Source organism: Metopolophium dirhodum, chromosome 1 (assembly GCF_019925205.1).
Source record: "Metopolophium dirhodum isolate CAU chromosome 1, ASM1992520v1, whole genome shotgun sequence".
Lineage (NCBI taxonomy): Eukaryota > Metazoa > Arthropoda > Insecta > Hemiptera > Aphididae > Metopolophium > Metopolophium dirhodum.
The window spans coordinates 57,430,093-57,574,271 of record NC_083560.1 but is presented as its reverse complement, the minus strand read 5'-3'; the positions used below and the strand labels follow the sequence as shown (position 1 = coordinate 57,574,271).

At 27.9% G+C, this 144,179-nt stretch overlaps 4 protein-coding genes and 1 pseudogene across 8 annotated transcripts; 2 read left to right on the top strand and 3 right to left on the bottom strand.

The window, feature by feature from the left end:
- Positions 1-685: 685 nt before the first annotated feature.
- On the bottom strand, positions 686-19,385 carry LOC132936753 (hemicentin-1-like). 2 transcript variants are annotated; one of them, XM_061003512.1, is made up of 14 exons: positions 19,227-19,385; positions 17,482-17,715; positions 16,126-16,355; positions 12,663-13,028; positions 11,486-11,636; positions 10,576-10,748; positions 7,737-7,809; positions 7,490-7,631; positions 7,277-7,398; positions 4,970-5,116; positions 4,737-4,871; positions 4,533-4,639; positions 3,114-3,377; positions 686-1,177 (listed from the first exon to the last, which is right to left on the bottom strand). In XM_061003512.1, exons 2-14 carry the CDS (start codon positions 17,711-17,713, stop codon positions 989-991), a joined length of 2,331 nt encoding a protein of 776 aa, XP_060859495.1. In that variant the 5' UTR covers positions 17,714-17,715; positions 19,227-19,385; the 3' UTR covers positions 686-988. The 2 variants fall into 2 exon arrangements, with proteins under 2 accessions (XP_060859495.1, XP_060859496.1); XM_061003513.1 differs by having other exon boundaries at positions 4,737-4,859.
- A 19,802-nt stretch (positions 19,386-39,187) lies between these two features.
- Positions 39,188-91,391, bottom strand: LOC132934809 (uncharacterized). Its single transcript, XM_061001176.1, has 4 exons — positions 91,221-91,391; positions 58,386-58,634; positions 57,563-57,739; positions 39,188-40,304 (listed from the first exon to the last, which is right to left on the bottom strand). The coding sequence occupies exons 1-4, from the start codon at positions 91,389-91,391 to the stop codon at positions 39,855-39,857; spliced, it is 1,047 nt and encodes a 348-aa protein (XP_060857159.1). The 3' UTR covers positions 39,188-39,854.
- Positions 91,392-96,113: 4,722 nt separating this feature from the next.
- LOC132936524 (dnaJ homolog shv) lies at positions 96,114-101,112 on the top strand. The gene is made up of 6 exons (XM_061003263.1): positions 96,114-96,424; positions 98,718-99,102; positions 99,182-99,324; positions 99,502-99,703; positions 100,081-100,291; positions 100,728-101,112. The coding sequence occupies exons 1-6, from the start codon at positions 96,357-96,359 to the stop codon at positions 100,790-100,792; spliced, it is 1,074 nt and encodes a 357-aa protein (XP_060859246.1). The 5' UTR covers positions 96,114-96,356; the 3' UTR covers positions 100,793-101,112.
- A 3,353-nt stretch (positions 101,113-104,465) lies between these two features.
- Positions 104,466-108,649, bottom strand: LOC132936279 (mannose-1-phosphate guanyltransferase alpha-A). 4 transcript variants are annotated; one of them, XM_061002973.1, is made up of 9 exons: positions 108,457-108,649; positions 108,134-108,396; positions 107,817-108,072; positions 107,434-107,711; positions 107,148-107,343; positions 106,642-107,074; positions 106,365-106,469; positions 104,876-105,047; positions 104,466-104,798 (listed from the first exon to the last, which is right to left on the bottom strand). In XM_061002973.1, the coding sequence occupies exons 2-9, from the start codon at positions 108,171-108,173 to the stop codon at positions 104,698-104,700; spliced, it is 1,581 nt and encodes a 526-aa protein (XP_060858956.1). In that variant the 5' UTR covers positions 108,174-108,396; positions 108,457-108,649; the 3' UTR covers positions 104,466-104,697. The 4 variants fall into 4 exon arrangements, with proteins under 4 accessions (XP_060858956.1, XP_060858957.1, XP_060858958.1 ...); XM_061002974.1 differs by having other exon boundaries at positions 106,642-107,071; XM_061002975.1 differs by having other exon boundaries at positions 107,157-107,343.
- A 33,477-nt stretch (positions 108,650-142,126) lies between these two features.
- On the top strand, positions 142,127-143,891 carry LOC132933551 (uncharacterized; annotated as a pseudogene).
- Positions 143,892-144,179: the final 288 nt, after the last annotated feature.

The window sequence follows — 144,179 nt, the reverse complement described above, 5'->3', positions numbered from 1 at the left end:
CGTTATACAAGTTTTGCATTTATCGTTAATTAGAATTAAACGTTATACAAGTTTTGCGTCAATCGTTATTTAAAATAGTGTTAATACCTATATTAAATTTAAAAATAATAACTAATGCGGCTAGACAATGGCATGAATACGGAATATAATATATAATCAATTCTTAGATTGTTTGCATGAAATAAATGTTTCTACGAAACCAATTGACCTTTTATGGATTTTAAATTATTTCGTATTGCGTTATTTTTCGTTCAATGATATTCTATAAACTACGTTTTGCGTTATGTTTTGTTTAATGATATATAATACATTTTATTAATCGTTAGGTTTTGCTTTGCGGAATTTATTTATTTTTGATTATCACTTTCAGTTATAATTACGTTCACAAATTGCAATCGTTTTTTTTCAAATATAACGTTATAAATACTTATAATCATAACGTTATTATAACGTTTGCAAGCCCTGGCACCCATGAATACCACTTAGGTGCTTACACTAAACACTCAATATGATGATTACTCTAACTCTACTTATGTACATCATACATGTGATGTGACATGTTATCTTAAAAACATGCAAACAATAATTGTATTTCATTTTAAAGTTATAGGTTTAAAATTTCAAAGGCCTTGTATGAAGGTGTAAAGTAAAATTATATTACTTCTTAATAAAATTGTCACACGGGTTAAGTTAAATAATTTATTTCCCAACAAAACATTTCCAATTTAATATAATTATTGTAAGCCTATTATATAAATCGCATGGTGTTTATAGTAATATAGATAAAATTATTTTAACATATTTAGTTTTAAACATTTATAAGTTACAACACACCAATATGAACATTTATCAAATATTTTTTTCAATTTTCACTGTCAAATATAATAAGATTTATGAAAAAGAGGCAATGAGTACCTAGTCTTAAGTATATATGTAGAACGCAAATCTAATAAAATACGTTTATATGTACATAGTACTATAAATTGTATTAGAATACATATAATTCAAAACGACGTTTTTCGCTCCCTAATTTATTTTTAACAATACAACTGTATGTTCCATTATGTATCCAGTCGATATTATGAATTTTAAGTACCTGTTTATCTTCTAAGTATTCTGTATCTTTTAAAGTCCAAGGAGTTATAGGTAATGCCGATTCAAGTTTTCTCCAGTACACCTAAAAACACAAAATTTTATTTTTAAAACTTAAATAGGGATTATACCTAGGTTAGGTTAGGTAGCTACCTACTTATTAGTTATTTTGTATATATAGGTAGGTATATAACAACCATATATACCACATTATATACCTGCATATTATATTATACTTATTTTATATTAGTTTAATATATATATATATATATATAAAATATATATATTAGTGGCGTAATTAGGAATTCGTCCTGAGGGGTGGGGGGATAGACATTTATTTACCATGTGCATATGTATTTATAGATTTCTTTATATTCATTATATTAATAAAATAATTCTATTTAAATATATTTTGTCGTGATGTCAGCACATAACCCCACAAGCTACAAAATGAATAACTAAGTATATAATATTTATATTATAAAGACCCTAGGGGATCTATCTCCCGTATCCCACTTCAATTACACCTCTGATATATATTTTTTATATACTAATAATAACACTATTATTATTTATCTTTTTAACAGCATATTCTTTGCTATAATTCTAAATAACTTAATTGAGATTTGAAGTGATTTTAGTGAACAGTTTCTCCACTCACTCAAGTGCATATGTTACCAGAAATGTTGATATTTAAGAGGTGATGACTGATGACAGTTCCTAGGAAATGTTGACAATTCCTAATGGCGGAAGGAAATGATATCATTGCCTAGTATATGTTATCATTTCCTAACTATATCAGGTAAAAAGATGCCATATATTTTTTTAGATACTTTTAATTTAATCTGTCTAATTTAAATATTAATTTTATCAAACATAATTATTAATTACCCTAATAAATGATCAATAATCAATAGAAAATTCAAGTGTTGTTAAACATTTTTTTTATTACTTTAATTTGTGTAAGGTTTTCACATGGCAGACTTTCGTGACATTGCCGGACATTGCTGGCCCAGCCCGGAGCCGGACTTGGGCCGAGCCCGAGTATGCATTAAGCGTGAGTTTCCAGGGCGGGCCAGGCTTGGACTGGGCTCGGGTGTGCGCTGTGTTAGTGTGAACTGTGAGTGAGTACTGGCTGTCTGGCTAGGCTTACATTTAACACATCATATTTTAGGTGAAAACAAGGTAAGGTTGGACGGTTTTAACTAAAATAAATTGGGCCGGGCCAGCCTGTTTATTTAACTAAAATGAGTCGGACCGGACCGAGCCGTTTGTTTAACTACAATAAATCGGGCGGGGCCGGGCTAAATATATGTAAAAAAAATGTTGAACGGGCTTGGGCTTTAAAAATCAGGCCCGTTCAGAGCTCTAATGTACAGGTAGGGACACTTATAATAAAATACATAAATATTACGATAAACATATTATGCGATAGCTATATGCGATAGCCATGGCATTTTCCAATCAACCATTTTATCGATATTAGTCATTTCCCCACCTGATATTTTAAGAACCCGGACAATATTGACAGTAGTTGTATTATAATGGTTTTTAGCATGTCACCGTTGCGAATTATTTATCGTTCTAATAATTACATTTTAAAGCTGGTCCCACATGACCTGCAACATCATAATCGGTGGTTCTAGGTCACTTTGTACTGTCAACATTGAAAGTGCGAAACTTTTATATACATAGGTACTACTTATCACTTATATTTACAATATATACCTTAAATATATAATAGTACAAAGTGATATGTGATAAGTGATATCATTTCCTAAACTGTCAACATTTCCGGTAACATAAATATAAATATATAATTATACATTTTTTTATATTCTAAAATTTACCTATTACGCTACCTATAGTTATTATACATTTACATTAGACTCAATACACTATACATATACTATACTATATATACACTATACAATAAACATGTATGTTTCTAATTAGTACCTATTTACTATTAGAGTTATTTTCTTCCCTTATAATAGTAATAATAGTATAGTGATGCTTACTCTTGGTTTTGGAAATCCTCTTGCTCTGCAGTCAAACACAACAGTTTCGTTTTTGCTGATCATCATTGTCTCAGGCTGATATTTTATGAACAAAGGAGCGAACGCGATTCGTAAGTGAAATGTATACGTTTCATAAGAGCTCATACACGTGTATACGCCACCATCTAATTCGTCCAGTTCGTAGATTTTCAATGAACGGTTTATTTGTTTGAAATGTTGTTCATCTGCTCTTTTGTAAACTAAGTCATTGACATTTACACCGTCCTATAATTTAACACACAGTCAAAAATATTGTGCCTAATATTAAATGTATTTAAACAACAATCACTATACTCTGTTCCATCTAAGAGTGAACCGCTTTCGCGCACTGAGCCGCCGAACAGCGTTCTGTGATTGGCAGACAGTCATCGCCGGCCGTTGTCGGTTGTCGGGCGTCTGTGCTAACGCTCTCGCCGATGTCCGGATTGTGGTGGGATGCGCGGAAAAAGTGTGTTTTGGTCAGCCGATTGGTTCACTTTTAGGTGGAACAGAGTATAGTGATGATATGACCTATTTTTTTGGATTGTATGTACAATTTAAATAGTCAAATGATAGTGGTACCTAGTGGTAATTTATTATTTTAATGATTTTATGTTTTGTTACTATTACTTAAGTGGGTTTCTTCATTTCAATGACTTCAAATGTGAATAATACCTACATTTACATTAAACTCATGTCTCATATGACTAATGACAGTCAAACGGGTGTAGGGGCGATAGATCTCTCCATGACCTTTGTTTCAATATTCATCATAACTTATACTATATACCTAGGTATGAAACGGTAATCATAAATTATATTTTTATGACTAAATAGTATATTATGTTAAAAATCAGGCACATCTCCCATGAAAAAATCGTTTGACCACCAATGTGGATGACGTAACTACCTATAGTTTTAATTTATGTAAATACTTTAAAGAAAATATAATATTTGTATTATTATCCAATTTAGTATTATAATATTTATATCTCGATGATAAAGGAAGTAATCGAATATAATAATATGAACATAGGTATATCGTTTCCCCGTCGGGGGATAGTATACCTATAATAATCGGCAACATACATAGTCGTGTATTAAAATTCATGTTTTCACAAAACTGCCTAGAGTAGTTGTTATTTCTAAGTTCTAAGGTAAGAGTATTTATTTTTATGAGATTAACAAATGTGCAATAACAATACCTACAATTTATTTAAATTAAACAGTTTATATTTTTAAGCTACAGCGTTTAGGAATATTATTTGACTTTCTTCCATTAAATTATAAAACATTATAAAACACATATTCTTACATAGAATTTAATATATTATATATAATTTATAATGAGTAGACAATGTCATTCCTCCAAGTTTTTTTTCTTAAATAAATCTTTCTCACCTTTAACCATTTATGGGTCATGTTTGTTAACGGGCAATTCATAAGAACGTCATCGAGTTCGTTTATGATCAAAGATTCGTTTGCTATCATCGGAAAAGGCGTTTCACCTATAAGTAAATTTAAATCCATAACATGTAAGTACTTATAGATTTTCACGAGCGTGTACGAAAATATGATGTAAAAACTTAGTAAAAATAATATCACCTTTAACAACGATTTTATAGTTTTTCTCGATCGCCCCGGCCTCGTTTGAAGCTCTACAAGTGAACACGTTTGAATCACCCAACGGAGTATCGTAAATAATCAATCTCCGGAAGTCGTTTATGACTAAAATATGGTCTATGAAAAATTAATATGTCATCAGAAATGGTGTTTTGTATCGATTTGAAAAAAACCTATTAACCAATACATATATTATTAAATTGCATTGTACTTGCCGTTGTAATAAGTAACAGGAAAACCATTCATAAGCCAAATCATTTGGGGGGAGGGTACTCCTTGACCCGTACACTTCAACACATAATCTCCACCTTCTGATAATACCAGGGTTACATTATCGTTCCCCTCGGCAATCGTTGGTTTGGCTAAGAGTAAGAAAAAATAACGCATATTGGCATATTATATATTTATATACATATATATTACTATATTAGATTAACAGGTAAGTAACGCAATTTATTACTAATCTATACAAAATTAATTGTATTTGTTTGCGTATTAAAACCTACATAAACACGAGCGAACCTGCAGAGATATAATGATTAAAGTTTAATTAGATTACTCGAAAAGTGTAGTTTATTCGAGTAAATGGGTTTATTTATAAATTCGTTTTATGTCACCATCAGTAAAGAAATCCATTACTTTTATATAAATTTAAAATTATATAAGGTGAAATGGAGTAATTATAAGTTAGAAAAAATGTTTAAAACCATTCATACAAAATATATGGCTATCATTGATAAATCGTTTTATTTAATAACATGAAAGTGTAAATGGACTTTGTGATGAAACATATAGAAAAAACGGTGAAGTTATGATTTATGAAATCTGTAATCTCAAAAGTGATAACATGGTCTATTTTTCTTAAATTTCGGACATTTTACCATCAACATGCCGTTACATAATATATTTGAAAATATTTTAAGCATTATGTTCAAATTTGTTTAGTAATATTCGTTATTGTGTAGGTCTCTGATAATAATGTTGTTCGATCCATCGAATTCTGTGAGAACATTAACATTTTATCTTGATAAATATATCGAGAGGTTCCCTTTTTTCAGTTTTGGTTAAAAAAATAATCACTAGTCTTCTGAATGTATTATTCAAAAATCTTATTAAATAGTTAATGGAGCATAAACAACTTCCATCATTATGTTTACGTAATTAATTTACAATAATTGTCCCACTTCACCCCACTGTCATTTGTCAAAACTGAGTAATTGAAATAAAAACCTAGATTCGAAGAATAATAATTATTCATAATTTACATAACAATAATATATGGACTCCGTTATTAAATTATATTGTTATATAAACATACGTGATACGTAATAGTAATAGTGTAATAGTGTAACCAAAACAACAATATACTTTATGGATAATTTATTATGAAAAATGTATTATGCATCATGTAAGTTATGACCGGGCAGATACTTTAAATTATTTATTCATTTCTAATGCATACGAACTGTGTAGTACCATAATATTCATATAATTAATAGGTACCGATTGTATACGATAATAGTTTAGTTATTGTTCAGTTGTACATTTAATTGCATTTGATTGAGTATAGATACCAATTCATTCTGTTGTTCGGAGATGAGTCAACGTTGGTCGTTTAAAATATTATGTTCCTACCATAGACTTTGAGATTATGATGTTTTTTTTTTTATATTATGGTAAACATCGTCGTTATTAAGTATTGAAATTTGAAACAAATAAAGTAAAACATTAATATGTTACTCATAGGCGCGTCATAGACATACTTAGAACAATTTCACAAATCTGGAGATCAGATCCTTGAATAATTTTTTGGATAGTAGTTTTCCCATTATATAAAAACAATTCTAAAAACTAGTTTTGACTTAATTTAAATTCGAATGCCCGGTCATTGTCTGTGTGTGTAACTTGTAAACATGTAATGAGGTATGATTAGTATGAAGCTCATAATATTATATCATATTTTATTTTGTTTGAACATAATATTTAAATAAGTGTATATAGTATAATATTATATGCATTTCAGTTTTTCTATTTGCCAGTTTAAATTCAATGCCTTGTTAGATTATTATTTTTACTGAATTTAACGATTATAGAAAACAACTATCACAACGCATAATATACACAATTAATATACACAATATAATAAAGGTAAATAATACCTACTTATATTTTCAGATTTTTATAAAATTGAACTAAACTAAATATTATATATTCAATTTTATAACACACCATTATATTGTTTACGAAGTAAAATAGTTAGCATATTATTTAAACTAATGGTGTACAAACTACCGATAACTTAAGTATCTAAATATTATTATTAATAAATCTTTAATATTTATGGACCCATAGGTACCCTCATTTACTATTCATAAAGCGTAATTCTACAATTTTCGTTTTGCAAGATACTGCTGATATATTGATAAAACGTTATTTTTGTACTATTGTATCACATAATATGTAAATAATCACATATAATATAGGTACCTATTATAAATATTAATAACTATGGTTCACTTTACATATTATGGTGACGTTAGTTGTTGATTCGGAATAGCCAGCGATATTTTGTGCACCACATGTGAAAATACCTTCATGTTGGAATGTTACGTTGCGTACGACTAATTCGATTTCTGAACTCTGGCTGAAATAAATTTAGAATTTTTTTTTTATGAATAAAATTGTTTAGTGTGTTACACCATAAATACATTGATATTATAATTCATAATCAATACCTAAAGTTCCAAGCTTGTTGAGGGTAATTCCGTGACTCCCAGGTAACTGTAAACGGGACCAATGACTCGACATGACAATTGACGTGCAATTCACCACCAACTACTCCGACCGCTTTTGTTGTTGTAGTTATGTAAGGTGCATCTATTTATAATATGTATATAATATTATATTTTATACGTTTGGTTTTAATTTATAATAATTATTGAGATATGCATGCATGATTCATATAATATAACTCTAATTTACCAGGTTCGTTTGGAATGATGCTAGTTTTTGTAATGCGCCTGAAGTAATTACCATTATTGTTCATACCAAATACCTAAATTAAACGACAGAGCAATAATAGTTTTAGTGTGTTTAAACTTTATACGTTTAAACATTATGTTCAAATAATATTTTTTTGTTAAATTAAATGAGTAGGTATGGGTCTTATTAATGACGATAGTATTTAATAGTAATTAAGCACTCTAACGAGCAAACAATTTTAATATCAGAAGTATTACTAATATTTTTGTCATGTATAGGACGCATAATACACGCAACATCATTAAAATAAGTTATGAATTGTAAATGTTTTAATAATTACCGTTTTAATAGAAATAATAATTAATATGCTCCTTGATATTATAGTATGTTAGACAACAAACCTATTTGCCCATTTTTTACTTGATTGTCCGAAATTTTTAAGGATTTCTAAAAGTTACAGAAGTATAGGCAAACATAGATAGGTTCATTATTTAATACTGACGTACCTAACCTACCAATAAGAATTAGTATGAAATTTTTGTATTGTTTAAAACAGATGTCTTAACATTTATATGATCGACATTAGGTCCAAATAATTGTCCAAATTTGTAAAATATATAGAAGTCGTTCCCCATAGCAATAAACAAAGCGAATTCCATTCGGTATTATTGAATTCAAATCGATTTTAATCAGTTTCATTACAAATTCAGTACATCGGAATGAAAAAAAGCCATTTAGCCCGAAAAAGCAACGTTTGAAATCCCTTGAACTATACTACGGTTAGATTGGTTCATATTAAAAAATTTTCCATTTTGTTAAACATTTTAAAGTTTCCGATTTTAATTTACGACGTAATTGTATTTGATGTATACAAATTAAAACTGAATGAGACACAATAGTTAAAGAAGCTACTGGGGAGTTTGAAAACAATGATGAATCATTTTAATTGAAATAAGAAAAAAACGATTCCGAGTGAAGCTTGATTTACTCGAAAATGACGAAAATATAGTCTATAAATGGGTGTTTAATGACATTTCTATGGAACTATAATAGACATACTAAAATAATAAGTTTTTAACTTTTCTTAAAATTTACTAATAAACTATATTTAATGTGTAATAATATTATGTTTGTAAATATAGATATTATAATTTTTTCCTATTTTTACTTTTAAACATTTTCTAACGTGTGTTAAACCATGAGTTAGGTACTATAAATTGATTTGAATATTACTAAATTACTTATAGAAAATAAAACAATAACATAAATAATTTTAGGTCATCATTAGATTAAACTTCTGTTGCCAACATTATAATATTTTCAGATAAAAATCACTGTAGTATACTAGAAAAAGTTAAATATTCGTACTGAATTTCATAATAAAATAGAAACCTAGGTATCATCACAGTTGTAATTGTTTTTTTCAGAAGGTAGGTTTGCGCATAGCCTTCACCTCCAGCCCATATCGTAGTTCTCCACTACTGATTGGTTGATTTTTTTCTATATTATAATTAAATGTATATGATTGACAGACAATAAGAAGTGGAGAACTACGATATAGGTGAAGTAAAGAGTGAAAGGATGCGTATCAATAAACTGTGATGATATACCTATCTATTTTGTCATGCTGAATATGATATTTTAATAAAATACATATTTATAACAACAAATTGAAACATTCAATGTAAATGTTGATTTTAGATGTTCATAGCTAATGCAAATGTTTGTATAAAATTTAGAATATTTTAAAGTTATGATACAACAAAACTGTTAGGTACGTAGTAAAAAAATATATCAAACAATTTGACCCATATAATATGTGTATAAACTCGGCCATGCATTGGTGTAAACGAGTGTTAAAATAAAATAATGACCAAATATTAAATGGACTCGTATATTTTAAATGTATTTTATTATCAATAGAAAATATCAAAGAAAAATATGTAATTAAAAATAATTATCCTCTTCTTAAATATCCATGCACATTGCACAATGCACATAGTTCATATTATTATGATAACTTGTTTTCTAAAAATAAACTAAATAATTGTATTTTTATATTTGAAAAAAATTTAATTGTATGTTTTTCATTGAATTCGAGCCCAGAATATGATTTAATAAATATAGCAATTAAGATTTTAATAATATATAACATCATTATTCCTTATTCGCACTTTATAAAACCAACTAATAATAATAATTAATAACTATTGAATTTAAAATGATTTTAATAACGACCTTAAATTATAAATTTCTAAATTATTTATTTTGTTTTTTGTAAAAACGTATGTAGATACTAGATAAAAAAAAATATTCCTGTTAATATAATCTTTAATTTAGTAATAGTAAAATGGTATTTTAAATTTGTTATAAAAAATTGATGACAATGAATCTACTATTTAAATTTTTAGTCGATGTAGGTACACAAAAAAAATTAGTATTTATTGAATACCCGACAAGATAATAATTTGAAGGCAATCAAATATGTGAATTAAAAAAAAAAATAAATATTTTCGGGGAAAAATACAGCGAGACAACCGTACAGGTTTATTTATATTAAATTTGATGTTTATTGATTAATGGTTTAATGAAAAAAAGTTTAGAAATTTAGAATGCCATGGATTACATGCAGGTATCGTATGTTTAAACTTCAAATAGCTAGTCATTTGAAAAATTTTTACTCTATAATATTATTATATAATAAATAGGCATTGGACATGTGAACACATAATATTTAATATCGTACTGTACGTGCACCAACGACTACATTTTGAATTCTAATAAATTATTATTTTATCGCCCTAGGTATTCAACATAATAATGAAATACGTATATTTACCTGAACGTAAAAAGGATTGTCGTTGGGTATAAATGGACCACATAACAACAAATTTCTTCCAAAATCTAAAACTGGCAGCGCCTCTGTCGTACCGTCACTGCTTAAATCTTGAATTTTACAAGAAACAAATTTCTTAACGTCTGGACAGTTTACTAATATATAGTTTTTGGCACCTATAATACATAATTTCTATTGTTATTTATAATACAAAATTACGTTAAGTTATAAAAAAGTATTAGTTTGGTGTTAATGTTTGCATAATATTTTATTATACTATATACCTACGTGAAATATATAGGTAAGTAATACCCATAGTACATATTAAAATGTTATAATCAGATTGAATAATTATTGATATGTTGGGATGTATACTCAACGATGATTTTTATCATATAATGTGCACTCAAAATGCTATTAATTTAAAAATTAACTTCCGAAATGCTACTTTTGCTATTTTTGTTTTACAATTTATGTTTTTATTCTAAACAACGAAATAGTCATAGTTTAAAATCAAAAGGTGGATTTGCATTGAATACTTTGTGTATATACCTACACTGCAGTCTGCAGGTAGGTACAAGTAAGCTTATCGATTATTTTACCTACATAATATTTGAACCTACAAACTCGTTAGTGGGCAAGTACATCATTTATAAACATCGCCACTGAAATTAATACCTACCTACAAAAACTATATTAAATGAATAATGCCATATTCTGCGTTATAACTTATAACTTATGTGTGTATGTGTCATGTGTGTATTTTGGTGTGTGTGTGTGTGTGTGTGTGTGTGTGTGTGTGTGGACGTGCTAGATGTGTACTGTATAAATCCGTTGACATTAATATTAATTTAATCGTACTTTCGAGCATTCTATTTAGTTGATGATTCAGTACGTTTGGATGAACAAATACCTTTAAGTGGTCTGTGACTAGTTTGCGTCATGTTTTTTGGTATTGAAGTAGCAAAGCCGAAGTCAAAATTCTTTGTGCTGATTCCGCAAGCACGAATTGTATGTGCAGATTCACTAGTGATGTACAAAGTCCATTCACCGGGTATAGGTTCCTTAGAAATACAAAATACTCATTACCGTTAGGTACTTAATATTTAACATTTATATACTAATATACACCTACGATATAAATTATTTAAAAATAGTATAATAACCTAAGGACTGGAGGTATTTCAAATTTTGATACCGGTATCCGGTATTTGTTTACTACCGGTATCTACGGTATTACTGATTGTAAGATATTTTCGGGTAATTATGGAAAATACCGTACCTCAGAGTTACCGAAAATATCGTACGGTTCGTACCTCGGTAATTATCAAAAATAACATAATCTCGACAAATTTATTAGTGTTTTCAAGTTTCCAACTAAGGATAGAGCTATTATATTATATCATTGCGATCATATAAAAAATAATAAATTATAAATGTAGCTATACGCAGCCAGTTTGGCACTTTTTTTAATAACAGTAATTCAATTACTTGAGTAATTTGTAATTGGTAATTGATTAAAAAATGTTGATGTAATTTGTAATTGGTAATTGATTATTAAATGTTGATGTAATTTGTAATTGGTATAATGAATTACATAATACACAGTGTACTGTGAGTGTCATAGACGTGTGCAGACTTCGATTTCCGGTCGGTTATATGTATAAATATAATCAAGTTGTGTGTGCTCGACCGGCTCGCCCTGTGCGCATGCCGATGCTGAGTGTACATATATAACGTATATACTATATAGCATACGTTTTATCGAACATTCGACACCGATACTAAAAGATAATTTTATGATGAACATTACTATAGATAATATAGTCATGTAGACAGATGTAGTATTATACATTTAAACTAAGTATCTTAATTCATTAATTGTCCATGTATAATATGGTATTTTCGGTAATAACGGTAATTACAGATTCACGGTATACCGATATTCTGAATTACCAAAAATATCGCCAGCTCTATACTAATAACCAACATAACCGATAGAAAAATGTATCTCCAGTTGTACAGCGTTCATTAAAAACGCTGTTATATATCTAACAAAATAGTTATCATTCAACAATTCAAAAACTTACCAGAATGTTGACGATTTTGACATTTTTCAAGTCTAAATCAGTGATCAACCCATGTGCTTCATCCATTTTCTTGCCTACGGGATTCACCACGCCAATGTTAGAATTGAGTCCCGAGACGGAGACCTGGAGACTCTTTATGCTCTCGTCGATATTCAGCTTTTTCGGAAATGGTATCAATTGTTTTTGTGGGATATTGACAGACATCAAATTTACTCGGTTTGTGTCCATTGATGTTTTTACAAATTGCAGAACTTTTGATACATCTTCCTTGTTGACATCAAACACGCTACCTGATCCCAATGATGCTATATTTTCGTAGCTCTTATCCGTCGATATGCAATCGTGCATTGTTCTTAAGACGACCACCTGCGAAAATTTTTTTTTAGCGTACCATCAAATAATAAGTGTGTTGTGGTTTATCAAATTATTTTTTGATGCATTGAATAAAACATAGACTTATTAAAAACACATCATTATTATCGTTTTTTTTGTTATAGAAAGCTCTTTCAAGTAGGTGCCTGTATTAGTAATTATTATATTTGAAACACAAATGGAAAATTAAAAACTTTTAAGTTGTTTATCATAGACTAATAGAAAATCAGATTTAGTATGGATATAAAATTTGGTTTAATTTATGTACATTCAGAGTTATATATTATATAAAAAAAAACAATAAACACTTCAACAATTTGTAGTTCATAGTAATTTAGTGTAGTTAATTTAAGTGTACATTTTATCAGGTATGATTTTAGTTTCTATCAATATGATATAATATTTAAACGCTATATACCATGAAGTATAAGTAATCTTACAAAGACGCAGGTATATTGATTTTTATCCTACAACTTTTCAAATTTTTAAAACAATATAAAGTTATAGTTTTCAGATAAAGCACATTTTCATTTAAATGGTTAGGTATGTGAATATACGAAAATTGAAAATATGAGCTTGAAAAATCCTTATGAATACAAAATAGCACTTCTACATTCTTTTAGGTATAAAATGTGACGTAATTTTAGAAAAAAGGGAATAATTACAAATTTTCGTTATTTTGAAAAATTTGGTCAAAATATGAAATTCAAATGCTTATGAGAAAATTGTGAATATTTATGTAGTTGTCTATAGACTAATTATCTATATAGTAACTAGATCTAATTTTCTACCAAAAAAAAACCAGAGTTTAAAATTGTAGCTTTTTTACTGCTTCCAATAGGTATCAGAATCTAAAATTATTAAAAAATTAAAAAAACGCACGCATGTACTCACACACACACGCACACACACACACACACACACACACACACACACACACACACACACACGTAATAATAATTACAATTATTGTCAAAACCATTGCATTCCTTGCTCCACTCAGAATTCATAGCGTGGTTAATTTTGACAACCTAAAAAATTTTAGAATTCTCTATTTCAGGTTAAAATATTTTGGTACCACGTACTATAACAATAAAACAATTTATTGTAACGACGAACGACTAAAACTTGACCGGTAAAATAAAATACATTTACAAATCACTAATTAAAAATATTATTTACGAAACTTTAAAATATATGACGTATAGAACCTAAAAAATACAAAATTATTGAGTTCAAACTTAGTTCATATGATATTATGATGATATCTCTTGAGAAACCAAAATATATACATGTTTAAAATATGATAGGAGTTAAGACTACCTACCAAAAAATAAATGCAAGATAGAAATAAATTAGAACTGAACATCTGTGAAATGTGAACACTAGGTACCTACTATAATTGAAGTCTTCGTATAAACAAATGACACTTTAACTACGAAATATTAATGTATATCACCATATCGGCATGCACGATGCTACGACAAAACAATTAACCTCGATTTCCATTTGACAAGACAGATGTTAATTAAAATTTGAAGTAGGTACCTACGTCATTATATTATGAAATATAATATTAAAAGAATACTGTGTTACTACTTACTATACCTAATAGTTAATTGATTTCATATTTTCATACTGATTAGACATAAGTAATAACTATGCAAAAGCATGTTTGTAAAATTGAAAAATATATATAATATAATTATATATTTATATAATAGCTTTTTATAACAATAAAATTAAAAACGAAGGTTTTAAAGTTGGTAACTGCTCTGCTTTATAATAGCTATCTAGGGGGCACTGTAATGGATGTGTTAAATTTGAAATTCAATGATAAAAATCATTGTAAACGAAAAACGATTGTGAGCGAAGATGGGTCAGCCTAAACTTCTAAGTATATTATATGATATTATTGATATTAAATCAATTTTTTTTAACATTAGTAATGCAGTTAGAACCCAGATTAAATTAATGTTTGGCCAAATTTTCAATTTTCAATTTTCAAAATGTGTTACCAGAAACCACCCCAGTTAAAATTAGACGCATTTTCCGACAACTTTTCATGTACATAAACACAAAAAATAACACACTTCATTGTAAAATGTATACATTCATCGCTCCGTTCAGAAGCTGTTAAAATAAATATCAGTTGAAGCCTGAAGGTGAAACTTTTTAAGTGGTTTTACTAACTAACCTAACAGGAAATTTTCTTTTTAACATGTTTAACCCCAAAGTACAAACTAAATCCAATTTGGTACCTACCAAAAATAACACTCAATATTAAAGACTGAAGCTTTATTTTCTGCTTTAAAAAGTGTCCGCTGACACAATAAATAACCCATGTCATTGTAAAACTTTATATTCATTGATCCACTAGGGATCTAAAAACTCAGATATTAATTAAAACTTAAAAATAGAAATTGTTTTCCACATAAAATATAAACATATATTTTATACATTTTTAAGTGAATGGTTTTTTCTTTTAATAACCCTGTATGTACACACCAGGACTACACTACTTCAGATAAATGAGTGTACAGTTTCAATAGGTATATCAAAATACCTATACTAAACTAATAAATTATGACATTTTTTTCAATGAAAAGTTAAACAACTTCATAAATCATTTTACAAGTAATTTGATATATTAATGAATGGGAGAAAAACACATGAACAAGTGATTACATAACAAAATCATGATAATGTATTGTTGACTATCACGATTCGGAAAATGTTGCTATAATGCAAGACTTAAGTTAAGTAATATTGCATAGAATAAAACAAATCATCGATATGATTAAAATGGTGCAGTTAGAGCAATGTGAACTATTCTCGAATTATAATAATATGATGCCGACAAGGTCATTCGAAACCAATACAAATACTTATAGTATTAATAAATACTAAATTAGCGTTAAAAAAAAATATCCAAACGTTATTTTATGTTAAAAAATAAATAATAATACGTGCTTAAATAATAATATGTATTACAAAAACTGCGCCGTTGTAAGACATGCAATTGTTTTTGGTTTGGCTTTAACGTATTATTCCGAAGATTGTGTTAACGATAATAGTTTTAATTAATTACTTGAGATTGTTTTCTTTGGATTAACTCGAGGGCGTCGTAAACTAAATGCGAATCTTTGGGTGGCGCATCAGTAAATACGTATATATACGAATTGGGCTTCACAACTTTCAATGCTTGTATCACTGCCGTTATACCCATTTCCGGGCAATCTCCGCCTCCGCGTATCAGTACTTGATTCAGTTTGTGCATAATTACCTTCGGGTCAAATGTTTCCGTCACAGGGCCTACATCTGTTCAAACAAAACCATAACAATATTCGTCCAAGACATACAATATTATGGTATCCATAAATCAGCAGACAATTTGACGTTATTTTTTAGTCTTGTGAAAAAAATAATAATATGTTATCATGTAAAGATAGTCATATTATACATATGAAAAACAAGAATAGTTATTTGAAATTCTGTTATATCACTTTATTCCGGTATCATTACTTTAAATGCGCGTAAAAGAAAAGGAACTTTTATAATATTTACTTTACGCGCGGAAACAATATTGGCGGTGTAAATGCATCGGAGATGTAATAACATTTTTAATTTAGAAAACAACAAACAATTTGGTGAATTGCATTTCTTGTCGAAAAATTATTACTGAAATGACAAATTTTCTGTTTTTAGAGTTTTATAAATTCTGAGAAATAGTATTTTACAAAAAAAAATAAAAATAAAGTCACATTCGTTCTTAAAATAAAAATAATACATTATATACTTTAAAAACTGTATTTTTTAAGATACTTCCAGGTTGACAATAGAAAAATCACCCCGTCATATATTTTATATGTAATTTCATATAGTAATGTCTAATGTGTAAACATCCTATTTTTCTACTAGGGGGCATTTTAAATGTATATCATAATATACTAGGGGTCGGCAATAGGCGGCCCTCGGACCCGATCCGGACTGCGGAGGGGAAATAACTGGACTGCCAAGAATATTTTTTTTAATGCTGGTTTTCTACATTTAATAGATACCTGTATTTTTTAACTATTTGTATGTTGTCTTTGGATGTATTTTGGCTCCACATACATCATATATGAAACTTCGATATCCAAAGTGACGTTTTTAAAGAATAAATATCGTCAAGATCACCTAAACCTTTAAAAAACTCTGAGCTTTAGTTGTTCTCCGAGAGTAGTTACAACATTTTAAAAAACTGGCTAATATTATATTATATTAAATAATTTGCTTGAATAGGTTAAACTGTATTTTCAACACAAAAATAAACAGATTATATTAACACTAATATTTAAGTTTTTTTCACGAACATTTTTTTTCAAATTATCTGGACCGCCATAGAATTGTATTTCCGACCCCTGTAATAGATTACATAGGTAATGATATAGTATGTCGACTATACCTGGGTCGTTAAATGGTACAAAAACGAAATGCTTGATATCAGTGTTGTTCCTTGTCAGCACGTAATTCATGATGCTCTCCGCGTGCGATTTCAACTGTACGTAGTCATTTTCCATGGAACCAGTCGTATCGAAAACGAAAGCCAAACTGCTGTACACATCTTCCGGATACTGCACAGCAGTGCTGCATTGCACTGCCAAGCAGACGATGGTCAGGGAGACTAACCAATTCATTGCTTGAATAAACGTCAATATTAATAATGTAAAGTGTATAATAATATATAATTCTTTGCAATTCACTGATCATTTTTATTTTTTATTTTTTCAATATCAATATTGTATGTTCATAACTGCCTTCAATATTACAATATATGTATATATAGAAATGTATATAATAATATATTGTGCTATAAGAAAAAATGTCGGCTGTGCAATATTAATAATAATAAAAATGTTTAATTTAAAAAAATGTCTACGTTTTAATTAATCGAGTAGTAAAATCGAATTTAATAGAGTAGTAACATTTACGTTGTAGTGTTGTATTTATAAGTTTTTTTTTATACATGGCCATAAAATTATCTCTAAACAACCATAGTACCTAATGGTATTAATTATTATTAATTAACGTGAAAAAAAAATGTATTTTTTAATTTAAATATGAATAAAAAGTCTGCCTTTTCCTGAAACAAAGTCATAAACTGTATAAAAATAGATTTCATTTTATTATGTCCAAATAGTAAAAACACAAATACTTAAAAATATATTTATCTTGGACCTTAGCACCTATTCTAGTTTATACAATTTTAAATATTACATTAGTTAATTTACTTTCTATGAATACCTACCCAAGGTATTTATAAAAATTAATAATACCTACTAATTATAACTTTTTAATGCAAATTTGACTAGTAATGAATACCTACCACAACAAAACTTAGATAATAATTACATAACTCAATTATATTTTTAAGGGTTTTAATGATTATCATATACTTGTGTTGGAAATTAAAGTATTCGAAAACAAAACGTTAAATATAACATTTTTTAAAATTTTTTAATTAAGTTAAGTTTATCAATATATTAAATTTAAAATAATTTATTACACCAATAAAAACTGGATGATGAATGTCCAAGTAAAAATTCACTCATTAAAAATTTAGGGTACCAATCTAAATCATTATATTTTGAATGGCAAAAATAGCATTTTGCGTAGAATCTATAAATATTTACAAATTCAATATGCACCTACTTAACGATGTTGTAATTATAGTCGTTTTATTATTATACATAATATAATAAGGTTATAACGAGTTATAATTCTCTTTTATAATGTTCAATTACACATAATTTGGGTAAGTACCTACACTAAACTAATACCACATTGTCATTGTGTTAAAACTACTTATCCAAATTATTTTATTTAGTTAACATCTACTAATTTATAATTACCTATTGTAATATAATTCACGAAATAATAAAATAAATTTTATGCTAGGTAGTATTAATTTATTATGAAATAATATATGAAATGTTAACAGTACAAAATATTATTTTTCAAATTAATAACTTAAAGTGTTATAATTATTTATAACATAATTCACCATCAATTATAGCAATAATATTTTGTTCTTTATTCATAAAATAGTATTAATTGCATACAAATGATTTAAAGGTAAGAGGAAGAACAAGTATCATCATATTATTTGTACATACTAAAGTTATATTTGACATAGCACTGGTTACTCACCTGTTTCTATAAAAATAATGTTTCGAATGACTTGAACACGACGAGTGTTGATCAACGATTGAAGAATTATTGAATCACAGGTAGGTTTAATATCGTTCTTCTTCTCGTGCTCTTAATCAAGTGTTATACATAGTTAGTCGATAACAAGCTACAGAATGACACTGTAAAATTGTATCATTAATTAAGGTCAGTAAGTCCGCACGATATGTATATAAATATATATTTTTTTTTTTTTTTTGGTTTCAGATCAAAGGTCGTGTTTTGTTATAGAGTAGTACGAGTAGGTAGGTAATATAAATTACATACATTACATTTTCATATACATAAACATGTACATAGCCATATTACATAATATACTTACTCAGCATAAACGTTTAGATTTCTGTGGTGAGAGTTATACGACAGTGCGTATTATAATAATATATTAAAGCATTTCTGAATCAAGTTGTCTTCTGTTTGGAGACGCGTTTTCGTGATGTATTGATGCACACGTCATATGAGCACTATTCGAAAAGTACTAAACATAACAGTAGTGACATAATTTAACGTCGACACAGTATAGGTACAGCGTAAATCGTTATTATGACCAACTCTGCGTATTGTTTCAAGTAGTCGAATTAAAGTATGAAACCTTTGTATTGTGTACCTAGTATGCTGTATATTTACGTAATATAAATCATGCACAATGTTTCATGTATACATAACATATACCTATTATCACTATGGGCCTAATTTTTAATTATAAGGTTGTAATATATATTAAGTTAAGTAATTAAGCACACTAATTTTATTCCATACGTAAATGTAAATAAAATATAAAAATAAAAAATTATGTATGTATATTTTAAATTAAATACTTAGGTTGTATTAAAAATGCATATCTATTAAAAAAAGTAAACAAAAAATATGCTAAAATTTAAGTTTAAATAGCCCGTGGGTTCAGCACTCGAAGTAATTTTAATAAAAATCGAGTTCCTATATATTCATAAACAAAAAATGTAAGATTATATAGTAAAGAATAATATAGTTAAGAAAAAAATAATTAAATTTGTAAATAAATTATAAAACAATATTTTACCCTGATGTTAACGCAATTAAAGCTCGGGTAAACAAAATGTCAAAAAAAAAAAAAAAATGAATAATTAAATTATTACCTAGATATTACGTCATTTGAACTGTTACGTTAAAACGATTATTCGTGTTTATACATTGTATCCAATTTCAAACTTTTAATACAGTTAAAAAGAAAATAAATTCTCAAATTTTGTTGATAGTTTGATCCATACGTCTTAAATAGAGAGGTTTAGACAGAGCCAATAACGACAAATGGTATGTGTGAAATTATGTGTAGGCTACACATGTTAAATGTACAATAATAATAACAGAAATAGTTTTATACTTTATAAGTTTTAAATTTTTTTTTCGCATCATACTTAATTCATAAGTACGCCATCAAACAATACGTATAGAAATACAATATTTTCATAATAAATTATTGTTAATGTAAGATCACGTATTAAGACGCCCCCTAATATGCACTTCCTGTGGGGTTCAACAGTTGAACAGTAAACATATTTTCACAAAATTCCCCACTTGTAAATAGCCTACCCAGGAAAAAGAAAAACTTCTGGGATCACTGGCCCCCGATCTAAATTAACCCAGAATCTATCTCCCCCGCCATAAAACGTGTCGTCGCCGCCAATATGAATTTACTGAATCGAATTTAATAGACGTTTGTCTTAACCGTAATAATTGTATACTGTTGTATTTTTAACCAATCATCCATTTTTATGTAATCTAAATTTTTTATGCAAACAAATAATACAATATGTAAATCTACTCCAATGGCTACTGCTGTTTCTGAGGGTAACGTTAAATAAAAATAAATCACGTAAGCTTTTAATGTATACTCTATTATACAGAATATATTTAATTCGTGTATTTAAAATTATTACAAGCAATCATATTATTAGGCATTATGCTACAGTCCATATGATATATATTATTTTTCTTTATCGTGATATTAGAACAAAGCCAATTTTTTGTTTTATAATTAGATATGTAGATCCTTGCGATTAGATGATATTAGTATAATATAATATGGGTAATTGACAGTTTGAAGTGTTTAAAACAGGGACTGGAACTTTTTAAATTTATCGGTTTCGGTTCCGGTACTAGTTCTTCAAAAATAAATTAACCAGTTCCGGTTAGGTTCTGGTTTTGATAAAAAAAAAAAAATAAAGCTATCGGTTCCAAATAATTTTGGTACCGAAAAGTATAATCATTTTAAATATTTATCCGGAATGCGGGTTTAAATAATAGTATGAGAAATATTAGTAAACTCACATGATCATACATAGTTTAAGCACAAAACAGTAATACAATTAAATTATGATAAATAAAATAATTTTATTTTCGAACCTATAAAAGAACCTATTTGATTTAAAAATTCCTGTTTGGTTCCGAATTTTTAAAATCAAGGTTCCGGTTCTTAATATTTTAAAGGTCCTGGTTCCAGAACTGGTTCTTTTAGGTTCGGTTCCAGTCTGTTGTAATTAATATACTAATCCCATATGTAAGTAATATACTAATATGGTAAATAGGTACATATATTATTCAATTTTAATAATCGTTATTTAAAGTAGGTACCGATGTTAAATATAGGTACACTGTAGGAGTTCCCAGTTTAATTTTGAATAATTATTGTCTTATTAAAATGAACACCACACATTCACTATAAAAAAAACATTAAAAAATACATTCATCGTTCCGCTCAGAATCTAAAATTATATACCTACATATATACGGTATATAGGTACATAATTTGAACCTATGGTATATAATATACCACATATACATATATTATATTATACGGTAGTATATTTCGGGTGATGGTGTATATATATACATAAAGTGCGTAGATATAACCTAAAGTTAAATAGTTACAAATATGTATACTGGGTCACTGTAATAATCGTATTGCTATTGTTTATATTATTTAAATTTAAATTCATGTCATTATTAAAATGAAAAAAAATTCGATGCTAAAATTTAAAGATTAAAAATACATAATTTTAGTGACACAAAGACAGGAAACGCGTATCACGCATGACAATAAGACTTGTTGCGTAGAGCAACTGGCAGTAGTAGAGGTAGACTCATCGACGGACATTATTACTGAGAGGTATTGGGTTTTAATAAAAATTACCACGCAAATTTAATTGCAGATGAGTAATATACTATGATACCTACTCTTCTGTGTAAAGGTCATTAAATTATTTCAAAATAAAACGATCTCGGCAAATCTAATTCTGGATTGAGAATGTTCAAAATATTTACATATAATATTATATTATAATCTCTTCACGGTGTCATGCATATTTCATCAGTTCATTTGTTTATATATAAAATAAATATATTTAGTTATACGCGAGTCATTGAAAAAACATGCACGTGATCGCCGTATATTTTTTTTTCATTATATTAAGCCAACATGGAAATAAAATGAAATAATTCGTTTTAAATTTATTTTATATCAATATTTTTTTTTACATGAATTGCCAATAATCAAAAGTATAAAATCGTTGAGCCTTGAGCGAATATTGTCTTTTTAAAATTACATTTTTTAAGAAACACAATTTCATCTGGCTACAACAAACAATATAACTGCAATGTGATAGTTTCGTAGATTAATGGAAATCGTTAAATGTCATTATAATTTAAGTAAAAAATTTCTTTTTGCATATTAGCTGTTCGAGTGTATTAAAATATATTTAATCGATATGCGCGTTATACTGATTCTCGGAAATTGGGAAAAATTAAAAAAAAATATTTTTATACAAATAAGTTTCGCTAACTTTGAGCTATGGCTTCTAAACAACTATTTTAAAATTATTTTTATCAAAACCAAATATTATATTAATTTATCCAGTAGAAGAACTTATAACTACTATAAGTATTTATTTTTATTTGTATGGCTTTTATATTAAGTTTCACTCTTCAATTTTAAACCCCTGTCTTCGTTCTTCTAATAAAAAAAAATACATATACTTTTGTTTTCTAGTTGTAATTTACTTTACGATTTATATTTTTATTATTCTCATTTCATTGAGTGATATTTGTCTAATAAGCTATTAAATTATGATGAGTATTCTTTTGCATAGGCTAAAAAGGAGAGTACCTATACTTATTACATTACCTACTTATTATTATAGTACCTATACCTATTACAAAATGACTCAATGTTAAAAATATGCGTAGTTTGCATTTAATGGAGTTTGAAACAGGATAGATCCACTGTAATTATTTTATTTGTCAAACGAGAATTTCTGTGCATGATCAATGCACATAAAGTATACCTAATTAATAAATAATATAATATCTATTACATAAAATCAAAGGCCTAAAATGGATGACCCGCAAGCAAATCCCGTTTTCGACCGATTTTCATAAAATGTTCGTCAATAGATTCTATAGAATAGAAAATAATGAAAAATGTTATTATGATTGAATATCATTTTAGACACGTCATTTGTATCTGGTCAAACATCCCAAATAACCATGTTAAAAGTCTGTGCAGTTTACATTCAATGGAAGGGTAAAACCATGGGAATTTAATTTGCCACGATAACTACGCCGTGCAGGATCAATTGATTATTAATAAAATAATAAACAAGTAACAACATGATGTCAACATATCAAAACTAATTAAAATTACGTATCTTATACCTATGTATAATATGCAATTATGTACCTATATGTTATGACGTTTATGTTTGAACATATTCAAACTGAATAGGTACGTAAATATAATATTATTATATAAATAAATATTATAGGTATTATTATTTATTACATACCTAATTTATAATACCTATGTAATTTACATCTATCTAATATTATATTATAGTTGTATGCCTTTCTAGAAGATTACTATAATATTACCTTTTCTTAACAGAGTTATGAACAGGATTACTATTGGCATTCAATAAAATATTATAGTAACATGTTTAAGAAAATAACAATCAGATATTGGCGATGTTATTATTTATTTGTAAGTACCCGAAATTATTAAAATTAAAATTAATAGGTCTTAAAATATTTTATAAGTATTTCTTTTTAATATAAATTGCTTATTATTTAATATTTTTTGGTGGCAAAACTTGTTCCGAGTATAAACACTGGCCGGTGTCACTAGTTCCCGGATGAGTGACCCCCGGGTTTTTCCTCGCCACACATACACACACACGTGTTCTAATCTAACCGTATCACCCTGCCCCCCTACAAACAGCTAATTGCCATAGTTCAAAGATTAAAGATCAATAAAAAAAAAAAAATGTTTTTATTATTAATGCGCGAATTTTGTCAGTTATTGATTTTGTTATGAACAATAAAAAGTTCTAATGCAATAATATCAATTTTTCATAAGCGCCTTTTTAATTTTTTTTTTTATGTATAACGTCTTTATAAGTTAAAACCATTGTTTTTTATCTCAATATTAAAAAAAGTTTATTTTATGTAAAATATTATTATACCAATACAGTTTTAATCTATGTAAAACTGAATGTACGCATAATAATAATCTAAAATAAATATGTTAAGCTTTTAGTCCAAAAAATCCTTTTTATTGTGAGTACATATTTATTTTTATTATAGGTAGGTACTTTAGTTGGAACTTTTAGGTAAGTTCTGAATACAATTTGTATTACGATCTGAATAATGATCAAACTCATACTGTGATAAATAGCTTAATAATATCGTTTCTATATAGGTAAATATTGTTATAGGAATTAAACAACATTTTTAAAAAATGTTACAAAGAATAAAAATGAATTAAATTAAAAAAAAAGATAAAAACAGTTATGAGATTCGACAAGACTTCATTGAAGTTGATTATTTCTATAAGTACAGTACATTAGTACCTACCTACTTAAAAATAATTAATTTACCTATAACATAATATATGAGCATATTATATTATACTCTAGAGTTAATAGCTATTAACATTTTCACAGATCATTATAAATTATATTATTATAATATTGTTGTATTCGCCGTATTTTCTACTTTTGTGAACATTCCCATTATAAACGATATTATGTGATTTCGTCCATTTACAGTTTAAAGATACAATAATGAGTTTAGAGTTTCTAGGAAGTTTAAAAACCTCTATTTGTCGAATATTTTTTTTTTACTTTCGAATGTTATACCTAACTTATAATAGCATGTTATTGATTTGGTGCCTCTTATTAATTTACAAATCAAGACTTTGAGAATTTTACGTTTCAAAACGATATGCAAACTAATAAAAGGGTGAGGAGGACTTGTGGTATATTTAATGTCTTGAATATTTTAGATGGATTTTTTAGATAGACCTAACAGACGGGTTATTTACATGCATATATTTAATGCATTTATTTATTTCACTGGTTATAAACACGCTTCACTAATATTTTTAAATAAATACCCAACACAATAGAATACGTAGATAAGTAACCTTTTTTTCACAAACCCTTTTTAGGTACAAAAAGATTTAGGTATATAGAAACTTTTTAGACCACCAATTTTCTCACAGTATTCCTCCAACTTTCGAGTAAGAAGGAAAACTACCAACAACTGGCACCGTTGAAAATGTTTGCGAAAATTATTTTACTAGTATTTATAATCAATGCTGATAGGTATCTACTATTGCACGGTGCAGGTTTGAAGAAATATCATAGCCAAGATGATGCAGTTTCAACTTTCAACCAAGATTTATATACCTAACTATTTAGGATAGTGTTTTGAATTCAATTATTTGATATGGCTTTCAAAATATGTACCTGATATTTTTCCAAGGTTATTAAAGTGATGTGCTTGAAAAAGTTAACAAAGTTACACTAAAGTGTTAATTGGGTTAAACCCCAATCAAAATTAGAACATGACAGCCGTTATCCGTTGACGTTTGGTATAAGCTCATAATACTGGTACAATATTAAACGTTTTTGACATCCATCCCCCAGTGTATCACAGCTTTAATCTTTATGATCAAAATCTATATATTTAAATGTTTAGAGCTTGTAGCATATCCTGTTAAGCTCGTAATTACCATTGGAAGATCTTGCCTGACAGCATTTTATTTTATTTAATATATTTAAAATTGTGTTTAAGTAGAGGATTGATTTACCATACATGGAGTTCAGAGATATGAGTCGATGCGATATTTTACTCAATTGTTGACCTTTTTCATTATTTTTAATATTTCGTTGTGGTTATGGAGATTTTTAACTATGTAATAATAAAGTAAGTATTAGCATTTTCATGGACTTTTTAACACCTGTACCTTTATTATTAATTCAATATTTTATTTATCCATAGAAAACTCATCGTACGTATATTTGTCAGTAAATTCGGTCTTCATTGATGTAATTATCTATTGACAAAGTCCGGGTATTTATGTTAAACATATGCAAATATCTACCACAAATTGTATAAGCTGTGTACTATGTAGGTTTTTGAAAAGGTTTTTAATACATCGCACATTATAGTCATTATTACATTATTGCAGTACTGAACACAATACATATAATGTACAGCTTCAGGTATGTTCATTATTTGATAGTCAGTAGCTCCAATTCGAAATAAAATTCAGATATTATAATGCAGTTTTTTTAAATGTAATATAATATATTAATATGACTAATAACCTCTCATTTACCTTCACTTTATCTAAAAAAAAAAATTTTAAAAATGCTCAAAATCTTATCTTGACTTTGTAAATTATTATCAGTTTTATAGGCCTATGATTTTTATAACAGAATTATAGTTATAATTTAAAAATGTATAATATATTCCCTGCGACACATTAATTGAGTTACGCAAATATCATAGACCTATAAAATTGACTTGAGCAGTTGTACATAATAATTCATGGTGTATTGCACGATATTATAAAACAAATAAAAAAAATATTACATACAATTTAAACGAGTACCTATAGTGTATTCTTTATTACCTATTGGATTAGCATGAGTTATTTAAGTGTGGAAAACTGAAAATAAATAAAAATAAAAATAAAAAACATACAATTTTTAAATACTATGTTGTTGTTTTTTACATATAATTTGATTTTATTCATTTAAAATTTTTTTTCCCCGTGTTATAAATAATTAACTGCAATTTACAAACCATTAGAAAATCAATTTTTTTTTTTTTAAACGATGGTAGGTATATATTACATTAAAAAAAACTGCACTAGAATAATATCTGCATTATATTTCGAATTAGAGCTACTGACATAGGTTCTGACTCAACATATATGTAGTGAGGCACCCTCACTATAAAGAAATATAAATAACTACATTTAATTTAATAACAATTTTAAAATCTGTTTTAAACATATTTATGCAATATTTTGATATATTATTGATTTTTACTTTTGATTGCTTTTTACTTTTATTGTAATTTCATTCACAATTATCAGTTTCAAATATAATAAATTAGAATACCTACTATGGATGATTTTTAGTATTGTTAATACAAACCCAACCCTCAATGTTTATAACAATCAATAATTCAAGTATGCAGAAGTAGGTACGAAATAAAACGAAGTAGCTTAGATGCGATTTAGCATAGCCCGACATAATATAATATTTAAATTCAAATTTCCTAGCGTCTCACAAATCACAATCATAAATCACTAACGTCACTAACGCTTTTTCATTGCATCAAACTATGTAATAATATTTAAAAAAAAAAAAATACAATAAAATAAAAGTACCTATTACTTATGAATTTGATGAAAAAAAATTAATTTCAGTATCGATATTATATGTCTATATTAAATTCAGCCACTCTATTGACTATAGTACTATACCTACCTACTATAAATACAATGTGTCCATAAATATTCAAATAACTACCTACCTTATATTATGTATTAAAAAGTTTACATGTATTTATATATATTATATTGAGATATTTTATTACTCACCAATACTTTTAATAACAACAGTAGACTATTATTACTACAGCCAATATACAAACAAATTAATAAACTCTCGATAAAACACCAAATTAATTTTACACATATAATAAATTGTGAAATGGCAAACCTATACCACCATGGAAAAATCAAAAAATATAATAAAATATATTCCTAGCCATTTATAACGAAAAAGATACAGCTACACAGATAACGATGTTACGAAACAGTTGAAGAACTCTCTAATAATAATGAAATATCCACAAACGACGTGTCGACAATCCAAAACGGGACTGGAATATCAATTATATTACACCTATACCTTATTTAACACAAAGAGTTAATGATAACTGCAGAATTTATAGGCAGGTATACCACCTAAATGTTAGTAATATACTCTGCAATAATATATATATACAATTTAAAAAATAACCAACAACCTTACAATTAAATCACTTTTACAGATTTATTAAGCTTCGTTAATAGTAAATTAATAATGAAAACAAATGTAGTCTAAAATCAAAAATAATTACATAAGTGAATAACAACTTTGAAAATGATATCACTATTGCCTGCAGGACGAAGGAAACGAGAAAATGGACAAACTGGCGAGAGAAACGTCAAATAACGAACAAAAGGAGATAAACATAAACTTAAAACACTACACTTATGAAAACATTCTAAGGTTTCTTAATATTATGATTAAAATAAAATGGCACAATAACGGAGAAGAAACTAAACTAATAGAAACAAAAGAGACAACCGAAAGATGGAAAAAAAACAAAAACTTTAAACGGAAAAGAATAGGTAATCCTAACACGTTTAATAATAGAGCATACACACACACGGTGCGCACCTTATGAGCAAAAAAGATTAAACCAATTCTCAATCTGTGGAGTCTAACTACAGTCTATAACAGTTAAACACCTTATCGTTGAATGCAGACAAACGGAAGATGCCATAATAGTCAAATACAATATCCCCGAGACCAGAGTTCCTCCACCAAACAGTTCAAACACCAGCCAGCAAACGAGTGCTAATAAATGTATAAAATAAATTAATATAACAAAAAAATATAGCCTGCAACAAAACCTTAACCAATTATCTAGAAAGAATCCTTTATTACTAGAAAGAAAAAATAATATTGTCAGCCAACGGCCAATGGCTACAGAGGCGTATTTATATATATAAAAATGAATGTTTCTTTGTTTGTCTGTCCTCTCATAAACTACTGGACCGTTTTCAATAAAAGTTATATCAATATTTAAAAGATTCCTTGAATAGGGTGTTTATAGCTTATTTCGTATAACGTTAGGTTGCTATAGTGTAGTACATGAATTTAGTCTTAGCTCACAAAAATCAAATATCTTATTGTTTATTTAAATGATGCCATTGATCATAAACTATAATATTAATAATATAATTAGTAGAAAATACATAGAACCTAAAAATGTTTAAAAATTTATTTCAAAAAACTTAGCTTAAAATAAAACACTTATTTACACAATTACAATGATTACTTGTATGATTCGCTATCATGATTTACTTTCTTAACTCTGCCAATTCTGGACGTACCTACTTTTGATGTAAATACATAAAAACGAATACCAATTAAAATATTAAATTATATTTATATAATTACATAAATACATAAAATTATGTTGAATACATGAGCGCTAATTGCGATTATACCCTACGGTTGTATTGTTATTATTTTATGAAATTATTACGATTTGTTTTAAATATTATATATTCCTTATATGACGTATTTTGGCCTTATAGCTATATTATATACCAAATAAAAATGTTTAGTTATCGTTGTCTGTATTTAAGTATGTGCATTTTAATATTATTTAGGTTTAGTTTTAGTGGCTGGCCAATCTGCGCACCGATATTATTTGTGAGTAACTGTACCTACCAATTTTTATTTTTATCTCTTTTTATACAATGTTGATCCAGAAGGGGGGTAGATTTTTTTTATATTATTGTTATTTTTTTGAGCCAAGGGAGCTACCTACCTAATATTTATATTTTATATTTTTGTGTTGCTGTGAATTCTATATTATATTTTGTATACCTTTTACCAATAATACAGCACCGAGTTACCATTTATATATTTATTGTTACCATTTTTTATAGTTTTAAGTACTCACACACACACACCAACAAATTTACACCTCCTCGCACACTACAGCACTCACTGGTCTTGCTCGAGACAAACTCGTCCACTTCCTTTGAGTACCGCCCTACACATATATACACAGAAGCTACATTGGTCGGTCGGTGAGTAGTGGTGCGACGCGAAGTATTTGGGTGACCGCCGGCCTATTATTATGTTGTACGTTCCCGGCTCGTACAATTGATATTATGTAATAATAAAATGTACTACCGTGTTCAAAATAAGTGCGATGAAAAAATTCTCGAAAACATCAAACAACATTTTCCTTTGTATGCGTTCTATACAATAAATACTTTGTTAAACATGCGAACTTGCATGTGATGAATTTTTTTGGAAATACACTAAAGCTAATTTTGCAATATCATGCGCGAGATGAACAATTATATAGTAGACCTTTCTTTTGACCTGTCTCCTCTGTAGATATTTTCACGAAATTGTTCATAATATAAAGCACATCTGTTGTATTATTATGAAACAATGCAATACGCAGTATAGCAAATAGGAGACAAAAAATCCCGTCTAGATTATTCCATTTTGAGAGGAAAATGTTACATTTTTTATTACCTTAATGTCTTTTTTTTCGAATTTTCGCATCTTCAACAAATCGTCTTTATTTTACATAATATATATAACAATATTATAAAACATCTAAATTGGTTATTACATTTTTTTCGACAACATAGTATCCCTAGTGGCAATTGAGTCTCGATTGTTTCAAACTTTTTAATCATTATCGGTAGGTATTTAATTTATAAAAATCGTCAACAGATTTATGAGAGGTAAACTATTCAGTCATAAATCAAAATACATATTATATACTTACTAACAACACGTCAATAATATTATTACGTGGGCCGCCGTTCCTGCGCAGTGATGGGAAGAATCAAAGAAAATATTAGTTGTTATATTATGTCTTATATTATACTATACAGTTACATATACACTTAATAATATCTTTTACAAGATATTAATTAGATAATACCCATGAAAAAACCTTTTAATAATTAAAATTTTTTTTTAGAACTCAATATTGTGGCATATCTTATACTGGCAAATAAGTCAATACTCGTACATTTGAAAAACACTGCGGGAGTATAAAACTTCAAATACCTGTTGCTTGTAGGTAGTCATAAAAGCATCATTCGTCAAGCATCAGATATCTATACAGTTTATCGTGGATTCACTGATGTGTGAAATAATTAATTAATTAAAGGTGCCGGCTTGTGGTACTTGTTCTCTAACAATTAGTTTAATGATAGATAATAATATTATTATGTATGTTAAATTATTTGGATGAGCTTATATCATATTTGTTTATGTAAGATTAAATCGCTTATAAGATTATTTTTGACACTTCGTCTATTTGAAGATCACAACTAATGGGAACGAAAAATAAGTCATCGAATAGCAAAAAGTTTAGTCCCCATGTTTGTGAACGAATATAATAAAATCCAAATTTTTAAAAGTTTCCAAATACCTAATAATAACTATATGGATCATTAAATAATCATATAATATGTCGTTCTAAATAAATAAATTAATATCATTGCTATAATTTATTATCTTAATTACAGGTTAGTGGTTACTCTATTGCGTATACTAGACAGTAACATTAGTTAGGTTAGGTTAGATTAATCTGCCATCTATTAAATTAACATTTTAACTTCGATTGTTTACAAAAAAAAATACCTATATATTTTTGAGATTTTTGAATTTCAGTAAAAATACTTATGTTGAACCAGATATTAAATTTTCAAGCCTTATCTTCAAAAATTGAACATTTCATATATTTTTAACTATAAGGCAAATGTTCGTGATTTTATGGAATTTTGTCTTCAACATTTGAACTTCAAATCGTGTTTATGTATTTTTAATATATCTAAAAGAAAAACTTTTGTCGGATCTTGTAATTTATTTTCAAGCTTTTTAACCGAGCATAAAAACGTTTATAAAAAAATTCAAAAACTTAATAAATACCTATAAATAGCTAAAATTAGACTGAACCTTTTGACAAGTTAACTGAGTATATTTATTTATTTATTCGTATGACTTTACAATGAGCGGTAGCACTAAAATATTTTCTTATTAGATACATAACAGGTTAAATTAAATTATTACTATTACTATTATTATTATAAATTTATAACTAATATAAATAAACATTTTATGGTACATAGTATATTAAATAAGAATAAGTAACAATGAAATGTTTAAATTTTCTACGATTAACATTTTTTGAAACATAACAAAAAAACTAATAACGTCTGAAGAGAAATCGTTATTTTACGCGTGAATAATATTCAAGCTCGTCGAAATTTCAACTTCAATCGCTCATAATAATATAATAAACTATTGCAGATTCACGCTCAACTTGTATTTTTAATTCCAGTATTCAAATTTTAAGAGGAACCTTCTATTATTTATTTTTTTTTATATGTAAGCTTTATATGTGTAAAAGATTTATAGTGGAAAAACTGCTTCAATTTCCAACTTTGGTGAAGGAGGTGGTGTGTTGATAGCAAATTGGATCTAGCTGGTATACTTTTGAGAGGTAAAAATTTAAAATTCCCAATATTTTTCAAATAAATATTTACACATCCATTACAGTAACCGACACGTAGATTATACATCAGAGCGGTACCCAATTGCCACCTTTTTTTTTATTATTTATTTATAGAAGTAAATTGAAAATGTTAAGTATCTTTAAATAGCGCAATATTGGTACCAAAATATTAAAAAAATTTAAAATTATACGTTTATAGAAAATGGTAAAATTTAAAATATACAGTTATACGTTTTAGAATCACAAGAAAATAAGAAAATCGATTTCATTTTATTAAGATAGTACTGGAAACTTTTTACTTTTGACCCTTCTAAGTGCCAACAAAATCCAATTTTCTACCATAAACCATCGTCAAAGATGAAAATCAATGCACGTTTACTGCTCCAGTGCCCCAAATTATGATGATTGACAGAAAAAAAACACATCATTGTAAAATCAGTCAAAATCGCTCCGCGTATAATCTAAAAGGAAAACTATAGTTTTTTCTCAAAAATAGTAGGTATTTGATAAAATTGATTTTGTTTTAGATTAGTTGGTTTTTTAGCTTATGAGCGGAGCAATAAATGTATTGATTTTACAATGATGTGACGTGTTAGATTCTAAGGAAAGCGATGAATGTATTGATCAATAATGTGTTTATTTTTATGTGTCGCAGTCATCACTCATCACTGTTTGGGGTAGTAAAACTACTTCGATTTTCTTCAACAGTATCTTGTTTGATGGGAAAGTGAATCTTGTTGGTGCATTCAGGAGGTCAACATTTAAAACTCTTAAAAGTTTTCAAAGAAAAACAAAACAAAAATTATGGAAAAAACGGTAATTTTTACACAAATTCTGTTTTTGGTGTAACTCTATAAAACAAATAACCGTTGATATATTAAATTTTAATTGAATGTTTATATTAGAATTTTCTATACGCGATATTATTTTGCATGTTTAAGCGATTCGCAGACATATTCAGTTTCCAATTTGTTCATATAAATATCAATTAAATGTTATTCGTTGAGTCAAAAAGCTTGAAAATTTCATACAAGATTCTAAATGTATTGTTACAATGACAGTTGAAAAGTACTAAAAATACAAAGTAACAATTGTTTTTATTAGCATTTAAAGTTCGAATTTTGAGAAAATACGTAAAAACCACGAAAATTAACAAATTATTTTAGTTAGAAATTTCTAAAAATGTCTCTTTTTAAATCTTAGATTTTAAAATGTAATACAAAATTCTTTATAAATTTAATTACCTTAACTATAGAAAAATGTTTACATGAAAGTCAAATTAAATTTTTATGAGCGTTTGTAGTTCAAATTTGTACATTGGATATTTCCCTTTTATTTGTAGGCATGAAAAATTAATACAAAGATCCTGATATATTGCTCGGCCGAATTTTTTTTTATAAGCATTTAAAAATTAAAGTTCGATTTTTGACAACATTTATCAAATTTAAAATATAATAACGATTTTGTAATTAAAAATTTATAAAATGTTCAACTTTTATAACTAAGGATTGAAAATATAAAACAAGGTTCCACGCAAGTAGGTTATTCTACTAAGACTGTAACCAAAAAATCTCAAAAATTTAATAACACAGTTTTTTTATAGGTATTTTATGTTCAAATTTGGACGAAATTACATATTAAATAACCAAGAATAACGATTTTAGTTATTTTGTTGTAATTTTATAATATTAATTCAACTTACCGGCTACCGTATTAATAAGTAATAACAATATAAATATAATATCAAATATCCACACTGACAAACCGTTTCTACTAAGAATAGTTTTTCGTTTACATATCATTGAATTCAAATTTAATACCACCCATTATACAATGACCCACTTGTAACCTACTGTTCATATTTTTACAACATTGGAAATTTATTCGATTTCTCATGTAGCGATTTTCTTATTTTGTTGTAATTTAAAAACAAATAATCGTAACTACATAAAATTTCACTGAATGTTTATATTTTCATTTTCCTAAACACTATACAATTTTGAAAATATTTTGCCTCGTTTTGAGCTGTTTCGACAATTATTTCAATTTTCATTTTTTTTTAGGTTTTTTTTTTCTATAAATATCAATAAAATTTTATTAGTTGCGTCAAAAAGCGTGAAAAATTAATACAAGGCTCCTGATAATTATTACAAATTACAATAACAGGTGAAAAATATTAAAATACATATGCACGTTTTTTTTTATAACCATTTAAAGTTCAAATTATAACAACCTTATAAGTTCTTTTTAACCTATAAATGGTACATTATGCACGCTTTTATTTTGAAGAGTTCAAATTTCAGACCTATTTTCGGAGTGATGATTGGTTGTGGAAAATAAGATAACAAATTGTTACAACCCACGAACGATCAGAATGTATCAGGGATGTAGCAGCTATCGTCACGTTCGGCTGTTAAACGGCGATGACGACGACGTGAACCCAAATGTTTGGTTTGTAACGCGAAGAATCTGAATATAAGTAACAGGAACGTATGCGGCGATAGGCCGTTGAACGAGTGAACTATTGCCGCCACTTGCATCGACACCGCCGACAACACCGAAACCGAAGAACGAGAAGCTACTAGACGTGCGACCCTGGTACCACCGAGTCAGTTTAGACGGCAATTGCTACATTTGATCATTTATTTACATTTGATCATTTATTTACATTTATTCTAGGTGCATATTTTGTTGTCCCCAACATAGCAAATTTTCATTCACTAGTTTCAATAGTGTGCTGTTAGTTTTGATATTAGAGCGAATTGACCATAATATAATCAAACTTTTAGGTAAGAACATTATCTGTGCATAAGATTCGGTGATTTTTCAACGTTTTATTTTTCACTAATTGTCTTTGGAATGTTTATCCAAACAAACTATTAAGTCTATTAAATCGTGATCATCGTCATCCAATTCTGTAGTTTATTTTTTATGGAAAGGCGAATGGTCAGTTCCGCTAGCCTTGACTTTATCAAAACTTCCAGTCGCCAGCAGTTATTGTATAATATATAGGGTAGACTGGGTAGATAATAGAAACTACAGGAACCAGGAACTAGTGTAAAGGTTCACTAAAGTCACACACATTTTACTTTGGATCTCATTATAATTGAAAGATAATATTATTGATAATCCATTACACACATATAGGTATACATAATTATTATATTATATCGCATTATATAAACTTAGTTATCATATATCATAATATATTATACATGTAAATACTCACATTGAATGGCAATGCAAAATTATTTGCATGGGAAGAAAATATGTATTTTTATAATATGAGCACTTATTTTTAACATTTTTAAACTTAATTTATATCTTCTACAACGAGTGAACCAATCAATAATTTAAGTGTTGTGGTTGCTACATAATAATACAATATAATATATAAAGGAACCGGAAAAGTCTTAATATTCTTCTAGATGATATTATTTTAAATGTCTGAGATGGATAGGTACATAAATTCAATGATGAACTTACAATATTATTGTTTCATTACACTAATTCATTTGTCTAATATTTAATGATATATTATTCTCACAATACCTAATGTAAAGCTTAAAACAAAATAAGTAGGTAGTTAAATATAATAATAACAAATTCAGTTATATCTCAGTGAGTATCTCACGAATCATTAAACACATTAAATACTTATTCTAATTCTATAAATAATTACAATAACAAAAATGTGCTTGCTGTTAACGGGTTTAAATAATAAAAGTTCAGCAAAGAAAGCCCATGATATATAGTTAACGATAGGTATTTAGTTATTCAACGTTATTTCAACGTTCCGAGAAATAATACTCAGATATCTTATTTATTATTTAAATTATATGCATAATGTACAATATTATATTTAAAACTTAAATTAGATTCTTAAAAATAAGTAAATGTAAATGAGTAGTTGCTTTTACTTTTAAGCTACGTAAACTTTTCTTGTCAACGAAATTCAATATCTTAATAACACTTTAAAATTAATTTTTTTTGAAAAATCATACTCAAGAAGTTAAAAATAAAAACAGGAATTTATTTCTTGGTAAAATTAAAATAAACATTCAATATTATACATTAATTTTTTTACCTAACACACTTAATTAATTTAGATTAATTTAATTTCTATTTATCGTGTATTCTAAAATAAACAAGTGTTCTACAATTATCTAATATGTCTAAAAAAACGATTTTAGAAATAACTATTATCTTACACACTAAATTAATTTTCGTAACTTAAGCCTCCACTCGTTCACTTATACATAATATTATGTAGGTAGACAAATAGTAAGCAACGTAATATTTAATAGGTACTTGCAAATTAGTATTTACCAACTGTATAGTTATAAGCTTGGGTAATATAGTCGTATCATATAACTTATATGCAATAGTATAGCTATACCTATATAGCTGTATAAGTATTTTACTTTATTTATACATTAAAAACGATTAACTAATATTCTAATAATATATAATTAAATATTTATTATTATTTTTATCTAATATTGTATATGACGTCAAGTGAGCCATAACATGATTTACGGGTAGTTATCGATACATATATTCGCCTGAAAGTACATATTATTACCTACACAAGTATATTTGAAGAAATTATAAATGTCACACAAATAAGTATCAATTTTGGTTGCACGGTTTCAATTCCAAGAAAAATTATATTGGATAATATACTTCAATTTGTTATATAATAAAGAGTGTGTTGCGCACTGTGGCAGTCGTTAAAAATATATATAATATAAGTTATAACTTATAACATTATGTTAAATGTAATACATTTTTTTGAATTTTGATATCACTTATAAGACGATTCAAGCTATTTTTTTCACGGAGTATTTCTAGGGCCTCATCTGGTATTATACAGTTTACCTTCTAACCAATTAGGTGCCCGTTTAATGTTACATTTTACGCTATACAATGTCAATGATGATAAGTGATAACTGACACTCCCGTGATGCATTAACTATTTTGAACTTTGCGTGAATAACTCCTTTGTCACAAACTTATTCAAACAATTTTAGTCAGCTTGAAATATTTTCGAATTGCAAATAAATGAGTTTTTGATTTATATATTTTTATTCGAGAAACGTATGTATTTCGGTCCAACGATGACAAATACAGTTTCTCCGTAACAACTGACGTAGGTAGGTATACTATTATCATCCGGTTTTACTGCGGGATATTGAGCGGAGCGAATTGTCATTGGTTATCGGTTATTTTTATTAGTTTCACAACGATGTGTTTGTACTTTTACTTGGTTTCTTTGGAAGCAGTTAAAAAAAAAAACTCATCAATTTTATCCGACATACCTCTATAGATTGGAAAGTGAACACACATTGACCTTTGCACGGGTAATATATTCAAAATATCGTAGTGCCTATATATAGGTTCTATACTATATAGTCAGTATAGTGTGTAAAGTATCCCTTGACTCTGATAGAAGCACAAGGAACAAGGCAGAAATCGGTAAAAAAAAAAGTGTCGTCAAGGATCTGAGACCTATTATAACATACAATAAACATTTTTGGACAAAAATAAAGAATTATATTTGAGTATTTACGCTTTTAAAAAACTGAATTACCTTGTATTGTGTAGTTGTTAATGGCTAAATTATTATCTTATAAAGTTATAAATAATAAAAATTACTACCTAATAAACGTTATTGTTATATTCTAATAATTGTAGTTACTAGGTGAATTCAGTAAGTGGATATTGTAAATCATGTTATACCTGCAACTATTACCTAAAAAACCAAATCTACCGCTAATTAATTAACGCACACACACACACACACACACACACACACACACACACACACACACACACACACACACGATAACACGTCACACATCGGTGTTGGTATATTACTAATGTAACATTAACATTTAAAACTGATCGAATTATTAGAAACTCCGATTCGACTAATTTTACGATTCGATGTATAAACCATTATTTGCATCTTCCGCCAAGTTTTACAACTTTTATTGATTCTGATGTATGCAGTACAAACAAGAAAAATCTATTTAAATCAAAATGCACACTACAGTCTACAGTCCCTATTTATTCATTGATATTTTATTCCGTTCTGCACATAAAATACAAGTTAACTCGTGCATAAGTAGTAGAATATGCATTTTAACTCATGTACTATTATAATACACAGTATACTACATATTTGAATTTTCATATAGCTGCACAAATTTAATATCATATTGTGTTGTATGGGGGGGGGGGGGGGGGGAGAGTAGAACTAGAAATAGAAACACAGTAACGACGGTTACATCGTGTCGTTATTACGAAGATAACATTATAAACGAACGGAGCTTTCAAATATGTTTGCTTTTATCGAATTTCAGTCGTCCAAGGTTGTAACTAATTTGTGTGTGTGTACATCGCGTGTGGCGGTGCGATAACGAGCGCGCGTGCGCGTCAGTGACTTGGCGCGCACGTTTACTACCGGACGGTCTACCTGTTATCGTCCGGGCCGCCGCCTTGGTCGCTTCCTGCATGGTTGTCGTCCAGACCGCCGCCATGGTCGTTCCCTCCGTGATCGTCGTCAGGATCACCGCCCTGGTCGTCGTTGGTGGCCTTGGTAGTGATGACGTCCATCGTGATAATGTAATTCCACAGCGAGCGGCCGGTCCGCTGTAAACTACCCTTACCAACATCTTTGGCACCGACGGCTGGCCCTGGAACCTGCACTGGAAGCGGCCCTGGAAGTGGCCCTGGTATCGGCTCTGGAACCTGACCTGGAATGGGTCCTGGGACCGGGCCGCTTGCGTAGGGTCGTGTCACCGAAGCGATGGCGGACACGGCCGCGGTCTCGGTGGCGTTCATTTCTGCAGTAGTGGTCGCGGTCTGGTTTCCGAAGACCGCGCTTAGCCCCGGGTCGTCACCACGGGGCGACCACCCTTATACTTTTCCGTACTTATTCACCACGCAGTACACCATCAAGCTGAGCAGGAACCCACCGGCCACGGCGACGAACTTTGAACACGCCTCGAAGTCGTCCTGGCTGTTGTCGTTGATGGCGGCCCGCAGCTGTTCCTGTCGCCGCCTGCTGGCCAGCTTGCGTGCCAGTTCCGGGAACGCCAAGCTCTGGGTGAACGTCAGCTTGTGCAGCGAGTCCGACAGGCTGTGCATGCCCACGCTGCCTCTGGTGGTCATTCGCTGCAAGTCCGCAAATTCTGGGTCCGTGGCGTCCGAGTACCGGCCAGTCCACGTAGAACTCCGGCGCCGGCCCCATGGAATGCTGTGACGATGGCCGCCTGGTCCCCCCGATCCGGGCACGCTCAGCGATGATGCGTCCGACGACGCAGCCGACAGGTTGCCACCACTGCCCGCGATCCCAAAGTCACTGACCTGTTGGCGTTGCACGAAAACAGTGTAATAAGACAATATAACAACAACAACATTATAATAATAATGATGTGTGTGTGGATTAAATACATTGACGTCAAATACGTCATAATAATTAAGGTTAATGTTTGTTATCATGTATTGTACCAGTGGGCATGATGACTATAATATATATTTGTATATGAGTAGCCATATACCCAATGTGGAACTGCTAAACATTTTTTTTATGTCAAAACAAATTTAAATTAAACATATTATTTCATATATTTTAGATTCTGAGCCGAGCGAGCAAGTTTGATGTTTTATAGATTTTACAGTGGTGTGAGTTTTTGGTATTTTGTTTCTTTTGGAGCAGTAAAAATGCTTTGATTTTTAACTTTGAGGGTCAACTTCTGATTCTGGTAGGCAATTAGATATAGTATAGCTTTAGGGGTCAAAACTATTCTAGTTTTACTTTTCATATAATAACTGGGAAAAAAAACAAAAATTTTTCGCATAACTAGTTTTTGACAAAATTAATTTTGTTTCTTTAGTGTACCTAAATACAGTACCTTATCTTCTATAATATATGATATAATTTTCAAAATATTTTAAGCTATTTATATTTCATAGACATTTGACATTTTTAATTTTTTTTTCTGTAAATATCGAAATTTTACTTTGTCAAAAACATTTAAAATGTATTACAAAAAAAGTCAATAAATCTAAAAATACATATAAACAACATTTTTTTTAAAATTTCAATTGGATTTGGATGAATTTAAACGAAAAGTTACGTTTTTAGTTATTTTGTTGTTATTTAAAAATATTTTTCGTAGATACTTAAAACTTTTAACACATGTAATTTTATACACACAATGACATTTTTAAACGTAATGTTTTATAAGCAAAAATCATTTCAAACTTCCGTATTAATAATAGTATAGTAAAATACTTTAGCAATAACAACATAAAATATATACTTAGTAATATAAGCAATCGAACCGTCTTTGCTCAGAATCATTTTTCATATAAAATAATTTACCATTGAATTCCAATCTAACATAATATGCATTGTAATTTATAATGACTTGTTCAATGACTTGGGTACACTCGATACCTATGTACAGCAGAGCAGTTACTTACTTTTCCCCATTTTACACGTTATTGTGTTTGATAAAACGTTTTCATTTTAAAATCACATCAGTTAGGTAGTTATGTAACTGTATTTTTCATTTTCTTTCTAAATTGACCCAATAATGATTATGAAACATTATGTTTGTCTGTTGGTCAGTCGTATTTTAGTATCGTTTTACAATTTCACATAATATAAATAATTTAATAATTATATATAAAAGTGTTGAGTTAAATTGTTTTTACTGTATCTCTTATCTCCATTCTCTACTTATCTATATTTCAAATACTTATTATGAGTAGTAATTACTTGTATAGGAATCTAATAATATTGGTTAAATAATTTAATTATATTATATACTTCATAAACACACATTATTTCAATAACTAAATTACAAAAAAAAAAAATTGGTTTTGTGTTTTTGTAATTTTTATTTTACTAAATAGCTAGATTGAAAATATTAATGGATATTGACAAAAAATATTTAATTTTCAAGCCAATACTTATCTTCCAATGACAATTTTAATATGAAATATTAGTAATGACGTTATATGTTAATGCGCACAGTTTCGTCTTATAGGTATTTTGGGTAATATAATATTATGTTAATATATTTATGTCACATACCTACTCACGTCCACATAACGTAATCATTCTTTTCGTGAAATGGACATTCAGTTCATAAAAAACGATCATATCATGCACTGGGTTTTTGAATACCTACATAAAATGAATAATTTGTGTCCGCCATGTTAGTGGGATAAGTCTTTTTTAGACATCACTAAATGACTAAAAATATAAACTATATTTGGACAATTTTTCATGAAATGTATATACCAAATGATCGCATTGCGTAATAATTGATAGCATTATATTCTTTGGACACCCATTTGATTATTTATTGCTAAATTCAACAATGGTAATTTGTACTAGTATTATACACTTTTCTATCAAAAAATCTAATTAATTACCCGTTCACCTTTTTTATGTCATTCATTTTTGCATTTGTACTGAGTAGCTAACACCATTATATAATTCATATTGTTACTGTCCGGATTGTTTAGCTGATGAACCAGCAGATATATATAAAACATTAGTTAAGATTAGAGCTTGCAGAATGGAGGATAATAAATTAAGATAAAATGTGGTGTACCTATAAGACTGAACAAATACAGAGACAACAAAAAATATAGATTTATACTTTCTCAAAAGGTAAATTTCATTAAACATCTATATAGCACAAGTGCAGTTTCAAATGCTATTAAAATCGATAAAATACCATCATAAAAAAGACAAATAATTAAGGCTACGTGAAAAAATCGTTGAAATATTTGAAGGACAAGGTTATTGTAATTATTAAAATGTTGGTAATAAAATAACAACAAATCAACGTCCAGATAATGATATAAATTGCACAATGTTATTCTTTAGTACATATATCTACCGCACAAAAGTTTATCAAAATAGTAAATACATAATGTTTAGTATGAAATTACAACTTTTATTTAATATGGACAATAAACAAATTTAACGCAAGAGGTAAAAAAGAAAATACCCGGTTCACACAAAAAAATGGAAATAATTAAGATACTGTATTGAATAGTAAGCCAGCCTACAATCTACATTTATTTAATAATTTTGGTTTTTCTATACCACCAGCCAACTATTTTGTTAAAATTAGGAATCTTAGAACTAAATTTAAACTCAGAGGAAATAAATAATTATAAATTTTCAATTTCTATGTTAAATCATAGTTATAAATTGAGTAAGTATCTTAAGTTTTTTAACAGACAGAAAAGACTTTTAACATTTTTTTTCAGTAAGTTACTAAAAAAATAAAATAAGGAAAAAAATAGTATAACAAATAATAATACGAAAATATTTAATAAATATTTTTATAAAACTGAGTTCAAATTAATTTATAGTCCAGAGGAAACGCGGTGAGACAGTGAGTTGTCAACTTTAAAACAGTATCCAATGGTTTGAGTAATTCTAAGTATATATAATACGATACATTACATGGAAATTGTATCTGCTATTGAAGTACAAGAGGATCATAATATTTTGTAAATATAGATATAAATTGAAATTAAATTTTTAACACCTTACAACAATATTGTACTACTTGAATAAAAAAAAAATGAAATTTAATACTCTGAAACAGTGAAACGTATATTATATGATTAAAAAAAGTAACATATTGTTTATATTTAGAAGCTTTTTAGCAGATTATAATATTATATGACGTCATTGGTTTTTATTATACATTTTATTGCATTATACTCATCACGATAAATATTTATCATTTTATTTCAAGATGTTTGTGCTAAATTATTGTCAATTTTTTTTTATTATTATTAACGAATACAAATCAAATGTAAAAGAAAGTTATTTATCACTGCACTTGAAATAACTATAATAAGTAGGTATATTATATGATACAGCTACTGTTTATACCACTTTCAAAAAAATGTCTTCATCTTTTTATTATTTTTAAATACAAAATACACCAGAAATGTATTATTTTTAAATAACTGGGACTTACTTATAAATTATAATCGAAAACATCTATAGGTACCTATCATTGTTTTAAAATAATTTCTGAATTTTAGACAAGTTTTATTATGTTATAATTTTTATAAAAAAGACACAGATACCTGGTACGCGTATTTTTAAATGAAATAACGTACTTGAAATGGTAAAGTAACTTTTTTTTAAAATAAATATTAGGTAAACAACGTTAGGTATACCTATGTCAAATGTAAACAAAATTTAGTTTACGTATTTGAGTATTTCATAGTAAATATTAAATAACAATACACACAACACACTGTATAGTAACAACTAACAAGTTTGAAGCAAATGGAAAATATGCATTAAAACCGTAACAAAATAAAATACTATCTTTAGTCGTTATTCAGACCATATTTTATTTCATTGCAGATACCGCACACATATAATAAACATAAATAAATAAATAAAAAAAAAATAGTCTTGAATATAATTTCTAATAAACTTTTGATACAATACTACAAGCTTCGAATTTTATGGTTGACTTGACTACTTTACCTACTTAACTAATGAAAATATTTAATATCAGATGTAATAATAATATTAAGACTCAAGTTAGATGGAACGTATAATATAATGTATTATATAATAATAAGTACATAATATTTCAATATATTTCATATTGTGCTTCAGGAAAAATATTTTTTTATGTATTTTATTATAATATTATATATAGGTAGGTATATATTTATTACATATTATTATTATGACAATTATTATGTCACCTACTCACATAATATATTATATACCTACAATGCATTTGTTGCATTTATCATTTAATGAAAAGTTTTCTATTGCTTGAAATGTATACCATTTTATTTTTTTAACTGAGAAATACGAAACAAATGTCAATTAGTGGATACAAAAATGAATGTACTAACCTTCAAATCAAATATATAAAGTACCAATATACTATACTGTACAGGTATTATATCTACTGTTTATTCTACTATGTAAAATTCCAGTGTATTATATTTCATAAAGAAGTACCCACTTCATACCTTTTTTCTGCATTTTATTAAGTGATGAAAAATGGTTTCAATTTCATGAAATGGATAAGATTTTAAAAAAAGTACCTAGGTATACTAATTTTAAGAGAGAATAAAGTATTATTACTTAATCTAAATAATCATCATTAGGTATATTCAACAATTTGATTGTTGACACAAATATGTTAGGCACATAGATATTTATTGAATTATTTATCCAATGATAAAATTATATTATATTAATCTAGTTTTTTTTTTAAAGGGTGAAACTGTAAAATGGATTTGTTGCACTATAAATACTCAAAAATATAATATTATGCAAACTTTGACATTGTCAGTCAAAAGCTTAATAACCTGGCGTTGTCCGGGAAAAAAATTGTGATTATTTAATTCCTTTTGGGTGTAATTCGCTGTGCATATGGAAGCAAAATCATATTATATTTTAATTTTTAGCCATCCCGCCCGTGAGTCTCACTTTTGATTATGGGAACAGTATATCATCAGGTAAGCAATCTATCTGTGTTAGATTGTGGACACAGCGATGTGTGTGATAAAATATAGCATATAGCTTTGTAGTTGAAAAAAATGTTTATACAGTGTACCTAAAATAGTATTGAAGTCATTGTTGATCATCCCAGATTTTTAGGAGTATTTAATACGTATACATTAATATATTATGGGTGTTATTTTATTTTATTTTTACGGAAAAATCGGCATAATTGTAGCTTTGTGAAATAATTTGCATATTTAACCTGCAACTAAAGGCAACTGTTAATAAACAAAAAAAAGTTTCAATTTCCACCGTGAATCTTAAGATCCGTGTTTGACCACCTCTTTAAAATGTGAATATCAGAAAATCCTTTCTTATTGTACATATAGATCATTAAAGGAACCACTATTCCAAGTATCAAGTTCGTACGTTTTGTATTTTAAAACTAATATTGTATATTTAAATTAGATATTGCTTGATAGACGGCGTCACTGTTGTATTCTTACAACACCTTATTTTCCTTTTTAGGGGTTGAATTTCCTAAAATCTTTTCTTAGCGGATACCTACTGTCATAATAGCTATCTCTATGCCAAATTTCAGTCAGATCCATCCAGTGGTCTGGCTAGGCGATAATGAATCAGTCTGGACAATCAGTCCAGCAATTTTTCCATTTTTACCCCTTTTACCCCTCAGTGGTTCTGGCTAGGTGATTTTTTTAATTTTTAACCCTTTTGACTCTTTTAACCCTAGTAAGCGTTGAATTTTTAAAAATTCTTTCTTGGTGGGTGTCTACATAAAAAAAAAAACCAACGGTCCAAATTTTATACTCATAGCTTCAGCGGTTCCGGCTATAGGCGATGATGAATCACTCAGGACAAGTCATATACATATTTATACATGTGCAATGAATACTTATATTTTATACATTACCTACTTGAAATTTAATATTTAATTCATATATATATATATATTTGATTTTATATAACTTATATAAAAAACGGACGTTAAATTGTTTATTAAATAGTAGTAGTACCTACCTAGGCAGATATTTACTTTTTATCGCCTAAGAGTAACGCTGTTCTCATTTAAAAAGGATAATTGCGTAATATTTTTTTTTCACCTGCATAAGAAATAAGAATATATCATAAAACAAAAAGTTAAAGTCAATTTCAATTGTAATATTACATAATATAAATGAGTTAAATATTAAAAATAGGGACTATAGTAAGTTAAACTATAGGTTCTAGTATTTATACATAAACACGCACCTACATGTAGGTACTGCAGTGGCACATTTTGAAAGGGAATTTATTTTAATTATTGTTATTGGTTTTTATTTGTGGTATTGATTTGTGGGTGCTTATCATATATTGCTATTTTAAACACAGGAATTTTTTTTTCTAAACTTTGGTTAGCAATGGTTGAAACTAATAGGTATTATTATCAACACTCAGCTCTCGGTGGCGGTGGACCTACGAATATTTAGTTATCATACATTACGTTTAAAAAACCGTTTATAAAACTAAATAATTTCGTAGATACTGTTATTACCGGCATATTGTAATATTAATTTAGATGTATAGAAATATGATGGACCCACGTTGATTTCCAACCATTTCAAAACTGACAAAATATATTAGCGAGGTAAAAAAAGCATTCGAATATGTAATTCAGAGTATATTTTTTAAAATATATTCGAATACGTATTCCGAACACAAAATAATATTATTCTTTACAAGACTCCTATGCGTGAACTGTTATCGCTATCTAGGTAGTACCTATTGGCTACCCATTTATTTTGTAGTGTACATTTGAGAGTATAGTCAACGGCCTGGATGGGGTGATCAATACAATGGAATTGCCAAATTTAAAAGAGATCAACTAAACTTAAATCAAACCTATAAATTAACCAAAATGTCAATGATGCATCATCTGGTACAATGATAAAGACGTGTAGACGTAGTTTACCTATAGTATTAGACATTAGTAGGTACGAATAAAACGAATATTGAGGTTAGTGACAATAAAATAATAAGTTTATCTATTGAACTTGACATTGGATAACCTGAAAATAATTGTGGGTAAAGTAATTAAATATGTTAGTATAAATACAACTACTTTAGTGATAGACACATCTAAATGGGTCATAATAACGATACCTACTATTGTTACTATGTCACCAAAACGGCATTAACCACAGTACGACTAACGAGAAACGACTTTATTAACTGTAAATGTGTACGCGGTAACGATTTATTTGTATTAAAATTCATTTGGAAAACCTAATCAATTTGTATTTAAGTAATTTGGGGGAGCAATTTTCCACTGGCCCATAAGTATCAAACATGTTAATATACGTTTACAGTGGTAAATGTGATTACGTGAAGTCGTGAAACATGTTTAATGGTCATATTAAATATTAATAACCACAACAACTTCGTAGTAAGTAACTGTGCGTAAAAGACTAAACCACATAATCAATGCAAAATGTGATGGGCACTCATGGGAAATACAAATATTTAAGTAGAATAGATAAATTATAGGTTCCTACTACCTGCTAACAACTGATAAGATATAAATAAAACTAGGAAAACTATACAAACACGGAAAAGCAATTTTAGTTTATTAACACCATATTGGAGGTCTTGTAATTGTTTGTGTCGGCTATACTTTATATATAGCTATAGTATTTTTGCGTTTTTGATAGTAAATATCTAGATTAAGGACGCCGAAAATGGGTTACTGAATCCCAAGGGTCTGGCGTTCGACATAAAATGTGAAATATTATTTTCGATCACACAATATTTGTACGGTCGAGTGTAAAGCTATGACTAGATTAGTCGGGTTTATTTATCGGCAATAAGATACAGAGTGATTCTTTTAACAATGAAAACTCATTATTTTGAAAGTATCTAACTATTTTTGTTTTTTTTAACTTTGTGATTAAAAAAATTGAGATTTGTGCAATTCTATTATTTTGATGTATAAATATTAAATATTGAACAAATATTCTTTTTTACTGTGAAACATTACAAGTTTTGATGAGCGGAGTAGTGAACTTGACCTCTTTACTCCTCTTATCAGTTTTATCTAAATTGTTATAACTTTTTTTTTCACAAAAAGTAGCATGCTACTAGATAGTTTTTTCTCTGCAAGGAAAATTAACGAATCATAGATATGATTTTGGGTATAGTATGTAGTGGGAAAATATCCAGTAGCATGCCTGCATGCTACATTTTGTTGAGAATTTAATGATTTAATAATTATAGATCGATTTTTAATATATATAATATATATGTTATTAATTTGCATTTATATAGCGATGTACAAAGTGTTACGCAAAAAAATCGGTTAGAAAAAAAAAGTTGTATCCAGCTCAATAAACATGTATGTATAAAAAAAAATTCATAAGATAATATTTAATAGGTAGGTACCTATTTAGTTACTATATAGGTATCGAGATTTTTTATAAAAGTATTCTGATTCACATTATGAAATTAAAAATCAAAATCGATACCCCAGCCGTTTTACCAACAAACTATAAGGAGTGACAAATATGGTGAATATGGGAAAATTGCATGTAAGTTTCTTAGGTTTCGAAATAAAAGAAAGAACTTTAAAAAAAAATGTAACACTTTTAAAAATAAGGAAGTGCGTTCTCTGTCAAAATAATCACTCTGTAGAAACAAACAACCAACAATTTCATGTATAATGTATATTTAAATCATGTAGATTTTAACATAAAAACATGAATATATTATAAAACATAGCATTAATATCTGACATTTCCGATATTTGATGTCAACCACGAAAACTTCACAATATAACATTAAACATAATGCAAAACAGCTAGGGAACGATAAGATTATAAAACAGCTTGTTAAATGTTAATGAAAGGAAATAATAAATAAATGCACAAACATATTGACACATAATATATCAATATAGTATAGTTAGCAAAACACGGAAGCAATAATTGTAGGGCTTCAAAAATATCCTATAAACCACTTTCATCCACGGTGTGACTTGTTGTAGGGGGGAAAGTTTTTATTTTTTTTTATTTATACCTAGTGATATTTTAAACTAATCAATTTATTGACCAACCATCATAATACATTACTTAGTTCAGAATAAAAACTGCTAGAGAAACTTTCTACTGAGCGCATTATTTATTAATAGTTTAGTTGATAGTAAAGTATATGACCCAGGGTTTACCAATATTTAGCTTATACTTTAATGATAGTATAAGCATATGTACCGATATTAATTTACTACAGTAACATTTTTTTTATGAAATAAACTGATGAGTGACATTACAAAACGTACTATTTCCATTTTAAACGATTTTCAATTGGGAATAGGTAGGTACTGGAAATATTTTTAAATAATCTTAAAATTTACAAAAACTAACTGAATTAGTTTATAATATCATTTACTCTTGTAATTTTAATTATTAAATGCCGTAATTCATCATTCAAATTACTTAACTGTATAATTTTGAACTTTAATATTGAGTTATTTTTTTTATCTATTGCACCAATCTCACCATCACCACATTATTCTCATACCGATATTATATATTAGAGTTTATATCTAAGAATATAAGGAGTACCTGGTATGTGAAAGTAATATAGAATACAAGAGTACAGGATATGTACGAAGGGGTAACGATAAGAGTGAAAAGTGTATGTGAAGAAGTGGAAGAATTTAGAATTGGCACCTACTGTAGGTGTGCACCAGGATTCAGCGACGAGCCTTTGCCTGTTCTCGTTGGTAATCAAAACTACGAATTATATACAAGGTGTAGTGTCGTGGTGCGTGATGTTTGCAAATTATGCTGTGTTAGTAGAAGAAAGCTTAGAAGAAGTGAACGAGTAATTGGAAGAGTAGAGGATTGCGCAATTGCGCTGAAAGGGAAGAGACTAGGTCACTGGCATATAAGTAGGAATAAAACGAAGACAATAATTATCAACAATTATTGTGTAAGGTTTTGGAGGAAGTAATTGAGACATTTATGTGGCATGGCATGTGATGGACATGGGGGTCGGGGGATGACATAGTGTTGGAGGTGAATAGGTTCAAGTACTTAATATCAGTAATACAATGGAATAGTTCTTTTGAGATGGATTTTAGAATAGGATTATGGATGAATTGTAGAGAATCGTCAAGTAAATTGTATGACAAGAGATTTGGCCATTAAGATTAAAGGTAGATTTTATAAAGCAGTAGTGAGGCCAGTCGTTTTATATGGATCAGAACGTAGGATAGTGGACAATAAAATAAAATAAAGGATACGCACAGTAGATACCAGAATATGCTATATGGGTGTTTGGAGTGATTAAGAAGAATATAAATCAACTATAACACTTATGATAAGCATTCGATTTTTAATTCAAAGCTGATTATTTTGTTAATTTCCTGGACCTACATAATTTTATTTGAAAATTATATAAAAACAAACCTAATGCACTTTACATTTGTCAAAAAATATTAGTTATATAAATTGTACATAATATTGTCAATGTAAAAAAGGTGGGTAAGTGGATGTCGCTCTGCTGTACAGTAGGTTACAAGTGGGTCACTGTAATGGATGGTGTTAAATTTGAATTCAATGATATAATATCATTATATAAGAAAAACGATTCTGAGCGAAAACGGTCAGTCAGCCTATGATATTACCAAGTATATTTGATGATATTATTGTGAATAAAGTAATTTATATATATCCTATTTACGTTATGGAGCCTTGTTTTAAATTTTCAATCCTTAGCCATAAAATTTAAACATTTTATACATTTTTAACTACAAAATAATTAATAAATTATAAATTTGATAAATGTTGTCAACATTTGAACTTTAAATACTTATAAAAAAAAATTGTGCCTATGTATTTTTAATATTTTTCAACTGCTATTAGAACGATATATCAGGAGACTTATATTAAATTTTTACGCTTTTTTACCCAACAGATAAAATTGTATTGACATTTATAAAAAAAAAAAATAAAAAAATTGAAAACTGACAATGTCCGTAAACAGCTCAAAAAGAGTCAATATATTTTCAAAATTTTATGGTGTATAGAAAATGCTAATATAAATACTCAGTCAAAATTTCATGTCCTTACGGTCATTTGTTTTAGAGTTACACCAAAAACCAAAATCGATTTTCTCGAAAACAGATTTTGCGTAAAAATTCCCGTTTTTCCTTGATTTTTCTTTTGTTTTTCACGTCGCTTTTGAAAATAACTGGGAAATGTTTACTTCTGACCCCCCCCCCCCCCCCCCAAAAGTACCAACTAGATTCACTTTCCTATCAGAAAAGTTACTGTTGAAGAAAATCCAAGCACTTTTACTGTCCTAAAAGGTGATGACAGACACAAAAATAAAAAAATAAAAAAATAAATAAAAAAATAAAAAAAAAACACACATTATTGTAAAATCAATACATTCATCGCTTCGCTCAGAATCTAAAAAATAATAGTATTATTTCTGCTGAATAATACAGTTATGATACAATAATTGCCATAAATGCTATATAAATTTCGAATTTGATGGTATTAAGAATCACGACATCCATTTACCTATCAAGAAATGTTTACGATTAGTTTACAGGCTGACTTATATACAATATTACAGGGTTGAATAAATCAAAAACAATTTAGACAATTAATTTTAAAAGTTAAAATGTATGCACGCTAAAGAAATACATTTACGATGTTTTAGTTTTATTAGGCATTTTCTGATTATATCTATTTTTATTGTACATTGGACACTGATTATTATAGTAATTTTTTAGTAGTCATTAAATTATATTATAGATATTCAAACTCGTGTCACAAATAATTTAAACTGTATGTTAAATGTCAAAAATGTGTACTGTTCTATTTGTATTTAATATAAAGGAATAGGTACATACCAAGCGTATTGTAATTTTTTAAGCTTTAATTAAAACAATTTTAACCATTTCGTAGCGTTTGGGTGCCGTGTTTGATTAATTTTAATTTTAATTTTAATATCTACAAAAATTAATTGTTGATAATGAAATACTGAACTACTGAACTAGTTGCAGTGTTATAATTAGGGCTCGGATCTATGCATGTAAATAGATGTTTAATTAACCAACTTTGACAAGTGTAAAATCAATTTCAATAAATTTCCAACAAAATGTGCTTACCCTATCTTTAAATTATTTATTAGATTTAAAGTCTACTAAATCAATAATTAAGCTCTTTAGCTTTCAGTTATATGATATATGTAAAATGTAGTAATACTCAATATGTATAAAAATAATAAAATTGGATTTATTTTAAGTATATCTGTATATTTAAAAGTTATATATTTTACAAATAATTACCAGATAGGGACGTGTTTAAGTGTCATAAATAATATAATATAATTTTCAAAAAATAAAATAGATCGTGTTAATGCGTTTTAGGCTATTTTAGCAGTTTTTACTCAAAAACCAACCAATATAAAGCAAGATGGTTTAAAATAATTAAATTTATATATGTATAATATAATATTTATATAACATTCGAATTTTAGATTCTGAGTAGAACGATAAATGTATTGATTTTAAAATGATGTGTGTTTTTAAATTCTGAGGGAAGCGATGAATGTATTGATTTTATAATAATGTGTGTTTTTTTTTAAAATTTTTTTTTGTGTCTGTCATCACCTTTTAGGACAGTAAAAATGCTTGCATTGTTTTCAACAGTAACTTTTCTGATAGGAAAGTGAATCTAGTTGGTACTTGGGGGGAGGGGGGGGGGGGTTCAGAAGTAAACATTTCCCAGTTATTTTCAAAAGCGACGTTAAAAACAAAAGAAAAATTAAGGAAAAACGGGAATTTTTACGCAATATCTGTTTTGGAGAAAATCGATTTTGGTTTTTGGTGTAACTCTAAAACTAATGACCATAGGAACATGAAATTTTGACTGAATGTTTATAATTGCATTTCCTATACACCATAACATTTTCCAAATATTTTGACTTATTTTGAACTGTTTACGGACATTGTCAATCATTTTTTTTATTTTTTTTTCTATAAATATCAATAAAATTTTATCTGTTGGGTAAAAAAGCTTGAAAATTTAATAGAAAGCTTCTAGGTTATTGTTTCAAAGGCAAATGAAAAAAATTCAAAATCCTTAGTCACAGTTTTTATTTATAAGCATTTAAAGATCAAATCTTGACAAAATACGGAAAAATCACGAAAATTAGCAAATTATTTTGAGTTGAGAATTCATAAAAATTTTTCTTTTTAAATCTAAGATTTGAAGATGTAATACAAGATTATCCATAAGTTTGTCTACTTTTATCAAAAAAAAAATGTCTACAAGAAAGTCAAATTAAATTTTTATGAGCGTTTGAAATTCATATTTTTACAACATTTGATATTCACTCGATATTTGATGTAACGATTTTCTTATTTTGTTGTAATTAAAAAACGTATGACTGTAGATACTTGAAAATTTCACTGAATGTTTGTATTAGCATTTTCTATACACGATAAAATTTTGAAAATAATTTGACTCTTTTTGAGCTGTTTACGGACATCGTCAGTTTTCAATTTTTTTAGTTTCTTTTTCTATAAATTTCAATATAATTTTATTTGTTGGGTAAAAATGCGTATTATTATATTTATATGTAAACTTAATGAGGAAGTAGGTATAATGTATATATGTGGGAGTGTATGTTTTTCTGTAAGTACCTATACAATATATTAGTATAAGTATATGAGCATTCTGTAATATTGAACTGTGTAGATAATACTTAAAGTTGCCAAGAAATTTGAGACATGTGACCGTGGTCCTGATAAACAACATAGTAATTTATAAATGATTAATTTCAACACAAAAAGATATTACACATATAATTACATGAGTATAACGAAACAATTGTCTCTTACTAGTCAGTCAAAGTTATTGACGTCATATTTGTTATAACTATAAAATAACGTTACCCACACAAAGATCTACAAATTATGTATGTTAATGTCCTTGCTAGACTTCATTACGAACGTTTTCATCCCAAGTTAATCTCCAAAACAAAAAAAAAAAAATGGCCCAATTTTATATTTCATATAACCCTCCACGCGATAAAAACACAACTAGAATCGCGATTTATGAAACTAAATAAATAAATAATTTAATCATGTATTACCAATGGGTAGGTAATTTCCTTTTCATGCTACTTACGCCTCTTACAATTATAATATAAAATCATAATTAATTATTGCTTGGATTACATTAAAAAAATAATTAATTACTTAATTATTTTTAAAGTTAATATGATAACAAATGTTACTGGAATTTGGTCTAAATAAAAACATGTAATTAAAATCATATTTGTTTCCAAACATTTAATATTTAATGACTAGATAATCATTGATATTTAGTTTTCTTATTTTAATATAGTAACATAATTGTTTATTTAATTGTATTATAATTTTAAATTGTTCTATTTAAATAAGTAGAGGTATGTATGTTGAATGGATCTTAGCATGACTAAATATTTTTAATCATGTCGTTCATTGCTGACCCACATTTCTAGTAAATACCACTGTTTAAATTTCAAATAATATAACAACACAATATGATTAAAATAATAATAGATACTTTTTATCAAACATGCTGAAATAATATGATTTTTTGAAGTAGAAAATACATAAACATCCCAATATTGATCGAAAATACTAAACAATTTTCAGTTATTCAATATTCCTTACTCTTAAAATAACTACAAACAAATTAAATTTGCAACCAACATTTCCATTATACATTATGAATAAATGCTATATTATGTTTTCCTATCAAATTATTAAATTTGTTTGCGATAACTAGATTGAACATTTTTTATAAATAATAAATGAGTGCCAATTTTATTAAACATTTAGCTGATCCGGGAATATTGAAAGAGTCCAGTAGCGAAGCGTCATAGGAGACAAAGAGACAACGTCTCCCCAATTAGAAATTGGAACACGGGACAAATAAATAATTATTATTTTGTTTTATAAAATATTTAAAAATGTGAATTTTATTTTATATTATAAAATATATGATGTATGTTTCAGTATTTGTTAAAATTGGTTTTTCGTTGTACCTAGTGTTGTAAAGTTATAGAATTCTTAAAATAGATTAGAAGCGCGCGATACGGCCGTGCGTACGAGCCGCCATACGGGTCATTCCAAATATGGTATTATATCTAAATCTAATAGACATTGCGACACAACGTCTCGCAAATATAGGCACGCGGGTACGGGGGGAAAGCTAATGTGAGTGGGGTTTACTATGTAAGCTATGAGACACGTCTCGTAATTACCTCAGTCCTCAAGATTTATTTTCGACGTCGCCGTCGCATAGTCCCGCTATCGCGATACGTGTTTCTTAATATTTATTGTTTTATATTGTAATTTGTCCTCATGGGCTGATGATTTAATTAATGTTAAAAAAATATTATTATTGGGAATTTCCTGACATGAGTATATTTCTTAAATTATTTACTAACCAAAAAATGTTTACAATTTTTGTTATACGTTTAAGTAGCATAATTGTTTTTTTTTCGTCTGGTCTTCCTGTTATAACCTGTATATTAGATTGATACAATTAATTTAAAAGTACCTGTCATATTGTAAATGTTTTATTATTTTTTTTTAATGTTTTATGAAGGTAACTGAAATGTGTGTATTGAGGTTTAATTGTTCAATTAAATTTAATATAGATACGTGTTAATGACATACTATTTTATTTGAGATTTTTATTTTGTACTGCTAGGTACACACATTTTTGAAATTTTAATATTCTTAAATAATTTCTAGTTTTCACAGATAACCATCAATATTTTGATATACATTGTGTCCCGCGAGGATTTACCCATTAAGGTATCTCCTGAGATAATACATTTATCATTAATTTGTTTTTTTATTAGACTCACAGAGACAAGGACTACATATATTTAATTTTTTAATTTTGATTTTCGAAATAATTGAAAATAGAGATTGTATAGTTTAATTTCAGAAAATTTTGACCTTTTAACATTTTGTTTTCATTAATCTCATGATTTTTGATCATTTTTTTAGTTTATAAAAACAGCAAAAACCGGTTTTTGTCCAGGCAGTGAGTCTCTACGGTTAATGGGTATAATCCTTACGGGACATGTATACAGTGGCGGCCGCAGGAGGGAGCTAACAGGCTGAAGACCCTCCCCACCATTGACGTATTATTATAACTTAAAAAAAATAAATATTTATCAAGTTTCAAATGTCAACTATAGTAAGCAAGACGTAAATTACATAAACGTCTTACCAGAATGAATTCATTTTTGAAAAAACATTGTATTTGCATACCAATTTTCCTAAAATTAACTGTAATTTTTCGGAAAAAGTATGAACTACTTGTATGAAAGACCTTATATTCTATTTTCTAGTCTTAGCTTATACACATTTAATATTTTATAAGTTTTGAACTACAAATTAACTGTAGTTTTGACGAAATTTGAACTTAAAATGCTTATAAAAAATAACCATGATGCCTATGTTAATATTTTAGCTATAATAAAAACTTACGTATAACATTTTAAGCTTTTTGACCGGATAAATAATTTTTTATTGACATTTACAGAAAAAAAATAATTTTAATTAATCAAATACAATCCAAGTGAGGGCGGTATAACCAAGCTGGTTACCAAATAATTTTAATAAATTTTCATTTTTTTCTGCAATTATTCTAAAAAGCACTGAACATTTTCAAATTCGACCTCTAAAAGTACAATTTGCTTCCAAAAACATTCATCGGGCATCAAAGTTTATGATTAGAGCATTTTTTCTACAAGAAAAGTTGAGAAGTTACAAACATTTTAAAATACCTCAAATAAACGTCTCCAATTATTAGACTGGACAAAATAAAAATAAAATTGTAACTAATTTTCAAGCCCCCCCCCCCCCCCCCCCCATTGAAAAGTCCTGCGTACGCCACTGCATGTATAATACAATTTAGATGATCAAAACTTATTTATAAAGTGCTTAAACAATACTTTATACTAGAGTGATCTTACATTCTAACTAAATTGTTGTTTAAACTAAAAATGTACTACCTACCTCAATTGCACTGTGATCTCGAGAACAAGAAGCAATTGGACTGGAATAATTGAAACGTGCACGATCAGGATGCAGATATACGGAACTAAATCGTCTTGATGTCGATGGGCCCGGGACGTCGTACATATCAATTGTAGATGAACTGCAGGGTTTATTCGCCTTTTGGGCTGGACTTGCCTAAATAAACCCATTATAATATGTTAAATTGTAATATACCATATTTTGCTTCTTATAGTTTACAACCATTAGGTTTGTTTGACAACAGTCTTTACTCTTTTTTTAACAGTTAAAACTATGGTTCAAACGACAAGTTAAACGTTGCAGACAATTACAGTAGTTTTTGTACAAGAAGGGCGGAGGTCTCTCTCTAAACGGTCACCTGCAGGCCTGGAGAAAAATATAATTAGAGAGAGAGAGAGAGAGAGAGAATGACTGTTAAATGTTAATGGGCGGGTATTTACTCGGCCACCCGTACGTCCTTATATGATACGAATGTGTGTATTTACGTGTTTGAACTCACTGTTAAACATCAAACTAATTTTTAAAATTTTTTATGCATATACATTTCATACAAGAAACTGTCCTATTACTTTTGGCTAAATCTGTGAGATTGTTCTAAATACATCTGCTAAATATGAAAATACGAACTTACAACATACAATTATTTTTAATACTTTTTTAGATATTTAGATAGTCTATATTACGATTGACTGCACTTTTTAATTAAATTAATAAATTACTTTTAATTTATTCTAGTTTTATTAAAATGTTTTCAACAAAATATGGTATCAAATATGTTATTTTTGGTGATTATAACACATACCTGTACAGATTCAATTCCAGAATCCCCGTTTTGTAAAATAAAACTTTGTTCCTTAACTCCAATATTTGGAGATGAGATATCAATGTTCTGTTTAGTAGACCACAATGGAATCATTTGTATGGACGTTTCATCCCTCGTTATTTTTTCATCGTTACCGTTATAGTGTGTATTACTCATTTCAATTTCAATATCAGGGAACTTCTTTTTCTTCGATCTATCCCATTTCATTTTATTCTCCATTAATGGAATCTGAAAATCCAATAAAATAAAATGTAAATTACAGGTAAATTAATGGCGATGATAAAGAATAAAAAACAATATTATAGAAACAAAAATAATAATAATATTTCGAAACTAAATATTCTAAGACTAAGCTCAAGAGTCTAGACGATGAACATTAAAAAAATATATATATATATTAAAATAAGCCGAATTATTACTAAAGAAAAGGGGTTGACACATTACAATGTCGTCATCACTTGTAGATTATATTTATTCATAGTGATATGGATTTTTTCAACGCTGCTTTCGGTGATGTTTAAGATGCATATTATAATGACTCAAATCATATAGGCACCTACAATAATTAAAAAATTACACACCACGAGTATTCCCCTAAATTTTGAACATCTTTTAATTTTTATTCGCTTAGATTCTTGCATTTCTTACAGTTCTCCTGTTTATGAAAGCCTTACTGACATTAGCGTCACAATCTGTCAGTTATTTTGTCAAAACTTACTTATGTTATGAAATGGATAATTACACCTTTTTTATCAATTAGTGGGTTATATAAATCCTATTTTTTTTGTAAAAAATTGCTATCAACATAAATCATAAACAAATGCAATGAGTATTAGCAAATATTGAAAAATGTTTAAAATATTTTTTAAATAATATTATGTATAGAAAATGCCAGTATAAATATTTTGTGAACATTTCAAGTATCTATCTTCAGTTATTCTTTTTTAACTATAGCAAAAAAACGAAAACGATTTCATTTCATTTATTGTAAACCAATACATACATAGCTCCGTTATAGTCTAAAAATTCTATACATACCTGATAATAAATACGGATAATAGCTAGGTCTTATAAATTTGAAAATTCAAAAATCAAATTTATGCAGTTAAATTTAAAAAACACTAAAAATATTTTTTAAATCACCATTGCTCGTGTATTATATTTATATTTCTTAACCAAATAAGGTTATTCTTTAGATTTCCCTTAATTTTCCAGAATCATCTATACTGATATATTAGGAAAATAACTAATTTAAATGCAAAATCTGAGCGACTATTTTCAATTTTAAATATACATATAAAAGTACTGGGTAAAACAAAACAGTATCAAATAAAAAATATAACTAAACAATTGAAGTAGATAATTGTATTGTTTAGTCTCAATTCACTACAAACATAATAAAGATACTATCACAACAACAGTGAGAGAATCTTGTCAGAAATAATACGTGAAGTAAAGATATTAACCATATATCAAATTTTAAAAGAAAGATCAATAGCAAAATTGAACTTAACACTAAGTGCGAGCAAAAATAATGTTGTAACAAAAGAGTTTAATGTTTGAACATTAGAATTCACTTAAACATCATTTTCGTTATCAAAGCTTTAGAATGATCTTTAAAAATGTATGTTTGAAGTGCAGCCGTGCAGGTAACTGTAATTATTTTGAGAACATTTTTCTGTAAAAGAATTGAAGTAAGTGCTAATTTATGAGAAAAATAATGTTCAATGGCCATTTTACTGAGGTTGGATTTTCAATATGATTCTCAGTCTCTGTGTGAAGTGGGTGATTTCTAAATGCATATTGATTCATACTTAAATATTACTCTATATGAAGTACGTATTTTAAATGCCATTCTCAATATATTACGAATTCCTAAAAATCATATTTTTTGTAGTTCAATTTTAATTTAATTGCTTCATTTTACGCATATCGTAATTAGTTCTATAACTATTATTTCCATTAATTATTTTAATTTAATTCATATTTTAATAAATATAAAATACAACCCAATTCAGTTGTAAATATATTTAACTTCTATCTCGTTTAAAATGTAAACAAACTGAAACCAATATAAATATTTATCACTGTCTGCCTACAAAATAAAAATAACTCGCATAAAGTGTAATAATATTATACTAACTACTACTATTTTTTTACCTTTAGGCACTTTATGCAATTTATAATTATATTTTTTAATTTCTTTTTAATCTGTTTGAAATTTTATCAAACCGTATGAACTAAAATAGTTATAAAATATAATTTTACATTTTAATTTATAAATAACGTTATTAAAAGAAAATGTATGCATATTATTATATTATTATAGATTTAAATTTTATTTGATTGTATTTTATTTTTATTTATGATTGCTTAGTTATTTTTAATTATTAGTGAATAATATGACGTAACAATATCAAGTTAATAAAACAAAACTTTGATACTAAAACAAACTTTATGAATCTTAATAATATTAATTTATATTAATCTAATAATAATAATCATATTATGACGTGACTTTGCTCAATATTTTTGGGTTGGTAAAATAGGATTATCGAAAGAGAGACTTTGTACAATGTTGGAAATTTAAAAAAGTCTGTAGGTATACTTAAATCTTGATTATTAATTTGAGTACATTCTGTAGCAATTAATAAATTAGTAATAAAATTAAATTTCCGTCTTTGTTTGGTCATGATGTTAACCAAGGGCAAAAGTTCAATTCAAAATAAAATCATGTCAACTTTTTCAAAGTAATTTCGATATATTAAACTTCTTCTACCCCAGTAAAGTGCTCAAATTAACTAGTCTTTAAAATCCAAGAATTAATTAAAACCTTAAATTTAGATTTATTGGTTTTCCATTGATCATTTTTCTTTTGGGTAGTGTTTGTTTTAATTTTTATGTCGAAGATTATTCAAAATTTATCGATAATATTCTACGCTACTAAAATATTATTTTAACCAATCATGGGATGAAAGGATGTTTGAATGGAGAAACATTGTATGGATAATTTTCGTATTTTAGAAAGGAAATGTATAGAACTTCACGAGAAATTTTTATAAATGATTAAAAAATCGGCAAAAACACAGTAAAATATAAGTTAACAATACAAGATTGTTATCTTACATTTGTTATCTTACATTTTTAATGATTGCTAAATACGACGGATGCAATTAAATTCTTAAAAGAATATTGTCAGTATTCGGAATAAATATACTTTTGTTTAAATATTTCAAGATTGTTATTTTTTTTAAATATTTATAATTTACAATACAAACTCCTATGACCTAGATTATTTAATATATTATTAACGATGTTAATATTATGTTGTTCTAAATAGAATTCAAAAAGATTAAAAACTTCGATCACAATGTAACCCAAGATCACAAATAAAAATTAAGATGTAATTATCTGAAATGTGTTTCCAAATAGAGATGTAGATATTAGTTAGGTAATAATTAAATTTTTTTTGTGATTAATATAAGTATCATTATATATATAATAGTTAATAATAACCGTAACTATTATAATATCTAAAGTTTAATTCTTTTTTTATATACTATGGAATTTTATTTTTCACGACTCACTCAGAAATTTAAATTAAAACTGTGATGGTACTGAACTTTCAAACAAAAACATCGTCTTCTTCACGTAATAATAATACTTCAGCGTTTAGTCAGGAAATTAATTTTCATATTATTCTCTACTAGTAAGATATTTTATTATTATTGTTTGTATAATAACGAATAAGAGTTTATTTAGGTTAAAAAAATGTATTCCATCATTAATAATATATATTTATAACCCTAATTTGCACTCACGTATAACATCGTATAACATGATAGTAGTTATGTTGATTTTATATTGAATTATTAAAATATAATTATCCCGTGTGTAATTCATTTTGACTTAAGCCAACACGTATCTATTATATAACATACAACCCCAACTTTTTAAAAACAGTGAAACTTCTATTAGGTTTTGTCACCACACAAAATCAAAGTAATTTGGATTTTTTTTTAAATAATTTTTCTTATTAAAAATTATTTAAAGACCATCCAGATTCGAGAATTTATGATAAGTGAATATTTTCTTATTTTATAAATTATAATAATAGTATATGTATACAGCGGCCTATCCGTATGAATACAATAACGTTTGTCTGTAATTTCCCTCGGGTCGGCCAAAGCCATGTTTTTATTCATAAAAAATGTAATCTAATTGCATCTTCGCGTTAAAAACACGTATAACTATATTAACTTATATTATACATGTTGAAATATAAATTACACTATAGACAACTGCAATTTATAATAAACAGACATAGACTATAATAAAAGCTCATTTGATAATATTTACTGTAGTGTTGCCTTTTGAATAATAATAACCGGACTATATAAAACTCAAGTCCACGCAATTGTGCGAAATGTTACTTATTTTATAGTAAGTAGATTCTATACATTAAAGAAACTCGTCATTCTTTCACCAAGCATAGGCGAAAAAAATTAATTATTGATTGAATATTCTATGCATATTGCATAAAATATTATCCTAATAATCCAAATATTTCCTATATTGATTATTAATACAACACATTGATTAATTTACTAACTGTAGGACTGGGCTGCCATTTCTTTAATTATATGTATTATAAATAAAACAAAACTTATCTAAAGTAGAATGAGTATCAAGCATATAACCTATATCAGTATATTTACATATTTATAATATTATTTCTATTATACTAATTTATTTTACTATTAATAAATTCGACTCGCGTTATACTTTAAATGGGCAATAACTTAAAATTAATTTAGATATTTTTAAAAATATGCCATTGGGTATAATAAAATAAAATAATAAGCGTAAAAGTTTCAAGTCCACACAAATATTTTTGAATTACAACAAAATACTTGTTATTCTTTGTTTAAATATTTAATTTCGTAAAAATTTGAACATTAAATATACTTATACTTATAATTTTTTAGATTTTTGGGATTTAATAATTATGAGGAAACTAGTATTACATTTTGAAACTCTAGATATGAATTTTTTTATATATTTATTTAATTTAAAATGTTTCAAAAAATTAATGCTCTTACAAGTTACAAGTTTAATAATATTTAATATAATAATTTAGCGTATGATATTTATATAATTAATGATATGATACTAATGTTTACAAAGAAATTAAAGATTACGGTTATTAGATATACATATAGCATGGGAATTAAATATAGATAATGATAGTTTTAATGAGGTTTGTGGATAAGACATTTGATATTGAAATTAATTACTATTATGGGAAGTTTGTTGTGAGTTTGTTTAAAAGGACGAGATAGAGTAGTATAAGTATAGAGATAAAAGAGCTTAATAAGGTTTTGAATTTGTTCAAAATTCTTGACATTGAATCGGAAGTATTGGATGTTAGTTGGGCGGCTATTATGCTGGGCGCTGGCGTATGATGGACCGGACGAGCTTGTATTGGATACGTCACGAAGTCGTGTGAGGACGCGTTGAGTTTGAAGTTTTACCTTTTTTGGTTTATTTGTGGATTCTATCATTTTTTTATATTAAACTTGGTCTTTGTATGATACTGATGACGCTGTATGTACACCGGAGTATAGTGCACATCTAGCTGGGAGGCTATTTTCATTGGTGCACTTACCAGTTAAATTAACTTCGCAGCATTTAACATGGCAGTTGACTGCAGTATAGTTACGCACGTGTGGCCATAATATCCTTGACACGAGTACTGAGGAGTAATATTTCGTTTTGCGTGTGGTTTTTCGATCACCACAGCAGAGTAGAGCAGTATATGAATCTTGAGGATTTCTTGGTTATTTTCATAAGGAGCCTGTTGAACGAGGAACAATGGTAAAGGTCGATGATTGTTTTTGACATGCAACCACCCGCGTGGCCGAGTGTACTACTATATTTCAGCCAGGGCGTCTGAAATATCAGTTAGGAATGTAGAGTGATCGAGATTTCTAATTAATACTATGTATTGGTTACAAACGCCAGTTTGTAGTGCAGCCGAAAGGAGTGAAATTCTGCACCGGTATCGCTGAAGTAGTCAATAATTGTATTGTATAGGTAATGTAACCATGGTTTTTGGGCCGGACTATTAGGAATGATGGTGTGGACTTCAATGAAAAATTGTTAGTATCTGCTGTGAGTGATATAAATTTCTTATCGAACATTGAGAAATAATTGACGACGTTCTTTATTACATAAACCCGGGTCTTCGTGTGGGCTTAGATGCGACTTCAGTTTGAGGTAGTTGCTCACATCCAACTATATTATGTTATTATTAGATATACATATCTGGGTTTCAGTCTCATTGTTAGCCTTGGCCAGTGCTGTGTAACGATTTGGTAAGATAAATGATTTGATTTTTTTTTTCATCTTGTTGAGAAGTGCTGGATGTCGTCTCGCCGTTTTGATTTAATTGTGTGTAGTGATCAAGATGGCGTCATGTTTTCCGGGCTCGATGCGTGGTGTAACGTAAGTAAGTTACATAATAATGCGAAATGGTTCATGCCCGATTACTTCGAAATGGGTAATAACGAAGCGCGATTAGCACGTGTCCGTGGTGTAGTTGACATGAATTTTTAACTACTTGTACAGTTTGACTATTTTCGTGATTCTTACGAATTTTGTAACATTCTTATTTTAAACGCTCATCAAAAATTATTGTAGACTTTTCTTTAGACTTGTGATGTATTATTTATGCAGTTACTTGTAAAAATGTTCTTACAATAAACAGAACCAATAATTATAGGATAGAAGTATTAAAGTACCTATATAACATTTGAATTCACAATATATTGTCATGACTGGTAGTTCATTGTACGTTTTAAATATTTTATAGCAATAAACAAACTAGGTGCAGAAAAAATTAAAGAGTCCACGATTTTCAGTTAATATTAAACATCGTTCAACATTCTACTTTTAAAATTATATCTTATGAAATTATATATTATATTACCTACTGTAATTAGAGAGTGTCAATAACAAACCACACCTATATATATTAGTTTGAAATGTGATATGAATGTCACGTAGGTATGTTTTATATAGTTTTTCGACCTAAATAGGCTAAAATAATAAAAAAAAAAATCAATACAGAACCATCATTTATAATGAGAATATTTTCCAATTTGTAAGTAATAATACTCATAATTACTTTTTATGTATCAAAATCTCATCTATAATCTTTTTATAACTTTGAAAGTACTAAGGTACAGTGATTAAAATATTTTGAGCATTATAGATCTATGCCAAATAATTAATTTAAATCGTCTTTTACAATTGTTTATATAATGTAGTACACTTATAGTTATCATGAAAGTTGCGTGTCAAGATATAATTCGCACAAGTTCAACCGAACAAATAATATTAGTCGATTGTGGTCAAAATTTGTATAGAATATAATATGTGTAGTCTAATATAAATAATAAATATACTATGTACCTCTAAAGGTATAATAATATAAATATACAATTATACAACCAGTGAATCGGCAAATATGCTGTAGATAAATATTTATAATTTTTGAAAACATTTCACAACTTATATTATATTATTTATATTTTTTATTTAGCATAAAACATTATATTTTTATATTTTTCCATCCCCTTGTCACTTATTATATATTTATATCTTCAAATGTCTTATTTATAGCCAATAATTTTGATTTTAATGTTTTATAAGCACTCAAAATAATCATATATTAGATTAACAGTTAATTATAATCATTTAACATTTAGGACTAAATACATATTAAACTAGAAAACAAACCGGGTGAATTATTTTGCTACATATATAGTAATAGTAGGTGTTGTTTCACTCCATTTATTAAGTGGCTGTAATTTGTGATGTGTGTGTTAAAATTTGAATTCAATGATAAATCATTATAGTATACCTACGATGAAAAACGATACCGTGCAGACAGAGACGGTCTATCAGTACAAACTATTATATACATAGATTATCAATTTTTTTGTATCGGTAAAATAGGAGGCTGCAAACTAACTTTTACAAAAACAAAAAATTACATATATAATATAATAATAATTATAATATTATTAATTATTAAGACAATAATAACGTATTGTAGAACGGTGTTAATAAGTAAATAGTTATAATAATTAATCTAAATATTTTGAAAATGTCATTGTGTATATTAAACACTTAATAACAATAAACATAGGTAATAGGGAAAAGTATCAAGTATCAATTTTTGAATCATAACAAATTAACTAAATTCGTTGCGAATCTGCAAGAGTACTAGTTTTAAAAAAGTTGAAATTAAAAATTAGAATTAATGATTTATGTACTAAAAAAATGTACTGTTTGCAAAGAGGTATGAATGGGCATATTGAAAAAAAAAATAAACACGATAGAAATGTAATGAGAGTTGAGAATTGTATGAATTTTGTATCCTATTAATAATTTCTTTTATTAATACATATAGTATACTTCTTGTCTTGTTGTAACTTGTAGGTTGAAATTTATTGTAATCGATGAATTACCGTATTTTTTTAAGTTCGAAATATATTGATAGTTTAATTATATTTCACATATATTAATAGTCAATAAATTTATAAATTATGGGCTTGTACATTTTTTTTGTAAAATATAATATTGTACTAACAGATTTTTTATTGTGATGCAGTTTTGTAACAAGTTTTTTTATACATTTCAACCATAACATTTTAGAGTCACATTTAAGCACGATAAAACACCACTTGATGTTATTACCTACTTTATATGTACATTTATGTTTCATTTTATCCAGTGTACAATATCTAAGTGCTCGCATTACTTAGCTATTATATAATATAATATCCAGCCTATATAAGTTGGGTGAACAATAGTTAATACTCAATTTTTTTGTTTCTTAACTATTCGTTTAACTATCTGATACAGGTATATTTATATTAAATAAAAACTGTAGTTTTGAACTTTTAAACGTACTTTTATAACAACGATGAAAGTTTATATTTAATAATTTATCCATGCTCAATCGGCAGATTGCCCTCATTAGTTAAAGTCTATAAAACTTTAAAAAAGTTAAATTTAAAAAAAATCAATTACCTTTTACTAGTATACGGCATTCTAAATGTATTAAGAATTACTTTAATCTATTTTAAATTTTTCAATTGATCCTGAACCAATTTGACAGACATCACTTAGTGATTTTTAATTCATTCTATACCAATAGTTCATATTTGCTATACACCTACTCGTAGTCTACAGATTAGGATCATCAAAATGTATAATAATCAAAAGCTAACGAATTGTAGTTATTTATTTACATACTATATTAAAACATAGGTACTCGAGAATTATATAATATATGTATCTTCAGGCCGGATCCGCACTTTTTAGTATGGTAATTAAACTATAATCAAGAGGGAATTTCTGCCTCAAAAAACTTAATTTTACAGTATGCACTATACACATTATATACAGTCTTTGACCGTCAATTAGATGTTCACACAACATATTTACCGTATACACATTATCTCACATGTTAGCTGCATATATTTATCGTTTGTAAGCTTTTGATTTTTCCAAACCTTTTTATAAAATATAAAATATTATTTTTAAGTAATAAAAAAACACAATTTGTTTAAATAAAATATTTTATTGATAGCTATTATCTTTTTTAACTTATTAATAGTATACATGTGTACAATGTACAATGTACATGTATCACAATTAATATTATACATTAATTCTAAAATATTATTTAAACAAATTATTTTCTTTTATTGCCTACTTGTATACACATCGTGTATGAATATTTATTTTATAAAAAAAATTATAAGAAGAGTTTTATGGTTTTTGATATAGGTAGCTGTTTTTATATGAAGTTTCATTGACAAAGTCATCTGAACTTATTGTTGATTATATCATACAATTTTTTCTAACGTCAGAAACAAAAATGTCTGCTTAGACAATATTACTACAATACATGCAATAATCGAACAGATATTATATTATAGTAACAAACTAACATCAAAGAAAATTAATTACAAAAAAATATAATCGCAAACAAATAATGTCAAAAAAACAAAATATGTAACATATTGGTAATACTATTGAATACACATAACAAAATATGATAAGGTCACCAAAAAATAAATACCTTATAACAGCTTGACGATTCAAATAGATAAAAAAAAACACAAATACAAACCAATTAAATTACGAATTAGATACACCTAAGTATTTTGAACAAAAACGATAGACTAATGGAACATTCAACTTTCAGAACAACATTTAATCATTGACTGTCCAAAGTGCAGAAACTATTGATAGGTATACAGTCTACATTTTCCAGACACTCTCAGGGACACTAAATCCATAAAAAATTAATTCAATTTTTAGATATTGAAAAGATAAAATTATAATTTACTTTTAATAATCATTAGTTTTAAACTGGATTTTGACAACAACAATAATGATATAACATAAATAAAAAATATTTAATTATTATTTTATAAACTAAATTTTCCATTTACATTAAACAATATATATATTTTGATAAAAAGTATAAATTTAATGACATTTAAATTTTTGTTCTATTATTTGTAAATCACTTATTTTATAGTTAAGGTTATTTCTAAATAATTATCATTCTGTGTATTGCTGCGTTTATGTTTCAAATGTGAAAGACAATAATATAATGACAACTTCTGCACCCTTTTTCACCAAAACCAAAAAGAATTATTTTTATATTAAAAAATAATTTATTTAAATACAAAAAAAATTACAAATGAATAAACATGTCTCATAAATTAGGATAATATTTTGTCTTTTATCTTCTAGTGTATGTTGATAAAACATTGTATTTTTTTGTTATTTTATAGGAGTGGATTAGTCTTCGTTAAAATGAATAAATTATCTATACGAGGATTAATATGTCATTGAATATCAATGAGTTCTAGCACAACAATTCATTCAATTTCAAAATATTTTGATGCATTACATTTATATATATTTATTATAAGTGACAAATTATCTACGGGACATCAGTTTACAGTACACTCCATGGCCCATTCTATACTCGATTCAAGGCACATTTATGTTTAAAATAATGTTAATGTGAAATTGACTATACTTTAGTGTATAAAAGTATGTACAGTATGCTCGTACCTATAAAATAATACACAAAAAATGCAATTTATATATTGTATATATTATGCTACAGCAGGAATAGACTGTCAATTTTTGGCCCAAGGGCTAAGGTGCAAAATTAATCCCGCAGGAAGGTACCAGTGCATTTTTTTTTAAAAACAAGAACTTGAAGTCGTTGAATACTTTAAGATTACGCCCTAAATCTACAAATACAAATACATTAAATGATTCCATATTCGGGAAATTCGTGCAATATTAAAATTAATGTTATTGATATGTATGGATATATAGATAAAACTACTATAAAAACTAAAATATAAATAAATTACAATTTTATATTGATTACAATCGTAGCTGCTGTAGAACAATAATATAATATCAACATTCAATAATTTCTATTTTTAATATAATGCAGCTAAATATTATATCTACATTTATTTTAGTTATACCTATAGATACGACATAATATTATAAAATAGTAACCATGATTTCTATTTTTTTTTTATCTTGCTGTCTTATAATGTAATACGAGTTAAACTATGAAAGGTCCTAAGTCCCGACAAGGGTAATTTTAACCCAGAAAATACATACGGACGGTGGCCCGGAAGTGCTCTCAATGTTTAGCACCTTGTCCCTGTGTTACAGAATATGTGAATTGAAAACAGAAAACATTTAAGTTTTTTATCAAATTATATACATTATATTATATTGTATAAATTATAAAATTTAAATACACGAATAACAATTATTATAATTACTATGCACGTTTTAACCAAGTTTTTAATATAAATATTTTAAAATAAATACAATACAAAATTCTTATTATGTTTTCTACGCTGACTCTCAAATGGTTTTTTGTGTGTTATAATAATAAAACAATTTATTTCACTATAGTATTATTAATTTAATATGTATGTTCCCTATGTTGTAGATGTAAACGATAAGTATAAAAGTAATATACTGAAATTTTGATTTCGATGATAAAATGGACATATACTGCTTTAATAACACCTATATAGTATATAGTATCTATATTATTATAATTTATAATAAATCGGCTTTTGGTAATTTTCGTCATTTATACGATAGATATTGCTGCAGTTACTGTATATTTGACTTTTTTTAAACGCAGGAACTTTCTCAAAGTTCTGGTATTAATTCCTTTTTTATATACATTCTGTTTGAGGTTTTAGGCACCACCACCACCTTTTTTATGATTTATGCATAAATTATAGATTTATTAATTTATATTTTATGTTTTATTTTAAAAACTGACGGATGGCAAATAAAACAACTTACTATTTTATCTAAGTTTATCTTGGATTTTACACATTGATCTTATATAATCATATTGAATTTAATTATTTTATACACACATCATTATGATTATGTGTAAGTACAATAAATTCTAAATAATGCGAACAGTATAGATGAGTAGATCACGTATGATTTGCGAGGCTTAAGCTTATATTTTAAGCCGGATCAGAGCTTTTGTCTTTTTTAAATCAGTTTATACAGTCTCATATTATGTGACGGGAATGTTGAGTTTTTGTTTTTTTGTTTTTATTTAATATTTTACTATGTGTGGCCACTTTCAGCTCAGTCTGCTTGTAATTTTCGGGAAACTGTCAACGCAAGACTAGCTAACGAATGAAAGAAAATAATATCACAGATACACGCTTGTCGGTAAAGTGTGTAATACAATTTGGGCTTCTATAGTCACCGAATTTATACAGACGTCGAGGTATATTGTGGTTTTCGTTACTCGAGTACAGGTGACCGCGATATTTTCCATCGGTCAGTCTAAACTTTAAAAGATATCAGACGCCATAAATATATTATTCAAATGGTATGGGTTACTTGTTACCATTATTTTACTACCTACATAATTAATATTATACGGCACGTCGAGATGCGAACACACCTTTAAAGGAAAACCGCGGTGACCGCAGACCGTTACTCCGTGTCCGTCGTGCAGTCAGCGGTTCTCGATCAAAGCGTATTCGCATCGCAGTTTGCTAATGCGTAAAGTGTTGTACTACTGCGACGACATTCTGTGCAAAACGAGTCTTGATATGTAACTTCTTTTAACAGACCTCGTCACGTCTGGTCCAGTAAAATACGTCAACCGTTGACCAAACATAAGCAGCCATGGAAAATATTTAGTCAGACCTAGGATTTTATTCACAGGTTGATCATACTAGTAGTATCATACTACGCTTCAGCGACCGTTATTTCGAAATTAATTATAGTTCTTAACACATGGTGTAGTATATTATATTAAACTATATAGTATATACGTTTGTAAAATCCAAATTAAACATCGATAAGATAACTGTTTGGTCGCTATGTCCTTAAGTTCCAAAAAACAAATATTTTAAAAATTTGACTTGAAGTAAACTTAAAAATTCAAAAACTACAATTTGAATAAATGCATCATTGAGCGTGCTTAAAAAACCATACTATATAAACTTTTTTATACTTAAATAAATAAAAATATGATTGTTATTTATTTTATTCCCAGTTCACATTGACCGTAACGCGGCCATAACATAGTAATAACATGTCATATATACAATTTTCAATTTTTTATGAGTTATAAAATCAAACCAAAAATAAGATAACAAGATCGTATTTTTAAAAATTAAAAAAATATATAATATTTAATTTTAATTTTAAAAATGTTTTCATTAAATCTCTAAAGTCTGATCCAAAGTTAATAGTAGTTTAACTATAAAACAGTCACTCCAATTTCACACTATTTAAGATATGGGAGTATATCGTCGCAACGAAATATTCCCATATTGAATAATAATGGCGTAAGTTATTGTTCGAAAGCCACCTACACGGAGCTATACCAAAATTGCCTATACAACACGCCGGCCAACAGACGTTAAAAAAATATTATCATTAAAAATTTCGTGAACAGCAGACTTTTATTTTCTTCACAGTACCCCATAGTTCAGTTGTATGTGCACATTTTTTATTGAAAACGTCTTCTTAAAAATATATTATCCACAAACACTAAAATTGGATAAATAAACGAGTAAAATAGATATAAAAGAGATGATTTTTAAAAAAGAAATGTGATTACCTCTATACTACGGAAAAATATAATATGCCTCAACTGTTTTCTAATAACTATTATAAAAAATAATTACAATAGGCTTTTGAATTTTTGTATTTATCCCGGAATATATTATTTTCTTTACCTATATACAATTTCAGATTTTGAGAGGAGTGATGCATTTATTGGTTTTACAATGCTGTGTATTTTTTTTTTATATGTTTGTGTGGAGAAACTTTATAAAATCATTTAGTTTAAAGAATCACTAAATATTCATAATTAATAATTAATGGTTCAGATAAAAAAACTAAAAATTAATTAATTAAGAATTTTAATTGTATTGAATGAAGATGATATAAGGATGTTTGTCACATACGAAATGTGTTTATTCAACTTTATATCTAACTTAATTTAATTTATTCTTTTTTAGAATATATAGAATCCAGTGTATTACTTAATGTAGGTTCAAGGTTGTTTTTGATTATTCAAAAACTGAAGTTCTGTTGAATTGAATTATATTATTCATAAATAAACTTAAGTACAAAATAAGTAAGCTTGGGATATATTTATATCGCAAAATATGTATGACAAATGTATTTGTGCTGTTGAATTATGACTTATGACCAAGTATTTATTGTATTCCCCTAATATATAGTTTAATTGATAAGGATGATATTACATTTTGCTACATCATTTAACTCAGAAAAAATGTGTACATACCTATGCTAATTATGTACATATAAATGAACTTATCATAACCCTCGATTAATGGTACATTTATAGAACCTTCAATATTTCATACCAAGTATTAAAAAAAAAAAAAATTTTACGAAAGCAGATCATACAAAAAGAATGAATGACGTATTGACGTGCCTAATTAACTGTATAACAGATCAGTGTTAGATAGAAAAATTAAAATGGTTTTGCACATCATGAATAATAGATTATGTATTGTTGTACGTAATAATCTGTATACTAATGGTATGTTATGTGAAACGAAATATAAAATTTTAAAATAATATGGAGGATTTGAAATTCAAGGTATAAACTTAACGGTCAAAACTACCTTCTCATTTTGAAATAGTATGAATACTCACGTGTGGAATATATTAGGTGAATTTATTTACATAATATATAAGTGCAGTGTTTCATTACATAGGTAGGTAGGTAAGTTAACTAAATAATTGATGATATATTGGTCAAAATAATCCAAGGAAATTCTTATGATACTTTTACATGTTTAATTAATAAATATACATATTTTATATTTTATGTAAGTATATCTGTATAAATTATGTATAGGTACTAGCTGAATTACCTGACTTTACTCTCGAAAAAAAAATAAAAATTGTGAAATTATTCAAATTTCTCACTAAAAACTGGTAGATACATTTAAATACAACGTGTGCCCTCCCTACCACTCCCCTGAAAAATATTGGCAAAATAATGACGCTATGCATCTGGGGTCTGTTTAGAACTATTCTGTAACAAAAAAATCGTAAAATTATTCAAATGAAAAAATCGAAACATTGAAATACAATGTTATCACTCTCCTTGAAAGTTCAAAAATGAAAAAAAGAAGACGCTGTGACACTCAAGGGGGAGGAGAGAGGAGAATTCATGAAATTATTCAACATAAGTTTCGTTGGAAAAGTAGAAAAATAAAATACATTGTGAACTTCTCTGGACAAATATGAGAAAAAGGATGCAACTATGACATCAGGAGGGAGGGGTTTTTTTTTGCAACAATGCTGTGAAAAAATTAGTGGAATTATTTAGATTCCTCCCAGAAAAACCGGAACATTGAAATACGGCTGCAACGTATTTGCGCATATTTATTATTTTACAACTCGTTTGTGCAAAAAATCAGTACTCGATTATACACATACATTTTAGCTACCTGTGACGAAAAACCCTAAAAAGTAAATTCGTTTGCGCATAAAGGTTAAGCTAACCTAAGAGTCAACAGACTACACAATCACCAACATGTTGATCACCAACATGTGGTTCACTATTAAATTTTACCTACTAAAAAGTAATAGTACGTAAAATCCAAAATTATATAATAAATGTACACAAACAATTATTTTTATTTTATGATATAGGTACTTATATTGCTATCTAATATTTGATAATTTGGCCTGATATCTGTGACCGATAATTCATTTAAAAATGAATATATACAATATACATATGTGTTTTCATGAGTCCTCAATTTTCAGGTAAAAAGTTTAATGTGTGCAAACGAGTTGCGTCGTGAAATACAACGTGTACCCTCGCCCACCACTACCCTCTCCACAAAAGGCTGAAAAATGTAATATGGGTATTAGCAACTACTCTGTGAAAAAAGTCATGGAGTTATTCAAATGCTTCACCAAGAAAACTGGAACATAAAACACGCCTATTATTTTACATATATACCTAAGGATATTATATAGGTAAGATTATTGTAATGTAAAAATTATTCGATAATTTAGGTGTACTAAATAATAAGCACTGAATGTAATTCGTAGCATTGAATTAGTATTTTTCTTACTCAATAGAAAAAAATGTCTATAACATTTTAATATATAAAAAAAAACATTTTAAAGGCAGAAATCACAAGATTCGAATATTCATTTAACTTTAAGCATAACTCATATTAATTTTTCCTATTAAGTACTATTAATACTACCTACTAGTATTATTCTATAATTTTTTAGTTCATCGTATTTTATCAAATATTGAAATAGGTATCCCGTATTTTTATGATTTTTGGCATGTAAGACCAATTAATATTAACTGAAGTAGAAAGCATTCACAAGATAACCTCAGAATAAACTTAGATAGGTATATAGTTTCCTATGTACTCCTAAGATTCCCAAGTATATACATAATACATTAACTAACATTAAAAGAAATAAACATAATTCTCAAATTATTATTTATAAATATTAGTAATTATACTATTATATTAATTATTAATAATTATCAAATATCATTAAATATTAATACGAGATTATGTAGGTATTAATTTTCCATTATTTTTGACATTTGGTTGTAATAATAAAAACTTTAGTTTGTCAATTAAAATAATGAAAAGCAAAATTGTACTACAATAAAATAAGCTTATAATATTTCAACTGTAACTCATTTTGTTTTGACTATTAAGTAGGTAACTGGTATTTGAACATTAAATATAATATTTAAAACGTTTCAATATGTTATTATAGTTCATATAGTGCGCAAATTGACAAAAGATTAATATCATCAAATCATATGATCATAACATAAATTTATATTATTTTAATGGAGCGTTCATCCACTAAAATCTACTTTAATTTTAGTCTGGAAAAGCTTACAGGTTTTTAAACAATATAATTATAAAATATAAGATTTAATCTTCTACATTATTTATAATTATTCAATCAGAAATATAATTCTTAACGACAATTAAATGCAATGTATTTCAAAATTACACAATTTAAGTCTATCGTAATTCCAACCGATGATTTCTATAATCAAATTTATTTAAATAATACACTGTGTTTTCTGTAACTTCATTACAATTCTAAGAGGACTGATTTTAAGAAGACTGCAAACTTGCACTCATTATTCTTTTGAATATTTTACACGCATAATTTTTTGTATAGAGAACGTTTTGAGACTTATGAATTATCATGCAAAGCATGTATTATGGTACACGGTGAGCATCATATCAAATTTTCAGGTCATAGAAATATAAATATAAGTATAGGAATTACTCGTATATATAATAAATAAATAATAATAAACCCGGAAGAAAACCTCAATTAATATTATAATGTTAAGTTTATTTCAAAATTGATAGAATTTTTTTAGCATATTTTAATTTTACATAAAATCTATAGTATCGAAACAAATAATTTATAAGAATATATACTTTTTGAAATACAATATAATAAGAAGAGTCAATGTTAAAAATTGATTATGCCATTAGTTACTGGATCAATTAATTGCTTTTTTGATTCTGAGCTGAGCGATGAATATATTGATTTTACAATGATGTTATTTTTTATTTTTTTTTTATTTTTGTGTCTATCATCACCTTTTACTTTTTAGGACAGTAAGAATGCTTTGATTTTCTTCGACAGTATTTGTACTGATAGCAAAGTGAACCTAGTTGGTACTTTTGGGAGTCAAAAGTAAAAATTTCCCAGTAGTTTTCAAAAGCGCCGTGAAAAAGAAAAGAAAAATTAAGGGAAAACGGAATTTTTTACGCAAAATCTGTTTTCGAGAAAATCAATTTTGGTTTTTGATGCAACTTTTAAACAAATTACCGTAGGTACATGAAATTTTGAATGTTTGATGTTTATATTACTATATTCTATACACCATAACAATTTCCAAATATTTTGACTTATTTTGAGCTGTTTAAGGAGATTTTCAGATTCCATTTTTTTTAGTTCTTTTTCTATAAATATCAATAAAATTTTATTTTTTGGCTAAAAAAGCTTGAAAATTTAATAGAAAGCTCCTACTATATTGTTACAATGACATTAGAAAAATATTAAAAATCCTTTAAAGCTTGAGCATTTAAAGTTCAAATCTTGACAAAATACGGAAAAATGACGAAAATTAACAAATTATTTTGAGTTGAGAATTCATAATAAATTTTTTTTTTAAATCTAAAATTTGAAGATGTAATACAAGATTATCCATAAGTTTGTCTACCTTTATCAAAAAAAAAATGTCTACAAGAAAGTCAAATTAAATTTTTATGAGCGTTCTAAATTCACTTGATATTTGATGTAACGATTTTCTTATTTTGTTGTAATTAAAAAATGTATGACTGTAGATACTTAAAAATTTCATTGAATGTTTGAATTAGCATTTTTTATACACGATAAAATTTTGAAAATAATTTGATTCTTTTTTAACTGTTTACGAACATTGTCAGTTTTCAATTTTTTTAGTTTTTTTTCTATAAATATCAATGACATTTTATTTGTTGGGTAAAAAAGCGTGAAAATTTAATGAAAGGCTCCTGATATATTGTTACAATAGCAGTAAAAAAATATTAAAAATACATGGGCTCAATTTTTTTTTATATGCATTTAAAGTTCGAATTTTGACAAATTTATCAAATTTAAAATTTAATAATTATTTTGTAGTTAAAAATGTATAAAATGCTCAGCTTTTATAGCTAAGGATTAAAAATTTAAAACAAGGTTCTACCTTAAAAGGTAAATATATAAATTACTTTATTCACAATAATATCATCAAATATACTTAATAACACGAATTACTACACAGTAGTTCGTACTTAGTAATATCATAGGCTGACTGACGGTATTCGCTCAGAATCGTTTTTTTTTATACAATGATATTATATCATTGAATTCAAATTTAACACCATTATGACCCACTTGTAACCTACTGTACAACAGAGTGACACCCACTTTCCCAACTTCTTATTTGCATATAGCGAAAATTTTCTAGAATTTAGATTTAATTTTGGGTAAACAATTCTCAGTAATTAGGAATAACAACTTTTGGGGTTTCTGATGGAAAATTGGATCTAGTTGGTACCTTTGAGAGGTCAAATTTGAAAATGTTCAGTATTTTGCAAATTTAACGGGAAAACAAAAAAAACTATGAAATAACCAGAAATAACCAGAAATTCTTCACAAAAAATTTATTTTGATTTTTTGGTGTAACTAAAACTAATAAATTTAGATACTAGACATTTTCACCAAATGTTAATATTAAGAATTCCTTTTTTACTATTGTATTTACAATGGTGTGGATTTTTTTTCTGTCTATCGTTAACATTTAGTATCAAAATGCTTCGATTTTCGTCATCAGCATCTTTTCTAGAATTAAATTGAAAAGTGAATCTAATCGGCACTCTAAATTCCCAGTAGTTTTCAAGTGTTAGGAAAAACAAAAAAAAAGTAGAAAAATGGTTATTTTTACGCAAAATGAATTTTATTGTTTTTGTGTAACTCAAAAACTAATAACCGTAGTAATTTGAAATTGTCACCAAATATTTATATTATTATTTACCATACACGTTAAAATTATATTTGACTCTTTTTGAACTTTTTATAGCCATTAGAAATTTTTCAAATGTTGTAAATTGTTTTTTGTCACGCCTGCACCGGAAGATTTGTTTTTGATTATGGTTGAAGCATGGGAAAGCGACCTTTTTCCATCCAGTGGGTGCTTAAGTGAGAATCCTCAAAGTGCCGGACGGTAAAGTGGAAATCCCCAAAAGCGCTGGGTGGTAAAACGGAAATTCCTGAAAGTGCTGGGCGCGCATATCACGCGTATCCCCTGCACAACCAGACACTGAAATCTATACCACGGTCCTTACAAGTTACAAGACATAAACATTTATATTTTATGAAATTATGTTCGTAGAATAATCTGGTTGTTGCATGGATCCCCTGCATAGTGCATTTGCCGTGATTACATTTTTTTATTCTTACTTTATTTTAATTTAATAATTATTATTTATACTGACATCTATACTACAGTCCTTACAAAACATAAACTTAATAAAATAAGTACAAAATAAATAAAACACAATCGTTTCTCTCGTGGAATATTGTTTTGGTAGAATAGTCTAGTTGTTGCATATATCCCTAAAATACCTTTGCCATGATCGATGAACAGAGGCAGAGGCGTGACAAAAAATAGTATGTGTGGCTCATGCGGGAAGGCAATTTCAGTCTTCCCTACAGATCGTGCAGTACACGTCACCCGCGACTGAAATAGCTCACTTCCCGCCCTTGCCACACAATATAATATTTCAGTAATTAATTCATAAAAGTTTTTCTTTTCATAACAAACATTAAAAATTTTAATAGAAGTTTCCCAACTAGTTTGTGTATCTGAATCAAAAAAAAAGTTCATCGGAAAGTTACGCTATTAAAAGCCATGGTATATTTTGATTTTTATTAATTTTTTTTAGATTCTGAGAGGAGCGATGAATTTATTGATTTTACAATGATATGTTTTTTCTTTTTTGTATCTGTGTACACGATAAGTAGTCGAAATAATACTTTGAGCTTTTCTGGTGGGAATGTGAATTTATTTGGTGCATTGGAAAGGTAAAAATGTCCAAGTAATTTTCAAAAGTGCCGAGAAAAACAAAAAAAAATAAGGAAAAATGGAAATTTTTAAGCAAAATAGGTTTTTGACCCAATCGACATTGATTTTTGGCGTAACTTTAAAACAAATTACCGTAAATATATGAAATTTTCACTGAATTTGTATATTAGCATTTTCGATACACCATAAAATTTTCAAACTACTTTCAATCGTTTTGAGCTGTTTACAAACATTTTAAATTTTAAATTAATTTTCTATAAATTTTTTTTTCTATAAACGTCAATAGAATTGTATTCATTGGGTCAAAATGATTGAATATTGAATACAAGGCTCCTGATATACTGTTACAATAGCAGTTGAAAAATATTAAAATACATCGGTAAAGCACAATTGAGCATAGAATATTTTATGCGATGTTGCCACATTCACGTGGCCGAAATTTTGTAATTTATTATTTTCACGTATACACCAATTATTATCATACTAGACGCGAACCGTGAGCTGAGCCCAAGCTTTATCGACAATTTTATCGATTAATAAATTAGTTCCGGAGCAATAAAGTTCCGACGTTTTAAACATTTAAAAGTGGGAGAAAATATAAGATAATAAATTATATACAATTCCAAAATTATTATAGAAATAATATCAGTGTTCGATCACCCTTACTCCATAGTATTCTTGACTTATAAACCATGCAGTATTATTTTTAATTTATACCATATTTTGATTTTATTATTATCATCATCATTATTATTATTATTATTATCAAACAGTTTTATGAAATGTCACTATTTTATTGACTATGGAATCATGTTATTTTTTTTGATATGTTATATTTTCAATTATTATAATTATTTAAATAAATATTTTTGTATAGCGTATAGCTTAAAATGGAAAATGGCAACGTTGCAGAGTTTTTTATGCTCAATCGTGTAGGTTTTCTTTTATATTCCGATTTCCTTTGATACACCGACAATTTGGCTCAATCGTGTCTCAAAAAAGGCGTTTTATGCTCAATCTTGTCAAAATTGTGTATCTTTTTATAAACTTTTAAAGTTCAAATTTTTACAAAATGTATCAAATTTAAAATTAAAAAATGATTTTTTAGTTGAAAATGTATAAATGGGTTCAAATTTTATAGCCAAGGATTAAAAATTTAAAACAAGGTTATCTTATGTTTGGACAAAATTAGATATTTAATTGAAGAAAAACGATTTTAGTTATGTGTTATATTTAAAAAATTATTCGTGGGTACTTGAAACATCTAAAGTATATTATTATATACGAATATTAAAATAAACAAATAATAATAATTCAACTTAACCGGCTACCAAATTATTAATAACAATCTACCTAAATATAATATAAAATATGCTAGGCTGACAAACCGTGTCCGCTCAGAATCATTTTTTGTATACAATGATATTATATCATTGAATTCAAATTTAACACCATCCATTAAAGTGACCCACTTGTAACCTACTGTACAGTAGAGCGACTTCCACATACCCGGTTTTTTTAATTATTAAATTTAATTATTTATACAAGTATGCTATGATGATACAACTTTTCCGCTCAGAATCGTTTTTCATAAGCAAGGATTTATCATTGAATTTCAATATAACACATCCATTACAATGACATACTCAACAACTATTGTACAGCAGATTGGTACCCACTTGTCCCTTTTTTTAATATGTATTAAAAAGTAAGAATTTTGACAAAATTTGTCAAAATTTGTCAAAATCACGAAAATTTGCAAATAATTTTGTAGTTAAAAATGTATACAATGTACAATTGTTATAGCTTAGGGTTATAAATGTAATACAAGGTTTCTCATAAGTAGTTTATACTGTAGCCAAAATATCTAAAAATATATATACACAGTTTTTTTAATGACATAATAAGTTTAAATTCGGACGAAAAATAAGATATCTATCTTAACAAAGAATTTAGCTATTTTGTTGTAATTTAAAAATATTTTATCTACTTGAAACATTTAACGGGTATAATATTATAATTTATACACATAATGACATTTTCAAATGCAATGTTTTCAGCAAAAATTGATTCAACCAACTATGTTAGTAATAGTAAAATAAATTACTTTAATAGCAATATAAATATTAAATATACCATACAATATACATAGTAAAATATCATAAGACTGACAGACCGTTTTCGCTCCGAATCATTTTTCATGCACATTATACAATGATATAATATAATAGAATTAAAATTTAACATATTATCCATTAGAATTACCCACAGTATTGAATTTCGTGCATTTAATTGTTTGTCAATATATACTTAAATATTATTATGTTTAGCTTTAAGATGTATTGAATTGAACAAACTAAAGATATTGATCCAACTTATTCAATAATTATTAAGAAATTATTGAATTTCAAATAAATTATACGGTAAAGTCATCTATGAGTTAGTAGGCTTAAATAGTATCTTTATTTGCTAATGTATTTATAATTTAGGTAGTCTATAAAATCAATAAATGTTTTCAATTTAAATTTTAATTTAAACAAAAATTTCTATGCCCCTACATGAATAAATTTTTAATTATCTAATATCAAAATATAAAATAAAATTATAAAACATAATCACACATTAATAAAAAATCAGTAAAAATTAAATTTAAATTTAATTAGTAAAAAATCAATTTCATGTAAATGTAATTAACACGCATAACTGAAATAAAATACCTACGTGTAAAATAATTAAAAATATTGCTATGTAAACAAACCTGTGTACATTGCAATAAAATACTTAATTAATATAAAACATTTAATCCACGTTATCAATATATTCAAAGCCGTATCTGATGGGGGGTCCAAACCCCCCTGGACCCCCCTCCCCCCAAATGTCTTCAATATGTCTCATCAAAACCTAAATTCAATAAAATTACAATATAAATGTCTTGGAACCCCCCCCCCCCCCTAAAAAAAAAAACTTCTGGATACGGCCTTCAATATATTTGTTATAAAACAGTATAGATAACTAAATCTAAATTATATATAAGATATTAGATAGGTGACTGTATAGATTTTTGAGATCTTAAATAGGTGCTTGATACCTACTGAGTAATGTATTGTTTAAACTACATAAATTATGAAATTAAGTAATGATAATTTTAGCGTATACAAATAATATGCTCTGTAAATATTTGGTGATACTTTTGGATAACTATATCAGAATATAATTTTTGTTATATATATAATTCTTTAAAGTTTAAACACATAAAAGTAGCGTGTTGGTAAATTGTTGTTTGCTTATGCATTACCGATATTTATCATCTAAATTTACGGAACCTTAAAACAAGAGTTGTCTAAATATTTTTTTCTTGTGAAAAGAGATAATTTCGTAAAAAATTAAAATTTTAATGAATTAGTTATTTTTTCTTCAACAATATTTTAATGTATAAGAAATATAGAAATATAATTGTTACTTGAGTTTTCAAAAACTTGTGCTTATAGGTAATATTTTATTTTATTTTTTTATACTTCATGGTATGTAATATTAAAGCAATTTCATTAAATAAAATTCAATAGGTAAGTAAATACATGACTGAAAAACGAATTTCTAACCATTAGTTATTTCATTATACGATACATTGTTTTTAATACTAGGCTCATTTACCACTAATAAATATTTACTTCAATAAAACAAAACTACAAATAACTTGCATGCCATAGCTACAACCTAAAATACTATAGGTACAATTTAACAAATGTGTTACTAAATATATAAGTCAAATAATTTAATGATGTCATACAGTTTACGTAATACATACATATTTCAAATAATAGAGGCGCTGAACATTTGAGTGCATTAGCACCTAACCAAATTGTCCATAATACACTTAGTGGCTAAAGCAATACATTAATTTAATTAAATAATTTTGTTTTTGTACATTTTATCCATCTTAATGTAAATTGTAAAGCCACTAAAAAAAACTGTAGTCAAAAAGTTAGATGAATTTGACAGAAATCCTTTATAAATAAAAAGTGAAAATAATCCACCTTCGTCAAAATCCAAAATACTTTGTTGTATTATTCTAAAAGAATAATTTTAAAACAATTTAAATTTTGTCTCCGTATTTGTTTAAAATGTCGTATCGTTTTAAAACCAATATAATTTTATGTCCATAACAACTGGAATATCATAATTGTTATAAAATATATTTTTTAAAAGTTGATGAATTTATTGATACAAAAAAAACTATTTTTTTGTTAAAATTATCATGTTGATAACAATGTTAACTTTATAATATTTCTCAACATTCAATCAAATGATAACTAATGTAAAATATTAATATCACATTATCAAGTAATAAGAATCGCCTAATATATAAATATATTTTAAATAAATTGTATAAATGTATAATATTTATAAAGATACCTACCAACCAAAATATATTATCATTTATCTACGTGGTTTTCAAAATAAGTCTAATATATAAAAAAAAAACTATAACTTTATAATATCTCTGATCCATATATTTGAAAATAGTATTTAATGTTCTTTCTTGTACTTAGTTACCATCATTATATCACTAAAGTCCTTATATTGTGTAAAATACAAAAATACAAAAATCATGAAAACAGATGACCAATAATTCAATCAAACACATGGAAATCTATGTTAGTAGGTAGTAATATTAATGAATAGTTACATTGTATTAAGTTACCTAAACTATTGGTAAGTTTTAAATTAATTTTAAAAAGTTTTGGATGTTTCAGATATATAAATTAAATTAATCAATTTAATTAAAATCTAGCTACAGATCTGATCAAATTTATATAAAAATATTTATTTTGGAATTATGAAATTATGTTAATCTCAAAAACAAATGCAAAAACAACAAAAGTTTATATAGGTAGTTACAATATATACGTTCTAGATTCTAGAAGGTTAACTAATATAATTCTAAAGAATAGTTTGGATACAACATTAAACAAAAATATCTATTAGTTTTTAAAGATAAAACTGCTGTTTATTTACCCATTATATAAATTTTAATTTCTGATGAATTTTAACGATATAATATCGTATAGATACAAAACCGACGTGAAGGTAGGTGGTAGGTGAGCCATTGTACCAGGCCCCACGCTCATGCCTTCAGGTACTCCTTAAAAAAAATAGTCTTAGAACGTAACTAAGAAATATATACATATTAGATAAACATTTATATTTTATACACACTTTATAGTTTAAATATTTATATCAAAGCACCCCAAACTTACACCTGTACTGATTGTAGACAATAAAAATGCGAAAATACTACATAAGATATGATTTTGTTGACTAGAAACGACTTAGATCACAGATTATTTTTGATATTTACTTGCGTTACAATAGCTATAATTAACCATAAATGAAAGAAATGATTGAGCTGACCAAATGCAATAATATTTTTTACATAAATCACAGAATTCCTCTGATTTAATTTAATAAATTAATATTATATTTGTATGAATTACATTTTTTTTACCTACGTGACAAATTGACAAATCGTGCAAAAAGTTTTGCGATAAAAACAAATAAATGCATTTTCATGCTGCGTGTGAATACCAACAATCGCGTGTTATACGCGTTAACCTCAATTTTATTACCTCATTTTTTCAAAGTTATTCAAAAAGGTTTATTACATGCATTGTTTTTTTAAATGTATTTTATTACATTATATAGGTATCTGGTATATATAATATAAATGTATATACAACCCCTTCTAGATTATTAATTTATACTTATTATTTTTGTCCTTCCTTTAGCCTTAGGTAGTTAGTACCTACCAGAGTATCTAAGTACCTATTTCTTATCGATCAAATGAGACATTACACATGACATTACATATCATCATCATTGCCAAAAATGTTGATAAAAATATTTTTTTGTGAAATAATTACCTACACACTAACATCTCTCTCTTCCTCTAATCTTTAACACTTACAAAATTCACACAGCTGTAAAACCATTAAACAATGTACGTTTTTAAAAAGACAAGATAATTATGATTGAAATTTTAAATCTTTCTTGATATTAGGATTAATAGGATTTTTTGCCTCGATACACAACTTGGTTCTTATTTTATCGGACACTAGGCTATTTGAAACGTAATAAGACACTTATTTGTCTCAAGAATGGTGGTAAAATCTATTAGGTGTACAACTATTTTTAAGTGTTGTGAAAAATAAAATAAATTATTATGATTGCAGTCCAAGGACTGGAACTTAATCTAAAAGAACCGGAACCTTTAAAATATTAAGAACAGGAACTGGAACCGAAACCTTTATTTTAATAAATAAAGTACCGGAACTGAACAGGAATTTTTAAATTAAATAGGTTCATTTAGGTTCAAATATAAAATAATTTTATTTATCATAATTTAATGGTGTTACTGTTTTGTGTATAAGCTATGTATGATTATATGAGTTTTCTAATATTTCTCATACTATTAAGTAAACCCGCATTCCGGATAGGTATTTAAAATTACTATACTTTTTGGTACATAAATTATCTGGAACCGGTACCGAAATTATTTGGAACCGATACCTTTATTTTTTTTATCAAAAAATTAGAGCCGAACCGGAATAGTTATTTTTTTTTTTGGAGAACCAGTACCGGAACCGATACCGATATATTTAAAAGGTTCCAGTCCCTGGATTGCAATCATAAAAACCACACTATAAAGCTATAAAGTGTGTATTAAATACTAAACGGTAATGTTTATATAATATTTTCAAAATAAAGTTATATATTATCTACTCTTGTTGGCAATCAGTGTGACTTTTAATGTAACATGTAAAACAATTCAATTTATTAAGTATATAATATAATACAAATAATAATATAATACCCAGGTACTCATAGTTTTTTGAAAAATAAATGGTGAAATAAGGTGTCATTTGACATTTTAGACTTGATTTTCATTATTTGTAATAGGTACCTACGAATTATCTGAATTTCCAGCGAAAATACATTATAAAAAAAGGTGGGTAAGTGAATTCGTTGCTTTGATTTACAGTAGGTTACTAGTATAATGAATGGTCTTAAATTTGAATTCAATAATAAAATATGATACAATGATATAATATCATTGTATACGAAAAACATAAAATTACAATAAAATAACTAAAATGGTTATTCTTGGTTATTTAATATGTTATTTCATCCAAATTTGAACATAAAATAACTATAAAAAAAACTGTGTATTTAAATTTTTTAAATATTTTGGTTACAGAATAACCTATTTACGTGGAACCATGTTTAAAATGTTCGTAAATGTTGTAAATCGTTTGCTATAAAAGTTGAACATTTTATACATTTTTAACTACAAAATCGTTTTTAAATTTTAAATTTGACAAATGTTATCAAAAATCGAACTTTAAATATTTATAAAAAAAATTATGCATATGTATTTTTAATATTTTTCAAATGTCATTCTAACAATAAATTAAGAACAAAATAAAAAAAAACACATTATTGTAAAATTAATACATTCATCGCTTCACTCAGAATCTAATATTTAAAATTTATAAAATCTGTAAACGGTTCAAAACGTGTCAAAATATTTTGAAAATTTCATCAAGTATATGAATTGATAAAATAAACATATAGTGTAAATTTCAAGTATCCACAGTTATTAGTTTTTGAATTACAACAAAATTAAAAACCACTACCTGAGAAATAGTATTCTAATGATGTGTGTTTTTTTTATTATTTTAGTTTTTTAATTTTTAATTTTTAATTTTTGTGTCTGTCACCACAGTTTGGGGCAGTAAAATTTCTTCGAGTTTCTTCAATAGTATCTTGTTTGATGGGAAAGTGAATCTAGTTGGTGCAATCGGGAGATCAAAATTTAAAATATTCAATAGTTTTCAAAAGCGCCGGGAAAAACAAAAAAATAATTAAGAAAACCCGGGGAATTTTACGCTAAATCGCGGTTTTCGACAAAATCGATTTTGGTTTTAGGTGTAGGTAAATCTAAAAAAATTGGCCGTAAATATTTGAAATTTGCACTGGCTGTTTATATTATATTTATTTATTAAAAAATTGTTTGTTTTAAACTGTTTGTGGACATTTTCAGTTTCAGATTTATTTTTTAGATACCTAACCTAGGTATAGGCACAATTTTTTTTATAAGCATTTAAAGTTTGAATTTCGACGAAATTTATCAAATTGAAAATTTACAAATTATTCAATAGTTCAACATTTATAAAATGTTCAACATTTTAACCTAAGGATTGAAAAATTTATAGGGTTCCACCTAAATAGGTTATAATAGGTATATAAATTACTTTATTCACAATAATATCATCAAATATACTTAGTAATGTCATAGGGTGTCTGACTGTCTTCGCTCAGAATCGTTTTCATATACAATGATTTTGTCCATTACAGTCACCTACTTGTAACCTACTGTACAGCAGAGCGACGCACCCACTTGCCCGCCTTTTTATTTTGTGTCTGTCATCACCGTTTGGGTTAGTAAATCAGCATCAATTTTTTTCAACAATAACTTGTTTGATGGGAAAGTGAATCTAGTTGGTGCATTTGGGAGATCAAAATTTAAAATTTCCAATAGTTTTTAAAAGCGTAGGGATAACAAAATAAACGTTTAAGAAAAATGGAAATTTTTACGCAAAATCAGGTTTTGACAAAATCTTTTAAGTTTTTGGTGTAACTCTAAAACAAAGAATACCAAAGATAGGTTAGAACCTACATGCATTTTTCACCGAATGTTTACATTAGCATTTTCAATAAACGATAAAGTTTTCAAAATATTTTGACTGTTTTTGTATACCTATTTTAAATTTAAATTTTTTTGGTTTTTTTTTCTATAAATGTCAATTTAATTTTATTTGATGGGTCAAAAAGCGTGAAAAATTAGGCTCCTGGTAATTGGTATACTGTCACAATAGTAGTTAGCAAATATAAAAATATATAGGCACAAATGATTTTGTTGTCATTTAAAATATTTATAATTATTCGTGAATATATGAAACTTGTAAAGCATTATTATTTTATTTTAAGCATACAATGACATTTTCAAATGTATTTTTTTTAGCAAAAACGAATTTAACCTACTGTAGTAGATGCTAATGCCTATAATACTAAAATGAATTACTTTAATCACAATAATATCATAAAATATACCAAATAGTAAAATCATAGGTTTTCGCTCAGAATCGTTTTTCATATACAATGATTTTGTATCATTGAATTCAAATTTAACACCATCCATTACAGTCATCTACTTGTAACCTACTGTACAGCAGAGCGACATTCACTAACCCGCTTTTTAGTAATACATTTTTTAATCATAAGCAACCAACAGCAAAACCAATACTAATAGGTACAATTATAATGCCACTCAAAGTCTGAAAAATAATAAGGACAATACTGATTTTGCAAAAATATCACTAGACCTAATTTACGTACACAAATAAAAAATAAGTGACATCCAATTACCCGCTTTTTTGTTTTATTTTTTCGTTTTATGTATGGTATAATTATTGTTTTTGAGTAAAATAGCTTTTAAATTATAGAAGGTTTTATTTCAATTATTAATACCCCAATTAAAAAACATCAATAATACATTTTCATAATTTTTGTTTAAAGCATTTAAAGATTGTATTTCTACAAAATGTATCAAATTCACATAAGTTTTAAAATTATTTTATAGAAACACCTTATTATTACATGGAAATTGAATGTGAAAATCAACAAAACTTCGTACTGTAGCTTACAAAAAATGTTTAGCGTAAATACATTATTGAGTGATTAAATTTTAAATTTTGACAACATTGGATATTCATACGTACCTAATATAACGATTTCTGCTAAAACGATTTTTGATATTTTATTGTAATTCAAGCAATAAGAATCGTAAGAACATGAAACATTCCACTATTACTTAAACTATAATTTCAAGACATAATAACATTTTCCAAACTTATTGAATAATTTTAAGCTTTATATAGGAATTTAAATTGTCCGAATTATTTTAGTTTTTTTTTATTAAAGCGTAAATAAAACCTTTTAGGATGACCCAAAAAACTTGAAAATCCTTAAATCCCACATACATTTTTTCTATTTTATTTGATACTATAATTTGAAGTAAAATAAAAAATCAGAGTTCAATGAAACCTGTAAGAATTCTTTTTATTCAGATAAAAAATTAGTTATCAAAATTCGATAATTCTACAAGCTCTTAGAATTTTCCCTGAGATGATGTCATTTTTTTTTAATATAACGTAATATATACCTATCAACCCCCAGTCCCTAAATAGGTATCGGGCAGTAGATAAGTGGAAAAGTATTATAATTAAAATGGAAACTAAAATATAAGATACAATTTTCAAATACTATAGAATTGTGGAAAGTTTAAAAAACCTACACGGGCCCCTTGAACAAATCGGTTTAATATTCATTATTTACGCTAAAATGAATTGAGATTGTTTGACTCAAAATAATTTGATAAATTAATATATTTTTTTTTATTGTTTAAGAATTAAGTACAAGCTTATTATTAAATAGTAGATCTTAGATTATTTTGCTATATGGAGTGGATTTTATTTTAATTATTGTATTATAAGTCTAAATTAAAAATGGTTTTATAATAAATAATAATACATATATACCTAGCTTATACCTATACTAATATACATCATATCAATCATATGCACATCCTTTAGTCACCCTAAATATTTACTCAGAAAACTTTGAATCCGCAGAAAACAACCCTCAAAATAAAAATTACGGTACTTCGACAGTTCCATAAAATTCCCCAAAACAAATCTCAACACAACAATACAGCAATACAATACAATAAAATTGTAAAACGAAACTTTAAAAAATATGGTTTCATTTAATTATAATAATATATTATATTTTATTTTATGTAATTCATGCACAATAAACGTTATATTATAATGATTTAATAAGTTTATGATTTTTGACACAAACATTTTTGGATCCACCTTTTATTATAAAATGAAAATGGTTAAATTCAAGTAAACTTTAAGTAAACCTAGGTAAATTTATTTGATATTGGTATTTGGTAGTAAAAACATAAAGATGATTTAGTTTTAAAAATACTGGTAGAGCTAGAAATTAAAAAAAATGTGATATTTTGATTTTTAATCGATTTAAGTTGTTTTTCAATAATTCATGATTAGTTATATTTATTTCGAATTTGTATCAATATATTGTTATTAGTTCTTATAATGATATTATTATTGTATGTATATCGTATAATATATTATAATATAATAAATACAATAGGTATTACCTACCAATAATAAATAAATATTAAAATTAACATTTTAGTTTTAAATTGTAATATTAATTACCTAATTAATTATCAGTAAATGCAATGTAGCTATGTTCAATTCACGGTATACTATAGTATAATATACCGTGGTTAAAATAAACACCCTACTTATAATAATATAATATATTGTGTATAATATTTTTTTTGCATAACATATATTATAAATTACCATGATGTAAGATTGATATTTTCCGCGATAATGCTTCAACAGACGATGGACTTGTGCACGTCCAACACGTTGACTGAAAGCGGCGACAGCAGTGGCAGTATAGCGCCTTGACAACGAATTTCGTAAACACCCTACCGCTGCGAGTTGGGATATAGGTGCGCTATCGGCCATCGTCGTTTTCGTGTTCTAGCATAGGCACATAATAATAACAATTTAACTGTACGCGCAAATTGGCAGGGTGTATGTATACGTAATTCTTGAATAAAAGAACTCCCCTTTCCTCTCGCCATAATTATAATCCACAAGGCGTGAGCATTTATGATATAATATTGTAATGTACAGTGTACACAATATATTTTGACATCATGATACACCAACAATAACATGCACAGGCACGGTGCTGAATCACAACATCTGTTTAGCTAACTATTTAAGGTAGTAAAGTATCGGAATCTAAATAAACTAAGGAAAAAAAGAACGAACAAAAAAGAACACTGAAAAAACAATATAGGTTATAGGTTCATATAGGTTATGAAAATTAAAAAAAATATTAAGAAAAGTGTACCTATATTATTTAATATGATTTTTAAAAATATTTAAATATCAAAAATGTTTTTTTTAACTGTATAAAATTACCTATATGAAAAAAAGTTAAAACTTTTTAAAATAATGAATGGTTATAATATGATATTATTATCATTAATTAATTTTTTTAAACTTTTCTATATATTTAAATGTCAAATTATTTATAAAATATTTTGTATAGGAATGAGAACGAAGTATTTTTATGAATATATAATATATAGACAATATAATATATAATATAGACTTATTAGCTTTTTTACAGGTTTTCAGTGTTACCGGAGATTAATACTAATATTTTTTTTTGTCATAATCAATTAATATATTTTAAATTTTAGATTCCAAGAGGAGCAATAAATGTATTGATTTTACAATAATGTGTGTTTTTTTTTTTATTCTTTTTTATCATTATTTGTGTCCATCATCACCTTTTGGGACAGTAAAAATTCTTCAATTTTCTTCAACAGCATCTTGTAGTAAAGTGAATCTAGTTGGTACTTAGAGGGGGGGGGGGTCAAAAGTAAAAATAATAAATTAAAAATTAAGGAAAAACTGAGATCTTACGCAAGACCAGATGTAGTTATACATTATTATGAATTAATCCAGTATATTTCTTTATAAATAAGATATCTATTTAAAAGCTAATTTAAATTTAATTTGGATACCTATTATGTAATATAAATTGTATTTACAGGGCAGTTAACTATTAAGGTATAACTGGTACCTCGTGTAACTTTATAGGAAAGTATACAAGTATACAACGCTGAATCAGGCATAGGTACCTGGTAGTATATATGTATATAAATATATTATATAACATAGGTACACCGTATTTGCAGTAATATACGCAATGTTGGGTTTAACAGTACCTAATTTAGGTATTCACAAAATTCCAACCAGGTACTGAACGTAAATTATATAAGTTCAGAACCCTCGTAGCCCGTAGGTACCTCTGTTTATTTTGTTTATTTAATTTTTCATTTTAATAATAAAGTAGTACCTAGGAACCGTTTTGTCTTTTGTACTTAAAAATATTACACCAAATTACACAAAGAGACAAGCTACACTGAAAAAAATATAACTTTTCAAATTACAAAATTATTTTGTAAGATGACAAAGTGTAAGCCCAAACAAAAAATTGTTGGTTCTATCAGACATATTGATTTACTTAACTAAGTAATTTGTTATAAAAACAATTTCGTTTTTGTTCATTGCTGTTTTGTTATACATAACTAAAGTTGTAGGTATTGTATTATTACATTTCATTATGCACATACAACAGAATGTTATTTTTAACTAAATGTTGGAGATTAAGACAGGGGCTTTAATTAATAAATAATAATACAAAACTATTTGTAACAAAACCAATATTTATTGTTCAGTTCATTTATTACAAAATAAATATTATGAGGTACTTACGTAAAATGTAATAATCACAAATTGATTGATTAAGGTAAACAGTGTGTCAAACTAAACATTCAATTAAATTATGTTATTAATACTAATTATTTTGTACATGTAATCAAATGTATTCAGTTACAAGTGCTTAATATATATTGTTCCGCCAACAATATAAAATCAACACAAATCAGTTTGTATACTTAACTGAACGTAATGTTGTCACTGAGGCAACTAAATTTCACAGCTACCATTTCTATATTTTGGTTCCTACAACGATACTTTTTTTCAGTGATACACATTAAAAATTATAAAGGTACCTACGATCGACAAATAATTCTGATTCTATAATCTATTCCGTGCTATTATACCAGTTGGCAATGACCTATTTAGTTCTTTAAGTACTCGGTGGACATTGGTTGTTTATCATTTCATTAAAATAGGTACATATTATATGTTATATCATAATCCATGAGCTTAAAAAAATAGAAAATTGAATAAAAGATTCGGGAAATAAACCGAATTCCAACAGAAGAGACTGTTCTCATCACTCGTGATTATAATATTCATTTTCATTACTTTGATACATAGATGCGTACAATGTACCATTAACCATTGCAGTATTAGACCATTGAGTATATGAATTAATTAGTATTAGATTTTGAAATTGGTAATTGTTTTTTTTTTGTACCACCATCTTTTAGAACAGTAAAAATGCTTCAATCATCAACTTTGAGGGTGGTTTCAAGTAGAAAATGGAGTCTAGTTGATAATTTGGGAAGTCAAAAGTTGAAAATTCTCAGCATATTCTAATAATAATTCGAAAAACTAACGAAAAACCCGGAAAACCGTAATATTTATTCAACACCCGCTGTTTCCAAAAAATCAAATTCGTTCTTTTGTTGTTATTCAAAAATGGATACCTACCTAAGCTTAGATTTATTTTTAAATATTTAAATTAACAATTTACACCAAATGATATAATTTTCAAAATATCTTGGCTTGTATTAAATTATATCCTTAGAAGACACTTACTGACATTGGAACTTTATTTTACTGTGTAATTATAGAAACTAAGAACTTGCATAATAATTTTTCCGCCGTGCAGAAACTAATATACCTAGGTACCTACGCATTTTTTTTTAGTATGTAGGAACTAACACATCTCATTTTTATAATCGTATAAAAACTATAATATACGCACCTATTTTTTACCGTGTAGGAACTTACATAATATTTACCTACCTTTTTCTATCGTGTAGGAATTAACACATGTATTTTTTTTAGCTGCTATAGGTCTCGTGGAGGAACCGGTGCATTGAGTGCATACTAGTTACCTTCCAAAATATACAAATTGTCTCCCATCCTTATCGTAAATAAAAAGGTTAATATACACTAGTTGCCTCTGATGACCTGGTAGTTCATAATTAAATACGAGTTGCCTCCCAAGAATTTTCCCACTAGTTGCCTCCCGTATAGAATTAAGTGGTGGTTCATAAAGTCCATTACTAACTAATAATAATAATAATAATAATAATTTCAGAAATACTAAATCAAATTAATTATTTTTCATATTATGTTTCATGTTTATACATTATACATTGTTTTATACTAAGTCATTAGGGTTTTGAAAATATGTATATATATTTTAGTTAAATAACATCAGTATTACGTATAATATACTAGATTTACACTAAAAAATATTTGATAATTTTATATGTACCTATCTACAATTAGGAGGCAACTAGTATTAGACCCTTTTCGCTTACAATAAAATTTAGGATTACGTAGGGAGGCAACTCGTATATACATATAGTCGGATGCGATTCGTATAAAAATTATTGACCTTTTTGACTTCGGGAGGCATCTAGTGTACGCCCTGAGGAACTTACATTCACCCACTCGAATACCCGGGTTACAGTGGAATGACTTCTAGGTTTTTACATTTAAATAATGGTTTATATAAAAGTAGGTATCATACATAATAATATATTCATACGCTATAGGTAATAGGCTAAATTGCCTAATAAAAATGTTTTAACGGCGAATGGCGATATAATAACTGTTTTAATAATTCTTAGTATATTACCTAAATCGTGTTTCTCTATGTTTCATAAATTTAGTTTACACAGCACCTAAATTGTACTATATATACCTAGTAGATACTTATTACTTAATAGTAAATATTTATATTATAATTTTTAGGTACCTATACATTATCATAAATATAGGCGATAGGTGTGTCTGCAGGCCGTGCCTATCATGAATATACACGAGCTGCGAAATTTGACGAAACGTGTGTAAATGTAAGAACAACATTGCGGTTTTTTTTAAAATATTAAAATTGTCATTTTCATTTTCATATCTTTTATTAATTATTAATTATTATTTTCTGTGAGTACTCACAATAAGGTAATGATCTTTTTTTTTTTTGACGGTCAAACTATGTACATATTGTAATGATACCGCCTAGCTGGTTTCATAATATTCATATTATATTATAGTACCTAAGCTTGTGCACGACCTACGAAAAGGGTACCTAACGACACGCTTGTCGCCTATGTAGTATTGCGGTTATATACTTACATGTAGTTTTCTGATATAGTCATATATATGTATATATATATAAGTCATACTATATTCTTAAGCTACGCCAGGAGGCCGGGTAGATTAATTATTAATAACCTTCGTCAGCGTTCAGCTTCAGCCATTCCGCTTCCGATACTTGTCGTTTGGAGGTAGTTTCGATTATTTTTCTTCCACGCTCGACGATATCGTTTGTGTGTAGTGCGTAGATAAATATGCGAGAGTCGTACAACCGTGTGATACGGATCGACCGGAGGGGAAAACAGCAGCCGGCCAATCAAAATCGCCCACATTACTTTTGATTACAATATCAACCGGAGGTTGACACAACGCGTATATTATTTGAAAACGAGTCAAAGACTAGTGAAACTGAGACATTTTATGCTTCGCGGAAAGTGATCGTATGTGAAATGTGAAGTTTTTAAAATGGATTTATGTATGATCAAATTTATGTTACTGATTTGTTAGGGAAATAGTAAAGTACCTGTTTGACGATTTTTGATTTCTAGTCACTGGTAAATCTAACTTGTCCGTCTTATTGGTTTTTTGGTTATATACAAATTAAATAAAATGTTTTTAAATTACGTTTTATTCGTCGTTTACAATTTGTTGACGTTTTCCATTTTGGCATTTTGCAAGTAAGTATATTTACCTACATACATGTACATATAATACATAAAATACTTTGTTTAATTAGTATAACGATAACGCAACGATAACGGCATAACGCCTATGATGAGTATTAAGTGATTCTGTGTATATTGTGCATAAATATACCGAAGAATATATAAATAAAGCATTTTTATATAATATTTAGTAGTTTTAAAAACAAATTAAAGGTCTTCCTAAGTAACAAATACCTACAGTACTTGATACTTAACTACATATCTTAGTTATGAATTATGATATCTAATTATGATTAATCTATGAGCACGGATATAATAATATATTGAATAAAATAATACTCATTTATATTCACATATTTCTTGTATGTTTTGAATAAAAAACATTTTAAATATTCTTTTTCTTTTTTTTTTTTATATAACCAATATTGTAATATGATGTGGGAACTTATTGGTGTATTTAAACTTAATCATTTTATTTATTAGTATTTACTATATGTAAAACACATCTTAACTACTAAAATTATAGTCAAAAGTGCTGCTGTACAAAAATTTATCCTGTATAAAATGTATACCTAGTAAAATCTTGTTCATCCTTAATTATGTGTAATATGTATTTATAAGAAATCATTAACAGTTCCACCAATTGTTTTTCCGCAAGATAGAGAACATCTCAAGTCTCAAAACATACCCCAGAAAGCTGCATTGCAGATTAACAATTCCCCATCCTATCATATTTAAAATCGAACAATTGACATTTTTGTTAAGGTTTTGCCTCCCAATATGAAAATTTACTTATCCGTGGTTGCCGTGCCACCCTATTCTGCGGATAATCGATAGTTAACTTTAATATGAAAATACGTATTAATCTTGTTAAATAATAAATACGGAATAATATCAATTACCTAAACGCTTTTTTAAAAAGAAAATATATTTTGTTTCATCCATGTATTCTAGTTAATTTGATCTACAATTGGATATAATATAAAACATAGGCCTACGACTATGCTTAAAATATAACTTAAAGATTATCTAATTATTGTACATTAAAAAAAAATAAGATACTATATACCATACCTTATATAAACCTAAATATCATAAATGATAATATTTTGTATTCTTATTTAAAATTATCAAAAATAATAAAGAAATAACACAAAATTGTATTAAATAAGTTACGTATAAAATAAGGTTTGGATTAGATTTAAAAGATAGAAAAATAATACTTACCATTTTGTTAATGTATTTCATTTAATTTCTAATAAACTGGTACAAACTTAATTTTTCTTTTTCTTCATATAAACGCATGTGCATTGCTTTAATCTTTCTTTTTTTGATATTTTATGTTAAATTATCATTTAAGATTTTATCAAAATAATTTTATAAGTTTTCATGGTACAAAACATTAAGAGTTTTCAAAGAAAATAAGTTTAAAATAATACATTAGAAAGTATTTATGGTACCCACATATATCATTATCATACCAAGAACTCCAGTGGATAATGAAAAATGATTTTTAACAATCTTTATTGAACAAAAATATTTTGAGTCCTTAGCAGAACTGTCTATGTTTTTTCTAAAGAATTGAAAATATTTGTAAGCTTTACGCAAAAATCAATTGGTAGAAACAATAAAAATAATAAAAACTTTTATTTGTTATATTTTACAATTAATAAAATGCCTTTTTTATATTTCAAGTGTTTTTTTGATTAGTAAGATACATTCCTTCAAAACCTTAACCCTGTTTATAAATATTTTTCCTAATTTCTTTAATAATAGATAATGTAATAGATTTTCTTACTTTTATTATAACTTTTTTTAGAGTAATAAGTAACATAATAAGATAATCAATCACCACTATGTAATTTACATTTTAAACTAAACTTAGCTACAATAAAAATAAGATAGAACAAGATCATCATTTCCTAACAAATTAAATTGATGCATCCTTTACATATGTAAACAAGCTTTATTTAAAAATGGATAATAATTTAACATTTGATTCCAACAAAATAAAACAACAAATAATTCACAACAGTATTAATAAATTTATTTAAACTTTTAAGTATTGTTTATAAAACTAGTAAAATGTCCGATAATAAAAATTTATTTTTAACCTTAATTAGTATTTTAGATTCTGAGCGAAGCGATGAATGTATTTTCATTTAAAAATTTAAAAATAAATGTGATCCTTAATCACAAATTAAACCAAGTCAATTTAAAGATATTGCTATATGTTTTAAAAAAAAAGTTTATTAGAATATGTATATGTAGATATTCATTAAACCATAATCTATTATGATTACAGTTCAAATGACTACTATGATATATTGAATGTACCACGCTCAGCCAAGCAGAATCATATAAAATCAGCATTTAGAAAAATGGCTAAACAGCTTCATCCAGATAAAAATCAAGATGATCCAGAAGCCACAGAAAAATTTTCAAAGTTACGAAATGCATATGAAGTATTATCTGATGAAAGAATGCGTAAAGACTACGATAGGTGTGGTGAACAGTGCGTTAAAAAGGACAGCATGGCTGCGGGACATGATCCATTCGCCAGTTTCTTTGGAGACTTTGGTTTTCATTTTGATGAATCGCCTGGACAAAAAGAAATTCCAAAGGGTGGAACTATAGTTCTTGACTTACATGTTTCCTTAGAAGAATTATACAATGGTAACTTTGTGCAGGTATAAATTTATAATTATTATCTTAATTTAAAAAATATAATTTTTGTTCATATATTAAAAATATTTTTGGATTGTCTAGGTAACAAGAAACAAACCGGTTATAAAACCAGCTCATGGTACAAGACAATGTAATTGTCGCCAAGAGATGATCACCAAACAATTGGGCCCTGGTCGTTTTCAAATGATGCAACAAAATGTTTGTGATGAATGTCCCAATGTAAAGTAAGTTTTATTTTTTTTTTAGTAACAATTTAAAAAACTACTATAAGTTTCCAAAACTTGACTTTTATATTATAATAACCTAAAAGTGATTTATTGACAATTTAAAAAATACTATAATTAAACATAATATATTTTAAATAAAATTAATTAAGGACATTTACTTGATATATTTTTTAGAATGGTTACTGAAGAAAGCATGTTAGAAATAGAAATAGAACCGGGTATGAAAGATAGCCAAGAAACTAAGTTTACTGCAGAAGGAGAGCCACATATTGATGGAGAACCTGGTGATCTTGTTTTTAAAATAAAAACATTACCTCATTCAGTTTTTGAAAGGCGAGGCGATGATTTATACACTAACCTAACTATTACATTACAGGTAATTAATTCATTTTTATGAAATTATTTGAAAATTCTTCAAGAAAATATATTTCCTGATTTATTAATTATTTTTTTCTGTGTTATATCTAATTTTTTAAGTTAATGTGTAATAAAAATAATCATAAAATTCAAAAAAATTTAATAAAATAAAATTTGACCGACTAATCTAACTGTATAAACATTTTTTATTAAATATTAAATTTAGTTAAAATAAATATAATGAACATTTTAGTCATATTTCTACTAACGTAAATACTAAATGCATTGATTTGGCTCATAGTAAACATGCCATTTGTTTACTGTACAATATATTTGGTAGGAGTTAGGTTTTGAGTAATTTTTAATTGTACCTATATTAAAACAATTTATTTTTAGGACGCATTAGTTGGCTTCCAAACAGAGTTAACCCAATTAGATGGTCGAAAAATTCTTATAGAACGAAATACTGTAACCTGGCCTGGAGCAAAAATTCGTAAAAAAGGTGAAGGTATGCCCAACTATGAAAACAATAACCTACATGGTTATCTCATCATCACTATTGACGTCCAGTTTCCTAAAGATGACTTCACAGAACAAGACAAAGAAGGTAACTTATATTTTAATAATTTAAATTACATCATTAACTTTTTAATACTATTTAACTATTTAACATCAGATTCTAAATGTAGTTAGATGTAGTCCAGAAACTGGGCTATCCAGGCTCTTAATTAGACTGCAGTAATCTATATTAGAGTTCTGCCACTTTATTTTCCATTCATTCGTGCTGTCACACTGGTTTCCAATAAGTTTGATTGTTGTTGGAAACTCAAGTTTTTTAAATTTTTAGTCTAAGATTCAGGTTTGTCATTTTTCCATGGGACTATCTATGGGAGGGAGGTATTAAATATTTTGACCACTCTCTGCGACCAGCTTAAATTAATACATAATAGTGATCAATGTTTTAAATACTATTTTAATAAATTTCAAACAAGATAATACAATATAATTTATTACAGTTAATATTTAAAATGTTTATTTAATAGATCTCAAAAGAATATTGGGAGAAAACTCGATCAATAAATTATACAACGGTCTGGATGGATACTGAGGAGAAGAATATCTTTCAAGTCATGAGTGCCACAAAAGATATTTTTCTTTTTATAATTCTGTGATGTAAATGATGTAGATTTATATTTAAATTATTTACTAAAATAAATGTGTGCTTATGAAATTATTTATAAAGTTAATTGTGCAATGTGCATACTTAAACGGCCCATGGTTTGTACCAAATAACTGAATAATTAATAAGGGTCATGTATTTATTTTTATTCACAATAAGCATTCTATAATTACTGCCCTTGAAATGTATATACATGTAAGCTATTTTATGTAGTATTAATATTTACAAAATACAGTTATTACCTATTATCTGTGTGTATTACCAGGTCCAAATATGTTTAAAATATTCTATTAATTGGTAAAGTCGATAATTTTTTTTTTTAAATCTGATAATTAAGAAAAAGCATAAAATATTAATTGTCAAATGCTCCTATAATTATATATTTTTGAGATGCTTAGGCACTTCCATTGTTCCACTCACAATGTTTCTTATATATGTGGATTCCTATCCAATTATAAACATATTATTATAATTTCTTATGATGTCATAATGTATCCTGATTGTTGGGTGATAAATATAAAATTTTAGAAGAAAATAAAGAAATTGAATACAATTTAAAATTGCAAGATTAAAAAATGTAATGACGTGTTTTCAATTTATTAATAAAAACTAAAAATGTCTTTAATGATTTGTCACATTTTATATTTGTGTAGTTAGGTTAGCTTGTTTGTATGTATATGATTCAATTCAGAAATAATTAACACTTTTCTCTTTAAATGTTTTATTTTTTTATATAGGTATATTTTTAATTATTACAAACTATTTATAATTAATAATTGTTATATTTTGTTTCATGAATTATCAAATTATTAATTATTTATAAAAAGAATTGATATTTAACACGATAATATCGTAACTTTAACATTAAACTTGGGGAAATAATAAAATAACGATATTGTTGTTGATAAACTTATTTCATTGATTTATAGTGGTCTATGAACTCTGGATACCAATGTAGTTGCCGGAGCAGCTCCAAAGGACATTGTTGGGGGGGGGGGGGGGGAGAGACAAGTTCAAAAGCAATCTTGGACAAAATATCCAAATTTATCCGTTTTTACATAAATTAGTAGATTATACTTTACTTTGAAATAAAATTAGCTAAAATATCAAATTATTTAATTATAAAAATATACTAATATATGATAATAATATAAATATAAATATATGATATAATATAGGTATTCCATACAATATTACACTATTTTCCAAAAATGTAGGTACAATTAGTAATTACTAATTACTAATAGTAATAATATCACAAATTATACTGCACTCACATTAGTCAAACCCTTGCATTGAGTTTTTAATTGTTGTTGATATATTTGTATATATATATTAATTACAATATATATAATATTAACAAGGCTCGCCAAGCTCAGCTCAAAGATACATACACGCACCTACGTACTACGATAAAGGTAAAATGTAATAATATTATAGTGTTTCAACCTGGAAATTTCACGAGACGCCATGGTATAATATTATGTAGGTATCTTATCGTTTAAATTATCGACAAGACGTGTTTTAAAATTATTTTACATTTTATTTTATATTAATGTGCGTGCAAAATTTGTTTTACTATTAGTAATGCAGTGTATATAGGTTTAACTAATTTTAAAATTTAATATTCAGAAAATTTTAGATTCTGAGCGGAGCGATGAATGTATTGATTTTACAATGATGTGTGTATTTTTATTTTTATAAAACGTTTTTCCAATTTTTTAGAAAATAGTGCAGGTAGTCATGTTTTTAGCAAATTATTTAATATTTTATTTTATTTCATTGTGTGTATACTGTATTCATAAAAACAACTTGTTTTACATTTTATTTTATATTATTTGACTATTTGACTAATATGTGTGCAGTATATTTTGCAGTATATTACAAAGTAAAGTGTAATCTACTAATTTACGTAAAAACGGATAAATTTGGATATTTTGACCGATTACCATTCAAAAGGTTCCAGTTCCTGGTTAGCACAAGATTAACCATGATACCGTATTATTACATACGGACATAGCTGTACATTTTTTGTGTATAGTGGAAACCCGCCTCTAAGTGTTTTGGCTGATTCTAATTGGTCCAAAATATTAAAATATCTGACTCAATCTCAAAATCTAATAAGATACTTAATCAAACCTCTATAATTTAATACTTATTATTCAGTGCACCCCTTGAGATCTGTTTTCCTCGACACAGTGTTTACTTGGGTATAGGGTTAAGAGTGAAATATTGCACATAAAATTTTCACTTTGAAATATTTCCACCTTGAAACTTTTACCCTTCTTGAAATATTGAAAATAATTTTAACTGTTTTTAAGTATGTTTCATAAAATCATCACTAGATGGTCATACTGATGAGTGATAAGCTCTTTTCCAACTCCATAATGATATCCACTGCCTAGAAGATAAGGTCGGGACACTTCCCTATTTATTTTAACAACGTTAATCAATTCGGTCGCTTAGAGAGGACCTTTTAGTTGAGTTTTTCGCCGCTAATTTATTAGGCACCTCGGTCTGAACTTTATTGAGGTTATGAATAAAATTAAAAATATTTTAGCGGCAAACGAAAATTAAACATCACAATAAATTATTATTATCGTAATTGAAATGAGAAAACAGTAATATTGTATTATACAGAGTGATTCACCAAGCATGCTCACCCCTATTTTTTCCTTTAATTATTAACTCAAAAACTACAAGTTCGAATTTTGATTTTGATACGTCAAAAATTTCAGAAAAATTATCCACTGTATAATTTACAGTTGAAAAGGGGTTGTTCTCATTTGAAAAGCAGAAGTTTGTATCTCCACTAAACATGCTTGGTGAATCATCCTGTATATTTAATAATATAGAGCCATAAATAGATATTAATTTGTAATTTGTATACGGACATGGAATTATAAAAATAACCCACGGACGATTAATACATCTAAATATAACTTTCTTCTATTTTAGAAGAAATATTGAGTGAACACAAATTAAGTTTCCCATGTTCTACACATGCCACTGATATAATTTCTTTGGTAGTTATATATTACATACGTATGAGAATGAGGCAGTTTTCCCATCAAGTAAATCATAAAAATAAAAAATTGAATCGTAATAAAAAAAAAATTGCTAAGTTATATTCGACATAATACATGAAAGTACCTACTGCCCCAAACGTTGAAATTGTACTGTAAATATTTGTAAATATTAAAACAATAAAATATAATATGGTTAATTATTAAAGTAAATCATTATTCATTATCATCAATTTATTTATTTATTTTATTTAGTTAATACTTAATTATTAATTGGTGACCGGTTTTAGATTCTGAGATCTGAGCGTCGAGCGGAGCGATGTTTTTTTTAAATTTGTAACAATGTTGCCACTTTGCAGCCGATGACCGATGGTAAGTTGGTAAATAGGAAAATGCAGAAATAAGTACTAAAATGTCCTCTGTAAGCGGGCACAATAATAAGCAGAGTCCCGACCTTATCTTCTAAGGCCGTGATGATATCATACCTGATAAGTGATTATCAATATTTAATTCCGGATCATTATATAATATATATAAGAAGATAGATAAATATTATATATAAAAAAAAATGATCATAAAAAGGAAAAAATATAATTATAATTTAGTATAAAATGTTTATGTAATAGTAATACGCAAAATACACTAACGTAACAGTTAACAATAAATAATTAATAAGGATATAACATATAAGTATACCCACAAAATTAATAATCACATTTAAAACAATAATAATTGTACATCATAATTTATTTATCAATAATGGTTTTCTAAATTTTATACGATACACAAAATTCAACTATGCAAGGATCACAATATTATTTCGTTTTTATAACTTCTGGTTAACGTCTTGTAAGGTAACACAATGCTGTTCAATAATACCACCTCAGATTCGACATTGACTCCACAACCTATATTATGACAGTAAGTTTTTAGTAATGCAATCATTGTTATACAAATAAAAAATATGTTAAGAAATAAAACCAACCAAGTATAGTTATGGATGGATTGAGGCGACCATCTAAAGCATTAAATAATGGCAGCTGAGGTGTCATTTTGGCATATGCCACATTAGGATTAGGGTCTGAGCACGCTGCACTACCTTCTACACGGCACCAAGCACCAACTTTAGCACGTCTACCTATAATACTGTGCATCACCTAAGTACATTAATTCGTAAAATATTATAAGAATGATATCCTACTAGGGCATTTCTAACTAAAATACATTTTTATAATTATATACAAATCAATTGAACAATAAATTAATACTAAACGTTTTGATAGTGTTAAAACGGTTTTATATCCATGGATGCTTGTATTTTTACTGGTAAATAAAATAACTTAAACTATGTGTAGGAATATGAAGAGAGTATTCATGGATTTTAAAACGTTTTAACGCCATCATATAAATTTTTTCTAAATATTGATAATTAACACAATCACCAATTTAAACTGAAGGATATTTTATTTACCTTTAGTATATTGTTTCTATTTTAGTTAACATGTAAACTGATTTAATGTAAATTCTTACAAAAGAAATATTACATTTTATACAAAATTATAGCTGATTACATAAGGAAAAAAAAATATGAAATTTTATACACTCAATATTATTAAGTGCAATACAGTCGTCACTCGATAATTCGAAATTCAGGGGACTGAACTAAAAATTAGATTTATAGAGGTTTTCAATTTAATGAGTAATGAAAATGTTATTGCATACATACATAGTATTTATTATTTAATTTATCATACATTTATTTTGACATTTAATAATATGTTATTAAAGTAAATAAGTCAATGTAGTAAGATTTTTTCACCAGCTTCAGATGCCGCAATCACTTTCTTTTTATCGCTGAGTGACTTTACAGAACCCATAATCAGACTGACTATGTTATATTCAATTTCAACAACTGTTTACCAATTGCAGAGGTATATTTTGGTAAAATTATACAATTAAAGTCGATAAACCACCGACAGACATTTCAAATTGTCGAGGGGATCGAAATACATGTATTTTTTTCTAATTATACAGGTTTTCTTAGAGGACCAAGCGTTTAGTTTGATTAATGGAGTTTTTTGAATTATAGAGGTTTGAATTATTGGGTGACAACTGTATATGAAAAAAATAAATATATATGTACAAAAAAAATATTCATTCTGTACTCTGTCTCAAAAGAGAATAATCAGTCAGCTGACAGACTTTTGTCAGTGCTGCATATCTCCCATTAACAACCCAGTGTAAGCGTGATCACGTGATTCTAGATGCACCAATCACATCAATCACAATGCGCAAAAAGTGATTGTTCTTTTTTGAGACAGAGTATAAACTAATTAACTACCTATAGTAAGTAGGTCCTATATACAATATACTGTACAATTAATGGCAACATTTTGGTTTAAATCAAATTTTCATATCCTATTAAATTATTATTTTTTAATTTAAAATAGTAGTAATTTCATAGTGTTCATTACCAGACTATGTTGACCAATGACAGCATCTTGTAGCACAATAGACTCCTTAATGCGTACACCTTGGTCAATACATGCTCCTTCCCCTACACTTACATTTGGACCTAGCTATTAATAACAAAAACAATTTAATCATAATATAGGTACTAAAATTTAAAAACTATTAACAAATACTACAAATACAAATATTTTGTAAGTTATTGTAAAAAATATTAAACATTTTAATTTTTAATATTTGAATTAAAAATTAATATGAAATATGAAATAAAAGGTAACTAACTAATGCAGTTGGGTGCACTTGAGCTGACGGATGCACATACACATTTCCAATAGTTGAATATCCACCTTTAGGATCTGCAGTTGCCAATCGACATTTTACTGGTGAAGGCAATGGTAAATCAATTGATTCTCGTTGTAGTAACCGTTGCCGTTGTTGACGCAATGCTAAGTAGTGACGATTTGCATAGATTGCTGCACCAGCAGTCTTCAATTGGGACCACCAGTTACGTGTGGTTGCTGCCAATGCCACTCCACTACATACAGCATCCTTCTTTATTCTGCTACCACCATCACCACCACTACTGCAACCACTTCCAGATTCTCCTGCTAGTCTACGTAGTACATCTTGCTCCATCCACATGACCATGGCAGCAGCAACTCGTTCTTCAGACGGCTTCTGTTGCTGCTGTAGGTTATTATTATTTTTATTACTGCTATAAACAGAGTAAAATTTATTTGTAAATTAAGGAACTTCTATTTTAAATTCTTACTGTGTTCACCTATTACCTAGTATACCTTGTGGTATGTTGTTGAGTACCATTTCCATTACTGTTGGACATTTCTAAATGAATTTCTGCTATAGTATCAAATAACCGTGGGGAACACAAATAAACACCACAGTTCACTGTATTTGAAACAAATGTAGATGGCTTCTCAACATAATGTTGTATGATATTTGTTTCTTTGTCTACAACCATGCATCCTACATAATAAATGAATATATTATTAAAAATAAAAGATTTTAGTCATTGAGCTAACTTATCACATATTAATAATATATTATATAGCATACCATAGTGAACAGATTGTTGACGAGTGGTTTCAGTAGCCATAACAGTAATTAGCACTGGTTGTTTTTGTTGATGCTGTGACTGAAGACTATTATTACTGAAGTGCATATCAAGCATCTCATCTAATGGAAAATCAGCACAAACATCACCATTCATTACAAAAAATGCCTGCACTTGTTCACCTTCACTGCCATCACTATTGCCTAACGGAGCAAGAATCGTATCACGAAAATGATATAGGCCACCAGCTGTACCTAAAGCATCAGGTTCGCGTAGGTACCTATACATATCACAGTTGTTTGAGGATTAATACAAAATGAGAAAAATATAGGAAATAAGATAATATGCTTCTTATATAAGTAGGTATTAGTTAGCAAAACCATACTTAATTCGCAGTGATGGATAACTCTGAGTGGCAGTAAGTAAAAAGTCTGCCAGTTCATCATCTCCGTAATATCCCAATAAAAGCACCTCGGCTACACAATAGTTGCTGACATTGCTCTTACTATCATCTTCAGGAATTGAATTACGTTGTTGACCCAGACGGTAACACGCATCTATGTGGTGCTGAACAACAGGTAGGCCAGCCACGGGAAAAAGCGGTTTAGGTACATCCAACGAAAGGGGACGGAATCGAGTGCCTGTAAAAATTCAAAAGATCTAATAACAAGAACGGAACACGATAAAAATGTTATAACTTACCTTTAGACGGACCGCCGATCAATATTACGGCTTTAAGCATGATCGTTCGTACCTACTATGTTCGGTAATAAAAATACGACGACAACAAACAGCGCAAAACCGAGTTGATGATGACTGTTATTTATTGCAGAGTACAGTTGGTTTTACGCACACGGGACGAGGTGCCATGCCACGAACACAATTCTGAAGTACCACGACTGTCGAAACTATTGTTGTTACTGTTATATTGATTATGATCAAAGATACCACATACACGGAAACAGCTAGAAAATAAAAGCGATTGTATATTATTACATGATACGATAAATAATGTTACAACTTACGGTGCGTTATCGAAAGTGGCGCATGGCAATTGACAATTAGCACTTGGGACTTTGGGAGTTCAATAGTTCAATAGGAATTACAGCACTCAGCAGTCAGCAACGAGAAATAATAATAATAATATTGAACTTACTCACGTCAGTCGTGGCCAACGGTTGACTTGATCAGCTATCACGAGAATGGATTATTATCAACAAATATTGTAAGCAACGACAACCGTCACAAATGTTATCACGTGCGGGAGGCCGCGAACCCGCGATAACTGATAAGTATGATGAACAAAATGCCGCGGGTTAAGTTAGAACACAACATCAAGCTGAATTCCGAGCGGCGAGCATTACCACGTTTAGGGTAAGTCAGAAGCCTGGGTGGTAGGTAACTATTACCTACTTCATTCGTAAACATTTCTCTGTAGACAGATCACGACTACCGTCGACCAATTTTGAAATATTAAACTACGTAATAATAACTATATATATATAAATATAATTATACCTACCTACAGTCATAGGCGCAATTTGGGGGGGGGGGGCCCAATTTTGAAATTAGCACCCCCAAATGTTTTCATATTAATTTACATTTTAATAGTCATTATGTATAAAAAAAACGGTTTTCATTATGTTATATTTTATTTATATTTATAAATAATATTATTATTTAAAAAACTAATCAAGTGATATTCTGATGAAACGTTTGTGTATGTAGAGTGTAGATGGGTAATACGTAAGACGTGTAATAAAATTATAAAAACATAAAATCATAGTAAACATTTTAAATTTCGATTATTTGTAAATACCGTAGCGGTGTCGATCAGTGGCGCCAAAGTATATATTTATCTATGACAATTGTCATAGGTGATTTTAGTAGGTAGGGGGTCACCTTCTATAGTTATTCTATGAAAATTTACTTAATAGACAACATAAAAACTATACTTGGTGTATGGTAAGGTAATTATAAGAAATAGGTTGATGTCAACATTTTATGTGGAGGTGTCTAATGTCATATGTAAAATTTTGGATTTCGGCGCCATTGGTGTCGATAACACCCGTTCGTACAGCAATTCGGCGAAAACGCATCGTTGGACACATTTGCAGTGTGACAAAATATATTACTCAGAATACTCTATGTTTCTATAGACGAACCCTAATTTACTATTGCCACTGTTATAATTTTATCATTGATAATGATAGTAAATAATTCTATTTATACTAGTGACCAATGTTTTTTGCTATTTGCTTGTATTTATCGTCTACATAAGTGCATAAGTCTACATATGATAATATGACAAAAAAAATAGAGGGGCTTCAGCACCCAGATTTTTCATTGAAATTGCGCCCTTACCTACAGTAAAACTTCCAATATTAAGTACTGTGGTCGCTAACTAATTTAACAAAATTTTCTGTTTAACGAATTAAATTTGAAAACCAAACCAAGTATTATATTATTTATAATTAATCAATAATAATATTCAGTAGGTATTATACTGATAGTTTAATATTTTTTTTTATCTCTCAATTATTGTCATAAAACAATTCACACACGCACATGACACTTGAAACTCATATATTATATCATGGGCGTGCTCACGGGGGGAGGAATAGGGTGTGATATCTTATAACCCCACTTTTGGCTTTTTTTTTGTCATATAAAATATAATATGATAAAGCAATGAATTTATCGCTATTTAACATGGTCTGAGAATGGTCAAAAATGCATATCCTTCCCCCATTACAAAAAAACTGAGCACGCCACTGATATAGATACATACATGATATCTATACTTAAAAAGCAATTTTTGGTATACATTTTCACAACTTCCAACTCCTCTTATTGTTACTTCGACCACTGAACATAACATTTTACATTTCGACGTCTAAGTCTTCAACTATTAAAATTAAAATATTAAAGTTCACAACATTATGATATATATACCTATATATTACATTTTATATGCGAATAAACAAATATTAATTCAAAATGTGTGAAGTATATTCTAATGTAAACGTAATGAATTTTATTGATAAAAAACGAGTAGTGAATCACTGTAATACTGTATATTATTATTTATTTAGTACTTGACATATTTTGCGCGCAAGTACGAGTGCAACGGTGAGGGGTCTTCATCATACTTAAATGACACGCAGATACACTTTTTTATGTGATTGCCTATATTAAGCTCCTTTAAAATCGATTTTTAAAATAAAAAATTGAAATCTTATTTTTAAAGACTGAGATTTTATTAAAACGTCAAATATAATATTAAGTTTTTCTACCTATTATAAAAAAAATGTTTACCCGAAAGTTAGATTAATTTTTTATGAGCGTCCTATGTTTAATGATAAATGTACAGGTGCCTTTGCAATTGTATTAGTTTATGTATATTGTATATATCACATATACACCAATCATCCAAATCTATTGAAAGTTTGGCAAAACAATCTAATATACCCATTTAATATATTTTGTTTTAATTTCGGTTGTTGACTGGGTTAATTGTGGGTTAATATAAAATTCTAATTTGTCTATGTTTTTTTAAGTTGTTAATATTTGCTATACTTTCCAAATGTTCGTTAAAATAATCTAAATCTATTCTGTTTGATTTTTATCTTCAGATGAGATTATGTAAGTTATAAACAGTTTAGTATCTGTTTAGTATCCATTTTTATTATTATTATGTTCATTTACTGTGAGTATAAAAACAAATTTTTGAATTTGTGGTTTCCTTATATTTTTTTTTTATCTTTTAGTTTGAAATAATTTTTTTGAAGGAATTTTTTTTTGTGTCTATCGAGTTGTTTAGACATTTTTAGTCATTAATCTATTACGGTATGTCAGCGTCTTCTATGTATCAGAAAAATATTTAAAATGTTACTCCACCTTCCCCATTTAAACCGTTCATGAAATTTTAATTTTGACTCTGACTTCGACAAATGTTCACAATCTTGATAGAAGCTAGAAGATACTGTTGACTTGCGAGGTACCTATTGGTGTTTTACTTACATCATAATAATTATTAATTTCTACTATATTATTTAAATTATTTAAATCAAAGATTTGAATTAAATATCAACTTTTTCTATTGCTATGTTTGTTTGATAAGATCTTTTTATGGTAGCTTTTATTTAATTGTTAGCTACGTGTGTTGGTATACGTTTCTTTTGATTACATTAATATTTTTGTGGTATAATATTGAGAAAATGCAACTATGCAACTATAAAAGTAACCATATATCTGAGTCTCGTAGGAGCTTATGTAAATGTTGGTTTTTAATATTCCTTTTAGAATTTTTTTATCATACTCAAAAATAATTTTTCATTTTGAACTCTCTTATCTCTGTTGTGACATTTTTAGTTGTAATTCACTTAAAATTATCAGTAAATCAAATTTGAAACCAGTACATAAGTATAACTATTAAATAATAAAAACAATGCTCCGGTGTTTGCACCAATATTATGCAGGGATGAGGCAAATGGTGACATGTTCAATATAATTATAGGTTGGACTCATAGGCGTTAGGAGTCATATAATATAATTGCCACTTTTGTAATTTGTATATTAGACAAATATTGTAAACATATAATATTTGTTTTTACAGCATAATAAATAATCCGTTATCTCATAATAAATATTTTTACAATATTGTAAAAAAATAATTTATCTCAATTGATTTTTTAAATTATAGTAACTAACATTTTTCAATAATCAATAAATGATAGATTATGAATGAACGTAGGCTATTCATAAAAATGTTGCATAAGCATTGGTTATTACTTATTATGTAATATTTTAAAAAAAAGTGATAAATATAACAACACCAATACACTAAAACAAACATTTCACTATTATACAAATACACATTTATAAAAGATTATAAAAATTTAAGTTAACTACCTAAACAGTTCTCAGTAATCTCAAGATAAAATTTCATAAACAAGGTACCTTGAAACAATAAATCAAAAAATAAAATATTCGCAATGTGAATATATATTTTATATTATATATTATAGTGTTACCTATATACACAATCATATCAATATTTTCTTCTCCGTCGTAAATTAACTATGATTCACATTATCACTTATTTAAAAACAAAAATCAGACATTACTTTTTTTATAAATTACGAATGTAATATACTACTTAATTCATAAAATCATTAAAATGTCCTACTCGTTACCTTGTAAATATACACGTCCTACCTAGTATCCTACATTAAGTGATGTTCAGTTGTGGGTGGCGCGTAATAGTTACTCTACGATTAGAATAATATCCCCCACATATTAGTCATTAAACACATCACATGTATACTTATTAAATACAGGCATACAGATAATTGATAGTTTATTACTTCTTTTATAAAAATATTAACCAAATTTTTGTAATTTGTTAATTTGGATTAGTATACAATAATTTTATAGAAGATGTATATATTCTTGGTTTTATGTACCTAAATATTTATTATAATATGTAGCCATGTAGGTAAACGAGGTATACAATTAATATAATTGTAAATTAGTGTTTTGTCAATTTATAAAGATAAGATTTTATTTCAAGTTATCAATATTCAACTTTCAAAAGTCGACTGATATATATATAAAAAAGGTAATCAATAAATATTGAATAATAAAGTGTTACATTCGTTATAGATAAATAATTAAATTATATTATATACTCAGTACTCACTATTATAAACATGCAGTCAATGGATTTACTACCATTTCACATTTACATATTTATAAAATATAAAATACCCAGAAATAAACCTATAGCAGATTTATAGTTAAAAATGTGTTTTGTTGAATTGTAATACGAAGAAATAAAATTTAATAAAATTTAAGTCATACTTTATACTTCGTTAATGTTTTATTTTAATTGTATAGGTATTTCACAATATTCAAGCTTCGAGGTCATATAATAGCGCATGTTTATACCCGAAAGTGCTATAAAATATGAAAACCCTAACCCAACTTATAATAAATGTTATAGTTCATATTACCTATGTTAAATAATTCATTAGATACCGATTGGCGATTGAGTTGTATTTAAGTAGTATAATCCATTAGGATTCATTTGTGAATTGTGTCCAATAGGACATTATTGAATCGTGTAGATGTAGCAGTACAGTTAAACTGTGAATAAAAAAGTAAGTTATGTAAATTGTATGCTGAATTACAATCAGAATTCAGAATTATTGTTGGCTACGCCGTAAATATATAATCCACGTAGTGTATAATGCAAAATAATTATTATTTACACTTTTAGAACATATATTTTAAAGCCGAGACTGGAAACCTAAAAGAACCGGTTCTGGAACAAGAACCAGTTCTGGAACAAGAACCTTTAAAATATTTAGAACCAGAACCGAAACCGAAACCTTTATTTTTATAAATAAAGTACCGGAACCTAACTGGAATTTTTAAATTAAATGGGTTCTTTTAGGTTCAAAAATAAAATTATTTTATCTGTCATGATTTATTAGTATTATTCTTTCGTGTGTAAACTATGTTTGATCATATGAGTTTTCTACTATTTCTCATACTATTATATTAAGCCCGCATTCCGGATAGGTATCTATATATACCTATTTAAAATTATTAAACTTGTCGGTACCTTAATTATCTGGAACCGACTTTTTTATTTTTTATTTATCAAAAAACCAGAACCAAACCGGAACAGTTCATTTATTTTTGGAGAACCAGTACCGGAACCGATACCGATAAATTCAAAAGGTTCCAGTCCGTGATATATACTCGTACATTCCATCGTTAGTTTGCGCAAATTATAGGGGTGCTAACTGCTAGCGGTGCTTTGCAATACCTTTTAAATAGCACAAAAATTATAGTAATTTCTTGATTTTAATTTTTGAGTACCTACTTTCAGTTGAGGTCAGATAAAATGTATTTATTACATAAACTTAAACATAGAAAAAACCGTTTTGCCTGCGTAAAAACCACTCAGGCTGTAGTCCAAGCTAAGTAACCAAATGTTCACACTATAAAGAAGAAAACATTTACTATGCTACGTTGTTTTTATTTTTCCGAAATCAGAACTAAAAAAAAGTTTTTCAAGTTTGATAAACTCAAAAATAATAAAATTTTACACAATAAGAACTTTTTTCGTATTTGTGATATTGAAAAATTAAAAACAACGTTGCACAGTCAATGTTCTTCTTTTCTAGTGTGAACATTTGGTTGTTTAACTTAGACTATATATAGCCTGAGTGGTTCATACCCACGTGGCCGCGCAAAACTGTTTTGCTATGTTTTACATTTGTAAGACTGAGACAACACATGCGGGTGAAGCATCCTATTAATAATAATTAATATAATATAAAGATTTTCTGTTTTAAAACAATTAAAATGAAACAAAATAGAGTAAGTGAAACTGCTTATAAGAAAAAACCTCCCTCAAAGGCAGAAAAAACTAAAAATATCTATTGCAGTAGAAAAATTATAAATTGTTGACAAATGATAAGACGTTATAACTAATAAGATAAATAATCTTATTCGACTATTATTGCTTTTGGTATTTTTTTGTTATTGTTACTATTGAAAACGAAATTAACAATTAAAAGTCTATAACAAACGTGTTCACAAATTATTTTTGAATGATGGCTTTGCTTTCATAAGTTAGATAGAATTGCAAATTACTATAAATTATAGTATTAACTTCCATATAAATAAATAATATAATAAAACCTCAGTTATTGCCGCATTAAGTTTAAGAACTAGTTTTTATTAATTATATTTTTATATCTATTTTGATATAGAAATATGAGCTTGTTTGTTTTTATAAGCCTAATTTTGTTTTACTAAAAAAATTTCTTATTCATTTTTAAGTTAAGGGCGGGGGTAGCAAAAGTCTAACGGTACTAGCTTCGGTACATACAAGAAAATTTCAGAGCACCAGGTTTTTGTTTTTTCTCTCAGACCCATGCCCAATTATTGCCCATGGCAAATTTGCATTCAACTGAACCAACCTTATGTTGTTCGCTTTAATATTCTACCAATTATCAAACTAATTATATTTAAGAACATGATCTGTGTTCGTACTTTGGCTTTTATATGATATTTACATTTTTATGGGAGTTTTATAAGAATATAAAATATTGCAACTTGTACCTAAATGTTCATATATCACGGAAAAATTGTTATATCGTAAATATGCCAATATATAAACATAGGTAATGTTTTTATCTGTAAATTCGATAATAAGTCAATAAATTAATTTTAATACTAAAACTAACAACACAAAGTTGGCTCTGCTTAACGCAAATTGCCTATGTAGCACGTGGATCAAAGAGAAAAAACAAATAGTGCGGTGAAGTCCTGTTAAGTAACGCATAAATGCATAATATAGGTAATCGCTAATCACTCATTAGTCCATTATTATTATGATTTAACATTGTTACGTACAAGTACAAGTGTACCTACTCAACCCTCTTATCTGGGAGCGTAACATGATCATGCTGGTATTTAATAGTCATACTTGTACAGTAAAATGCTCGTGCTCATGCTGGTAGTCATAAACGCATATCTCATCCAGTCATTTATTGATTTATTCTTTACTACAATATATTATAGAAAAGTCCAGGAAAGTCGCTCTGCTCTAAAGTAGGAGTTGAGTGAACTTCATCATTGAGGAGGTCACTGAAATGGATATATTAAATTTTAATTAAATGATATTTCGTCCAAAAATGATTCTAAGTTTCTACCTACGAATAAATTCTTTACTTTTAACTCCAACGTACCAAGTACTACCAACTATATCAAATTGTATACCACAATTTTAACTGATCTAAATAAAAGTGTCTACAGACACGAGGCACACACGAAAAAAAAACAAAAAACCACACGTCATTGTAATAGTAATGCATTCATCGCTTCGCTAAAAATCTGTAAACTAAATAAATATATTAGTAGATAAAAATAATAATATTAATAATACATTTAAAAGGTACCATCTGCACAACAGAAAAATTTGCATAGTGAATGATTTAAAATTATAAAAAAGTGGGTAAGTGAATGTCACTCTGCTGTACAGTAAGTTACAAGTGGGTCACTGTAATGGATGGTGTTAAATTTTAATTCAATGATATAATATCATTGTATAAGAAAAACGATTCTGAGCGAAAACGGTCAGTCAGCTTATGATATTACCAAGTATATTTGATGATATTATTGTGAATAAAGTAATTTATATATAACCTATTTGTGGAGCCTTATTTTAAATTTTCAATCCTTAGCTATAAAAGTTGAACATTTTATACATTTTTAACTACAAAATAATTATTAAATTTTGTGAAAAATCAAACTTAAAATGTTTATAAAAAAACTGTGCATATATATTTTTAATATTTTTCAACTGCTATTGTAACAATATATCAGGAGCCTTGCATTACATTTTCACGCTATTTTACCCGACAAAAAAATTTTATTGATATTTATAGAAAAAAAAAAACTAAAAAAATTGAAAACTGACAATGTCGTACACCGGTCAAAAAGAGTCATATTATTTTCAAAATTGTATGGTGCATAGAAAAAGCTAATATAAACAATCAGTAAAATTTTCAAGTATCTACAGTCATACGTTTTTTAATTACAACAAAATAAGAAAATCGTTACACGAGAAATCGAGTGAATACCAAATGTGTAAAAATATGAATTTCAAACGCTCATAAAAATTTAATTTGACTTTCTTGTAGAAATTTTTTTTTTGATAAAGGTAGAAAAACTTATAGATAATTTTGTATTACATTTTCAAATCTTATATTTAAAAAGAAAAATTTTTATGAATTCTCATCTCAAAATAATTTGCTAATTTTCGTGATTTTTTCGTATTTTGTCAAGATTTTAACTTTAAATGCTTATAAATAAAAACTGAGACTAAGGATTTTTAATATTTTTCAAATTTCGTTGTAACAATATAGTAGGAGCCTTGTATTAAATTTTCAAGCTTTTTTACCCAACAAATAAAGTTTTATTGACATCCATAGAACAAAATACTAATAAAACTGAAAATGTTCCTAAACAGTTCAAAACAAATCAAAATATTTTTAAAATTTTATCGTGTATAGAAAATGCAAATATAACATCCAGTGAAAACGTCATGTATATACGTTCATTTGTTTTTTAAAGTTACACCAAAAACTAAAGTTCGATTTTGTCAAAAATCGATTTTGCGTAAAAATTCCCGTTTTTCCTTAATTTTTATTTTGTTTTCCGGACGCTTTTAAAAACTATTGGGAATTTTTTACTTTTGACCCCACAAAATACCAACAAGATTCACTGTCCTATCAGAAAAGATACTGTTGAAGAAAATCTAAGCATTTTTACTGTCCTTAGGCCGGGGTTATACACGGCATATTCCGCTGCGTTTTAAGCGTGTATAGCCCCTGTCTAAAAGGTGATGACTGACACAAAAAGAAAAAAAGGAAAACACACATCATTATAAAATTATATTATATTGGTCTAATAAATCAAACCCACTTTCTAATACCACGGTCAACTATATTATCATACATAATATTATTATGCACCGCTTGTGATCGGTAGTTTTCTTTTTGACGAAAGTCTGAGAGTTGTATTCAATTAGGTTATAAGGTATAATGTAAGTAATCTTTACATTAAGAATGTATTCATAATAATTGCCTTACTTTATTTAATAATGTACCTAATATGTAATATACATACTCACAAAACCGTAACTATGGGGTCCCCGGACATTCCCCGCCAAATTAATTTTTGTTTATTAATTTTTAATGTTTTGTTTTTGTTTCATCGCCTTTTGGAGCAGTAAAAATATAATTCAATTTTTAACTTCAATATCTTTTCTGGTAGCAAAGTAAAACTAGTCGGTTCTTAGAGGGGTCAAAAGTAAAAATTCACAGAACTTTTCTTAACAATTGGGAAAAACAGGAATTTTCAGGCAAAACCAGTTTTTGACAAAATCAATTTTCTTATATTGATAGTATATTCAAAAATACCGTATAAAATACTTTATCAGACATTTTCTTTATAGGCTTATATTATTATGAACATTTTCTATACATAATAGTATCATTCAAATATATTTACTCTTTTGAACTATGTATACAGAAATTTGACAATTCAAATTTTTATTTTAATGTTTTCTTAAAGTACAGATAAACATTGTTCGCATAGTCAAAAAGCTTAATTATTTAATACAAGGTTCATAATAAATTTATTTTACAATTTAAAAAGTTGAACGTAAATCGACATTAAGTTTTATGGTTGATTAAAGAAAGAATTTTAACGTATTTCGTCAAAATTATTAACATTTTAAAATTACTTTGTAGATAGTAAAAATTCCAAATTTTTAATATCTATACCAAACATTTTAAAATTTAATACAACTTATAAGGTCCGTTAAAATTTTTCATTAGGTACAGGAATTAAATAATAAAGTAAAGTGTAATTCCACAAATATTGTTTATGAGCGTCTGAAACCCTGAAGTCTATACATTTTTATGAAATTGCGTTTATTTACGTGTAAAAACCGGTATCTCATCAAACGATTTTCTTATTTTGTTGTACCTACTTAATTCAAATATATTGTTCGTGGGGATTTGAAACTTAATGTATATTATTATATTTTATATACAGGGTGTAATGGGACTACTAGACCTAACGTTTGTAATGGCAATATGTTAAATAGTCCTGTTACACCTTATATAGTTTATACACAATGACATTTTCAAAATATTTAGATTAATTTCATGTTATTCAGCTATTGCCTATTTATACCATGAATCTATTCACCATAATCCACGGTAAGTTGGTAATAACTCAAAAGTTAATAAAGATAATATTATGTTATATAAATATTAAAAAATATAAACTATAAATTAAATAAAACAATAAAATAACCCATTGTAATTACCTCATTGAAAGTATTGAATAAAATATTAATTCAAGTAATTATTATGTAACATCAATATTAAAAAACTTTAGAAACTATAATAAATAATTCACATATCAATGCATTAAGTATTTATGTCTATAAAATTCAAATATTTAATATAAAAGTCTATTAGTTTAATTAATTAATATAAATCTGGTTTAGAGATTATAATTGGTATAGTATACTAATTTTGTTTAAAGATTGTTATAAGCTGTTATAATAATTTTAAATTATATAATATGTCTTAACATTTTATGTAAACTATATTTATTCAAATATAATTATAAATAATCATAATTTTGAAAGTGTTGAAATAGATTTTATTTAAGCGATGAACATAGTTAATGTAATTTATTACAAATAGCTACAACATAGGTAGTACACCAATGTTTAATCTTGATTTTATTACTGTATTATTTACACTTATTAATATTACTATTAATTAGATATATTCATTTGGAACTGAGTCCGAGAAACTATTAAACACTATCAATATACCTATTTAATTAGATAGGTTAGGTTAGATGTATGTATAGGTTGTGTTATCCGAGTTTCGACAGTCAAACTTTTATCGAATGACAGTCATGCATGGCTAGCGTTAATCGGTTTTAGTAGTTTTACCTATAACTAGATAGTTTGACTACAGTGAAAAGAAATTACTTTCCTTATTGAAAATCAATATTACTATTGTGTATTGTTGTAGCCGTACCTATTGATAAGTAATAAGTAATAAGTTATAAGTTTATAATTAATAACTAATAAGTATTACTATTTTAGATTCTGAGCGGAGCGATGAATGTATTAATTTTACAACGATGTGTGTTTTTTTATTTTTTTTATTTTTGTGTCTGTGTTCACGATTAATAATCGAAATAATGCTTTGATTTTCAACTTCAGTATATTGTTGGATGGGAAAGTGAATCTAGTTGGTACTTTTGGTAGGTAAAAATTTAAAATTCCCAATAGTTTTTAAAAGCGCCCGGAAAACAAAATAAAAATTAAGAAAAAACGGGAATTTTTACGCAAAATCGGTTTTTGACAAAATCGAACTTTAGTTTTTGGTGTAACTTTAAAAAACAAATGAACGTATATACATGACGTTTTCACTGGTTGTTTATATTTGCATTTTCTATACACGATAAAATTTTCAAAATACACCAAGATTCCACAAATAATAAAAAAAGAAAAAATAATTGGTCCTCCGTGGACAAGCATATATAAAATAAACATAGAATTGAATACTCTACGTAAAGAAAACACGCCTCCACTTATATACAAATGAAAAATACTCTAGAGAACCAAAATGAATTTCAAGAACTATATACAGATGCCTCCAAAAGTGACGAAGGGGTAGGAATAGCCATAATAAAAAACAATTCACAGACATCATTCAAACTACCATCGACATGTTCCATATATACAGCCGAAGCACTTGCTATATTGCTAGCCGTATAATACATAAATAAAAAGGAAAACCAAAAAAATATCATTCTAAGCGACTCGTTAAGTACACTAATTAGTGTGAAAAATAAATTCAATCCAAGTGATATAGCAATTCAAATTCAGAATAGACTAGAAGAAGCAAACCAAAAGAACAACAATATAATCTTAATTTGGATACCTGGACACATTGGAATAATCGGCAACGAAAGGGCAGATAAACAAGCTAAATTAGCAATCAGTTCACCGAATTCACAATATATCAACATTTCATCATACTCTGATATAAGAAAACAAATTCAACAAGACACCACTATACTATGGCAAAATATATGGAACATCCAAAACACTAAATTAAACCAAGTTAAACAAACGGTACAAAGATGGAGAAGAAATCCCAATATTAGTACCACAAATGAAAAAAAACTAAATAGGGCCAGAATTGGCCACACAAGACTAACTCATGAGTACCTAATGAATAAAGGAGACCCACCAATATGTAAATCATGTGGCACAACAATCACAATAAAACACATATTCGAAGAATGTAGAATTTACATACAACAAAGAGAGGAGCTCAACATAAGCTACCAAATTGGAGCAAGTCTAGGCCCAAATCCTGACAATGAGATCAACACCATTGAATTTTTCAAGACAACCAAATTACTCAAGCTACTCTAGTCAACCCCTTTTCAATGTACAAATTACCAAACGAACTAATCTAAAACTGTTTCTATTGTATCTTTTTTTTTTAATTCTTTGATCTGTTACCTACTATAAATATTATGTATCTATTATTTATAGAAACATGCTAATGACCAAGTTGTCAAAGCAGAAATTTTATAGATTTCAAGACCAATAAAAAAAAAAAATTTTAAAATAATTTGATTTGTTTTGAACTGTTTAGGAACATTTTCAGTTTCCAATTTTATTAGTATTTTTTTCTATGTCAATAAAACTTTATTTGTTGGTTAAAAAAGCTTGAAAATTTAATACAAGGTTCCTACTATATTATTACAATGACATTTGAAAAATATTAAAAATCCTTAGTCACAGTTTTTATTTATAAGCATTTAAAGTTAAAATCTTGACAAAATACGAAAAGATCACGAAAATTAGCAAATTATTTTGAGATGAGAATTCATAAAAATTTTTCTTTTTAAATATAAGATTTGAAAATGTAATACAAGATTATCCATAAGTTTTTCCACCTTTATCAAAAAAAAAAATTTCTACAAGAAAGTCAAATTAAATTTTTATGAGCGTTTGAAATTCATATTTTTACACCATCCATTACAGTAACCCACTTGTAACTTACTGTACAGCAAAGCGACATCCACTTACCCACCTTTTTTTATTAATACTATATATATACGGTACCTAGTACCTACATCGCATACAGCTTGTATATTTATGTTTAGAAATGTGACATTTCACTATTCTCGGATCTCGATATTATTAAATTAAAATATCGCTGATTATTTTTTTAATTGATATATTCAAGATCATCTTACAAAAAATATCGATATGGATTATAGGTTGGATTTAAGGTCGCATAATTTATACCTTACAAGTAACCTACCTTATATGTACCATACCACCGTGTCCTTTAAGCAAGTTGTCGGTATGACATTTTGTTTTATTAGCTAACCTAACTACAAGCCTAACTGTTTACTGTTAATTGTTATGTAATCAACAGTTAAAAGCATATTTATGTTTTGTAGAAACATATAATATTATATTATATGAACTATACTTACAACTCAATATTATGTGGCCAGTGGTGCTATTGCAGTGCAAACAAACAAAATTACCTACTAAAAAAGTATAGACGTATAGTTAAAAAACCATACCTATTTTTTCAAAAACTATAAAACTTACTGTTTTACACAAAATGCGTATTCTGTAGTTGGTATATTAGTGTTCACAATTAGTCGAAATATTGCCTCAGTTTATAAAATATGTTGTCTTTACAACCGAGGCGTCTCGCGGTTACACATTTTAAAGTGAAAATAGATCCTGATGTTATTAGTATGATTATAACGAATTCAACTATATAATTATAACTTAAAATCAATAGTTTAAAATATGATGACTGGTGAGAAGTGAGAATCAACCACTGTAACAAGAACAGATTTAATTATAAAATCTGATAGATAATTGATGAACAAAATATACAATTGCAATTTGTTACATAACAATTTATTCTATTGATTTACCAATTCCCGGGTTCAATATAGATGCATGTCTGATTATAAATGAGTAAAAATTTTGTTCTCTTGTATAATATTATATTCACATATTCCAGGGCTTAAAGTGGAAAAAATTCCAGGTGGGACTGTCTCCATATAGTTGTAAGCGTTCCATATATAATTGTATTTACAAAGTCTTATGTATATTGTATATAGTGTATACAACACAGTGATTGTATAAGCATACTCATCCCACTTTTAACCCTGAATAATATTAATTATAATTTGGGAAAGTGGACGCTTTATAAGCAATATCCTATCAGAGGTTGTGGGGACTGAGTCACCCTGCGTCCTGCCACTTTAACCCCTGTATATTAAATAAGTAAGTAAGAAAGTTCTCACTTTGATGTTAGATAAATGTTGTAATGAAACGCAATTGGTTGGTAATTATTTTTGTTTATTTATTTTGAACCAATATGCTCATCATCTTATTTTGATACAAAATATATGTTTTATAACATTTTTTCTTTCATATCAATTTCAATTATACTCCGGAGAGTTTACAATAAAAATAGTTTATTATGGGTTTACATATAAGGGGTGGGAATGTAACAATTAAACTCACGGTTTTGTTGAAGCAATGGTGTGTATAGGCTCGGCTCTGACGGCGGCGTATAACACAAAGGTCTCAGGGTGCGAATAGAGGTCCAGTGGTTCCGTTCAGGTAACCTAATGACATACGCGACTTATTGCTGTTGGTGGAAGTTGACTGCAAGTGACTCGTCTCGAATGGCGGGCTTGGCGGAAAACAACAACTTCTATTGACGTTCGGCTTGTGATGCTGGTCTGGTTACGACGACTGGCTCTGCTCTGGTGGCGGCGGCGTGTAACGTGGCGACAGGTTGTCCGCGGTGTTGTGTTAATACACACACTCTGACGGCGCGATGGTAAAAGGGAGGTGCCGGTCAAGACTATATACACATCCGTGTATAACGAGTATAAAACTCGTCCGGCTTGCGCAGTCTGGGGGCAAAATGCTGTTGGGCGTACAGCAAACAGTGTCCGTGTATAACGAGTGGTATGCTCGTCCGGCTCACTGATGTACTGTACTCAGCGGGGAGTATGATACTCAGACAGCGTTTTCTAGGTAGTATATATGCTACTTGGGTCCTTTTCGTGGTGGGTAAAATAGGTAAAACACTTTCATTAACTTAGTGTTTTTCCGCGTAACTTAAAACCAATGTAAAATATGCATCGTATTCTTTACGTTCTGCTGATTTTTATGGTGCTTTTGAAAGGGTTTTACGTTACGGGGTTTTGTCTGACAATGAGCTTTCCTTTGAGGGCGGCGTACCGGTGATATCGGAGTTGCGGGATGCACGCGTTCTGACGGACGTCGGGAACGGCTGTTGTGGTGTTTCGCGCAGAATTACTGCGCGAGAGCGCGTCACGGTAGTGAATATATACTTGCTGATGTTTGGTAACGAGAGTATGCTACGGGCTTAGAGTGTTCGAGTTTGTCTCGTTACATAGTCCCCTTTTTTATTTTATTTTTCTTTCAAATATATATACAAGATGTGCATATATATAAGAAAAAGAAAATGAAAACAAGAATGTGAGGTAGATGATGATTGTCGCTGTATTGGGAATATGGTAGTCACTGTATCGGTAATATTGTGTTTCACAGATTTATTGTTGGTGTTGGCATCATATAGAGTTATTGTTGTTCGTCAGTGGCACTGACCAGAGACGGAGGGTTTACTTCATGGTATCGTTTTATATTTTGATAGTTGTATAATCGTTGTCTTCCAGCAGTGTCCTCTATAGTGACTGTATTATTGTTGTGTATCTCACATATCTGATATGGTCCATGATACAAGAGAAATAGTTTGTGAGTTTCTCGGTCTTCCGCGGAGGATAGCCGATGTTCTTTTACTAAAATTTTCATCCCGAGAGTGTATTCTGGGAATATTTTTCCACGGTCTTTGTATTCATTTCGTGTTTGTGATTTTTTTTTAGTCCTCTTGATGACAAGTTGTATGACATTGGGTGTAGGACCAGCTATGGTGTATTTTGGAAATTGGACTAGTTCAGTTATGGATAAGGGTGTATTCTTGCCATATATAATAAACTGAGGGGTGAAGCCAGTCGTGGTGTGTGTGGTATTGTTGATCCAAAATTCCACATTGCTCAGCCATCGGAGCCAATTAGTATGCTGCTTGTGGCAATATGTTCGTAGTAAGCTTCCGATTTCTCTGTTGGCTCGTTCGACAGGATTACTTTCTGGGTGGTATATGGTAGTGTGAATGCTTTTTATCTGCAATCCCTCCATGATTTTGATCCATTTCTGACTCGTGAATTGAGTTCCGTTGTCGGTAAGGATTTTTTGGAATAATCCCATGGTAGGTATGTATTCTCCAATGATCCTTTTAATTATGGTGTCTGTGGTAGCTCGTTTTAGAGGATACAATTTGATATACTTGGAGAATAAATCAAGGATGGCTAGGATGTACCTACATCCACCCTGTCCCCTGGGTAGTGGCCCCATGAGGTCGGCTGATACCATCTCCAGTGGTTTCTCCGGGAGTAGGCTGAGTGTTGGTCCCCTAGCCGTGATATTGCTTATCTTGGTCCTTTGACACAGATCGCATGTTTTTAATATTCGTTTGACGGTGCGATACATGTTCTGAAACTGGTGGTTTTGCTGCAGTAATTTGTACGTTTTATACGTTCCGCAGTGTCCGTAAATTTCGTGGGTTTCTACTACCAATTGTTGTACTAGTGATTTGGGTACGAGTATTTGGTATTCGCCATTATTGGATTTTTTAAATAACATTTGGTTGTGCCATATGAGATTTTTATCAGTGATCCTATCTAGTCGTTTCTTCAGCCTTTGGATGTGTTCATCGGTAAGTTGTGCTGATTGCAATTCTTTGAATTTGGCTTTTAATTCGGGGCTGTATTCAAGTAGAACTAACTTGTTAATTACAATGTTTCGAGTGATTGTTTGTATGTCTTCATATGGGGATTGAGGATATCTGGTCAAAGTGTCGGCTCCGATGTTTTCTTTGCCGGGTATGTGAATGATTTCAAGTTGATATTCTTGTAATAGGGCAGACCATCTTACCAACCTGGAATTGAGGAGTTGACAAGTGTTGAGGAAAGTTAGAGCGTGATGATCGGTAAGTACTTTTATCTTGTGTCCCAACAAATAGTGTCTAAATTTTTTGCATGCAAATACAATAGCTAATAATTCTAATTCGGTTGTATTGTAATTACGTTCTGCAGAGTTGAGGGTTCGACTGGCGAATCCTAGTGTTTGGTGTTGTCCTTCTTCAGTGACCTGATATAATTCTGCTCCGACGTGGGTTGTCGAGGCGTCAGTATTGAGGTAGAATTCTTTAGTAAAGTCTGGGAATTGTATCACAATGTCTTCTAAGAACCTTTTCTTTATGTTGTCGAATGCTTGTTGCTGTGACGCACCCCATATCCACTTGGTGTCTTTTTTGGTTAGCATACTTAATTGCTCAGTGTCTTGTGATAAGTCTCTTATGAACTTACGGTAAAAGTTGATGAATCCCAAAAATGATTGTATTTGTTTTTTCGTTCTTGGTGGTTGAAAATCATTAATGACTTTTATTTTGTCTGGGTCCATAGATATACCTTTTTCGGAGATTATATGTCCAAGAAAGATTACTTGATTTTTTAGAAATTGTGATTTCTTACGGTTTATGGTAATCTTATGATGTGATAGTTTCTGGAATATTTGTTCAAGATGCTGCATATGTTCTCCAAAACTTTTTGAAGTTATGTGAATATCATCCACGTATATTGCGGCAAATTGCAATATTTCCGGCCCGAGTACTTGGTCCAATATTTTTTGAAATTCAGCCACGGAATTGATTAGGCCAAATGGTAATACTTTGAATTGGTAATTTCTTCCTCTGTGTAGGAAAGCGGTGATTTCTCGACAGTCTCTTCTGAGTGGACATTGCCAGTATCCTGCTGTTAAGTCAATAGAACTAAGATACTTCATCCCTTGAAATTTTATTAGTGTTTCTTCCATATTAGTGGGGCATTCGCGGTCGGGTATGATAACCGTATTGATTTTTCGAGCGTCCAAACATAATCTTACATCGCCATTTTTCTTTTCGATACATACTATAGGTGATGACCATGGTGATGTGGATTTTTCAATTATACCTAACGCTAACATGCGTTGTATTTCTGCATCGATCCGGGGAATGCGAGCTACTGGTATGGGGTATTGACGTTGGTGAATTGGGTCCCCTGGCTTGACTCGTATTTGGCATTGGAACTCTTGAATTTTCCCTGGTTGATCGGAAAATATATTTTCGTATTTATTTAGTAGTCACAAATGTTTGTTTTTCATCGTTGGTGAGTGCTACCTGATTGTCTTCTGGGTTGTCATTGACTTCAACATTGAGTAGATGTTCTTTTGAGTCAATTAGTCGAGGTTTTTGTCTGGCAAACGGTATGGTATGGGTGATTTGGTCTACCATGAATTGGACAGTTTGTTCGTTGAATTTGATTTGTGCGGAGTATTTTTTCAAAATGTCGGCGCCAATTATTCCTTTTTCGTTCAGGTTTTCCACTTGAATGAAGTTGGTTTGTATGTATACATCACCAATTTTGCATTCGCAAAATATTTGTTTGGATACTTTACATATCTTTTTGCCTACTGCGTTGCTTATCTGGATTCCCGTTACTGGAAGTTGTGGTATTTCTTGATTCTTTTGAGTGATTATGTCAACGACTTCCTTAGTAAGTACACTTATTGTTGCTCCTGTATCCACAAGTAATGTGACTTCCTCCCCTTCGATGGTGCATTGAATATATGGACTTATGGATTGGTTAGTGGTGTTCAATGAATTAATTGCATGTTGTCCTGTACTACTATTTTCCGTTTGTTCTTCGTTGTTGGTTGACACTTGGTTGATTTTTTCAGTTTGTGGTGGGTTGTTCTGTTGAGGCTCCCCACGTTTGTCATTATTACGATATGGTTGATTGCCCCAACGGTTGTTGCGTGGTGGCATGTTGTTCCAGCCGCTGTTTCGTTGGTGGCTCCAATTGTTTTGAGTTTTTTGTCCTTCTTGATTGTTGTTTTGCTGTTGGTTCCGACTGTCATCCTGGTTAGGTTGGCTTTGTCCCTCCTCTCCTAGTATTTTCATTGCTGCTAAGATTGTTCTCTCAGGCATCGATACGAGTATAGCTCTCAGATACCCAGGGTAGTGTTTTGCAATGTGTTTAACAATTTCCTGTTCGGATAAGTGAGGTACTTCGAGGTGACGAAGTTTGGTAGCCCAAGTCGCAAAGTGTTCACGAAAATTGGTATTCTGTGGTATTTGGGTGATACTAAGACATTGGCTCCATACTTGTATCTGAATTTCTCTCGACCAGTATTCGTCAATGAATGCCTTCCTGAAGTCGTCGTAGTCGCTTAATTGAAATCTGATGGTGGAAAACCAGCTCAGTGCAGCTGATTTAAGGCAGTCTCCTACAACGATGATTTTTTCTCCCACGTATAGTTGTTTGATTGCAAAGTACTCGTCTAGGCGGTGGAGAAAATCCACAGGGTGTATGTCACGATTGCTCCCGTAGAATGCTGGACGGGTCATTTCACTAGCATGTCCTGGTTCGGCCCTTGGAGTATTTGCATATTGTTGTTTTTTACTTAAATTATTATAATTGAATTTAATTTCATTTACTTCGTCTTCAAGTTCTCTGATTTTCTGCATATATATTTCTTCATTGTCTGCAATTTGTTGTCGTAATTGATCAACTAATATTTGGCTGTGTCGTTCAATTTCTCTCTTTAGTGCATTGAACTCTTCTTTGCTGACCGTTTCTTTTTTCGGCGGCATTTTGAATGATGTAGATTTTTTCTTTATAAATGATGTAGCATTCTTAATCTCGGGGTTCGAAGTAGAATTTCTTCTGAATCGAGCACTGCAGTTGGGCGCCAATGTAATGAAACGCAATTGGTTGGTAATTATTTTTGTTTATTTATTTTGAACCAATATGCTCATCATCTTATTTTGATACAAAATATATGTTTTATAACATTTTTTCTTTCATATCAATTTCAATTATACTCCGGAGAGTTTACAATAAAAATAGTTTATTATGGGTTTACATATAAGGGGTGGGAATGTAACAATTAAACTCACGGTTTTGTTGAAGCAATGGTGTGTATAGGCTCGGCTCTGACGGCGGCGTATAACACAAAGGTCTCAGGGTGCGAATAGAGGTCCAGTGGTTCCGTTCAGGTAACCTAATGACATACGCGACTTATTGCTGTTGGTGGAAGTTGACTGCAAGTGACTCGTCTCGAATGGCGGGCTTGGCGGAAAACAACAACTTCTATTGACGTTCGGCTTGTGATGCTGGTCTGGTTACGACGACTGGCTCTGCTCTGGTGGCGGCGGCGTGTAACGTGGCGACAGGTTGTCCGCGGTGTTGTGTTAATACACACACTCTGACGGCGCGATGGTAAAAGGGAGGTGCCGGTCAAGACTATATACACATCCGTGTATAACGAGTATAAAACTCGTCCGGCTTGCGCAGTCTGGGGGCAAAATGCTGTTGGGCGTACAGCAAACAGTGTCCGTGTATAACGAGTGGTATGCTCGTCCGGCTCACTGATGTACTGTACTCAGCGGGGAGTATGATACTCAGACAGCGTTTTCTAGGTAGTATATATGCTACTTGGGTCCTTTTCGTGGTGGGTAAAATAGGTAAAACACTTTCATTAACTTAGTGTTTTTCCGCGTAACTTAAAACCAATGTAAAATATGCATCGTATTCTTTACGTTCTGCTGATTTTTATGGTGCTTTTGAAAGGGTTTTACGTTACGGGGTTTTGTCTGACAATGAGCTTTCCTTTGAGGGCGGCGTACCGGTGATATCGGAGTTGCGGGATGCACGCGTTCTGACGGACGTCGGGAACGGCTGTTGTGGTGTTTCGCGCAGAATTACTGCGCGAGAGCGCGTCACGGTAGTGAATATATACTTGCTGATGTTTGGTAACGAGAGTATGCTACGGGCTTAGAGTGTTCGAGTTTGTCTCGTTACAATGTACAGTATAACATTTATAAGGTAAAATTATTAAAAGAAAAAGATATTTTGAAAGTAAATACATAGGTACCTACTTCCTAATAGGTACAACATAATATTATTTTATTCCGCAGTAAATAAATTGTGTCTCCCGAAAAAGGTTAGGTTCTAGTAAATTATAGGTACTAGTAAATTCTGGCATGGGTATTTTTGAAACGTATACTAAAAATTTCGTCCCGGGATAGAACTATTCATTTCCAGCCGGTGAAATATTGGAAAGATAAGTTATAATCTATGATGGAAAAATGTTATATAATAATATACAAGAAATAATGTATGATAGTTCCAAACAAAAAAATTACTTGTTTAGACTTTGTGCGGGAATTATCATACACACAGTTTTATTAGTTACTTAACTAAAAATTTTATATTCTGAGCAGGGCTATCAAAGTATTAATTTTACAATAATGTGTGTTTTATTTTTTTGTGACTGTGTACATGATAAGTAGTCGAAATAATGCTTCGATTTTCAACTTCAATATCTTGTTTAATGGGAAAGTGAATCTTGTTGGTGCATTTGGGAGGTCAAAATTTAAAATTCCCAGAAGTTTTCAAAAGCGCCAGGAAAAATAAATTAAGGAAAAACGGGAATTTTCACGCAAAATCGGTTTTAGGTTTTTGGTGAAATTATAAAAAAATTTCTGTATATACATAAATGTTCACTGAATGTTTAAATTAGCATTTTTTATAAACCATACAATTTACAAAATATTTTGACATTTTTTGAGCTGTTAACGGATATTTTAAGTTTCCAATTTATTATTAGTTTAAAATTATTAACATTGTAAAACTATTAGTGATTTCATATAATCATTTCCATATATACGAACTATTAAAATCAAAATTGTTGAACCTAATACTCTTTCACTAATACAAAAAAAAAAAAAAAAACTTTTAATAAAATATATTGTTTAATAAATATTATTAAATTTAATAAAAAAATAATAAAGATAAAATTAATAATAAATATTCCAACCCTAAAAGTATTATTAATAAATGATTAAAATTAAAAATATAAAATAAAACTCCAGAAAATAATATAAATATTAGAACTAAAATAAATAAATTTATCATTTTAATAGTTTTAAAAAAAAAACATTATATATTGTAAATCAAAATTATAAAATTATTTAAAATAAATCAGTATAAATATAAACATATTATTATTAATCTCCAAAATTAATATTTTAATTAAAATATATACTGAATTTTAAAAATTATTCTATTAACTAATTTAAGTATTGCAATGATGTATGTTTTTATTTTAATTTTTTTTTATTTTGTGGCGGTCATCTCCTTTTTGGACAGAAAAAATGCTTGAATTTTCTTCAACAGTATCTTTTCTGATAGGAAAATAAATCTAGTTGGTACTTTGGGGGATCAAAAGTAAAATTCCCAGTAGCTTTCAAAAGCGCCTTGAAAAACAAAACAAAACTTTAAAAAAAACGGGAATTTTTACGCAAAATCTGTTTTTGAGAAAATGGATTTTGGTTTTTGGTGCAACTCTAAAACAAATGACATGCAATTTTGACTGGATGTTTATAATAACACTTTCTATACACCATAACTTTTACCAAATATTTTGACTTATTTTGAGCTGTTAACGGACATTTTCAATTTCCATTTTTTTAAGTTTTTATTTCTATAAATATCAATAACATTTTATTTGATGGTTAAAAATGCTTGAAAATTTAATAGAAGGCTATATTATTAGGTATATTGTTTAAAGGCACATAAAAGAAATTAAAAATCCATCGTCACAATGTTAGATTCTGAGCGGAGCGAGGAATGTAATGGTTTTACAATGATGTTTATTTCTTTTTCTTTTTTAGTCTGTAAACACTTTTTATCCCTCTAAACTTGCTCAAAAGTATCAAGTATAGCATCTTTTCTGAAAGGCAATGTTCTTGAGCTGGTACTTTAGAAAGGTCATTTTTCGATTTTCGAAATTTTACTCGAAATAAAAGCGGTTCAAGGAGAACAAACGTACGATTTCACGATTTTATAATATTAAATAATTACGGACGAAGTTTTCTACCAGAAATATTGCTTCAAATGAGAAATTACAAGAAATATTTTTTGTTGTATAAAACTTTAGCCATTTTCGAGCTATTTATAGACGTTTTAATTTTGGTAGTTTTTTTGTTTCGGTTAAAAACATTCGTAAAAACTTTAAATTTGGGTTGTTTACTTATATTAGCCTTACCTAGACATGGTAAAACATTTGAGCGACTTATAAGCTTTTTCTTTTATTTCATATTTTTTTTAATTTTTATGATATTTCCTAATTATAAATATATAAATTACCTATTTATATAAATCGTTCTTAAGCTGTTCTTAAAACCCTTTGTTTATCACCATAGAAACGAATAAAATTAAATAAAAAAGATTCCCTCGTCCGCTCAAAATCGTTTTTTATCGAATGCAATCGTTGCATTCAAATCGAATACAGTAAAATTACACTATCCTTTTTTATGAGCATTTAAAGTTCAAATATTGACAAAATACGTAAAAATGACGAAAATTTTCAAATTATTTTGGGTTAGAAATTCATAAGATATTATCTTTTTAAATCTAATATTTGAAAATATAATACAAGATTCCTCATAAGGTCGTTTATTTTTATCAAAAAAAAAAATGTCTACAAGAAAGTCAAATTAAATTTTTATGAGCATTTAAAAGTCATATTTTTACACATTTAATATTCACTCGATTTCTTGTGTAACGATTTTCTTATTTTGTTGTAATTAAAAAACGTATGACTGTAGGTAGATACTTTAAAATTTCACTGAATGTTTATATTAGCATTTTCTATACACCATACATTTATGAAAATAATTTGACTCTTTTTGAGCTTTTTACGGACCATTTCAAATTTTAATTTTTTTAGTTATTTTTTCTATAAATACCAATAAAATTTTTTCTTTGGGCCAAAAATCGTGAAAATTTAATACAAGGCTCCTGATATATTGTTACAATAGCATTTGAAAAATATTAAAAATACATAGGAACAAATTTTTTTTATAAGCATTTAAATTTCGAATTTTGACAAAATTTATCAAATTTGAAATTTAAAATTTAATAATTACTTTGTAGTTAAAAATGTATAAAATGTTCAACTTTTATAGCTAAAGATTGAAAATTTAAAACAAGATTCCACATAAATAGGTTATATATAAATTACTTTATTCACAATAATATCATCAAATATAGGTACTTAGTAATATCATAGGCTGAATAACCGTTTTCGCGCTCAGAATCGTTTTTCTTATACAATTCTTATACAATGATATTATATCATTGAATTCAAATTTAACACCATCTATAACAGTGATCCACTTGTAACCTTCTGTATAGCAGAGTGACACCTACGTTTTTATAAATGTCAATACAAATTGTATTCGTTGGGTCAAAAAGCTTGACAATTTAATACAAGTCTTCCAATATATTGTTATAATGTCAGTTAAAAAAATTAAAAATTCATATCACAATTTTTTTTTATAAGCATTTATGCATGACAAAATTTATCATAATCTCGAAAATCATCAATTATTATTGTATTTAAAAAATTATAAAATTTTCAATGTTTATAGCTAAGGATTGAAAATTTAAAACAAAGATTCTCATAAATAATGTTATTGTAATTTAAAAATATAATTCATGGTTATATGAAACTTTTAGAGTATATTAGCATATTTTATACACACAATAAAATTTTCAAATGTAATTTTTTTTAACCTACTGTAGAAGATTAGTAGAAACAAATGCCTAATACTAAAATTAATTTAATCACAATGATATCATGAAATATACCTACATAGTAATATTATAGGCTGACAGACCGTCTTCACTCAGAATCATTTTTCGTAAACAATGAATTTATATCATTGAATTTGTTTAACACCACCCATTACAGTCACTCACTTGTAACCTACTGTACAGCAGAGCGACATCCTCTTATCCTCTTTTTTAATCATAAGCAACAATACCACTCCAAAGTATGAAAAACAAGAAGGAAAACACTAATTTAAAAATATACATGGACCTAATTTACATATAAATTTAAAATATTTACGCTATTTACATATTATGTATAAAATATGCCCGCACCACAATTTAAAAATTAAAATTAAATGGGACGGAATTTACAGCGAACTAATTTATTTGATTTGACTATCACATTTGATTGTTATATAAAATTGTTTATCTAAAACTGAAAATAATCAAAGATATAATTTATTAGTAGGGGTACCTAAATATTATAAGAAATTCTATATTCTGAGTGGACACATAAATACGATACTGAATAGTACAATAGTAATTGGAAAAAAAATTGAAATGTACAACTTAATTTAACCTATCATTTTTTGTCAAATAATCATATTGTAAGCTAATAACCATGATGTTGATGCTGTAACAATAAAAAAAAAAAAAAAATAGTAATTGGTTTTCAATTCTAATATATTTTTATGACGGAGGCATTTTTTGTTTATCTTAATGTTAAACAGAAAAAAAATATATATACAATATTATTAATAAGAATTAACACGTAGGATGTAAGAATGCATTATTTTAAAAACCATAATAAAAAAAACTATTGATAAAAATGTCTACTAATAGGTATACATAATTTTTGGAATTTTATTTTATCACATATTTACCATATTGAATAAGCACTTGCCACTTAAAAACATTTGTTAGTGTATTTTACACCTTGTACTCAACAATCAATAATCAATTGTGTGCCCGATTTTTGTTAAAAAATGTAAACTGCTTCCCATAAAGATTTAAATAGCATACAACTGTAGCGTATGCCTGTATAACAAAACTAACAAAACCAAACAGTTTATGAACAATCAGTATCAGCAGTGTCAATATTAATTATAATACCTAGGTGTAATTTTGTTTTATTAAACAATGGAATCTAATCTTAAATTGAGGGCAATAAGGAAATTGCAGTAAAACCCGTTTAAAAAGAGTTATCTACCTTCTAGTTTAAACTTATAATTTCCTCGCAAGTTAAAAATAATTATTTAACATATTTTTCAATTTGATAAACATTATATTAGTTTTGCATAGTAAATAGGTACTTGTCTAATTAGCTTGAAATCTATTATCTATTAGTAATAATAAATTTTTTTCTTGTTTTAATATTATGATTCTATTATTATGCCGTTTCTTAATATAATGATGTAGACATGTAGGTACTTCAAATTTTAATTAATATCTGTCTTGGCCAATGGAAATGGATGTTAAATGTTTTGTCGTAGAGTCGTGCATGCTCGATATACATTATTATTGCGTAGCTAATGTGTCATTTGCATATAATATGTAGACTAAAATTATTATAGCAATGTTCACACTTCACAAATGTTTTGTTCTAAATTATTTCTATCTTGCTTTTATTTTTGTGGTAGTCCTAAATTCCCAACAGATTTAAAAATTGAACATGTTTTAGTTTCTCTAGTGATGCAAATTTCAAGAATAAATAACCGTAGATAGGACCCTACTAAAAAATGTTTATCAAATATTTATATATGTATTTTCTAAATATGATATTATATTTTTCAAATTAGTTTGGCTTATTAAGCTATAAATAGACATTTTAAATGTCTGAACCTTCTAAATAACATACATTATTATTTTTTAGTTTTTTACAGGCAATGAAATTTTAAAATTAATTAGATCAGTTTAAGATATTTATAGAAATCAAACCTAAATTTAGGTATACCATTATTATATTCATAATATGTCTTATAAATTGTATCATATAATATGTAAGGTTTATTGCGAAAATTAGTTTTACCAAAATATTAGGTAAGTAGTAAGTACTAATAGAAAAATAAATTAAGTACCAATAGTAATATAAATAAATTATAAAATATACCTTGGAAGTAGAAAGCAAACAGTGTAACTGAGAAAGCTCAGTATCGTTTTTTGGATGCAATGATATTTCTCATAATTTATAAATTCAATGATAATTGAATTAAAATTTAACACATCTGCATAATAGCTACTCAACGTCAAAGTTTTATTATAAATGACTGAAACCTACGATACAGAAGAGCAACTTTCCCATTTTTTGTGTGTTAAATGTTAATCGTACATAATATCGAGTTTATCGCGTTTAGGAGCCGAATTAGTTGATCCAAATTTCAACATTAATGTGGGTGGTTTAGAGAAGTTTTCGTTTAGATTAACAATACGATTATGGAAATTTTTAATCAAAATTTTTATAAAAATTATTTACTGGATATAGAACTGAACTGAACACTTGGAGAAAATATATTTTTTGGATTAATATTTATGATAAACATGTGTTTTTACTCATCAGTCGACAGTCATCACATATGGTCTTGGTCACCATCGGCACTTGTCTAATGTGATTTTTATAATTTATTATTCTGTGTGCAGATTTTTGTCAAATATTTGCATTAGGATCCGTGGGATTGAAACTGATTCAACCAACAAAAAAGATAATTATTATAATAATAGTGTGTGTTAGTGTTTTTTATTCTACGGTTTATAGTAGAAAATTTGCTTCGATTTTCAACTTCGGTATCATTTCTGGTAAGACAGTACTTTTGGTATTTTTGGGAGGTCAGAATAAAAAATGCTGATTACTTTTCTTATCAATTGGAGGAGGGGAGGAAGTGGTTCTAAAATATAACACAACATAAGTACATAATATTAACATTAATATTATCTGTTCATTGATATAATAACTTATAAGTCCGTATAATACCAATGACCGTAGCTAGTCGGTATGAATATTATATGTTAAATAAGTTAAATTAATCAATATTTTGAAAATGTCATTGTATTATAGTGAATAGAGGCAAAGTGTTTCAAATACCTAGAATAATAAATTACAAAAAATAAATTAAATTTTTCAACAATTTCGTTGAAATGAAGTCGAAACTGACTAAGTGTTACCAGGGTCGCACGATCGCTGCTTGTAAATTAGTTTCGGCGTCGTCCACGGCAGTCGACGGTCCAAACGACGGCGGCGGCGGCAATATTTTTTGTTCAACAGCCACCGCCGCATGCATTGCTGTTACTTATACTCAGATCTTTCGCGTTATAAACGTAACTTATAAAGTTATAACGTTTAAAACGCGATGCCAGTGGCGGACGTTGCTGATCGTGGTGTGTGGACGGCAGCTGCAGTCTACTAGTTTAGCGACCGTGACGATCACATCATACGCCCCTGTTACATATATTCTGATAGTTTGAGGTTTGTAAGCACTTTGCAACGTTTCTACAATGTTTCTACGACGTTTCTACAACGTTTCCAAAACGTCGTTCATCTTCCATTGATACTCTGATCAGAAAATAGCTTATGAAATTTGAACTTGAAATGTCTATAAAATCAAAGTGTGCATTGTGCATAGGTATGTATTATGGATTTATGTATTATGTATTATGGATTAGGTTAAAAACAACTTGTAAGGTTGTATTACATTTTCAAGCCTTTGCTCCAAAATTGACAAAATTAACGCTAAAATTGAAAATTAATCAATTTTTATTTCGAGAATTTTGTAAAAATTTGATTCATGAACACTTATACAATATTAAAATATTATATGTATTTTTGATTTTTTAATTGTGGTAAAATATGTAGTTTTTTCTGTCTGTCATCAATCATCGCCTTTTGGAGCAGTAAAAAATAAGAAATTAAAGATATTTGAAATTTTCTATTTTTTTCTATGAATTACAAAATAAGTGGGCAAGTGGGTACCACTCTGCTGTACATTAAGTGCACACATAGAGTCACTGTAATGGATGTGTTAAATTTAAATTTAATGAAATAAAATCATGGTTGGTATATGGATGACGATTCTGAGCGAAGCCTATAATATTACTAAGTATATCTGATGGAATTATTGCAATTAAAGTAATTTATTTTACTATTAGGCATTAGTATATCTACTACAGTAGGTTAAATTCATTTTTGTCGAAAAATTGCATTTGAAAATTTCATTGTGTGTATAAAATATAATAATATACTTCCGAAAGTTTCAAGTACCCGTTAATAATATTTTTAAATTACAACAAAATAACTAAAATATTCATTTTTCTTTTAAATATCTAATTTTGTCCAAAATTTCAAAAAATGTGTTAATATATTTTTTAGATTTTTTAATTACAGTATATAATATTTATGAGATACCTTGCTTTAAATTTTCGATCCTTAGCTATGACAATTAAACATTTTTCACATTTTTTAACTATAGTAGTTAACATAGTATACAAAGTACCTAGTATAAAGTAATTTGCAAATTGCCAACATTTTGAATGTTTGTAAAAAAAAGTCACTCTTTGTTTTTTATATTTTTAAATCGCTATTATTATGAGAACTTATGAACAACCTTGTACTTAGTTATCAAACTCTTTGAACCAACAATAACTTTTTTCCCGACATTTATGAATAAAAAACTAAAAAAAATTGAAAATTGACAATGTCTATAAATAACTCAAACTATTTTGAAATAATTGTATCATGGATAGAAAATGCTAATATAAACTTTTGATACAAATTTGAAGTAGGTATATCGTACATAGTATCCACGATTAATGATTATTAGTTTTGAGTTAGAACAAAAAAATAAAATTGGTTTTGCGATTGGGTTTTGCGTAGATTAATATTTTTTTGGTTTTTCCGATGCTTTTGAAAAGTGCTGAACATTTTTACCTATTAGTAGTACTGACTAGGTTCAATTTTACATTATAAACCACCCTCAAAGTGAAAAATCGAAGCATTATAGTTCGACTACTTAAGGTGTGTACTGTATAGTATACATAAACTCACAAAATTGTTTTAAAAAAATCACATTATTGTAAAATTTTTAGTATAATCTCTGCTTATAGGCATATTAATTAAATTTTTATTCCATTTGCGTTATTTTATAGCCTAGTTATTTTAGACGGTTAACACTATTTCCTTAACTTGTTCCATACAATACACAAAGTATTAAGTCATTATTTATAAAACAAACATTTTTAAAAAATAAACATTGTATATTTATTATATATATATTATTATGTTAGGTAACTATAGTTGTTCATGTTTTTTTTCTTTTTGAATAAAGTGTGTATTTGAAATACATATAATAAATATTTATCAGTACCTACATAGCCAAATTTATATTTTGTATTACAATGCACATTTGATATATTTTAATTCTTGGACCTTTTGCTGAATTTTACCTTATTGACTCAGACGGTTAACTCAAAACCAGTGTTTGAAAAAGACAATTTTCTAAACAATATAGATACTTAAAATTTTCAAATTATCAAAATAGCTAAAATTTGCAAATTATTTGAAATTAAAAATTCATACTTAAGATTTGAAAATGTAATACAAAATCCTTATAAATTTTTATTTTAAATATTTAAAAATATTAAATAATATGCAAAGGCATAACTTTTATAATCATTTAAAGTTAAAATGTTGACAAAGTTTTCATATTATTTTGAAGTTAATAATTTAGAAAATATTCAATTTTTATAGCTACGGCTGAATAATTTAATAAAAGGTTCCTCGTAAGTACCTAGTTCAAAACAAACCTAGGAACAAACAATCTAAAAGATTATATTAAATTAACACATTTTTTTTAATACATCTTTTAATTAAGTTCAAATTTAGACTAAATTAGATATTTAAACCATGAACTGGAACCGAACCTAAAAGAACCGGTTTTGGAACTGGAACCTTTAAAATATTAAGAACCGGAACCGGTATCAAAACCTTTATTTTAATAAATAAAGTACTGGAACCGAACCGGAATTTTTAAATGCAATAGGTTCTAAGGTTCAAAAATAAAATAGTTTTATTTATCATAATTTAATGGTAATACCGTTTTGTGTTATAAGCTATAAACTATGTATGAGTATATGAGCGTTTTCTAATATTCCTCATACTATTAATACTATTAATTAAACCCGTTTTCCGGATAGGTAATTACAATTATTATACTATTTGGTACTTAAATTATCTAGAACCGGTACCGAAATAATTTGGAACCGATACCTTCATTTATATTTTATTGTTTATCAAAAAACCAGTACCGAAATGGAACAGTATTTTTATTTTTGGAGAACCAGTACCGGAACCGATACCAATAAATTCAAAAGGTTCCAGCCCCTAATTTAAACAACGAATAATGAAAATAATAATGAAGGTTTGACATCTAGTTAGTAGTTAGACATAATAATAATTATTTATTGTTGTAATTCTAAAATATTTTTTTGAGCAGATTATAAACATTTATGCTATTATTATATATTTTATATTATAGTTATATTATACACAATGTGTTAATGTCACAACGATATTTTCAAAACACTTATAAAAACACTTTTTTATAGATACATTGTATTGCCTATTCATACTAAATCATTCCACAAACCTATTCACACCATTCTACGGTAAGTCGGTATTGACTCAAAAGTTACTTACAATAATATATTATAATTATTAGTTATTAATAATATAATAAATGCAATGTTTTCGGAAAAAATTAATTCAACTTACCGTATTTCTAATAGTAAAATAAATGTATAATAAAATATATACTTATATTAGGTGGGTGGTTACTAGTTAGTAGTTAGTAATAAAGGCTGACATACCGTCATCGCTCACTGCTCAGAATTGTTTTCGTATTCAATGACATTTATCATTGAAATCAAATTTAACACATACCTACATTGCAGTGACTTACTCCAAGACGATGTATACTCGACACCTACAATTTCTGTACGACACTATTTTGAATGATGTCGTATAGTCGTGTATAAAACGTTAAAACATTCCAAAATTACACAAATATTTGAGACTAATTGACGCGCCAATTAAATAGAAGGGGTTAGAAAATAAATAAAATAACAAAAATCCAAACAAATACTATTGCAGGTTGTATATAGAAATGTTTTATGTAATTGTAAGTTAAATCCGTATTATATTAGTAAGGATTAGTCAATAGGTTGAGTATAATGAAATAATACACCGAATTGAATGTATTAAATTTGAAAATATTATGTTTCCTGTTGTCACTATGTATACAGTAGGTTTACCCATACTACTGTAACCGTGCTCTTGAAATTTAACCATGGCCCAACGAATATCTAAAATACGAGTACTGACCTAGTGCCTACTTTGTCCTATACCGTCAAAGTAGTGGTTCATTCCCCACAAGGCCAGAATGTTGACCATTTAAAATATGCAGTACAAGCTCGGATATTATACACACGTTAATATAATATTATTATTTCACTTGGTTCGATGTTTTTCGTGCACACACGGCAAAAATGTTTAAAACATAAATACGACTATACGAGTTCCGTGCACTATACAAATATGAAAGAATGTTAGAAATGTGTATACAAAATAATATACTAAGAAACATATTATAATATTATGTGTCGCGTGTGCACTATGCGCTGCAGTTAGTCAGCCAGGGACGGGTAAATATTACCGTCAGTTGGCCTCGAACACGGCCCAAAAATTACAATGCATGTTATATAATTGTATTTAGAACCGTGAGAACAACTACACTACAACAGATATTATTATAATATACCTAAATGCTATTTTTTTTTTTTTTGTACGGCTATTAAATAAATCAGTATAATATATTATATTACACTACTGCAGCACGTGCGTGATGTCTGAATATCGATTTTTTCCGCGATACATAATATTGGAATAATTATAATATATAATTATTACAATTATTTTAAAAAATCCGTTTACCACGACTTATAATATTATAATATAGTTTACCGTTGTGCCGTATAACATACACGGCGAATAAAAACAAAAACATTCGAGCAATACCACCGGATCGGTCTCTCGTGCGTTTCTGATATTATTTTTAAGTCGGCCGTCCCACCGCCGCCGTTGAATTTTAATATTAAACTAGTTTGCCCATCCCTGCCTGGCGTACGGGATGCGGGAGTCGACGATACAATATATATTATTACACACGCACATAAGCCTAAATATATATATAATTTGTGTTATTCAACATCGGAGCGTATAGAGAACAACTATACATCACTATATTATACGAACCACGGCGGTAAACAAACCACCGTCGGTAAGTATACTTCCGCCGCGAATGCCGATTATTTTTGACGTATCTGCAGTATTTCAAAGTGGGCACCGCCGCCTCAAGTTATTTCCGACGGTCAGTGTCCGTCGTTAGCGTGCCCGTTTTTATTTACATTATTATATCGTCGGGTCAGCTATTATTATTATTATTATTATTATGGCGACGGCGCTCCATACGTGACAATAAATTACACTCCATTATATTATTTTTGCTCCATACACTTATTTTATTCCACCCTCGCGTGCCCGGTGCACCATCCGTCGTAATACGCGTTACCGTTTTTCTCGTTCTCGCTCGCACTGTTTCTCTTTCTCTCTTTCACTCTTTCCGACACACGCTATCGATTTATAAATGGACATCCAACGCAAAACAGTGAAACCGGTCTAAAACGGAATTGCAACGCCGACACGCGAGAGACGGCGGGAAAACTTAGCATCGACAAGTTTCCCGACTAGTTGAAAGCACTGGAAACATTCCATTAAATAAAAATAAAAGACGCGTTTAACGAGAGGCGTGCAATCGAAAATGCAACGACAACAATATGCTGTGACATAGATCGTTGATCAAACATGGTTACAATATAAATGCAATTGTTACAATCTAAAGGTTGGCGATGCATGTAACGATGTAACGATGTAAAGGCGGGTTCCCACGGCGCGTGGCTCGGCGAACTTCGCGCAACGCGGTTGTTGTACCGTATGCTCGGCATATCACGAGCCTACAATGTCAACAGCATTCCCACGGCGCGTGACTTGGCGAGCCACAAGCTTATCCGAGCCGATCAGAGTTCCTACAAAATTATTTAAACGCCAAAAGTCTCAGTTCAAAATGAGTCGTTCTTTGGATAACACGCAAATTGCTGATTGTGCAGCAGCGTAGGTACTAGGTATATTGTAATTGTAGGCGGTGATTATTTAAAAGAAAAATTAGTTGAAAAAGAAAAACGAAATCCTGCAAGAAAAGAAGGTATTGGATGCATGAAGTTTACAAAAGCCGTGCTAGGTAAGTATGCTTATGTAAATTAATATTTAATTTTAGGTTTTTTAAATTTAATTTTAGTTTAATTTGCTTATATTTAGTTTTTACTGACTACCTTTTTTTAACAGTTTTAACTTTAAATGTAAGTACATACAAGAGCATAACAGTTTATAATTTATTACAAGCTAGTTTTTTTATAGTTAACAAGTTTTTGACAGAAAATACTAAATTAAAAAATAAAATAATATTATACTATAGTTGTACTTAACATTATTAATAATATATTATACTACAACTACAATATAGGTACAATGCAACGGATCTGTTAGAAGATTTAAAACGAGGACCATCTAACAAGTTTCAAAACTTCTGTAGAATGTCTGCCACAGACTTTGAATATCTTATTCAAAAAATTGGTCCAACCATATGTAAAACTGATACAAATATGAGAAAGTGTATTTCGGTCCAGGAAAGGCTAGCTGTTACCTTAAGGTTCTTAGCCACAGGAGATAGCTTTAAGAGCTTATCATACTTGTTCGAGTCGAACTGTCTCCAGGTGTATTCAAGATGTTTGTAAGGCGTTAAATCAGGAGTTGAAAAATGAAATCATGGTAAAGTATTTATATTTTAAAACATATCTTTTATTAGAATAATAAACACTCTTTTTCTTAATAATATTTAAAATTAATAAATAATAATACAGAATGTATTATAAGCATTTTAATAAAAAAAAATTAATATCTTCTATGTATAAAACAATATTTAGTACCTACAAATAAGGGTGGTCCTTATTTTTTCAATGTGATTTTTTTAATACAGTACCCCCCTAATTTGCTAAGTTATATGAATAAGTCATTTGGGTAAAATTTGGAAGATCTCACTCAACCCCTTCTGGTGCCGCATTAGGGTTGAAATATGGAAAAAGAGGGTAGTTTTTTGTT

What these genes read in the sequence shown, in the direction of transcription:
- LOC132936753 (XM_061003512.1), bottom strand. Translation starts at nt 17,713, where the DNA reads ATGAATTGGTTAGTCTCCCTGACCATCGTCTGCTTGGCAGTGCAATGC. An exon ending in TAGTCACAGACCACTTAAAG is followed by an intron (nt 10,749 to 11,485) that starts GTATTTGTTCAT and finishes TATGTATTATAG; the next exon opens with GTGCCAAAAACTATATATTA. An exon ending in CTATAAAATCGTTGTTAAAG is followed by an intron (nt 4,640 to 4,736) that starts GTGATATTATTT and finishes ATTTACTTATAG; the next exon opens with GTGAAACGCCTTTTCCGATG.
- LOC132934809 (XM_061001176.1), bottom strand. Translation starts at nt 91,391, where the DNA reads ATGGCCGATAGCGCACCTATATCCCAACTCGCAGCGGTAGGGTGTTTA. An exon ending in AATATCAATCTTACATCATG is followed by an intron (nt 58,635 to 91,220) that starts GTAATTTATAAT and finishes TTGGATTTTCAG; the next exon opens with ATTCCATTAATGGAGAATAA. An exon ending in CTGGAATTGAATCTGTACAG is followed by an intron (nt 57,740 to 58,385) that starts GTATGTGTTATA and finishes GGGTTTATTTAG; the next exon opens with GCAAGTCCAGCCCAAAAGGC.
- LOC132936524 (XM_061003263.1), top strand. Translation starts at nt 96,357, where the DNA reads ATGTTTTTAAATTACGTTTTATTCGTCGTTTACAATTTGTTGACGTTT. An exon ending in TCCATTTTGGCATTTTGCAA is followed by an intron (nt 96,425 to 98,717) that starts GTAAGTATATTT and finishes TTATGATTACAG; the next exon opens with TTCAAATGACTACTATGATA. An exon ending in ACAATGGTAACTTTGTGCAG is followed by an intron (nt 99,103 to 99,181) that starts GTATAAATTTAT and finishes TGGATTGTCTAG; the next exon opens with GTAACAAGAAACAAACCGGT.
- LOC132936279 (XM_061002973.1), bottom strand. Translation starts at nt 108,173, where the DNA reads ATGCTTAAAGCCGTAATATTGATCGGCGGTCCGTCTAAAG. An exon ending in AAGTGCACCCAACTGCATTA is followed by an intron (nt 106,470 to 106,641) that starts GTTAGTTACCTT and finishes TGTTATTAATAG; the next exon opens with CTAGGTCCAAATGTAAGTGT. An exon ending in TCCATCCATAACTATACTTG is followed by an intron (nt 104,799 to 104,875) that starts GTTGGTTTTATT and finishes GTCATAATATAG; the next exon opens with GTTGTGGAGTCAATGTCGAA.